The sequence below is a fragment of the Macrobrachium nipponense genome, chromosome 39 (genome assembly GCF_015104395.2).
Source record: "Macrobrachium nipponense isolate FS-2020 chromosome 39, ASM1510439v2, whole genome shotgun sequence".
NCBI classification, from domain to species: domain Eukaryota; kingdom Metazoa; phylum Arthropoda; class Malacostraca; order Decapoda; family Palaemonidae; genus Macrobrachium; species Macrobrachium nipponense.
Genome location: NC_061099.1, coordinates 2,461,561 through 2,564,539, shown reverse-complemented (window position 1 = coordinate 2,564,539; position 102,979 = coordinate 2,461,561). Strand labels below are relative to the sequence as shown.

Genomic DNA, 102,979 nt, shown 5'->3' with positions numbered 1-102,979 from the left:
CCTCCCTCAAGGAGAGGAGCAGCGACAGACCCCTCTCGGTCTCCTCCAACCACCTGTGCGTACGACCTGGCTGGTCCGAGAACCGTGCCTGGTACGTACGACGACGTGGTGGGATCCTGAGGGGTGCACCCCTCACGATCACTCCTCAATACCTCGCCCCTCCCGGTGTAACCCGAGGAGGTTGAAGGTATGGGAGAGGAAGACCTGACGCTCCCTCCTCTCGCTCGCTGGCAGAACCAGCGGGCTTGGAAGACTGCAGGCGATCGCCAACGCGCGGTGGCGATCGAGCTGCAGACCTAGTCGAGCCGTCTCGCTGTGGAGAACGGCTGGACCGAGAACAGCGGCCCCCGGTCTCGTGTGTCAGAGGAGCTGGTGCTGGTCGCCGTACCCGATCGCTCTCTGTGAGAGTGACGGTCAGGCGACCGGCGAGCTCCACTGTCACGGTGAGATCGGTGCGTATCCTCACGTGCGTCAGTTCGCTGGTACCAGCCGTGGCTGGTGCGGCGAACGGGGGGACCTCTTCCCAGCCTCAAGCCCGTGGCCGGTCATGGACCGTCACGTCCGCCCGGGTAGCCAGCTGCTCGCCGCGGAGAGCGAGAGCTGGTCTGGTGAGAGTCGCGTGAGCGGCTGTCACCAGTCTTCCGCTCCGTGCCGTGAACCTGACGCTGAGCGAACTCAGAGGTCTGGTTCCTGGCTGCACGGTCGCTGGTAGGCGACCGTACACTCGGTACCTCTCGCGAACGAGGAGGCCGAGACGGACCCTGCTGCTGTGGCCGAACCATGACAGCAGGTTGAGGAAGTGCCGGTGTTAGCCGGCACTCCTCTGGTCCCCGTAGTCTTCTTCCTTGCGGAAGAAGAGACGGGTCCTGCCCCCGAAGGAGCTGGGTGACCAGCGGAAGAACCCCCCGTCTCACCAGAGCGAGACGGGCCCTTAGAAGTTCCCGAAGGAGACTTCTTAGGGGGGGGGGGGGGGGGAGGCTTACCTCTTCTTCTTCGGCAGGGGAGCCTTAGGAAGACGAAGGGGAAGAGGCGGGCAGACGACGACGAAGACGAAGAAGACGATGAAGACGACGACGACACCTTCCTCCTCTTCTTCTTCTTCTTCGTCAACCTTCAGGACCGACGTCAGATCTGTCATCCAGAGCGGAGCCGGGGCTGCTGTTGCCGAAGCAACAGGGCCGGACGCACCTGTCCGAAACAGATCAGCATCGGGAGCAGCGGCGCCAGGAACAGGAACAACATCAGCAGGTGCAGGCATCACAGGAACGGCAGAAGACCGCAGGAGCAGGTACAGGAACGGCAGCAGTGGTCCACGTCACGTCCGTGGACAGCAGCTGGGCAGGTACGGCAGGTACGGCAGACTGTGTAGGCGGTCCAGATGGGCGGACCAGCGGCACAGACATCCTAGGTACCGGTGGGAGGTCCAGGGGCGAGCTCTTCGGGCACACGAAGTCCGGTCGCGGCAGCACGGCAAACACAGGCGGCGGCATCACACTCCCCCGAGTTACGGCGACTGGCCCCTGCACCGATGTAGTGGGTGTCACAGAGACCGCGTGCTGGGTGTACACCAGGTGAGGAGGTGAAGCGTAGCCGGTGTTGTAATGGTCGTGGTGGTGGTCGTGACCGTTGCATGGGTGACCGCCACGGCGCCAGCGAGATGGTAGAGCAGCCCCTGGACACTCGGCATGCCCTGCAGCCCCAACGATGCCCACACCTGTCCGAGGTCATCCTTCGCGGCAACCGCACCTGAGGAGGCAAAAGTCGGGTGATTAGAGGGATCCTCTACCCGCTCGCGCGAAGACGAACGGATAGAGGACCCAGAGTACAACTCGACGTCAGGTATCTAGCGCCCTCCTCCACACTCGACAAGTCAGGAGAGGAGAAGGACCTAGAAACCCCACCCCGAAGGGGAAGGCGCAAGACGTGGAAGTTGAGCGGGCGGCAGGAAAGAAGACGAAGTGTCCGTCACCAAAGGAGTCGCGGGAGAGCTTTCCGACGACTCCTTGCAGGCCTTCGCTTCTTCCTCCTGCCCCATACAAAATCCACTGCGCCTCCAACCAATTAATAAACACATTACAAGGCTCGGCTCGGGAGCATTCGCGCCCCCGACACCGAGCACACAAATATGAGGGTCTATCTACGGGAAAGAGCGGAACTTCCCGCATTTACGCCCTTCGGTACCCGGCATAGTCTCCGTGGGGTAGCGAGGCGAGGAGATTCCATCATTAATTAATTGCAGTTCAATTAATATGAAAAGAGAGAAATGATTGTACTTACAATGAATTCTTTCATACACAAACACAACCATATACTCAAGAAAGCAAACGACGAGAAGCGGGCAGAGAGCGTCGAACACACACGTCCACTCGCTGTGAGGCCGAAAGCAAAAGTGGTTTGTTTACCTCCCAGTCGCGCGCGCGCGCCTGTCGGACAAGCAGTTAACTACCGAACCCCTTGTTCGAAAGCTTACGACCTATCCAGCTGCCGCTAGTACCTTCCTATTGTAAAAGGACCGAAGGTTTGTATGCCGTGTCGGAACAAATCTCCATTTCTTCTTCACTCATCATAATGATTAACAAAAGAAATGCAAAGTACTTACAATCATCTGATTTATACAGAAAGAGAGGGCAAATACTCAAACTCAAAGCAAACGACAAAGCGGGCAGAGCGATGACGAGCACGTCCTTCCCACACACGGCCGAAAGCAAAAGTGATTTGTTTACCTCCCAGTCGCGCGGCGCGCGACGATCGGACAAGCAGTTAACTACCGTTCTCCCCTTGTTCGAAGCTTACGACCGTTCCAGCTGCCGCTAGCTACTTCCTATTGTTAAAGGACCGAGGGTTTGTATTACGTATCGGAACAAAAGTACATTATAACGCATCCTGACACCGGAGATGGGCATCACTCGCGACTTGTTGTTGGTGAGAAACGGAGCTAAAGACCTCTACTCTCCTTTCGAAATACTAGCTAGATAAGTAGTATTTTCTCCAAAGTTATAAATTAGGCACAGGATATAGGTACGGCAGCCGTATCCCGATCGTGGTAGATATTGGTACGGCAGTGATTGCGCATGCGTCAATTTCAGACTTCCTGCCGTACAAATAATATAGTGCGGTGAGGGTACGGCAGATTCTGTCATTGGTGCCGCATTTGCGCTCTTGACTTGCTGTAGATACGGCAGTTAGCTGTATCCGTTTACCAGTTTGCTAATCATACTGTATTATGTAAAACCAGAGTTCGGCTTTTAGGTGGGAAAGTCACACTTTTTGAACATCTTTCCCCCTTTTTTCAGTTAGCAAAATGTCCCTCCCCCCTTTTTTTTGTTTGTTTGGCTTTTGTGAATTTTGTCCCGCTTTTTTGTACTACAAAAACAACACTATCCCGATTTTAATGGAATAATGCTGAAATTTGGTTTAACATGACAATTTGTCGAAATTGCATTTTTCCTAACTATACAAACCTGAGGTCCTTTAACAATAGGAAGGTAACTAGCGGCAGCTGGGACGGTCGTAAGCTTCGAAGGGCAAGGGGAGAACGGTAGTTAACTGCTTGTCCGATCGTGCGCGCGCCACCGCGCGCCCGAGAGGGTGAAGAATCACTTTTGCTTTAGGCCCATGCAAAAAGTTGCAGAGTGAGGGGTGGCATGAGGTGGGACTATATGTAAAGGACCTCAGGTTTGTATAGTTAGGAAAAATGCAATTTTCGACAAATTGTCATTTGTTCCGATACGTAATACAAACCCCTCGGTCCTTTCCTTTAACAATAGGAAGACTCACTTCTTGGTGGGAGGAATCTGAGTCTTTTTGGTGACAGACTGGTGTTCGTCCAACCCTGGAGTGCCTCCGGTCGTAATTGAGCAAGGGAGGGATCCAAACCTCTTGTCCTGATTGATCGGTGGTGTGCACCGCAGGATCAATGGTCAGACCTCTGGGCCAAGTACTAAGAGAGAGGCAAGCGTATCTCTTCGTACCAGCAAGCAAGAACTTGTTCCTGTTTGCAAGAGACAATCATAAAATGATGGGTTTGTCTCAATTTGGCATCCACTTCCACCCCCTTGTTGGAGGAATGTGGGTGGATATTTACTCCTATCCCTACTGAAAGGGATAGGATGGGCTCTATGAGTAGCTCACCTGCATCTCGTCCTTACCCAGCAGGGTGACGACCGTGTCCCTCTACCCAAAGGTAGAGGGAAGAAAAAGATGGGAAGAGGAGCCAGTCACACTCTCATTCCTCATCCATTTCTTACGGTCACACCAGGAGACGATGCTGTTCAGCCTGCGAGGGTCTGGGTTAACTACACAACGTGTTGAGCACCACCACGGTTCCTTAAGGAAAAAGATCCAAGGAACTGTGGGCAATATCCTGAAGGTAGAAGGAGGTGCATGCGGTCTTGGTTGGACCAGGCGCCTGCCTTCATTACCTGCGCCACGGAGAAGTTCTTGCGGAACGCGAGAGAATGATTGAAGAGGCGTCCACACTCATCCTGGGTGTCGAGTTTCTTCAGACAGCTCCGTCGCACCTTCACAGGACAAAGCAGCATAACCTTCGTATCGGAGGCGGTGACGTCCATTAGGGAGGGTATTGTGAAGGACTCGAACCAATCGTCAGTTACCGAAGGGTTCTGAGTCTTCGCTACGAAGATCAGTACGAAATCGAGCGTCACAATCCCCATCCCTTTATGTGCTTGACTTCTCAAGAGAAGTCATGCAGTTACCTAAGACGAAAAGAAGGGAATAGTCGTATGACCTATCCCTCTTCTCGACTTTGGTTATGTACAGTACTCATACTGACAAGCTATTAAGACGAAGTAATGATTGCTCTGGAACAACCGAACTAAGTCCACAGCATAGTTCGTAACTGACTCGGGCGCTCTGACAGCTGCCGACTGACTGGTTCGGAATCAGTAGAGGCAAGTTGTCCAAGCATCCGGGTAAAGTCCCACGTGGACCTTCGCCCTTTAAAGAGTTATGCTGAGAGACCAAACAAATAAAATATTTGTTAGTCACCGATGCCGGACGGCGCGGCGATGATTCTCTTAATGCATAAGCTCAAAAGGGCGGAAAGTCAATTGCCTTCAAGAGACCGAGGTCCCTGATGGCAAGAAAATCTCATAGACGTCGAATCTCAGCTTAAGGAGGAAACCAACACTATGTGACGTTGAAGACGAAGGTATGGCAATGAATGCAACCTACGTCTTCCAGCTGAATCGAGAGAAGGAACCTCAAGATTCTAAACCTGTGCTTACAAATGACTGAAAACGCTAACCGCCATTTCATTGCTGTCGTTGTGCAATGAAAGCGGGGGTGCATTGAAATTTTTTTTTTTTTTTTTTTTTGCGCGGGGTTCGTTCTTCAGTAATGAAACACAGGGGAGAGCCGCTTGAAGAACTGCTTCTCATGGGCTGAACGTTTGGAAGTAGAGCTGGCAGGTGTGGGAGTAGGCGATGTCTTTCAATACTCTGCTAATCGGGCGGGTGAACAATGAACAATTGGTACACCTCCGAAGTACAAGATATTTTGAGGACAAACTCAGATTCCGCAAAAATCATTCGCATTATCGGGATTACGATGCAGCAAGAGACTATTACAGAATTCTGTTACCGTGCGGTAAACAGAAAGATGAGAGTCGAATAGATATCTCTGTTTAAAATTCTCGCAATACCGAAGACGATGAATACTAGCGTTTCTCAGCAGTAGATGGTCATTCATGTATGCGAGAGATCCCCGTTAATCAGAGACTTAAGTCCTGATTGTTGGGCAGAGATACGGTTGTTATTCAATCAAAGCAGGTGAGAAAGACATAAACAACCGTCTATCTCAAAGCGGCAGCTGATACTGAAATGCCTCGGGCAATTCAATACGCAGTAGCTGTCGCTGACTCGTCATCCTGAGTTGCCAAGTAATCCTTTCCACGAAGGAATGCGTTCGGCTAGAACCACCGAGCATAAAAAGATATGCTCGAGCAATTATATTTAAGCGAAACGAATTTCGGTAAATATAAAAGCTTAAATGGTGTTGTTGTGACAACACCATAAGTATATAAAATTGAAACTGGAAACTCCTGGGAGGTTGCAGGCAACCCGGGTGCAGTTCAATTAGAATACTTTCGTCTAAGTCGCAATCCGTAGAATAACCAGGATATGCGCCTACCCCTCGGACCATTCAACTGCTTAGCAGAATCATGTCGCGAGGTTAATATACGTAGTATATTTGTAGGATTCTGAACAACGATCTCCATCCTAAATTCTTTCCTTCAAGAAAACAAAAGATGACAATTGTCCAAAATTGCATTTTTCCTAACTATACAAACCTGAGGTCCTTTTACAATAGGAATGGTACTAGCGGCAGCTGGATAGGTCGTAAGCTTTCGAACAAGGGGTTCGGTAGTTAACTGCTTGTCCGACAGGCGCGCCCTCCGCGCGCGACGCTGGGAGGTAAACAAATCACTTTTGCTTTTGGGGCCCAAGAAAAACTAAAAAAACTGCAGAGTGAGGGGTGGCATGAGGTGGGGCTATGTGTAAAAGGACCTCAGGTTTGTATAGTTAGGAAAAATGCAATTTTGGACAAATTGTCATTTGTTCCGACACGGCATACAAACCTTCGGTCCTTTTACAATAGGAAGACTCACTTCTTGGTGGGTGGAATCTGAGTCTTTTGTGAACGACTGGTGTTCGCCCAACCTTGGAAGCCTCCCTGGTCGTAAGAGCGAGGGAGGGATCCAAGCCTCTGTCCGATTGATCGGGGTGTGCACCGCAGGATCAATGGTCAGACCTCTGGACCGAGTACTAAGAGAGGGGCATGCGCATCTCTTCGTACCAGCAATGTAAGAACTTGTTCCTGTACAGGAGCAAAGTTAAAGTCATGATTTTGACTCTTGTAGGCATCCACTTCCCCCCCTTGTAGAAGGAAGTGGTGGATATTCTGCTCCCATCCCTCGTGCAAGGGATAGGTGGGGGCTCTGTGTATAGCTCACCGGCATCTCGTCCTTATCCAGCAGGGTGATGACCGTATCCCTCTACCCACAGGTAGAGAGGAAGAAAACGATAGAAAGAGAAGCCAGTCACTTCCTCATCACTATCTATTCATACAGTCACACCAGGACTCGATGCTGTTCAGCCTGCTAGGGTCTGGGTTCGCTAGACGACGTATTGAGCAGCCACCACAGGTCCTAAGGAAACCGATCCAAGGACCTATGGGCAATATCCAATAGGTATAGGGAAGTTGCCGGTGGTCTGGTTGTACCAGACCACTGCCTTCCATACCTGCGCCACGGAGAAGTTCTTACGAAACGCCGACGAGGGGCCAATACTTCTAACTTCGTGAGTTTCTCGGACGGTACGTACGGATGTCATCAGCCCCTCATACGCCCTCCTGAAGATCTCACGCAGCCAGGACGAAGAGTGTTCTTGATACTTCTTTCTTGTTGACCCCATTGCTAACGAAGAGGCGTCGACCCTCAGGCCCGAGGTGTCGAGTTCTCTTCAGATAGCGCCGTAGCGTCCTTCCCAGGACAGAGCAGCATCTCATCCACATCATTATCTGCATGACGTTCCCGTACTCTCTTCGCCGATGCCAGGTCCAGCCAGACGAGGTTCATTCGAGTTCCCTGGTGGTAAGACCTTTGGAAGCTGCTACTAAGCAAGGAGATCTCGAAACGAGTTCGAGATATCCAATCCCGTCAGTTTCAGGAGGAGCGACAAGGCGGCTCTGTATCCTTGACTGTGGGAACTTAGAGGAGCTTCCTCGGCGAAGAAAAACGAGGAAATCCGCTACCTGCTGAAGATTGGCTCTGAGAGGAGATGGGCCCCGTCCTATGACACCAACCACCGAAGACGGCCGACTTCCCCTGGTACACAGCTGCAGAGGACTGACGGACGTTTCCAGCCATCTCTGTTTTGCGCAACGAAAAAGCTTCTCGTTCGCAAGAGAAGGTGGATAACAGCCAGCCGTGAAGACGTAGAAACTGGACTGCTCGGTGGTTACCTCTCGACGTGTGGCTGGGCGAGAAGGTTGTGTTGCGAACGGGGTAATCTCTCTCGTTTTGTTCTCTTACGAGAAGAGCCAGCAGGTCCGGATACCAAATGGCTTGTGGCCATTTGGAAGCCATCAGGATCATCCTGAGATTCGGGATGACCAGTGCTCGACTGATCACCTTGCGAATCAGGCTGAACGGGGGGGTAAAGGCATAGGCGAAGAGGTTGTCCCACGGGTGTTGAAGAGCGTCCTCTGCAGCTGCCCATGGATCCGGCACGGCGAGAAGAACACCTGGAGCTTCCTGTTGTGCCGGATGGCGAAAACAGATCCTCGACTGGTCGCCCCTACAGGTCGAAGAGCCTTTCCGCCACGTCCTGGTGTAGAGACCGTTCGGTCCTTATCACCTGATCCCGACTGGGGCTGAGCGTGTCTGCTACTACATTCCTTCCCTGGAATGTAGCGTGCCGACAGCTCTATTGAGTGTGCCTCGGCCCACTCGTGCACCTGCCGAGTCAACTGATACAACGGGAGAGACACTAGGTCCCCCCTGTTTGTTGACGTAAGCCACCACCGTGGTGTTGTCGTACATCAACACCACTGAGTGTCTCATCAAGCGGTCCTGGAACTCTTGGAGAGCAAGGAACGCTGCCTTTAGTTCCAGTACATTGATGTGAAGGTGCTTGTCGTTCTCGTACCACACTCCTGAAGTCCGCAACTCTTCCAGGTGTGCGCCCCATCCCTCGGTCGATGCGTCTGAGAGCAGCTGCATGTCCGGGGGGAGAGTGCGCGGAGGCACTCCTCTTGAGGGGTTCCTGTCGTCCAGTCACCTGGCTAGGTCCTGCCTCACCTCCTGTGTCAGTGATCAAGGGAGGCTTGGGGGATCCGTCGCCTGTGACCAACTCTCCTTTGGTCTCCCTGAAGAGACCGCAGGTGAAGACGCCCGTTAGGGACTGGCTTCCCGAGTGACGACAGGTGTCCGATCACGACTTGCCATTGCTGAGCTACCTGTTCCTGCCGAGACAGGAACTGGTTGGCCGCCTCCCTGAATCTGCTACCGTGTCGATCAGCATACCCAGGTACTTCATCCTCTGCTTGTGCTCGAGATCGGACTTTTCGAAGTTCAGAGCGATCCCCAGATCGCGACAGAACTCGAGCAGTCGATCCCTGTCCTGTAGCCACTGCGAGCGGTAGCTCGCCAGGACTAACCAATCGTCGAGATATCCCATCAGACATATCCCGTGCGAATGGCCACAAGCAGACACCAGAGTGAACACTTGCGTGAACACCTGTGGGGCGGTTGAGAGACCGAAGCAACGTGGCCTGAGCTGGTACACCGTCCCGTCGAGGATGAAGCGGAGGTACTTTCCGAAGGACTGATGAATGGGTATTTGTAGATACGCATCCTTCAAGTCCACTGAAAGCATGAAATCGTTCTCCCCTGATAGAGTCGAGCACTGAGCGTGCCGTCTCCATCGTGAACCGGGTCTGGCGAACCAACCGGTTCGTGGGGGAGAGAGATCTATCACTGGGCGCCAGCCTGTCGTAGACTTTTCCATCAGGAAGAGTCGGCTGTAAAGCCCTGGTGGTTTGATCCGTACCGATTTCTACAGTTCTCTTGCTCAGTATGGTCTTGATCTCCTGTCTCCATGCTACGTCCTTCGATGCCCCTGGAACGTACGCCTGCTGTTGGACCGGGTCCCGTAAGGAGAGAGGGAATGGGGGAGGAATTGGATACTCGCTCGCCTTCCCAGTGGAACTAGCAGTTGGAGAAAAGTAGGAGCAGCCCTCGCCTTGCGGCGATGGCCTCTAAGAGTCTGGGAAAACGTATCGTCAGGAGAAAACGTTTTCCCGAGGAGGGTTACGAACTCTCACTGTAGGTAAGGGTCTGCCGCCACTGTGAACGTCGTCTGGGTGGGGCTGATCGACACCTGACAGTAGAGAGCCGATACCGCTCCGACTCATTCCAGTCCTCGTCGAGGTCGAAACCTCAGGAGGACCGAAGGGGTATTTAAATACGGTGTCCGAAGACACGTATAAACGCCTCTGTCGCAGTAGAGGAGGTGAAGTAGCTTGTTCGACCGTCCAGAACTGAGAGAGCCTTCTTGTCCGGAGACGAGAGACTACCTGGTTCAACACAGTCGGCAAGCTCCGATCGCGGCCGACCCACCGTCGATTTGGGTTCCCTCTCGGGCCCCAAAACGACTCGAGCCGAGACGTGGCTCTGCTGGTGGGAGCGGCGATCCTTCCCCGAGGTCATTGTGCTGACGAATCAGCGCCGTAACCTCGGCAAAGTTCCTCTGGATCTCGGAAGTCACAGCATCTTGCAGAGTGGGACCGTTAAGCCCTTCGAACAAGAGCATATTCCGAGAACCTTCCTCCTAAGAAGGGGGAACAGCGACAGCCCTCTCGGTCTTCCCCATCCACTTGCGCATACGTCCTGGCCGGTCCAAGAACCGTGCCTGGCACGTAGGGCGTCGTGGTGGGATCATGAGGGGCGCACCCCTCACGATCACTCCTCAATACCTCGCTCCTCCCGGTGTAACCCGAGGAGGTTGAAGGTACGGGAGAGGCAGACCTGACGCTCCCTCGTCGCTCGCTGGCAGGACCAGCAGGCTTGGAGGGCTGCAGGCGATCGTCAACCCGCGGTGACGATCGAGCTGCAGGCCTGGTCGAACCGTCTCGCTGTGGAGAACGGCTGGACTGAGCACAGCGGCACTGCTCTCGAGTGTCAGAAGAGCTGGTGCTGGTTGCCGTACCCGATCGCTCTCTGTGAGAGCGACGGTCAGGCGACCTGCAGGCTCCACTGTCGCATTGAGACCGGTGCTTGTCCTCACGGCACGTCACGTCGCTGGTTCCAGCCGTGGCTGGCACCGGCGAACGGGAGGACCTCTTCCCAGCCTCAGCCCGTGTCGGTCGTGGGACCGTCACGTCCCCCCGGGTAGCCAGCTGTTCACCGCGAGAGTGAGAGCTGGCGTCTGGTTGGTAGAGTCGCCTGAGCGGCTGTCACCAGTCTTCCGCCCCGTGCCGTGAACCTGACGCTGAGCGGACTCAGAGGTCTGGTTCCTGGCTGCACGGTCGCTGTTAGGCGACCGTACACTCGGTACCTCCCGCGAGCGAGAGGCCGAGACGGAGGACCCTGATGCAGTGGCAGAACCACTTACGCCAGGCGAGGAAGTACCGGTGTTAGCCGGTACCCCTCTGGTCCCCGTAGTCTTCTTCCTTGCGGAAGAAGAGACGGGCCCCGCTCCCGAAGGAGCAGGAGGACCAGCGGAAGAAACCCTCCCGTCCCACCGAGGTGAGACGGGTCCCGAGAAGCTCCCGAGGAAGCTTCTTAGGAGGGAGGAGGCAACCTTCTTCTTCCTCGGCTGTAAAGCCTTAGAAGTCGAAGGGGAAGAGGGGCGCGGCTGACGACACCATGAAGAAGATGAAGACGACGACCACGACACCTTCCTCCTCTTCTTCGTCAGCTTCCTCAGGACAGACGTAAGATCTGCTATCCAGGGCGGAGCCGGGGCTGCTGTAGCCGAAGCCACAGGGCCCGGACGCACCTGTACAGACAGACCACAGTCTGGGGTAGTACCACCACGAACAGGGACGACATCAGCAGGTATGGGTATCTCAGGAACAGCAGGCACGGCCAGCACATCCTCGGTAGGGACCGCCAGCGCAGCAACGGCAGGAACAGCCAGCGCAGCAACGGCAGGGATCGCCAGCGCAGCAACGGCAGGAACAGCCAGCGCAGCAACGGCAGGGACGGCCAGCGCAGCAACTGCCTGGACAGTCAGCCCAGAATCGGCAGGTACGGCAGGCAGCACCGGAAACACAGGAAGTGGAGCAGCAGGCAGCAACATCCTGTTACCGGCGGCAGGTCCAGGGGCGAGTTCTAGGGCAGCGGAAGTGTGGTCGCTGCAGCGCGGCAACCACGAGCGGCGGCGGCACGCCCCCCTCTCGGTACGGTGAACGGCACTTCACAGCGGCTGTAGGCAAGACTGTTACCACGCGAGGCGAGTACACCAGGTGAGGAGGGACGTCGTCACCTGGTTGCGTGGTCACCACTCCATGGGTGACCGCAATATGCCCAGACATAGAACCGCCGCCCCTGGACACCAGCACGCTCTGCAATTGGAAGGACGCCCATACCTCACCAAGGTCCACCCTCGTGGCAGTATCACCTGGGGAAATAAAAGTAGTAGCGTTAATGGAGGGGAAATCCCCTCGTGCGGGGGTTTGATCCCTCCCGAACGAGTGGAAGACCCCTAATACAATTGTACATCGGGCACCGAGCGCCCTCCCCCGCGCTCGACGGATCGGGCGAGGAGAAGAACGCCGATAACCTCCCCCCCCCCCAAGGGGAAGAGTCATCAGTGGGAACTGAGCGGAGGGGTTCTCGTTCCCCTCCCCCGCACAGTACCCATGTACCCAACAACAAAATAAGAGCTCTAGCAATCGTGCCATCGGCACGAATACAAGGCATACGGCTCAATTCCTGGACTGAGCGGAACTTGAACCAAATAATATTGATGCAATCAATAATAAGGAACAAAATAAAAATGCATCTTGCAAAACGATTCACTTCACAATGAAAAAGGGCTCGGATCGAGCGCATTTGCGCACTCGGTACCGAGCGTGGTAAGGGTGAAAGGTTTCATTCCTTACCTTATGAATCAAGGTTTCTGGAAACCTTGATCCATAACGAATTGATGCAATCAACAGATATATGAAAATGAAAAGACTACTGCGCTTGCGATTTCACTTCATACAATCAAAAAGAGAAGGATCAATTCCCATGAATAACGGAACATTGATCCCAGTCAACAATGCAATCTCAATAACAAAATGAAAATGAAAAAGAACTGTACTTGCGATTTCACTTCATTCAACATAAAAAGGGGGAAGGATCAATCTCCGGGCAAGCTCGGAAACTGATCCAAATGAGTATTGCTACAATAAAAATCTATGAAAATGAAAAAGAATACTGTACTTGCCTATTCACCACTTTCATACTGAATAAGTTTCCGTGCCGATAGTATTCGTTCGGCAACGGGCACATAGGTCAAAAAAATATAAATGAAAAGAGTACTTACTTACGATTTTCATCTACACATTTCTAACCCAATATACGCTCGGAGCGAGCGCTCCCGCCCTCGGCACCGAGCATACACAATACGAGGATCATTCTGGGAAAATGAATTCCCGCAATTACGCCCTTCAGTCCCGGCACTCGGGTAATCGGAGAGCGTTGTGCAGCAAGATCCTTTAATTCACAATTGAATCAATGAAATGATTGTACTTACAATTCAGTTTCACTAGATACATCGAAAAAGAAAAACACAATCATGCGAAAGCAAACGACGATGAAGCGGGCAGAGAGCGATGATACACGTCCACACGCCAGCAGGCCGAAAGCAAAAGTGATTTGTTTACCTCCCAGTCGCGCGCGCGCGCCTGTCGGACAAGCAGTTAACTACCGAACCCCTTGTTCGAAAGCTTACGACCTATCCAGCTGCCGCTAGTACCTTCCTATTGTAAAAGGACGAGAAGGGTTTGTATGCCGTGTCGGAACAAATAAGGATTGGAGATCGACCACCTTCGTTCTCTATTAAAGAGAGTGAAGGAGAAGTCTTCCTCGAAGGAAAGCTTCAATGGTGAACAGAATACTAAGACGATAGTTCCAGCCAAACTGGATATTCCCGTCCATTCTTCTCTATTCCAGGTTGGTCGCCTACTGTGAGATAGTCTTCTTTCAGCAGCAGTCTTCTTCCTAATGCTAGAAATTCCAGGAATTCGAGCATAGGCGAGGTTCCCGATTATCGTGTAACATATCGGGGATTCTCGTCTCGCTCACTTTGGACCGTGGTCTCGCCTAAGTGTTTGGAGATCGTAAGAAACTAACACTCTGAATGCGCTAGAAATTCCGTAGAATTTTAAGCAGTCTGCGAAACCCCCACCGAATTCGCCAAACGATATCGGCTGGTGGTCCTCTCGATTCCCGTAGAAATCGAGAATGGGGCAGGATCCCTCCTCAACGACCGGGGCTTACGTCAGGTAGGACCCGAAGGTCCCCCCTGGTAGCGCAGTCCCCAACGTGGGATCCTACAGAGAAATCTCTGTAGGATCCTTCCCCTTTCCCTCGTAGCCGTAAGGAGAGAGGGAATGGGGGAGGAATTGGATACTCGCTCGCCTTCCCAGTGGAACTAGCAGTTGGAGAAGAGTAGGAGCAGCCATCGCCTTGCGGCGATGGCCTCTCAGAGTCTGGGAAAACGTATCGTCAGGAGAAAACGTTTTCCCCGAGGAGGGTTACGAACTCTCACTGTAGGTAAGGGTCTGCCGCCACTGTGAACGTCGTCTGGGTGGGGCTGATCGACACCTGACAGGAGAGAGCCGATACCGTCCTCCGACTCATTCAGTCCTCGTCGAGGTCGAAACCTCTCAGGAGGACCGAAGGAGTATTTAAATACGGTGTCCGAAGACACGTAGAAACGCCGCTGTCGCAGTAGAGGAGGTGGAAGTAGCTTGATCGACCAGGCCAGAACTGAGAGAGCCTTCTTGTCCGGAGACGAGAGACTCTGGTTCAAGACAGAATCGGCAAGCTCCGATCGCGGCATACCCACCGTCGGTTTGGGTTCCCTCTCGGGCCCCAAAACGACTCGAGCAGAGACATGGGCTCTGCTGGTGGGAGCGGCGATCCTTCCCCCCGGTCGTTGTGCTGACGAATCAGTGCAATAACCTGGGTAAAGTTACTCTGAATCTCGGAAGTTACAGCGTCTTGAGGAGTAGGACCGTCCAGTCCCTCCAACAAGAGCAGCTCCCAGGACCCTCCTCCTTCAGAAGAAGGACCACGCAAACGAGATCCCTGACGGTTGCCTCCAATCACTTGCGCGTACGTCTGGTTGGTCCTAAGACCAACCCTGGCACGTGCGGCGTCGTGACGGGATCGTGAGCGGCGCATCTCTCACGATCACTCCTATATACCTCGCTCTTCCTGGCGTATGCCGAGGAAGTTGAAGGTATCGGAGAGACAGAACTGACGCTACCCACTCTCCCCCTGACGGTCGCCTCCAATCACTTGCGCGTACGTCCTGGTTGGTCCTAAGACCATACGTGGCACGTGCGGCGTCGTGACGGGATCGTGAGCGGCGCACCTCTCACGATCACTCCTAGCTACCTCGCTCTTCCCGGTGTAGCCCGAGGAAGTTGAAGGTAGTGGAGAGACAGACCTGACGCTCCCCCCGCTCGCTGGCAGGACCAGCGTACGTGGGGGGCTGCAGCCGATCACCAACCCGCGGTGGGGATTGATCTGCAGGCCTGGCCGTGCCGCTCACCTGTGGCGAGCGGCTCGACTGAGCACGTCGACCCCGGTCCCGTGCGTCAGACGAGCTGCTGCTGGTCACCGTATCCGCCCGGTCCCTGTGGGAGCGGCGGTCAGGTGACCTGCAGAGCTCGCTTTCGCCGTGAGACCGGAGTGAGCGTCCTCGCGGCACGTCAAACCGCTCGGTACCAGCCGAGGCTGGTACCGTCGGTCGAGGGGACCTGGGGGACCTCTTCCCAGCCTCAACCCGTGGCCGGTCAGAGACCGTCACGTCCACCCGAGGTACCGGCTGGTCGCTGCGAGAGCGGCCGCTGGCCTGGCGAGAGTCACCTGAGCGGCTCTCGACAGTCTTCTGCTCCGTGCCTCGGTCATGACGCTGAGCGAACTCAGGCGTCTTAACTTAGGCTGCACGGTCACCCGAAGGAGATCGTACACTCGGAACTTCTCGCGGACGAGAAACCGAGCCGGTACCTGGCTTAGCAGCAGAGCTGCCAAGACCAGGCGAGGGTGTACCAGCGGTAGCCAGCACACCCTTGGTCCCCGTCTTCTTCTTCTCAGAAGGGGAGACGGGCCCCGTTCCCGAAGGAACAGGAGGACCAGCAGAAGAACCCCTCCCGTCACACCGTAATGTGACGAGCCCTTCGAAGTTCCCGAAGGAGTCTTCTTAGGGGGAATAACAAAACCCGGTTACCAGCTGGTCGCTGCGAGAGCGGCCGCTGGCCTGGCGAGAGTCACCTGAGCGGTTCTCGCCAGCCTTCTGCTCCGTGCCGTGGTCTTGGCGCCGAGCGAACTCTGGCGCCGAAACTTTGGCTGCACGGTCTCCCGAGGGAGGAGAGCGTACACTCGGGATCTCCCGCGAACGAGAGACCGAGCCGGAACCTGGCGTAGCGGCATCGCCGCTAGCACCAGGCGAGGAAGTACCAGAGCTAACCGATACTCCTCTGGTCCCCGTCTATCTCTTCCTTACGGAAGGGGAGACGGGCCCCTCGGCCCGAAAGCAGGAGGACCAGCAGAAGGACCCCCGTCCCACCGAGGTGGGACGGGCCCTTAGAAGTTCCCGAAGGAGACTTCTTAGGGGGGGGAGGCAGCCTTCTTCTTCTTCGGCTTATGGGCCTTAGAAGTCGAAGGGGAAGAGGCAGCAACAGACGAAGACGAAGATGACACCTTCCTCTTCTTCGTCAGCTCACGCAGGACAGTCGTCAGGTCCTCCATCAGGCCGGAGTCGGGCCTATTGCCGAAGCAACACGGCCCGACTGCACCTGTCCGGAAGGACCTGGGACTGGGGAAGGACACACCATGGCAGGACCAGCATGGACAGGCGCAGGAACCAGGAGCGACAGGAACAGCAACCAGCTCAGGAGCGGCAGGAACAGCGGCAGCGGTAAACACAGAAGGGACAGCCAAGCCAGTAGCGGGAACCACATCAGCGACAGGTACGGCAGGCCCAGCCATCGCCTCGTAGAATCATCGGCAGCCAGCGTGGTACTGGCGGCCGGTCCAGGGGGCGAGCTGCTGGAACAGCGGAAGTCTGGGGCAGGCAACACGAAGAAAACACAGGCGGCGGCGGCATACCCCTCCTCGGTACGGCGGCGACCGGCCCTAGAAGCGGCAGACGGCGTCACCGACACAGCATGGGGAGTGTAGACCAGCGGGGGGAAGCAGCAGTAAGCGGCCGTGAAGGTTGTAGTGGAGACCACTCCAAGGTCACCGCCCCAGACCTCGCTAGACTCTGCAGCAGATCGTGGATGCTAGGCACGCCCTGCAGCCGCAGTGGTCCATACCTGTCCAAGGTCGTCTCCCACGGCTGTAGCACCTGCGGTAGCACAGACAGATTAGTAAGAGGGGTTCCCTCACGCACGGGGGGGGAGACATGCCCCACCCCGAACGGAAGGAAGGACCCCACAAAAACAAAATACGAGGAAGCTGAGCGGGGGGGCAGGAAAGAAGACGAAGAATCGGATACCAAGGGAGTCGCGGGAGAGCTTTCCGACGACTTCCTGGCAGACCTTCGCTTCCCCTACCCCCGCACAGCAGTGAAAAGTAATATGAAAATGAAAACAGAATACTGCACTTGCGATTCCACTTCATAGAACTTAAAGAGGGAAAAATCAATTCCCGGTAAGAAGAGCGGAAACTTGATCCATAATAATATGATGCTATCATAAATATATATGAAAATGAACAATACTGCACTTGCTATTTTCACTTTCACAGCAATAAATCGTAAGGATTAATTCCCGGGTAAGAACGGAAATTGATCCAAAATTAAATTTGATGCAATTAATAAATGAAAATGAAAAGAAAACTGCATTGCGAATCCACTTTCATTGCATTCTATTCATACAAAATAGGAGCCTCTTGCCGAGCGCAATCAAGCTCTCGGCAACGAACGCACAGGGCAAAAATATAATGAAAAAGAGTACTTACATCTTTCAATTACACACTTTCGCCCAAAATACATGACTCGGCGCGAGTGCGCCCGCCCTCGGCACCGAGACATAATTCAAGGGTTCAATTCATGAAAAGAGCGGAAATCGCCGTCTCTACGGCGATAGCTCCATGTTGATTCATAATTAAGTAATGAAAATGAAAACAGTGTACTTACAGTTTCATTTTCAAGTCAAACCAAACCATTAGTAGAAAACACAATATAAACAAAGCATACGACGATGGAGCGGGCAGAGAGCGATGACGAACACGTCCTTCACACCCGCGGCCGAAAGCAAAAGTGATTCTTCACCTCTCGGGCGCGCGGGCGCGCGCACGATCGGACAAGCAGTTAACTACCGTTCTCCCCTTCCCCTTGTTCGAAGCTTACGACCGTCCCAGCTGCCGCTAGTTACCTTCCTATTGTTAAAGGACCGAGGGTTTGTATTACGTATACGGAACAATTTGCCTTTTCACTACCTGGTAAATTCTATCGTCTTCTCCGACAGCTGCAATATACCCAATGAAGTGAATTAAAAGAATATTGTAAAGTGTATAACGGCCCTTGCAACTGCCGATGTCGGGCAGAATAAAGGGCCGTGAAAGTCACCAAAGATACGATGGTAGTGTATATATTTATGTATAATTCCTCTTGACTCTCCTCTTCGGAATTCTTTTCAGGGCCGATTCGATCGTTCGTGACCTACATATACCATGAATTACCCAATTTTTGAAAGCTTGAGTCTTCATAGCCTAGATGTCTATGGCTTTCTTCAGCTCGTTAAAGCCTGAAAACATCTGTTTTTCGGCAAAAACTAATGTATTATTCCGTGGTTCATGCTGTTCCGTCACCATTTTTCTTGCTGTCACTGATATGCCCAAAGACTATATACTTCAGTATATAGTCTTTGGATATGCGTGAGGCGATAAACAAGGGTTCGCGCATGCGCAATTCACTGCCGTACCAATATCTACCGAGATCGGGGTACGGCTGCCGTACCAATATCCAGTTCGTATAAATTAAGGCCAAATTTTAAGATTTAAACAGAGGGTACTGAAAAGGGCGTCCACGGCAGCGGAAATCTCACCAAAACGCTTTAAAAATTTTTAGTATAGGCTAGCCTAGTAACCAGGCCTAGGGTACGCTCCCTTCGATTAAGAGTACTAGGTAACCTTCACATTTGGTGTCGCGCGGCCCGGGAAACTGGCCCGGGAACCTGTAAACTACCCTATAACTTTTTATATATAACAAAAATACAAAATTTCTACTGAGGGTTTAGGCTTAAAACGACTCCCCTACAAAAGGTAGGCATAGCTAGGTAGGTAGCCTCTAGGTTACTCGCTCGTCTACCCTAAGCTCACGGCCGAGCCACAAATTTAAACCCCAGACGCTTCATTAACACTCATTGAGCGTCAAAAACTTCCGAATATTCTCACCATTGTGAAGTTGTATTATAGTGGGTAGTATTTATCAACGACACTTCAATACCCCATGACACTTTCAAGTTGAAACGTTTACCGCAACCTCTGCGCCTAGAGTCGCTTCTTCTTCTTCTTCTTCTTCTTCAGTAATCAGTATGGTACTTTTGGGCTTGGTTAACATTAATTTCTGTGGATTGAAAAAGAAACCCACAAAATTACTGTGTATAACGTGTTTACTTATACTAAGTATTTACATTTTATTTTACTTATAAGTAAACACGTTATACACAGTAATTTTGTGGGTTCTTTATCAATCTTCAGTACAAAAACTGAAAGAAGTTTTTGTTTGGCTCATTAACTTCTGTTTCATTTGTAATTTGCTTTCTTTTTCTAAACAGCGTAACGCATTTCAATTTACGTATGTCGTCTTTGTTCGTCATCTTCACATACTTCATTTGTATATATTTTGATTTTTATGTATTTCGTTTATACTGTACTTTGAGTTTGCCATGGGCTTGGGTGAAATTAATTTCCTTTCTTTCTTTATTTCTTCTTACATAGAGTAAGACATTTGATTCATATATATATATATATATATATATATATATATATATATATATATATAGAGTTTGATAAACCTGAGCAATGATAATTTCTTTTTCTTATTTGGCATTCGAATCTACTACTATGTCATCTCTTCGTCTTCTTCATCTATTTCATATATATTCTAAGATGTTAGGTTACATTTTGCCTTAGATGAAATAAATTGTTTTGTGTTTGCTTAAATTGTTTATATTTTTTAAAATACATTTATAAATTTCACTCTGATGTGAAATTTGAATATTTGATCAAACATCACATCAGAATAGAAGCATACAGAAACAAAAATCACAGGAAAAAACATACAAACTTTTGAAACACCGAGTCAGTGGAAAACAAATCTACTGAAATGCAAGGACATTTGACAAATAATTAGGCTGATACATTAATTACCCATATAACTTTGGTTAACGCAAATAAATACCAAATGGCAATGTCCTAGGGTAAAAGTTTTACTTGGTATTAATCTTATCGAATTGCCCCAAAATATTGAACATAATAAAGTACATAAAGGGTTTACCAATAGCTCAAGCAGTGATATTCCCATAAACCATCTCAGCGTTTCTGATCCATATAACACTGGTCTTATCGCTGTGCTATATATCTTGACTTTTAGCTTGATTGGGATTTTCTTATCACATACTACTCCCGCTACCCCTTTCCACTTCCCCCACAAAGCTTTTATCCTACTGTCAACTTCAGCCTCACATCCTCCATCTTGGCTTAAAGTATATTGATAGATCCTAGGTAACTTTAAACTTTTCTGACTGTTTTATAATCGAAACTCTTACTATCCTGTCTCTATCTTCTCTACTGCTTACCAAAACTTCTGTTTTATTCGCATTCATCTTTAAGCCGCCCCTCTATAAAGACTTGCAACGCTCCAACCCTTCTCTGCGGGTCCTCATTTTCAGCAGTAATCACCAGATCATTGGCATACAACAAGTTAACAACTCCCACAGCTCTTCATTCCTGATCTCTTCACTTAACACATCCATGACCAGTACAAACAAAAATGGGCTTAATGATGACCCCTGGTGTAATCCAACACTAACTTCAAAATTTCCTGTTTCCCCAACTGCTTTGATATATCATCTCGACCAGCCTAACCAACTTTTCTGGGACTTTCCACTTCCTCAAACACTAAAACATCACTTCTCTTGGGCTTTCTCTAGGTCTATAAATGCACAATAGAGCTCCTAGCTGGATTCTCTCTAGCCTCTTTTCCTGTAGCTATCTTACTATGAAGATGGCATCTTCCGTCCCTCTTCCTCTCATGAATCCATACTGCTGTTTCCAGATCTGTACAATCTCTCTTAATCTCTCATCCGGTTTAGTACTCTAAAAAGCTTTCAGTCTATGCTCTGTCAGTTTAACTCCTTGCGCTTGTATCAAAAGTATGCAAGTCCAAAGAGGCAACATAATATTATCCATAGAAAGCTATATTTGCATATGAATTGACGTATTATTTCTTGGTTTTGTAACTGAAAAAGAAAGTAGCTGGCAATTCTCTTGACTGTTGAGAACAGTGGAAAAGAAAAAAGTTGAAATAATATTTGAGAATGAAAATGCATGTGCTACACTTTAACATTTGCTTGATTATGCTAAAGAAAGTAAGAAAGTAACTAAAAATAGTCACTGGTAGGTAGGATGAAGGCCCCAGAAGGGAATAAGAATGAGAATTCGCGGACGAGTATTTCCAAAGCACGTTAATTGTGGCAATAAACGCTGACATTTCCCCGATTATATCTAAGGAAAGCAAAGCACTGATAAGAATTTGTCTTGTTATGTGTTAGTACATGTTAGATGAAACTGAAAATTGATGAACTTGAATATGACAAGAGTTGCAGATCATTAATAAAGTGAAGCCAAATAGTGTAATAGTTTTACAATAAATATATTTCGTTTTCTATAATTAACGGTTTAGCATTTTCTATGGTTGTTAAGATAGGGTATTTTAATCCAAATATCACATTTAAATACAAAAAAAGTTGGACTCGTTAAATCAATTATAAACCTGTCATCAGTACAGCTCATTTAAAAAGTGGGTAGATCTATTAGCAGCGATACTATTTCAAAATTACAGAGTATTTTCCATCCACTTCATTCTTAGGTTACTGTAACTATAATTCCTATCTCCCGTAAAGAAAAAAATATTGTTTTATTTCTCTCTCTCTTTAAGCTGGAATTCTGACCTGAAAGAATGTCTTAAGGGTCCCATAGACGTTACGATCGCCGGATCCGGTTATCTGAATCGGAAATAAATCTCACTGTCTATGGGATTATTGTCCGACCAAGAGTGGGCGGAGTTCGTCGGCCTCTCCGACAACTTGCAACCTGCCGTTGCCAGGTTCGTGGCATCGGATTTAGTTCAGGTGGCCCGAGGCCTCCACGTCTATGGCGTGATCTGAAGATTTACTTCAGTTTCAACGAGACGCTGAAGCGGCATCATGGTAGCTACGTCCGCCGATAATGAGTTCTGGGAGGAGTCTATTGAACGTCGTAGGAGAGCGAAATTAGGCTTATGATAAATTAGTTGGAAAATTATTGAAGGATAATATATAAATATATATATATATATATATATATATATATATATATATATATATATATATATGTGTGTGTGTGTGTGTGTGTGTGTGTGTGTGTGTGTGTGTGTGTTGCATCTTGTATAGTCTAATGGCACATACGGTAGTTTAGTAGTAAGCTATGATCCGTTAATGCAGAATAGGCTCTTAAACCTACGGTTCTGCAGCCAAGTAAGTGCAGTGTACAATTTTCAACTCTTGTACACAAATTTTTAGTTTATACATGAAACACTGAAATATTATTGAATATATTGTCATAGACTTTTATTTAATTTTATGTATGGAAAATAACAATGTAATTTAATCAACAGAACAATAGTACTACACGCACATTCGCACCAAGTATAATATATATATATATATATATACTATATATATATATAATATATATATATATATAGATAGATAAGTATACAGGAGCGCAGACAATAAGGAGGTTCAGGAGGTCCATTGATACTTCACATGAAGGCCAAGATTTATTATAAAACGTTTTGCACATTAACTTTGTACATCTTCAGTCTGTTAAATGCATATATTAAAAACTAAAAATAGGATTCACAATAGTATTCATGTTAAAATGCAATAAAAATAGAAATAGTTAAAAAAGAGAAGAAGAACCACTGAGGTACCAACCAAAGAGAATGGAAGGAAAGCAAGGAATGATTTTTGAGAGAGCCAGGTCCAAGACGTTGACCATGCCAGACACACACACACACTTATGTGTGAGTATATTATGTATTTACGTACTGTGTTTGTAAGCTATATCTGTATTTATTAGTAGTATTGTTGTTTAAATTACATTGTTATTTGTCGCACAAAAAATAAGTTTATGATAATACTTTCAATAATATTTAAATTTTCCTTGTTTAAATAAAGAATTTTGTTTAGAAAAGATCTGAAATTTGTATTCTTACTTGGGTACAGAACCGTAGGTTTAAGGGCCTATTCTGCTTTAACGGAACTGTAGACCTACTGTACCTACACCAGGCTGTATACCACTAGAATATGAAAGATGCTGTGTATGCAACATAGTTACTGTTTTCCTTTGTAAACGCGTGTTGCATAACTTGAATAATTGCTTTACATGTTCTGGGATTATTATGCCCGAAGGAATGACTTGTAGCGTGTAAGCGAAGTGTGTCCAGCAACCTCTCGTACAAAGATTTTGGTTATGTGTGTGTGTGTGTGTTTTTTTTTTTTTTTTTTTTTTTTTTGTACATAATCATTCCATGTCGATCTGCTCCTCCAGGTAATCGAACCAGAGTAAAGTTTCAATTCATTAAATAAATAATTATTGTGAGATCATTCATTTTATTTCTTCAACCATAGTCAATTCAGGCTCTCCTTTTTCGCTGGGGGTTTCTAGTTTCTAGTTTAGCGTCATCACTGAGCGGAGCGGCCATGTCCTCACTCTACCAGGTTTTGGCAAACTGAAGTGAATCTGATCGTCTATGGGCAACACAGATGCCGGAGACAGAACGGAGCCTGATCCGCCGGTCGTAACGTCTATGGGGCTCGCTGTACCATGTGACTATAATTCCGGTCTCGTAAAGAAATTTTTTTCTCTCTCTCTCGGCTGGAATTCTGACCTGAAAGAATGAAGTTGCCTAGATGCAATATATTTGACAACGTAAGAAATTACAGAGAGAAGTTCCAGATATTTTGGTGTTGTAATATAGGCCTAGTGAACATTCTTTTATTATTAGAATATAATATACAAAACATTGTTTCTTGGAGCTTCAAAATATTATTAGATCTCAATTCTGCACTTGCTGATTACATATAGGGAAGTTGTCACCTGCCAACATCTCATACAAAAAATGAGTACATCACGTCATGTACTCTACTTATCACTCTTTCTTTTCCCACGGGACCTAACGTAACTAAACCGATTTCGCATCAACATATGGGCCAGTTTCCACGGCGTCAGATCCTGAAAATATTTTATAAATAAAATACTTATAAATTCAGCCTTCTCATCGATGCTGGCAGATGTTAAGTTCCCCTTTTGACATATTTTCGAAAAAAATATTTCTTTTTACAGTTATTAGAATTAGTATGAAAGCTAATGAATAACTACTTGAATCATTTCAACATTGTTTTGCCCATGTCTTGTATATGTTCTCGTTGCACAATACCAGTACAATATCACGTTATCCCAGCCGACTCATTTTATCAGCAAGAGGCTGAGAATGAGATTCACTTAGTCACTGTCCTCGGGAAAATGAGGGTCGGCGTTGTCCTTTTCCTGGTGTTTTTGGCTGGTAAGTTACTCCTCTTCTTCTTCTTCTTCGTATGAACTTGATTCTCCTTCGTCAGTAGATGCTTGGAATCCAGGAATTTCTTTCATAGCTACCCATAAGAAGCGATGTGAGTCTAGTGGCGATTATTACTTCCAGAGTTATTAAGTCTGTTTTGCAATGCTAACCGATAATTTCTGCAGGTATCTCAAATCGAAAGAGATAATGGTATCCTGTTTGTTATTATCTTGAAGAAGTTCGTAAAATTGCGTCTTTGGAAAACTTCTTGTGACTTCCAGACAAAAGGCAGCCTCTAGATTTGGCTTGCCACATTAGCTTTTGCTAAGTTTACATGGCCGACGTTATTTCATGTTACTAATTACTTTCTACCTTTTTTCTACTTTGCTTTCTATGAGAGAGCCGAGAGAGGGAGAGAGAGTAGAGGAGAGAGAGAGAGAGAGAGAGAGAGAGAGAGAGAGAGAGAGAGAGAGAGAGAGAGAGAGAGAGAATGTCTACTCTCTCTTGCAACATTTATAGCAAGCAGATATGCGGTGCCCAAGTGAGAAAATCGTCCTTCCTTCTGCAGGAGTTAATGGGGAGGGAGAGAAGTGCATTCCTAGGTACTTCGGCCACAGCTCCTTCGCCTGCGTCTGCAACGCCACCTACTGCGATACTCTCCCGCGTCCTCCCCCCCTGGCGGGAGGGGAATTCCTCCTCTGTACTTCCGACATAGACAAAAATCGATTCCTCATGACGTCACATGCTTTCAACGAAACGGGAAAGAGTAAGTAATGGTCACCGACTCGGAATTCTACCAGTTCTGAAGAAACCATTAATGTGGAGTATACATGCTCCGCTCATGGGCTGTATTTGTGTTGATTTTCCAGTTTAATTTGCACCAAACTTTATTCAGGAGAACCGTAAATGCCTTCTTTAGCGACTACAGTATTACTAAAACTTGTATTCGTTTATTTGAATAATCACTTCAGTTTTTCCGGTAAATATGCTTTTGTATTTGTCACTAATAGACTGATAAAAGAAATTTTTGCTTAGTTTTCACTCCAGTTTTGTATCCCAATACACAAGGCAGCTTAAACAATTCCGTTTTGTAAGCCTTTCTTGAGAATTTCGTAACCACCCTTAGATCATCAAAGTTGTCATTTATTATCATTATTTGTTTAAGCAGCCATTTCCGACTAAGTTCAATCGGCTGCTCAAAGTTGTCGGAAGATGCTGAGGAATACTTCATCTTAGAAAGTAGTTCTGGGTTACTTTGCTATTGTGATTGTACCATTTATAACGACATTTAATCTTTTATTGAGTTGTCCTGACTTCACACACATACATATCTAAAGCAAAAAACCAAGATTCTTCCCATAAATATCATGATACAAAATAAAATACGTTCTTGTGATTTAATGCTCTTCTTTGTTGCAGTCGGCGCAACAGAGATCAATGACTTCATTCTAGACCCTGAAATCACTTACCAGACTATGCTGGGATTTGGTGGTGCCTTCACTGACTCAACAGCCAAGAACTTGCTGTCTCTTAGTACGGGAGCTCAAGAACATTTGCTCAGGTAATCTAGAGAGACATTGACACCTCCTTAAGCAATTAGTTAAAATAATCCAACCACAGATATTAGCTTTAGGTTCAGTTGCTGATTGTACTGTGAGCAAAAGATTCTTTACCCTGCAGGCTTTTCTATGTTGTGAGTTTTAGTTTCTTTCAACTGCTGTTCTCCTCCACAGCATACTCTACGCAGGGACTTAGACTAACAAGACCTTTTCATGAGCCACTACAACAGATTCAGTACAAGTTGGACTGACGATGAGAACCTTTTCATTTGCTTATGGAAATCTGAATTGTTTCGCGTTTCCTTTGAGCCTTTTAAGGGTCTGTGATAGCTTACACTAGGCATTTATTAGGTTAGCTTCGAGTCTGCTCTCTACTTATTCTCTCATTCTTACATCAACCCTTTTGCTCAATTTTTGTGATATAAATCTTCTATTTCACCTTCTACGGCACTTTCTCTGCTACCTTATCAAGGGAAACTAAATTCCCATCTACTCACATGTCTTCTATCTCTCGTTTCCCACATGTCTACCTCTGAAGCTATCATTCAGCGTTACTTGACCTTTCCTTAAGAGCTCTTGAATATGTTTTCCCACCGCATTGAACGGCTTTAGTTCCTTACGACCCAACAAGCTTTGCTGTTTAATATTCATAAAAAAAGGCTAAACTTTCCTCTCTGATGTCTTTGAGTAGTGGTGGACTTTTTATAGTCTCAGAACTAAGAGGACCAAATGACACTAAAGGAGAATATACTTTCAGGTCATATTTTTCGAGCACAGGCATCGAATACAATATAGGTCGCGTCAACATGGGAGGGTGCGATTTCTCATGGCGGACTTATTCTTACGATGACGTCGAAGGTGATGTGGCGTTAGAGCATTTTGCACTTCAGGAGGAAGACATTGTGTACAAGGTACAATGTTTACTTCTTATCAGAGAATGAACTGAAGTCTTTAGTCTATTCAAATAGAGTAAAACCGGGATATATTTTTCCTTAATACATTCAGAAGAATGGATACGAATGATAATAGTTACATGAAGCAACAAATGGAAATTTTTATGGATTTTATTTCAAACAATACGCTTTTCTTGGGAAAACGTAAGACTAGTATTTACAAGTTACGTTCACTATTCTCTTGCAACATTGCCTATACAAGAATCCTAACAAAGCAAGTTAAAGGATCAGTAATATCAGTACCAAAAATACAATTAACTAAGTTAAAGAGGCTAGAAATATGCGTACCATACTGAACTCCTCAATATACCTTTTTCAGATCCCCATGATACAGAGAGCCAAAGAAATGTCTGACAAACCAATCAAGCTGATTGCGTCCCCTTGGTCAGCACCGACGTGGATGAAGTCTAATAAGCAGTTCCATGGTATGGGCCACCTGCTAGAGGAAATGTATCAGCCTTGGGCAGAGTATTTCGTCAAGTGAGTATCCTGAAAGTGTGTTTCCCGAGTTCCTTTTTTGAGTCATGTTTATACTGGTTTTTGGTGTTGTTTGTCATGTTTTCGTTCTAAGAAAGCAACGGCTCTCTGACGTCTTAACCTTTTCCTTTATTTCTCGATTTACTTTTAAAAGTGACAACACTTATTAGGCCTAAAACACACACGTACACAGTTTATGTACTAAACGTGATTACTTGTTTTACGCGTGATATAGACGAGCCTAATTTCTTTCACAGATTTTTCAAAAGCTACCTAGACCACAACATCGACTTCTGGGGCGTGACTGCCCAGAATGAGCCAGTGGATGGCAACATCCCTTACTTCTGGTTCAACTGCATGGGCTGGACTGCGAAAACCCAGAGAAAGTGGATAGCAGAGAATCTCGGACCGACTTTGGAGAACAACAATTTGGGAGACCTGAAACTCATGATTATGGATGACCAGAGGATCTTCTTGCCTAAGTGGCCTGCGACGGTAAGTTGTAAAGAAGGTGAGAGAGGCGTTCTTTTTAAAATTAGTTTTTTGACCGAAGGGCAGACCTGGGTCACTCATGGAGGACTATTCGCCACCTGTACAGGTTGGTGCGACTCTCGAAATAATTATCAAGAAGTCTAAATAGACCAAAAACGCCCAAAGGGCTCTCTCACAGGCTAAAAGCATGTATATAGAGAGAAGTGACTTTGAATTTCAGGTCTGCTAATCAAAAACAACCATTCCAATGTCAAACCTCCCCACTACAGGGAAGGAGAGCCGTTCCAAGAAAGAAGAAGAACAGCGCAATCCATCCATCAACTGTTTCCACCCATCGTTACCATGTTCACCTATTTCGCCTTGACAGGTGTTTACCTTTTGTGTGACTCTCATTTATTTCCGTATTTTGGGATTATTATCCTCATCCTAATGTGAGTTTTTATCATTAATCATTCCTTTTAGCCCATAGTTCATTTTGGTGTTTTCCTTTGGCCTAATGCATACGTATTTCGTTGTTAATTGGCTTGTCAAGACTGTGTACTCATCCTGACCAAAGCGACGGCCATATTTGTTGTCAGCCATAATGAACTAGGGGGTTCGCTTATATTCCTATGTTCTAAAATAAGCTAACCTAGCTTTTATATTATTTGTTGTGTGTTTTTTATTCATGTTTTACCTTTTCTAGACTGACCTAGGGTCAGTTTTGATATATGTGTTTGTAAATATCTTTGCTTGCGGGATGTGTTTTTTATCCCCCACCCCACCCCGCCCTCCCCTTCCTTGAGGTGTGCTCCCCCAGCTGGTAGCCCTCCCCTCTCGGTCTTCGGCCAGGGGTGTTTGGGGTACCGTTGGTTCTCCCCCTATCAGCCTTTTGATGGTGAGTAGGAGAATCCCCGTGAGTTATCTCGTCCTTCGCGGCAGCGCTGTCTCATGGAGGGTGCAGTACGATATACCTCTTCTATCCTGAACCAGGTATCTGTTCAGGATAGGTGGAAGAAGGCGGTAGGACCGCTTCCTTTAATTGAGGGGGTATTTATTTGAGTGGCATACCATTTCATGATTGGTTTTTAGCAACGCGGCAGACATTCAGATTGCTAACGTCTGCCGCGTTGGCGATTCCTCTTCTATCCTGAACCAGGTCTCTGTTCAGGATAGGTGGATGAAGGCGGCAGGACCGCTTCCTTCGAGTTGAAGGTGTACTTACTTGAGCGGCATACTATTTCATGAATTGTTTTTAGTAACGCGGCAGACATTCAGATTGCTAATGTCTGCCGCGTTGGCGATACCTGATCTATCCTGAACCAGGTCTCTGTTAAGGATAGGTGGATGAAGGCGCCAGGACCGCTTCCTTCGATTGAAGGTGTACTTAACCTTGAGCGGGCCACTACTTTTCATGAATGTTTTTTTTAGCAACGCGGCAGACATTCAGATTGCTAATGTCTGCCGCCGTGGGCGTACCTCTCTATCCTGAACCAGGTATCTGTTCAGGATAGGTGGAAGAAGCAGCAGGACCGCCTCCTTCGAGCTGAGGGTGTGTTTACTTGAGCTGCATACTATTTCATGAATGGTTTTTAGCACGCGGCAGATATTCAGATTGCTAATGTCTGCCGCGTTGGTGATGTACCTCTTCTATCCTGAACCAGGTATCTGTTCAGGATAGGTGGATGAAGGTGACAGGACCGCTTCCTTTGATTTGAGGGTGTATTTACTTGAGTGGCATACTATTTCATGAATGGTTTTTAGCAACGCGGCAGACATTCAGATTGCTAATGTCAGCCGCGTTGGCGTTAATGACGCCTAGTGTGTATATATTTTTCTTTTATGTGTTTTATTCATTCCCTTTCTACAGTTTATATTGCTTTAGTCCATTTATCAGCCTTACCTGCCGCCCCCGCCCCCTTTTTCATAGTAGCTGCAGGATTATACTGATTGCATTTTGCTGCAGTTGTCACGATTGCAGCGGCAGGACTTTGAAGGGATTGAATACCTTGATTACATATACCCTGCCGCCCCCCCTTCCCCTTTCCAATAGCAGCTCTAGGATTGCCCTAGTACTCTTTGCTGCGGTTGCGGCGGCGGGGCTATAATTGCAATAATGCTTGTTGCTGCGTCGCCGCCTTAAGGTGTGCCGCCCTAAAGTTGGATGCCACCCTTGGGCGGCAAAGGATTTTTTGAAGATATAAACTCAATAGGAAATCCTTCTTCCAGAATGCCCTGCTGTGAATGCAATCACGCAACAGAGGACATAGCCCACGACTCGTGCATGGAGCAATTTGTGGCAACTGTGATGGACTATGGGACAAGGCCAGTAATTTGGCCCAACCGAAGACGCCATCATTGCCTTTAAGGCGCTTACTGACTGAATTTATGAGTTTGGGGAAAAACTGTTCATGATGTTCATCAGAATTTAAGACACATACTGCGCCTGGATTTGACTCTTCCTGCTGGATCTCAATCCAGGGTAGGTAATTTCTTTGTCTTTGCTCAAAATGTTGATTTTTTAGGTTTAGTCTCGTTTACCTGAACTATTCCTGAAGACTTTCCTTTGACGCGTGTCCTCTATAGCAGATAATGGACGACTAAGAAGAGGAGTCTTTATCTGCAATTGCACAGGATGTGGCTTCGTCAAGGGCTTCTTCTCTGCCGTGAGGTGGTTCTTGAAGTTGATGCATCTCGGAACCTGCCTGATGCGATACTGGAATCTCAACAACTGTAATTTCTAAGCCTTCTCCCTGTGGCCTTTAAAGAACCTCCTATACATGATAAGTTTTTAAGTCTGCCGCCCTGCGTCATACTCGGCATCTAGCGCCAATCTAGATCTTGTGGATTCACACACTTTCAGGGGAAGTCGACATCCAATCCTCTGCAGCTTCTTCCCACGGTTCTATGAAGGGTGGCTCGTCCAAAGACCCCATCTCTTCAGCAGTGACTCAAGAAGAATGTATTGCCTCTGCCGCCCTTACACAGTCCCCTCCTGGTCCCAGTTAGCCCCTTCCGCCTCAGGGGCGCTGCCCTCTCTGGCTAATTCTCAGGATACCTTGGAGATTATCCTTGGAGCAATTAGGGATACGCAACAGAGGATTGTTACTCTAGAGGAACATCCCTTTAAGAATCTAACTATGATTCCTCGTCTGACGCCATCTCTATCCAGAAGAATATTTCATTAATTAGAAACTCTCAGGAGGCACAGGTTCAAAGAGACGTGGCTCCTCCAAGATCAATGGGCATCATCCCAGTCCGTCAGGCTTATGAGGCCCTTTTTGATCGTCTTACACCCGATCCTGCTGCTATCTCAGAATGAAATGACAGCCCCTTCCATCCTCCAGATTCGAAGGGGGAAAGGGCAGTAGTCGTGCATCTAAGAATTTCGTCCCCGACTCTAGTACGGGTGGAAATGACATAGGACAGAGGTAGATGGAAGAGATTTATTGAAAACGGCAACCCCGAGTAGGGATAAACCTGGGAAGAAGACTCCATTTCTCCCATAACATCTACGGAATACATTAAGACATTTGAGAGGGGAGAATTTTGTTCTCACGGAACCGGCCGTCTTGTTCAATTCTGACAGATTGCAGCCGCCTCCTAAGAATGCTGTTCAAGACGAGCTGGGTGCACATCAGAACTTCCTCAGCTCGTTGAACATGACCATCTCAGCGGAAGTACTAAAGTTAGTATATCCCGGTTTTACCAGAATACTGCGCTGATTAACAGTTCCCCTAGGGCTGGTCCCGAAAGATAAGATATTTTTATGTGGCTAGGAACCAATTGGTCACCTAGCAACGGGACCTACAACTTATTGTTGGATCCGAACCACATTATATCCTGAAATTAATTTCTATCACCAGAAATAAATTTCTCTGATTTAGCGTTGGCAGAGCCGAGAATCAACCTTCGGACCACCGGATGGGTAGCCATAGTGGCGAACCACTCGTCCAACGAGGAACTAATGGAAGTACCAACCAGACAGACCCATAAAGAGGATCCTAACTCTTCAGCTCTATGCTTTGTTGAAGATGCCCTTACAGCCATGGTAGACAGCCTACAACCTCTTCGCTAGAAAGAAATATGAATTGAGGAAGCTCGCACTTCCGGGCTGTTTTATGAAAAATACTCTGGTTTTAAAGCTCCTCAGTCCAGATCCACTTTCAAAGAACCTCTCTCATGAGGACGCCTGGGAAGGAGTAGTCACCCAAGCTGTTCATCAGGCCAAGTCAATGCTGACCATGCTTGGTTTTAGGAATCCTGCTACGAAGCGCCCTTTCTCACAAGACCTTGGGTAACTTCAGAAGGAATTACCAGAATCAGTACACTTCTTCATCTTCTAACAGATGTCCCTGAGGTACCTCAAGAGGTCGTGGAAAATGTAACCTCGGGGCAGAGGTATGATGTCTCCAGGCATCCCTAGATGTAACCAGTCTTCCAGGGGAGGGGTAAATCTTTTTAGAATTTGAGGGTTGGCAGGAGACTCCAATACTTTCATCAATATTGTACAAGAGATTCAGGGTCTTGCAATCATAAAGGGGCTGAGGTGGGAGTGGTGCAGTCCTCCATCACACTTCCATTCATTCTTTCAGGCTTCAATCCACAACTCAAAGAATTTGTTTCATGCATGATGAAAACCGGGGCAATAGAGGAGACGACCTCCTTCCTCTTTCAGGGCCCCTTATTTTCAGTCCCGAGAAAGATACAACAAAAGACGGATCATCTTGACCTGTCAACCCTCAACAATCAATACAATGTCCGACCTTCAGAATGACAACTTTGCAAGACGTAAGATTGTTGTTGCCAGTAGGAGCTTTTGCCACCTCCATCGACTTGAAAGACGCCTATAGGCATATTCTGAATTTCCAATACACCCATATTACAGGAAGTTCCTTGGATTCAGTCTAGAAGGGAAGAAGTTTCGTTTCAAAGCTCTACCTTTCGGACTCAACATCGCTCAGAGAGTATTCACGAAGATCTGCCGTCCAATTCTGAGGGAACTTGGGCGGAAAGGTATCCAGGTTATTGATATACCTGGACGACTGGCTGATATGGGTGAATTCGGGAGTGGGTTGTTTAAAGGCAACAAGGATTGTTTTACAGACCCTGTCTGAGTTGGGGGTGTTTTTCTTATCGACATGAAGAAATCAAGATTAATCCGGAACAGACTTTCAGTGGCTGTGGGTGGTTGGGACACCACTTCTGGTACCCTGTATCTGCTGAGAGACAAGGTCATGTCTCTATCTCGGACCCTTTCATTATTTTTGAAGCAAACATCAGTGTCTTGTCGGCAACCTGTGGAGCAGATGTTGGGGAGGTTCCATTTGCATCAATAGGCGACCCTGTGGCAAAGCCATTTTAAAGGGCCTGAATCACTTTTTAATCACGAAGACCAATAGAAAGCAAAGGGATCAGTTATGTCTATTCCCTCCTTTCATCAAGAAGGCTCTAGAAAGATGGATGCATCCAGAGATTTTCTCGGCAGTGATTCCTTTCCGTCCACCTCCACCCAGTCTGGATGTGTACACAGATGCCTCCCAGACAGGCTAGGGGATTCACACATCTGCAGGGCAGATGTTTCAGGGTGCACGGTCTCATCCTCTCTCAACTTGCCATATAAATATTTTAGAGATACCCGTCGTGTATATTGCCATCAAGAAGCTGAATCTCCAGCCAGGGATCCACTTCAGATTACACTCAGACAGCGCAACAGCAGTGGCCTGTCTGAACAGGAAGGGGTCTGCGAAATCAAAGCCTCTTAGTGAGTGGACCCTCTCTATTCTGAGGTTTCTTCAGGGGAAAAACTAACGATGACAACGTTTCACGTGGCAGGGTGAGAAATGTTATTTCAGATGCGTTATCCAGAAGCCATCCAATACCAATCGGAGTGGTCTCTGGATGAGACATCCTTCCACTATGTTTGCTCCCAGTTGGAGATGCCCCAATTAGATCTTTTGCCACGAGAGAGATTCCCAGTTACCTCACTTCGTTTCTCCAGTGATCGACCTCCTAGCAGTGGAGGTCGACGCCCTTACATGGGACTGGAACAGGTGGCAAGTAATTTACCTGTTTCTTCCAACAAAGATGATCCTCAGAGTGCTCAGTTATTTGGAAAGCTTCAGGGGAAAAGCAAAGCTGATAGCCCCATTGTGGACTGCTCAGCCATGGTTTCCCTCTCCTATTGCCAGCAAGGGCAAAAAGAAAGACTCATAATCCTGGATCCAGTACTCTCGCAACTAGTTGGGAGGAATCGTTGCTTTTGTGCCTCAAAGATTCTCCTCCAACTAGCTTGCTGGAGTTTATGATTAAGATTCATAACAAGTTATACGCTAGTGATTCAGCAAGAATTTTATTTAAATCCTTAAGAACTTCTACCAATAGAGAATATCAGACTGTGTGGAACTCTTTTTGTCATTTTATTAGATCTAATAATATTAGTAAGATTTCAGTGGAAACTATTTTAGCATTTCTGAGAAATCTTTTAAATGACAGACATTTATCTCCTACCACAATTTCAACTTATAAGTCTGCATTATCTAATCCTCTTAAGCTTGCTTTCAACATTGATGTATCGGTTCATCCATTTCCAGAATTTATGAAAGCCCTTTTTTAAAATCAACCATGATTCCTTGTACAAAATTTCTTTGTCTTCAGATAAGGTTTTTAAACTTTGCATTGTCTTCAAGGTTCCAAGAGAACCCTTGTGTTAAAGATAGTTTATATATTACATTGTTTCTAATCTCATTTACGACTGAGCTCATATGAATTTCTTGATTTTTCTTCAGAGAGGGTCAGACTGTTTCCTGATCCAAATTTTTTCGCCAAGAATGAACGTCCTAATTCTAGACGTTGAACTGATTTTTATCACTAGACTTAGGATGATTAAGGAGGTCGTCATCCTTTATGTCCGGTGCATAAGTTGGAGAAGTACCTTGTTTAGACTAGCAATACAAAATTTTTGAACAAATTTTTGTACACCCAGAAAACCTTTCTGACATATCAATTAATAAGTTGAGACTATTTATGCGTCAATTTATTCGTTGGAGGCTGATCCAGGTTCCTTTCCCAGAACTCACGATTTGAGAAAAGTCGCAACTTCTTTTGCTTTCCTAAAAGGTATGAATAGCAAAAGAATTTGTGATCTTGTTGGATGGTCTTCTATAACGTTTTCAGAAAACATTATTTGGAGATGTCTATTATTTCCTCGTCTTTTGTCGTGCTGGGTTCTGAATCTGGAAGCATTTATTCATAAATTTAATTAATTTGTTTTACATACGTCATTTGTTATCTATTTGTACATAAGGTACGATTTCATATTGTCTAAATATATATTTCTATTATAAGTAAATATTTAGATTACAATTTATGTCTGTGTTAACAACATAATGGGGTTGATGTCATGGTGTCAACTGGATTCCTGGTATTCTACTTATTAAGTATAATATGTATACTTTATCTCATTTTTTCTAGTACCGATACCTATCATTTTAGGTCTGCCTTTATTAAATTTTGAGTTTTTGTGGATTATGATTTGGTTAAGGGTTTTTGAGTAAATTACTACTTGTTTAATGCATTTAATTTATTCAATTCTTAACAGAGTCAAGATACAGAATACTTATATTTAATTATAGTAATATTGAATATTTCTCATTAATTCGCAATTTCCAATGATATTACCTCAGGATACATCAATTAGCTATTTTTTCAGGTGTATCCCTCTTCCATCAGCTGTTTCTTTTGCCCTTCCCCTGTTCTTCTTTCGCTTGTCATAAAATTCCCTTTTTTATGACTCTTGGTAAATACTCCATGAGTGACCCAGGTCTGCCCTTCGGTCAAAAAACGAGGTTTGACGAAGGAAAACATTATTTTTGACCAAGGCAGACCTGGGTCACTCAGACCCCACCCTTCATGATTTTCTTTCCTTTTACATTTCACACAGTTCGATAACCACTATATTAACTCAATAGTGAACATGGTAACGATGGGTGGAAACAGTTGATGGATGGATTGCGCTGTTCTTCTTCTTTCTTGGAACGGCTCTCCTTCCCTGTAGTGGGGAGGTTTGACATTGGAATGGTTGTTTTTGATTAGGCAGACCTGAAATTCAAAGTCACTTCTCTCTATATACATGCTTTTAGCCTGTGAGAGAGCCCTTTGGGCGTTTTTGGTCTATTTAGACTTCTTGATAATTATTTCGAGAGTCGCACCAACCTGTACAGGTGGTGAATAGTCCTCCATGAGTGACCCAGGTCTGCCTTGGTCAAAAATAATGTTTTCCTTCGTCAAACCTCGTTTTAACGACTGGGACTTGCTGTCAGTTTTCAAACGTAATTTTTAAGGGCATATCTTACCACCATTTCATAAGTGAAATGACAGGTGTGGGTCAGAGAGGGATACAGTTTTATTTTATTGATATCCACATATAATTCCAACAGGTTCTAAACGACACCGAAGCAGCCAAGTACGTTGATGGCATCGCTATTCACTGGTACTGGGATCAATTCTCCTCGCCCGAGTTGCTCACGAGGACTCACGAGCTTTTCCCTGACGTTTTCCTACTAGGAACGGAGGCTTGTGTTGGTATGTTAGTTATCTCACCTTCAAAATTTATCGCGTAAACTATATATTATAGGTATCTCCAATAAATTTCGTCCTGAAAATTTTTCAATCCAAAATTTTAGAACGTTGATCTTCCTAATGATTTTGAAATCATATTCCGTGATTTTGCGGTTATCTTTTTTCGTATGCACAATGAAGGTTACATTCACATACATTATACATATATATAAATATATATATATTATATCTATATATATACTTATATATATAGTATATATACATATCAGTGTATCCCCTGTGATATAAAATAGCTACAACAAGAAATTCAACAAATCTGTTTCAGGAACAGAAACATTTTTTGATATTTTCTCTGTGCAGATAACGAAACTCACGCTAAATGTGAGTATTTTTATAACAAAAGGTGACCATGAGCATTCAATTTAATGAATCTTTATCAGGGCATTCCCCTACCTGAAATACACCCTCCAAACAAGGCCTAGATCAAACTTTCACTGCATTAAAAAGAATCTCTTCAGGCTAGGCCTAAGGTAGTGCAAGTGGCTAACCGGTTTCAAAGGCAAAAGTAATCTCTCACTTACCGGCAACAAATTTTTTTTCTTTTTACAGGGGACAAGCCCTATGAAGTAGAGATCGCCATAGGAGCCTGGGAAAGACTGGAGAGATACGCACATGACATTATAACGGTCAGTTTCAATTACTTAATTGTAGTTAATGAGACTTGGTCATCGTATGCGGTTAGGCCTAGTATACTATACTTAAGACAGCGCAACCATTCACTACACTTACACTTAGGCCTTTACTTCTCGTGACATATATTCACTGACACTTTTTATTCTAAACAGGACCTCAATCACTGGGTGACAGGTTGGACTGACTGGAACCTGGCTTTAGATACCCAGGGAGGGCCTAACTGGGCCGGAAACTTCGTGGACTCCTCAGTCATCGTCAACGAGGTAAATCAAACGTGCGCGAGGTTCGTAGTCGTACCTCCACGGACCAAATTCATTATTTTCCTTCTTTATTTTTCGTCCTTTTCCTTTGCTCTCTTATCATTTGTCTGTCCAACTTCTTCAACCTGATATTTTATCAATTTTCACCTATATACGCCAAGAAAATACCGCAAATTATCAATGTATCTACGCACCCAACGAGATGAATTCTAACTAGACACTGCTCTTGCTTTTCATTTCATTTCAACAGACAGCAGACGAATTCTACAAGAACCCCATGTTTTACGCCATGGGCCACTTCTCAAAATTCGTGCAAGAGGGCGCCCAAAGGATAGAACTGACTCCAGTTAACCAAGTTTCCCTCCAAACTGTCGCTTTTAGGAATTCTGACAACTCTGTCGCCATAGTCGTCCTGAACAAGTAGGTTGCCATCGTCTGTTACCCCTGAATGTTTGTGATTTGGATAATTTAACATACTTATTTCTGTGTTATTATTATTATCATTATTTCTCTTTTGTGCAATTGTAGATCTGGACGTGAAATTGAAGCTAGAATCCAAACGCCTACACTTGGCAGCATCAACGTACTAGCAGGACCCAGGTCCCTCCACACGGTCTATTATGTCTAAATAAGGAGAAAAGAAACGTAATAATAAAGACATTGCTTGCTCTTTGTTGCTTAATTTTCGAATTTTCTCTCTCCTTTACTTCAGCTGAACTGTTTATCGGTGTCTACTTTATAAAGCGTCATCATGATTATTTAAAGTAACGAATTGTAAAATTTGACAACAGAGGATTAGTAAAAAAAATATATTGCTGATATTTACCAGTGCTTTCAAATGAAGAATATTACTATCAGCCTTATACCTAGAATTAAATGGTTGAAAATTGCTTGTATTCAAACTAGCAGACGTTCTGGAAAATCACAAAAATCACCACTAAACAAACCCTATTTTATAAGATCCCAAGTAAATGCAATATCCATACTGGGAATATGAGCCTGTTAATCAGTTACATAAATTAATATCTTGCCAAGTAATTTGTTAAATAATAGACTCAATATGCACTAACTTACAGTGCTCACAAAAGAGTTGGACAATCATATCGTTGGATCTTGGTCACTGAGGAGATTTTAGACTCATGTATACCTAGGATGTAAGGAGTCATTTATACCTAGGATGTAAGGAGTCATTTTTAATCTTGTTTTGTGCCTATGACGAGTTTTCGTTATTACTAATTCAATGAAAAGAAAAAATTTTGGAGTGGCGTATCTTTATTTTCTAATTATAGCAAATTCTCCTTAGCTTATTCCTCTTTCTTAATAGCAAACCAGCCTGAGGTCCTTTCTCTTAAATTTGCGCCATAGTGCATGACTGCAGAAGTAACCGACGATGACAGAATACTATTATAGTAGTTAATGAAGGCTCTGAACTATTTCTTGTTCCGAAACACTTAGGTGCTACGGTGACTGAACATGGGATTCTCCTCTGAGGCAGAAACAATGACAGTTTCTTTAACGCAGAAAACAAGGAAGAAGACACCGAGAACCACGTAACCGGTTTCTCTCTCGCGTTTGTGAGTCCTTTGGAGGCGCCAAGTCTGACGCCCACAGTACAACTAGGCCTAGACTTAGGCTGCGGCGTCAATATATACTCAAGGAGGTTCGACAGCAAGGCATAAAGTAATATTCGAAGCAAAGAAGAACGCAGGATATGCCTTGTGCAAATTTAAAGGTTTTAATTGCACGGTTAATCTAATATCTTGTAAATAGTTCTACTACAGTTTTTACCAGCGAAATAAGCACTTGGTTGAAGAGAAACTGAGAAAAATATTTTTCTTGGAAATTTAATTTGGGGAAGAAATAGTTCTCACCCGAATAAATCATTACACAGTAATGAATACAATATGTATTTATGAATGTAAATACTTTCTTGTTTAGAGAATAACTTAACTAGGAAAATCACATGCCTCTCATGTAACAACAAATATAGCCTATACGTATACTTCATTCTATTATTATAATGCAAACACCAGATAATAAATAAATAAATACAGGTGAAAAGCAAAGACATACGAGGCTAGAATAAAGGGAATGCCTTCTCTCTCCTCTCTCTCTCTCTCTCTCTCTCTCTCCTCTCTCTCTCTCTCTCGCTCTCTCTCTCTCTCTCTCTCTCTCTCTCTCTCTCTCTGTGCGTATCTAATTAAAATTAATTTCCCCATTTTTAATTTTTCTTTTAGTCCTGTTGACTTACTTGGAGGAAATCAAACATTATTGATCCGGTTATTCAAAATCGGGAAATGTCTGAAAAAAGGTAGTATACCTATGCCTATTCTATTTTTCATCTTGACATTCTTTGACTTCGACCTTTTGGGAAAGTTTAATTTAATGTTCATTTGTTTATGAAGTTGCCGCTGCATCATTCCACTCTCCTTGTATCTTGGTATAGATGCTGCTTCACGATCCCTGGGGTGGCTTTGTTATTTTGTGGTTTTACATAAAGAGCGTTGAAAGAGACCGTTGCTTACGATATTACGCTGCTCCTTGATCCTTCGTTTGTGGTGAATATATTAGGTTCCGTTTCCCTCCTTAATAAGGAATTGGGAGATAGCAGAGAAGATCGAGTAGCTGACCACAGTCAGGCAATGGCCAGTATCACGGGTAAGTAGGAACGTATACATAGCACATTGTTGTTTGAGGTCCATGACGTGTAGCGAGGAAGGTGGCGTTTAGTTTTGCATAATTCTGATATGTATGAATTCTCTCTCTCTCTCTCTCTCTCTCTCTCTTCTCTCTTCTGTAACGTCAATTTGTCATTGCAAGCGCCACTAATGACTGATGTATAATTAGGAAATATTCATGAGATATACATAGCAATAAAATGGCTAAAAAGGCCATTATTTTCTTTCACTTTTCATGAAAAATGCAACAGACTATGGTAGATTCACATCAACCGTGCATCTGATGTCTAGCCCAGTCCCTTATTGCCCTCCTGATTGGCTGTTGATAATCCCAATCACAGGGCTGGAAACTCTCAGTCTCTCGAGAGAGTTCACATAGGCAGGATGTATGTTCCATCTCTCCTGAGGGATGCTTTTGAAAGACGCATCCCTCAGGAGAGATGGAAGAATCATCCTGCCTATGTGAACTCTCTCGAGAGATTTGAGAGTTTCCAGCCCTGTGATTGGCTTATCAACAGCCAATCAGGAGCGTCGTAAGGGACTGGCCTAGACATCAAATGCACGGTTGATGTGAAGCTACTATAGCAAAAGCGTTTCATAGACCCAGGACCCACACAATCCTGCATAGACCAATGCACAACTTTAGAAAGAGAGAGAGAGGACACTAACACACACCTCTGACTATAATCACTGGTTTGTCTTTCCCTCTGCAAGTAGGAAGAACGACTTATGATCGTAACCAAAGATCTCGAAGTCCGGTTTGTAATACTTGACGATTTGCCGTAGAACCTTTCTGGGGACTTGCCGGTAATAGTGGGCCAAGGCGTTGCTGGTATCGTTGTAGCTGTCGAAACTGCAAAAGAGAAAGAGGAAGAACAATATCGTATGTATATAATTCGTCGATATAACATGTGGCTGAATTTTCTTTATTTTACAGATTCACTTAAATTAAGGCTATGAAATTATCGGCCCCCATTATGAGTTTAGTACTAACATTGCGTAGGTACATTTGATTTGTGCTTGTCTGCGTGCGCGTGTAACTTACTTGGAAGCATGTGCGCGGGTGTTATATAAAATATTTTGAAGACCAAGTTCCCGGATGACGAACTCTTGATCAGGGCCAAGGGTCTCAACATGAGCGATGACGTCATAGTTCAGCTTACAGGGGCCACACGTGATCCAATATGGCCGCCAGTGAAAGTTCAGCCCGGAATTGCCCTTTGTATCCCTGGAGGACAAGGAGAAAGGAAGTTACAGACTCGTGTAGATTAACAAAGATTTTTAAATGATATTGATAGTCCAGCTGCTCACCAGAACCGCAATTTTTCATAATAATGATAATGTTAGTATAACTACTCACCAAAACCGCGCAATGTCATCCCTGACTTTCAGGAGAAACTGCGAGAAAGTCGGGTGGTTAAACGTCATGTTGGTGGGCTGGACTTCAAGCAAGGGGTTCCTGGCACCGTAAGGCACCGTCAGGTTTAGTCCCAGGGCCTCGTTCAGGCACTGGGTACCATCTAAGCCTACGTGCATGAGGACTGTGGATTTCGGCAATGGGTCTCCGTTGGGGTCTTCGTATTTCTCTATGATGTCCTTTTGCAACTTGATGTATGGGTCACAGGCTTGTTTCACTCGAAGCATTTTGTCCCTGAGAGGAGAAACATTCGCGGGAAATTAAATATCAAGGAAAATTAGGCCTACTAGGAGATGACAAATGAAGCAACATAACGTTGATAACATTAACCACTGTATATACAAATATGTTTTACAATACAACGGCATGAAAAAGAGTTGTTAAGAATACCCATCGTACCATGAACACCTCATAAGCTGAATTGATATTAAGGTCAGAGAGCGTCCGGTAGGTCTATTACAGATAAAAACTTGGTCGTTATAAGAACCGATCATAGTCTCTTCCATTACTAGTGCAGACCGAAACGTTGATCCTAAAACATCGTATAATATGCATTACGAAGCAATGCAGCATTTGAGAACTTCAATTTCTATAAGAATTTCACGTCTGATGTGAATACGTATCCGAACGCCTTGCAATGTTGCTGTGGCCGTAACATTTGCTCTAGAAACCTTCCCAAGAAGCACAAGAATGCATTTGCTATGAAGGGTCCGCTATTAGCAGCCCTTGGGAATACTGACTGGCCAGCAAAGGCTGTTTAGGTTACTCCACAAATAACCACTCGCTCTCCAGCTTTTGATAATTCCGATTCACTCCGGGCATAAAGTAGCGGGAGCCACGGCTACGCCCTCCTTTAAAGAACGAAGTAATGGGTGGGTCCTTCCTGCTGAGGGGGAGAGGGTTAGTGATGCGTCTATTGCATAAGAATTCAGGATTCGTGAATATCAGGGATGAGGGCTTAGGATCGTGCTGGTATAAGGACAGCTTGAACTACAGGAAGTTTGCATCGCATATTCAAAAGTCTTCGACTATCTCAATGTTAAGTTGTATTGTTTACTGCATTAAGGGAATTGTTTGGGATTACAACTACTCAAGTCTTTCTTCATTTGCATAGTTGAGAGAGAAGAGAGAGAGGAGAGAGAGAGAGAGAGAGAGAGAGAGAGAGAGAGAATTCCTAAACATATATTCGCATATCTGCTATGATCAATTTGGGTTTATCCAATGACGGATAAGGCTGCCTTTGATATGATAAACGATGTTGTTCGAAACACCATCTTCTGCTCTAGGAAACGTTGAATATCATAGTGATCTTAGATACTAGAGATCCACCCATTCATAGCCGATAAATAAGCCACGCCCACTTTCTCTGAAGTTACCGACTGCCATAGGTTAATCCACTTTAAACATTTCACAGGAGCTTGTGTGTTTGACACACGTGGGATGTGGTCTATGTATACATCCTTCATTTATTTGAAATTATTCCGGGGAAAGGAGCTCCATAATATCAAGAATAGCGTTGCAATGCACTTTCTCTCTCTCTCTCTCTCTCACCGCGCATGTTTTCATAAAATTTGTTTGAGTAATAATCTCTCTATGGCTGTTCATTCATCTAAAGTGGCTTAGTGTATAATCATATAGTTAATTTATATAAAAAAAAGGTATGCCAGTATCAGCAGAATGTAAGTTACCGAAGAGGTCAATTCAGGGTTTCTTCTTTTAATGATAAAAGCAATAGTTTCGAGACGCCTTGTGGAACTCTCAGTACATAAACATCCTTATCACAGCGCCTCCAGACCTTGGAGGAATAATGCCTCCAAGCTCCAGACAGCACGGTAGAGAAACCCTCCGACGCATAAACCGGATCTTCAACTAGACTAAGGTCTAAGGCCCCCATACACTGAACGATTGTCGTTATCGACCCACACGCACACACACACACACACTATTCATACAGTATGAACGATCTCCGCACCGATTTCAGTCTGAAAACTCTGAACAAAGATTTTGTCTCGAGAAGGCATGGTATCATCTCTAGAAGAGACGCGCGCGAAAGCGTTATATCGGCAGACAAGCCCATACATTGAACGATTTGTGTCTGACAGACTTAAGTCGTTGGCTAGCAACCTGGTCGTGATAGATTCCTGCTGAGATCGTTCAGACACGAAGCTCCGCCCACTTTTGCATTCAGACAAGCCCATACACAGTGTTTCTGTGAACGATACAGACAGTCGTTCAGACAATCGTTAAGTGTATGGGGGGCCTTAGGGAAGACTATACTCTGTTTTTTTTCATCTGTCCATCCGCCAGTGGTGTTTTTGTATGGTAACACTGCGTCCCGGGTTTGAAATAGTTACGCTGTGTAAGTTTTAGGTAAATAAAGGATATCTGGTTGTACATTTGCAACTGAAAAGTGTTTTAATAATTTACTGTATGCGAATTACACCGTTAATATTCGAAATAGGATATTGTTATTATTGTCGAATGTAAGCTGCCTTTCCGGGGTGGCGAATGGAACAGCCAGACGCAAATTCCATCAAACAGATGCTAACCAAGTTACGATCATATCGTATCTGGCTGAAACGCACTTTATAAAAATTAACAGTACATACTGATATACTTACGTATAATGAAGTAATCCGTTGACATCTTGCCGTAGCGAACAGCGAGAGAAGCAATTTTCCCGCCACTGCGTCTGGCTGTTCCATTCGCCACCCCGAAAAGGGAGCTTACATTCAACAATAATAACAATAACCTATTTCGAATATTAATGGTGTAATTCGCATACAGTAAATTATTAAAACACTTTTCAGTTGCAAATGTACACCCAGATATCCTTTTATATACCTAAAACTTACACGTAGCGTGACTATTTAAAGCCCGGGACGCAGTGTTACCATACAAAAACCCCACAGCCGATGGACAGATGAAAAAAAAAACAGAGTAGACAGAGCTCTGGTCCTAACAAGTCTGACATATTTAAAGAGAAGCATGGCTCAGCGATCTACGAACGTGGTCCCATTTCTCATAAACAGGATGACTGAACATTTTCTCAACAGCCATTAAGCGATAAATGTGATACATCCGTTCCCACAATTGTCACATTAACTGGGAATCAGGGTGTAACGCAAAAAGAAAGACGGAGTCTATCGACTGGCTCAGGTGGATAACAAAGTGATCGGAGTGTTTTCAGTTGATTAGGAAGTGTCCACGCCACTTTTTTTTTATCATCGGCAGACGTCATCTGATGACGAATTTATCTCTGTAATTAAACCTGATGAGCTTTATGGCCTAGGGAGTGCTAAAACATCTTTTCTATGAATAATTTCAAACCAGTTTTTAGATATCTTTAAAGGCTAATCGTTGAATGTAGAATAACAAATACAGATGACAATCTGGCATGAGAAGCTCAATTTAATTTTATTTGAATTCGGGCAAGAGGAAGACTGCGTAGCTTAAGACTATGGGCCTAATGAAAGTTATGATAATGAAAGTGAAATGACTGTATGCAAATGGTGTAGTCTTTACTAATCTGATAATGAGACTTATTTTGTAATTCATTAATTCGTGAGAATAATGGAAAATTTTTATTTTTCTAAATTGTGATTTATAGTTTACTTTACTGACATAGGCCTTGTGGTATATTTTCTAAGTAATTATGCAGCACACAATTGATTCTTAAGGCAAGGAACACTAAGATTAAAATGTAGAAGAAACCCAGACTAACCGAAATATGGACAGAGACACAGAGAATCAAAAGTAGCCCCAGCGCCTCAGTGGCGTGGTTGGTATGGTGTTGGCAACCCACCTCGGTGGTCGCGGGTTTGATTCTCGGCCATTCCATTGAGGAGCGAGAGATGTGTATTTCTGGCGATAGAAGTTCACTCTCGACGTGGTTCGCAAGTCACGTAAAGCCGTTGGTCCCGTTGCTGAATAACCACTGGTTCCATGCAACGTAAAAGCATCAAACAAACAAACAAACAAAAGTAGCCCGGTCCCGTGGAAGCCCTTAAAACAAGGTTCCCACAAGCTGGTATCGAGTAAATATATCGTTGACATATCAGCACAATAATCATAACATACATATTAAAAAACATATGCTATGTAAACAAGGAAAAGGACATAAGTTCGTATATAAAACTTGCTTAAAGTATTTGTAAAAATTAGCTAGATGCGCATGTAGTCATGTGAATGAAACATTCTTAAGACTATTAGATTATCCAACCAAACTTCTGGCTATTCCTGTTACTATCCCATGCAAATATTATGCATTTATGATTTGACTGAATTTCACACGTAGTATTTATGCCACTGCTAACCGATTGGCCGTTGATTTGCTTTTGTATCACTAAAATTCATAATAGAATTAAAGTAATTATAGGCCTATGTATATTTTAATCTCTTAATGACTATAAGAATAAGCCTATATAGGTCAAACCCACGATAGTTTAGGGTGGAAAATGTCCGATAATACTGACGCAAATACGATAATTTCCGCACCTTGGGTATAATACTTTGGGAAAATTGGTTTTCCAGACAGTTTAGCCCCAGGCGTTCAGTGGTGATAACTCGTGCTGCCGAGGTGATAATTAACATTACTTTGCACCTGTCTAAGATTTCTTCTGTGTGTGTTCTCTCTTCCTTACTGACATATCACGGTGCATAAGCTTCAAGATATTTCAAAAGTGACGGGAACTACGAGTAAATGACACCAGGACTTGCAAAAAAATTTCTAAAAATGACAACAAAGAACCGGTGAAGCGTTTTAACATCACAAATACCTACGGTAACTGCCATTTTGGTAACTGGCTTAGCAAGCTAAAACAGGCTTGTCTTTTGGCTCTTTTAAAATGATCGCAGTGTTCATATGGTGGAAAACTAGTTTTGATAATCTGCAGAAGTGAACCGTTAGGAGACATGTATTGCAATTTTCTGTAATATCTGATCTTGGATAGTACTTCTGTTCAACTAACAAGGTTCAGACGGTCGGTCACCTACACTGTTTCCTGATAGTGCGATGGATATTTTTGTATTTCTTTCTTTATTTTTAAGCGGCAACATGGCTCATTCGTTGATGCTGTTCGGCTGAAGAATGCGTTACGTAACTTGACTGAGCTTCAGAGTTCAGATGTTTGTTATACGGTGGCAAATGGAAATTAAAATAGACTTTAGGCTTAACTGGGACTGCCTGAAGTAGACGAACTTGCAAATTTGATTGCCATTGGACCCATTCTGCAGATGGGCCTACAGAAAGGACCCTTTTTGCACTGTACAGTGGTGCTCAAATCTCATGCGACATAATTCTTTTTGTTTCGTCCAGATTCTCAGACTCAACGTAACGTTGCCAAGTAGTGCTAAACTTTTTTTTTTTTCATTTGTAATGTCATACATGTCGGAAAGTTTACGAATTCGCAGCTAGCCCTATTTTCCTTATGGTAGAATAGATATGATCCCTTTTATGCATTGGTATAATTCGTAATCTGTGCGATTTGAACGGATTTTTTTATTTTACGTTGCTCAGTTCAAAGTGCGGTGTGATGAGGTTAGCGGTGTCAGCAATGAAAGCTCACTTAACAAGCCAGCACCTCGGACTGGTCAAAATAACACGTCTGCAGCATTGTGACATTCGGCAAAATAGCTCAACAGTCATAATAATTATTGCAAAGTAGGACTATGAATTTAAAAAGTTTTCTTTGAATGTGGAAGTTTTCGGCTGTGTTTAAGCTGCCTGTATGTTGCAAAATGTTTTACAGGCCTAAAAATATAATCTAAGCCTTCTGAGATATAATCTTTTACTGATGAATTTATTTGTAGAGATTACCTGTTCTTTGAGGAATACAATAGGAATATGAATTACAACCAGTTTTCTTTGAATGTTGAAGTTTTCGGCTGTGTTTAAGCTGCCTGTATATTGCAAAATGATTTATAGGCCTAAAAAATCATCCTAAGCCTTCTGAGATGTAATCTATGTTACTAATGAATTTATTTATAGAGATTACTGTTTCTTTGAGGAATAAAAGATGATTTATGATTTTGGTATATGTAGAAGATGGCTATTAATCGAAATATCATAAGTATTAATATCAAGGCGTATGGAACTCTTGTTTTTCAACTGGTTTAAAATATTATTTTCTTAAAAGTCCTTCTGCTCGCTTTTGGTGTATAATTAATTCTTTCGTAAGGTAACTTGAAGTACAAGAATGTGCAGATGACCTCATTTTGCTTTCTGGCCAGAAATGTTAATAGAGAGATGTGAATGTTAAGTGTAAGATTAGAAACCTAACACCTAGGCCTAGGGATAATATCTTGCGGAGGCGAATTCTTGCTAGTATGCCATCAATTTTGAAATGTTTAAGAAATATAACAAATAATTATGTATGAAAATCCAAACATTCCTCTAACACATATAAAGTAAAGGCTTTTTTTTCAGCGTTGAGGTGTAAAAGCAATCAAATACAACTATTTCAAATTTTATGCTTGCTTTGGAAGCATTATTAATATTATAAAAAAAAAATTTCGTTTTTTATATTTAACGTTTGAACTGTGGTTTGATGACGACTCCGTTTTGGTCAAATGCTTTAGCGATTAATAGGCGAAAGTTTTGAAAATGTTTCGTAAGAGTTTTTCTGAAATTTGGTTACATGTGACATTTTTTTACAGTTTTGAAATATATGGCAGATTTTACCTTTATGAAACATATTATGGCCTGATTGTATGCAATAATCGTGTTTTCTCGTTGAAATAATACATATATATGGAGCATGCTCGGTTGCCAGCTAGTGAATTTTGAACGAAATCCTATGGAGTCATGTTGCATGACATTTGAGCATCACTGTACAAAACAAACACTACCGCAGAAGTAGCACGGAAGGGCAGGAAAGATCGATATCCTAATCCTGAAGGTGAAGACAACGGGAAGGTAATCACACAGGTGGAAAGTAAGTTCTGTGCCCTAGTCACTGACCAGACATTGCATATCATTACCGATTAAGACTAGGACAACGAAACTTCTGTCGATTTATTTTAAAGTTTCTGATATTTTTATTAATGTTTGAACATTTTCCTTTTAATTGCTGTTTGAATATTCTCCTAAAAGCCATGGCGCGTGATTTATAATTGTTGGCCTTATTTAGAACTTTCAGTTGACAAAGTTGATATATTATTTTACAACCATTTAGACATTTTGCATAATCTTGTGAAACGTAAGTATCAGACAATATAATTAAGGAAGACGTCCACTGATATAGTCTTTTTATTTCAACACCTAACACGTTAGAATAAAGGAAACATCAGTTGTTCTTGAAAAAACTTTAAAACCTAGTCTCGTACATCCGAGTGCTCTAGACTTATGTTGTAATTTTCGAACAGTTCCCAAGGTCACTAAACCGTTTTCTTAATGTTAGCAATACTTCCAATAGTAATACTTCTTTCAGGATCTCCGATGTGGCAATTTAATGATAACTCTTACCGAGTCATTAATGTAATTTTCTCGATCTGTGCTTAGCGGGAAGTGAGGTTTGCAGTGCTGTTATAATCGCTCATTTGAGAATGTTACGCTTGAATCGGTTTGATAATTTGGTAAAATGGCTAAATTGATGAAATTTCTGTCGGTGAATTGTTTATTCCTTATAGTTACCGCTCTTTATAAATTTTTTCCTAAAACTAAGTATTATGGGAAAATAAAAACGTGACCCCGAACGAAAATCAACGGCAACACCGCTAACATTTTCAGAAAACATTTGGAATTTTTGCTCGACACTTTTCCTAACTTTCTTTTCTTGGAAGAAACTGGTATCCTGGACTGGCTGTTACGGGTCATAGATCTGAATGTCAGGTTAATTTAAGGGAACCAAAAGTTTAACCGTTCAGATAACGCCGAGGATGGGTTAGACCGATAGATAGCCTTTATCAGACTTAGACTCAAGTCTCACTGATAACTGTTCACTGAACACAGACTTCGTCAACATTTAGCGTTTCCTATCTCTCTCTCTCTCTCTCTCTCTCTCTCTCTCTCTGCACCCTGTTACCTATCAGTCTAGCCCCACTAATTTGTTTATCTCCATTTTTTTCTGTATCTCTTCCTCTCCTTGTTATTGTAAGCACTTGGTTGATCTCGTTTTGCGTATTTTTTGCGTGTGAAAATTCTCTCTCTCTCTCCTTGATATTGCAACCATTTGTCTGATCTCTCTCTCCGTGCTGGTACTACCCAGTTAGCTAAATCACCTTGTGTGTGTGTGTGTGTGTGTGAGAGAGAGAGAGAGAGAGAGAGAGAGAGAGAGAGAGAGAGAGAGAGAGAGAGAGAGAGAGAACCTGAAGACTTCAATTCGACGGCTGTCACGCACACTTCAGACCAAAGCCACGATTGTGACCGGAGAGAGAGAGAGAGAGAGAGAGAGAGAAAAGAGAGAGAGAGAGAGAGAGAGAGAGAGAGGTGTCGGGGGTGATTCAATTACAGCCAAGAAGCATGAGTCTTTGTTTTGACTTTTTTTTCTTTTTTTGCATTTTATTTTAATTTTATTTTTTTGCAATAGGAAACTTTTAACATGAGCAGGACCGACTTCTTAAACCTGACTTGGGGCTTTTTTTTTATGATTTTGAACGATCACTGAAATTTTGTACCAAAAAAAACATTTTTAAAATTATATATCGCTCTACCAAGAGATTTTTCTTTGTTATAACCTAGTATTCTCTATAGATAAGAGAAATGTTAGAAAACGGTCACTTTAGCGCATTTATTTCAAATTGTTTTCGTTTAATCCAACAAAATTTGATTTTTTGACGTTGAAGAGGCTGAGGTCATCTAGAGAGTTACAAACTCAAACAAATTATAATGAATAAACGTCTCATGTGCTCAAAATATGTATATTTTGTTTAAAAGCGGAATTATACGTAAAGGAGATCTTATTTTGTAAATACAGCTTAAAAGTTTTTTTTATAGCTTTCTAATAGGAAGTTTTATAATAATTAGATTTCAATATAATACATTTTCAACACGGTATCATACAGCGATTCGACCTGCACATTTGCTAAACCAATGGTTCCCAAAGTGGGCGGGGCGGTGTATTGATATGCCGGGGGGGGGGGGGGGGGGGGGGGGGTGGGGGGGGGGGGGGGGGGGGGGGGGGGGGGGGGGGGGGGGGGGGGGGGGGGGGGGGGTGGGGGGGGTGGGGGGGGGGGGGGGGGGGGGGGGGGGGGGGGGGGGGGGGGCAAAAGGGGCGTTGGGGTGGTAATGTCATTCCTTTTACGTACCTCCGTTCTATTCTTGCTTCAGTCTTACTGTCCACCCTCTCCTAACAATAGTTTCATAGTGCAACTGCTTTGAGGTTTTCCTCCTGTTTACACCTTTGTAACCTTTTACTGTCAGTTTCCGTTTCAGCGCTGAATGGCCTTAGTTGCCCCAGTGCTTGGCATAATTTCAACATAATCTATACAAATCAAATCAAATCAAAATCAAATTCATGATCTTTCATTTCTTAAAATATCAGAAAGGGTAATCAATCCATTCCTAGATGTCAGTAGTGAGGAAACCGGAGAGACAGAAGAAGAAACGGTTTCAATCCAACACGACATCGCATTGAGGCCAAAGTTCAAGAAATCATAGCAAGATTTGCGGTTGCAAAACAAAAAACAAAATCTCCGACTTCTATCCAGTATTGTGGAACAAGTTGAAGATGTATTTTATTGCCTTTCACACATCATATTTGTTCTTTGTGAGTTCCAGTCTGATTTTTTAGAAGCTGGTATCCCTGCACCAAGCACATCTATCCCATGACAGTAATTGAAGAAGAAGAAAAAAAAAAAAGACTAAATCAAGTATTATTTGTGAAAAATAAAATCTTTGTGTATAATATTCTTGTTTTGGAAATTTGAAGCAACCCCCTACCCCGACCGCCGCCCCCCACAAAAAATAAATACTAAGTGCGTATCGGGGGTGGGAGGGGGACCGCTAGGAATCCATCTGGATTCCTGAAAAAAGTTTGAGAAACAATGTGCTAGATTATGGAATGCAAAATGTTCACTACGTTCACAAACAATTCGTTCGTTAAAGATACCATTGGTACGTTTCTTTGTACACTTTTATTGTCATTACTTTTTATTATAATGATTTTTTGGCACCGTCCCACTCACTTAGTACAATTTTCTTTTTACCAGCTGGTTTGGTCCACTGAGACAAATCCAGTTCCTAAAGGTATGGTGTTTTTTTTTTTTTTTTTTTTTTTTTTTTTTCTTTTTTTTTTTTTTTTTTTGACCACGCTCGTACACGCCTCGTGAAGCTTCAGGGGTATCTTTCATGAAGAACATTCTCAGTAAGACTCGGTTCTAATTTTTTTTTTTTTTTTCTTTTAACCTGTCGGCGAAGTGAACGAAGGTCTTTGCTTCACCCGTGCTTATGATTTATTTGTTTTCTTTACGTGTACGAGATATTTTCTCCTAGAAAATTAAAGATTTCATTTTTTTTTTTTTTTTTTTTTGCGAGAGGGGCTTTAGGCTAAGAAGCATTTGATGGGGTCATGTGACTAAGGCTCAAGATTGAATTCCTTTCAGTTAACTTTGGGAGATAACGCAATTATTTATAGGCCAGTATCTTGATTCGGGAGGTTCAACCATCTGTGCAGTATGGAATAATTAATTATCAATCAAAGGATTTCTTTCAATCAGATCTGGGCTACTCACAAACCTTTGAGTGCTGCTGATTTCCAGTTTATATTTGTGTGTGTGGTATGAGAGAGAGAGAGAGAGAGAGAGAGAAGAGATAATGGAATAGGGAACGCGTGGAGATGTAGAGACACTTGAATAAGTGGTCTCGTGGCATTCAAATGACTATGCTACAAAAAGTGGGGTTTGCACAGCTGCCAGTTTTAATGGGTTTCCCCCACCTCAGCAGGGGGTTCCGTGCCGAAGAAAACTTGCAGGAGTGGGATTTTCAAAGCGTCTTCTCTCTGTAAGTGCCAATGACTACAGCCGTGTTCGATCCCAGAGCGAGATTGGCACTGTTCCCTCCAAACAGCAGACGTTAGCGATGCGCGCCTTGTTAGAAAGTACACCATATTAAAATTCAAAACGGGGGAACGTTAACCGAGGTGAAACCATTAATCATCTCTCTCTCTCTTCTCTCTCTCTGAAAACATCAGACGTCAGTGACGCGCACTTTGTCAGAATGTGCTCCATCACATTACCCATTCAAAACGGGAAGAACCATAACCGGATTGGAACCATTAATATCATTCTCTCTCTCTCTCTCTCTCTCTCTCTCTCTCTCTCTCTCTCTCTCACCGGTATGCTGACAGCAATCGGTCCAGCGGATGCCTGACAATGATCATTTTCATGGATGAGTCTAGAACTTGTTTTTCCTCCTCCTTATTGTCCGGCCGCGGGTACAGCTCTCGCACCCGCCCGTGGAAGCTCTTGTTGAGCACTTTTTCGCCTGCCAGCAGTAGCAAGTTCTTCACCCAAGTGGTAGACGCCGCCTGGAAGGAAAAATAATTAACTTGAGTTAGCTTATTTACCGCCTTCCGTTTCGGGATCGTGATCAGCGCAGAGAGCTTGACTGACTCAGGGTCCTGGACTGACTAAAGTAGACTCGCATGCGGTTTTGTTTAGGCGCGAATAAGGTTTTTGTTTGTGCTGACCAATTTGTGGTAGCTTTACCCAGTAAATTTTACGCTTTGTAGGCTGAGTCTAAGCACATATATTAGAGTAATATCGAACAGTGCTTCGTTTATCATGTGGCTTCGCATGTGCTAGGCATTTGTGGAAGTTTTATCCGGTACATTTTACGCTTTACAGGTTCAGTCTAACAGCAGATATGCTTACTAACTCTTGTATCAATCCAAACTAGTTTTTAACACCGTTTTGTCAGATTTCAAGATGCTATGATGCATAGGCGTTGTCAAACGATATATCTAACGTGATTATGATAACTATTTCATTGAGCGACTGAAAATTAAACTAATAACTTCATATGAAGATACATATTCAGTATTCTTTTCTTTTTAAAAGCTGAAGGATGGGGACGTACGTTTAAGCCGTGCTAGACGCTTTAGCTTCAAGCCAGTCAGCTAGTTCAAGGCGCAAAAAGGACATGCAAATCTGCAGTGTTTAAAGTAACATCAAATGTGTTTCATGACGTAACTGAAAAATTTCCCAAGATTGTCGAACTTTGGTACTGTACAATTTTCAAAGGCTCTTAAAATTGTACAATATAGAATGAAAATACTTTTACCTAACGCTTAGTCAGTCAGGTGTGTGAAAATCATTTATAAATAGACGTAATATATATATACATATATACATATATATATATATATATATATATATATATATATATATATATATATATATATATATATATATATATATATATATATATATATATATATATATATATATATATATATATATATAAACCTTGAACATAATTGCATTACGAAATAGCGATTTAAATACATTTCAAAATATGTCTAGCAATTCATACAAATTAAGCTCCAGTTTTAATCACTTCGACTTTCGTTAACCATTCGAAGACCTTACCTCATGAAAATAACTGACTGTAACTAAAGCATTTTTATGAACATCTGACGGACCCCAAGAGGAGTAATTCGCTCAAAATGAGAAATTAAACCAACATATAAAGATTTTATCACATCTTTGGCTCCCGTTGACTTTTTGAAGACTACACTGCCATTCACGTCTTTATTGCTCTGGAACGGCATAAAATAATTCCTCATGGAGGACGTTGGTTTGAATTGTTTCCTAGTCAGTCTGAGTAGAATGAAGATATATTCTCTACTTTTTATGTCTTTTATCTTATATCGGTGTTAGGAAAAACCACTCAAGGTTTACAATTGGGATTTGGGGTAACGTTAGGAATATAAACCATTTTAATGGGAATTTTAGGTTCTATTTATGAGGTTTTTATGTATTTTTAACACTGTAAGTGTACTTTACGTCAACAAAGGCGCAAAATAAATATTTAATGGCATATCTGTTGAATGTTGACTGGGTGACGTTACGTAAAATGAATTCGGCTTTGATTTTATACCAAACTAATTACAGCAGCAAAAATAATTAAGATTAAATTGTATATATCACTGTAAGTAGACAAATAAGACATTAGGCCTATCTGTCTGCATTACGATTCGGCATAAAATGAAAGAAAAAAAAAAAAATATCCTTGTACGTCCCTTACCTTGAATATAGGGCACCATATGAGGTTTGTGTTTCTTGACCCACCAAATCTCAGGTTGTTCAGGAGTCGGTTGTTTTTGACCTCGAAATACCCGGGGATTTGCCTTCCACGAATTTGCAGCCGGCCCTAGCGACGGAGGCTCGCCGTCTGAACACCTCGCGCTGACTCTCCGCTTTCTCGCTGGTCTGAACGTAACGAGAAACATTACTGAGTTTGTCTTTACCTTTGACGTTTCTGCAAAACAGCTTCTCTCTCTCTCTCTCTCTCTCTCTCGTAGATAATTGTGTGTGTGTAAAGCATTAAGAGTTACTTTTAACATTTTTTTCGTTTCTGCCATACAGTCGCTCTCAACTTTGGCCTCTCCTCTGCCTTCCTCTCTCTCCCTCTCAGACTTCTCTCTCATCCTCTCTCTCTCTCTCGTCATCTCGACTCCTCTCTCTCTCTCTTCCCCCACCCCCATAGATAAATTATATATTTTTGTGAAACATTACTGAGTGTTTATCAACTTTCGTCAAGACTGTCGTTTTCAGTATTGGCATACATTTCTCTCTCTCTCTCTCTCTCTCTCTCTCTCTCTCTCTCTCCCCGCCGTTAAATTCTTTTTCAATAGTACGTCAGATCGATAGATGTTCGTTCAGAACTATGTGGCACAGGAATGATATTAGGCATTCTTTGTAGGTTGCGCGAATAATAGTCTTAAAATATTATGTAGGAATTCATTCGCTAGTGGAGATGAGTTTTACCTAGTTAGATATCTTTTATTATTATTATTATTATTATTATTATTATTATTATTATTATTATTATTATTATAGAAAATGACCACCATTCATATGGAACAAGCCTACCACATGGGCTATTGACTTGAATTTCAAACTTCCACAGAATACGATGCTCTTTTGAAAGAATGAACAGAAGAAGCCACTAGGAAATACAGAAAGAAGAGATCACTTATTAGAAAAATAAATGAAAAAATGATAAACAAATAGACGAAAGTCAATCAATAAATAAATAGAAAAAAGTATAGGGAGATTTACTGTAGGGTAGTACTACATTGCATCTTCTCTTGAACTTGCGCGCTCTATACTCGGTTTATTTCCATCTGTCCAGCCGCCTGTGGTTTTGTGTATGGGAACACTGCGTCCGGAGCTTTAAATAGTCACATTCAGCTTACATTCGACAATAATAACAATATCTTATTTCGAATATTAACGGTGTAATTCGCATACAGTAAATTATTAAAACGCGTTTCAGTTGCAAATGCACACCCAAATATCCTTTTATTTACCTAAAATTTACACATAGCGCAACTATTTAAAGCCCGGGAAGCAGTGTTACCATGTGAAAACACCACAGGCCGATGGACTGATGAAAAAAAAAAACAAAAAACAAAAACAGAGTATAGTTGCACAACAAATTCAGGGAGACCGTTCCACAGTCCAACAGTGTGAGGAATAAAGGACCTCCTCTGGAACTGAGAAAATCTCCATGTAACGGAAAAAAAAATCAACAAAAACAAACCACAACAACACGTTAACCAGATTCGGTCTATGGTCTTAGAAGGTGATACCTTCGTCATTTTCTGTCTGGGTTTCAGAACGTATCACTCGTAGCTCTCAAAGAATGATAGAACCGTGGAATTTGGCCTATCTTTACGACGACGTCACTCTCCTTAAGGCTGCCCAGACTCGAGGGGCAGGATGTTAAACCCTTGAACAGATGAGTTTGATAAGAAGCGACGATGCGATGTCAGTTGAGTCTATGGTGCGGTATGTGTCTAGACCTTGGGTTGCGGACACTTACACACACCTATAGTCGATCATTTTAAGGTAGATTCTTGTGCCTACGAGGGCGTTTGTTTGGCGGCCTCTGATTGGCTGGTAGCGGGAGGCAGACTGCTTGCTCAGCGGGTCATATTTCGTTTGTAGCTTAGAAAACTACAAATATGTTTACATTTCTTCATTATCTCACGTTTTACAAAAGATAGGAAAGTTTTGGTCATACCAAAGGATTCGGTATTAAATGTACAATAATTCTCCTGAAATCAATAAGTTAAAATACAAAGGAATTACAACGAGTAGAAGTGAAGGGAGAAACATTTCATTCTTTATACCTTTTTTTATTCATCATCGGTTTATTTGCATAATTCACGAGATCAAGATAAAATAAAATCTTGTGTTTAAAACAATAAAATCACCCTGAATACGCTGGTGCTTTCAGATTTTAAATACGTTGTAATATGTAAAGAGAAAATGAAGAATATGTTCTTATTATGTCACCCGGGCTTGACTCGGTTTGACAGTAGTGCCGAGAGACGCAAGATATCGTGGGGCTGGTCCTCTCAGCTAGAGCAGCCTGTTGGCGTGTTGGCAGTTGCCAATTGGCGATGAGAAGTTTGCAGTTTCGAGACTATGTATTTACCGAATTATTATGTCATTACTTTTATAAATAAATGCATAGAATTCCCATTATGACTTTCGAACATTTTTACTAAAAATATTATATATGTCCGTATTCTGGACATATCTGATAAAAGGAAAAGTAAATAATCAGATGGATGCATCGGGTGTGGCTTCAATTTAGTCTAAGTGAGAAATGTACATGCTTTATGAGGCTCATTGATAAATAACAAAGAACTTGTTTCTCTGGCCAATAACATCAAAGCTTTATGGTTTTTCCATATGTTCACTCAATAAACAAAAGTACAAATGTTTATTTCTACCATAAAATTTGTTGACGATGTAACGAATATATAATATACTGTCTTTTTCAGAATTGCTTGAGTTACTCTTACACCAGAATGTTTATCTCCTTTATATACATGTTACACTTGACAACAGTGTCTCAACAAAAATGTTTAGGAAAAGGGAAAAATTTGCTTAGTTTTCTCCTGAGGTAGTTGATTATTCTTGAATCACTTAATTCATACCTGAGTTAGAATAGCTCCCGTAACCGTTCCCACAGCCCTGCATAATTGTGTATATATATATATATAGTATATATATATATATATATATTATATATAGTACATGAGGATAATGAGACTAATCAGAAGACTGTTATATCATCATCTTTTTATACACAAAGAATGGAAATTCATGCAGATATATTATGTCATAAACACAAAGGAAAACTCATACACAGTAGCTTACATTGGTATGTCATTAGGCTATCGATATGAACAAAAAGAAATTAAAATTTTACAAATTTTCTTACGTCATCATTATTTAAAAAATAAATAAAGGAAAATCATGCTATATACATAGTCATGTCATTACCTATTGGAACAAAAAGAAAATGAATGGGAAATTATAAAGATACATTGATATCCCCTTTTCTATTAAAACCAAGTAAAAAGAATTATAAACAGCTATGTACATTGTTATGCCATTAAATATTAAAAAAAAGGAAACTCATATGGATATACTGTAGTTATGAAATTGCCTATCTAAAAAATGGAAAACTATAGAAACACTGTTAGGTCTTCAACTTAAAAAAAAAAAAAAAAATAATGGAAAATCATTGATATATCATCACTGTCATGTCCATCCTCCCTAATATCAATATCATCATGTCAGTTTCGTCATCTCCAATGTCAATAACAAAATTTCAACATATGCTCTCTAGCAACATCTTTCCTCCTATAATCATCTTCTAATTTCTTAACGTGGTGAAAACATTTCTTCCAGTCTTCTGTTGTAACTTTGTCTATCGCCAGTCTCGTAAGCTGCTCAACAGTTTTCAAAGATTGATTTGTATTAGAGTTTTTTTTATTTTTCTGATATCCCCCTTTATTTGAGCCCATATAAGTTCTATGGGGTTAAACTGACAATAATATGGTGGCAGTCTGAAGCACATCATGACCATTTGCACGGGCTATCTCATCTATCACATACCTCTGTTTTTCTTTGTGACACTTGGCAATCTGCAGCAATTTTGGCTTTGTTGCTGATGGGTCGTGGTGACGTTATTAGAAGAAAGCCACTCTATGACTTCACTTTTTCTGTTGCTGGTTGTTGGCACTTTATTTTCTATTTTGCTATGGTAGGGAGCATTGTCCATTATGATTAGAGATCTATCTTCTATATTAGGCAATAGTTGTTCCTTAAACCACTTTAAAAACCTTTCATGGTCCATGGAATCATGGTAGTCCCCTTTGACACCATTTTTTGACCTAAACAACAATAGCGCATCGTGACAAACCCCTTCTCACTCCCCGCGTGCACCACAATAAATCTTGACCCCTTTCCAGTCTAAGTTTGGGTCCTATTTCGCCTTCACCCGTTGTCCAACACTGACGTACACATTCATTTTGGTTTATCCAAGTTTCATCCAGGAAATACTTCAGGTTTTACGTCAGTTGGGACTACAATTCCTATTCTTTTCAATTAACCGTAGGTATTCAGTTCTCGCTGCCACTATATCATCACGTTCCATTAAAATTGCTCTTCCACTCTCACAATTTTCCATAACGTTGTTCTTCCACCATTAAACTTTACCGGGTCTTCCTTCACTTTTTCCAGTAGGGCATCTAACGTTGGGAGCTCTCCTCTCTCGTAAAAAGACAAAATCTCCTTCCGAATACACTCATTTTCAAAACTATCCACCTTGTCCTTCACTCGGATCCTCTTCCTGGGATATACAGGTGAAGCGAAAGGGGACGTTACCCCACATTCAGATGACTCGCTTGATTTTTTTCACTGTGTTGGTTGGCACTCCTGTAGCTTTGGCGGTCTTCTCAAATACTTCATTTCTTGAGTCTGCTCCCCACTGTGAGCTGAAGTAACGATGAACATTCATTATAATGTTGCGAGCTTGACTTGCAAATCTGGAAACGGTGCGACGAATGGTGCTGTCATCTCGAGACATCTGCTTGAAAAGAAAAAGAAATCTTGCTTAGTTCGTTGCTGTTTATTGCTCCACTGAGATTATTATTTCATATCACTCAATTAAGTCTCTGATATCTCTTTCGTTTGAAAATATATTCATATGAGAAATTAGAAACAATATGTTGAAAACCAACCTCATTAAAACTAAGGATGAGCTGAAGAGTGCGAAGTAGGTCCGTAGATTTCAAATTCATTCCTGGACTGAATTTCCCGCCCGCCCGCGGCCAGCCTACACCTCCAACGATACCAGATGCTTCCATCTGATATTTACTTTTTTTAATCAGATATGTCCAGAAATACGGACATATATGTATTATTTGAACGTCAAAAATTTTGTTTCGAAAGTCCATTAATAGGAAATTCTATGAATTTGTTTATTGATTAAAAGGAAAGTTAATGAACATAATAATTCGGTGAATACAATAGCCTCGAAACTGCAAACCTTACTCATATCGCCAATTGGCAACTGCCAACACGCCAACAGCTCTAGCTGAGAGGACCGACCCCAACGATGTGTCCTCGGCACTATTGTCAAACCGAGTCAAGCACGAATGCAACATAATAAGACATATTCTTCATTTTCTCTTTACATATTACACGCATCTAAAATCTGAAAGCACCACCGTATTCAGGGTGATTTTATTGTTTAATAACACAAGATTTTATTTTATCTTGATCTCATGAATTATGCAAAATCCGATGATGAATAAAAACAGTATAAAGAATGAAATGTTTCTCCCTTCACTTCTACTCGTTGTAATTCCTTTGTATTTTAACTTATTGATTTCAGGAAAAGATTATTTAATGTACATTAAATACCGAATCCTTTGGTATGACCAAAACTTTCCTACTTTTGTAAAACGTAGAGATAAATGAAGAAATGTAAACATATTGCTAGTTTTCTAAGCTACAAACGAAAATATGACCCACTGAGCGAGCAGCCTGCCTCCCGACACCAGCCAATCAGAGGCCGCCAAACAAACGTCTCGTAGGCACAAGAATCTACCTTAAATGAATCGACTATAGTCTGATTTCAGAAGCCACAGAGGTAGCTCTTGCTCATCCATGCTTGTATACTCAAGCGCGCGCGCGCACACACACACACACACACACAAACGCAATATATTTATATAGGACTGTGTCTTGACTACTCATATCCAAGTTGTCCTTAAAATATTAATGATCAATTACATTATGTTACAATTTTGCGCTTCTCTGTGCAACAACCCCGTCTTAGGATTAAGGAGAAAATCCACCTGTATCAGAACTTTGTAATCTCTGTTGTAGTTATTGATGGTTGAACTTCAAGTATGTTATTGAAGAAGGAAATTCTCGGTGAACGGGTATAGTAGTATGTATAATGTTCATTCGTTAGCCACTTTGTGTGTGTGAGAGAGAGAGAGAGAGAGAGAGAATTCTACCCACTCATTCGTTTCTTTTTAATTTTTAGTCCTGAACTTGGTTTCGCCCCAGGCCCTCAACTGAACCAGAATTGCGAATGAACTGAGCCATGTTTGTAGGCCTATGTGTGTTTCATGGGCTCGAGGTTTAAAACCATTAGATCACTGGTGTAAAATATAATGCCTATATTTAGCCACATAACATCCCATGATTTAGGTGCTGGGCGTAGGCCTAGGACTAACAGAACGGAAAGGCTGGTCTTATCTCATTCAAGGCTTTATCCTTCGTATATATTGTGAAGACTTGCGTAAGTATACAGAAAATTTAAATGGAAAGTCGTAGCATTCTTAAGATGCCTACTTAATATGCTACACAAGTGGGTTGAAACTCCTTTCGTAGCAAGCCAAGCGAATCAGCCATATAGTACTACATCTTTATTCCTCCAAACCGTTATGTAAGTCAAGGTAAACCCGGAAAGGCAACATTCCTCGTCCCTTTAGCAAGCGAGATAAAGGGTTATAGAATTTGCAAAGTACCTTTACGAAACAAGATGTATTAGAAGTAACAACAACACGAAAACAATAGCATATCCAATAATGCTCATTATAAGCAACAATAACTGGCCAACTGAAGCTGGTGAAACGCTGAGTCAGGTTTAGTTTACTTTCCAAAGCAATATGGCATCTCGCTTCGCGCCATAACCTCCTTATTCGTCGACCTCAGATTGAATTTGGTTCCAACGAATTCAGTCTGAGACTTCTGGCCACCTCTTGGCCTATTACATAATGGATGAAATAAGTGTAAGGCTATACATATTATATATATGAATTATTTTTGAAGAGTATGAAACAGCAACGTAGTTTTAACGGAAAAATAAGTGCATTTCGTTGCAGTTAGGCCTATGTTCACATCCAATTTTCAGTAGCTCTTCATTACTCTATTACCTGAGCCAAATCGCTCAATTTATGAAGCAGTCAAATAAATCCTACCCAACCCTCCAAATTTATTGTTTCCGTAGGTAGCCATCAATCCTTGCCCGGAGGAACGAACTTGTGTTAAAGACTAACTGGAGGTTAGCAATAGCTACAGACCACCTCTTTCTTATGCAAATAAAAACCCATCTGTGAGTTGTTTATGACTTTTCTTGTCTTTCTTTTAGAGCTAAGGAAAGAAAGGGTCCTTGTGCTGACATCTGTTCTGAAATACTTTTGCTAATGTGACTATTTTGTACATGACGAAAAACAAATGACTGCGCTACCGAACTCAAATAGACCGATTGATTTAATTAGACCGATATTTCTCAGATAAGGGGCCTTTCTCAAATAGGCCGATGTTTCTCAATTAAACCGATGTTTCTCAAATTGAACGATGTTTCTCAAATAGACCGATATTTTCCGTAGAGACCTATCTCTCTCAAATAGACCTACTTTTCCCAAATAGAGAGATCAAATCCTGAAAAAACTAACAGCAATCCACTCTTCAACGGTTTAAAGACCCTGGCCTTTCTTAACGTTAGCAACTGTATTAGCGAAAATGACCCTGTAAATAGTGGGGAAGGGACCTAACCTCTTCATATGCATAGGTCACTGATCAATCGCTAATTATAGGATATTTTCAGATTAGAGATTCCCCCTCACTTACGGCTGCGTGCGTCTTTTTCCAATGGGACCGTGAACCAGTTACAAATACCCTGCCAAGTGAAAGCTTTGAATAGTACTTACCTTGTCACAGTCAGCCTAAGGAGAGAGAGAGAGAGAGAGAGAGAGAGAGAGAGAGAGAGAGAGGAAATGGCGATGGATGTAAGGATTCAAACCAAAGCTTCTACGTAGTTAATGTGCGGGTATCTATCTATCCTGCCCATGGACACAAAACCGTTCCACTGACCCACCAGCGAATATCTCTCTCTCTCTCTCTCTCTCTCTCTCTCTCTCTCTCTCATACACACACACACACACCTACTTGGGAAAGATCAAAGAGCCTGAATTCGCCTTTTTTTGCGTGACATTTCCATATTACAGTCCCTCAAAAATTATAGATTTTAAAAATCAATTGTAATGTCTTTCATGAGGCCTTACGGTATCAAGTGTTTTTTAACAGTTCGGTAGAAAAAATTTCAGTTTAATCTATATTCTATCGTACAGATCTTCTGATGTAAATGCCCTAAATACCAATGTTATTTTAAAATGAATACCATAATTATTCTAAAATGCGAGAAAATATTTATGATTCTGTCAGAAATGAATTACGCTCCTAGACCCATAACTCAACTTAAACTGGATTTACCTCTGTAATTCGCCCTGCGATTAAAATAAATGACCCACGGCAATGCTTTTTTGTTGCCCTTATTCTCGAGACACTGCCACAATGTAATTTAATAGCTCACCCTTTTTTCCCCTTTTTCAATTAACCACCGGAGTAGACTGTCCATATCTAGCACGAATCATGGCGGTTTAATTATGCCACCTTTTTCGAATTAATCGTTAATTTTGGCCTCTGGGAACAACTTATCACCTCACGTGAAGAGGGTCCAGCGTTGGACAAAACAGTTTAGACCTGTACTCTTTAAACCTTGGTTTAATGTATCAAAGAACCCCGACTTAAGATTAAAAGGAGACCACGTCTGTTATGAAAACCACTAACTGGTAACCCTTTTAACCGTTGCGTTTTCCCGATCCTGAAGAGTGATCACATTCTCTTATATATATATATATATATATATATATATATATATATATATATATATATATATATATATATATATATATATATGTGTGTATGTGTGTGTGAGACTATACAACAACCGACACGCACGAGTGCTACTTGCGCTTTGAAAAGACTTAGAAAAATCCTCCGAGTACAAGCAGCGGTCCTCCCTCCTTAAGGACATAACAGGAAAACTAGTTGCAGTATCCCAAGGCCGTTGCGAAGCCGAGTACCCGTGAATATGAGAGAGGAGAGAGAGGAGAGAGGAGAGAGAGATAGAGAGAGAGATGGGACCGAGAGACAGAGAGAAGAGAGAGAGAGAGGCCATAACGTAGGTTAGTGCCATGGGCATACTGTCAAAGAGAAGGTATTAATTGAATGATTTAAGTTTGGGGGTTTCCATATCGGTTTCCCCATAACCATACGCAAGATCGCATTCTGTTTGAAAACAAATTTGTTTTTTATACGATTTGTTATGAACTGCTAAATTCCATTGATTTTCCTCGTGTGCTGAAAGAAGCGTAGTTCACTAAAAATAGAGCGTTTGGCGCCTTCATATACTTACACTCGTATTTCTAAACTGAGTAAATATGAATTAAGCTCTTAACTTATTCAAATAATCAATCAAGGAATAGTACATACATACACAATTTTTATATATATATTATATATATATATATATAATAATATATATTATATATATATATATATAAAATTGTGTATGTGTATGTACTATTCCTTGATGATTATTTGAATAAGTTAAGAGCTTAATTCATATTTACTCAGTTTAGAAATACGAGTGTAAGTATATGAAGGCGCCAAACGCTCTATTTTAGTGAACTACGCTTCTTTCAGCACACGAGGAAAATCAATGGAATTTAGCAGTTCATTAACAAATCGTATACAAAAACAAATTTGTTTTCAAACAGAATGCGATCTTGCGTATGGTAGAACCGATAGGAACCCCCAAACTAATCATTAAATACCTTCTCTTTGCAAGTATGCCCATGGCACTAACCTACTTATCCTCTCTCTCTCTCTCTCCTCTCTCTCTCTCTCTCTCTCTCATATTCACGGGTACTCGGCTTCGCAATGGCCTTGGGATACTGCAACTAGTTTTCCTGTTATGTCCTTAAGGAGGGAGGACCGCTGCTTGTACTCGGAGGATTTTTCTAAGTCTTTTCAAAGCGCAAGTAGCATCGTGCGTGTCGGTTGTTGTATAGTCTCACACACACATACACACACACAAACACATTCGTTCCTTAACGACTAATAAAGACGACAGCGTTTGGATTTCTGATATTTTCCTGTGGTATTCGCTTATTTAACGAAGTCACGCGTATCTACTGTGATTTTTAAACACACACACACACAAAATATATATATGTATATATATATATATATATATATATATATATATATATATATATATATATATATATATATATATATATATATATATATATATGTATATATATAACATCTCACGCTTCTCACTACCTCTAGGCTAAGACGCTCTCTCTCTCTCTCTCTCTCTCTCTCTCTCTCTCTCTCTCTCTCTCTCTCTCTCTCTCTCTCTCATAATAACAGTCTGTCAATCCATCTTATCAAATTAGTACCCCCATAGCTGATCTGTACCGTTGGCTCATCCGTTTTCCCTCACAACTACCAACCTTACCCTATAGGGGGATAAACATCACCTTATTTCAAGTCAAGGAACGTCCCGCGATGTGCCCTTAATTATTATCCACCGAGCCAAGAAGTGCGTTTAGCTGGGGAGTGAGAGAGAGAGGAGAGAGAGAGAGAGAGAGAGAGAGAGAGAGAGAGAGGATAGTAAAACATTGCCTACTCACACCGCAGAGACTATATTACCCACGTTCCTGCACACCATAGGTGGCCTCCGAGGAGAGAGAGAGAGAGAGTTTTATTACATTCACCTTTAATAGCACTATTAAACCTATAGACATTTACAGCCTTAAAAGTTGATTTATGATGGCAAAAGAAAAAAAAAAATGCTACAAAACGGAGACAATAAAGGATTCTTTTATTTTCAATCAGGTTGTTTCTATAGGGACTCTTCTTCAAGACGGCAATTATTGCTCGTATATGTTTCAGTTACTCGTTTTTTTTTATGAGAATTTTCTTTTTCTAACGAGTTTTGAGAGAAAGAAGTTTTAAATGATACGAGTTCAAAACAGGTTTCATTCAAAAGTTTTCCAAAACAGGGTTGATATTCCTTGATTCTTCAGAAAAAGGTAATTTATTAAATTGTATTGATGATATTTTTCAGGTGAAATGCCCTCAAGATTTGAATGAAGGAATTCAATTGTTGTTTTTAGAGAACATGAATTTTATTCAAAGATTTCTTTAAACAAAAACTGGTTTTAGAATCCAAGAAACATCGAGTTTCATTTATACTGGCCTCAAAATAGTCTTGTAAGAATGCAATTTCAAAATATGGGTTAGAATGTTATTTCAAAATATGGGTTAAAATGTAATTTCGAAATATGGGTTAGAATGCAATTTTAAAATATGGGTTAGAATGCAATTTTAAATATGGATTAGAATGCAGTTTCAAAATATGGGTTAGAATGCAATTTCAAAATATGGAATCCCTTTAATGCGTTGACATCAACAAAGGTTTCATGTAATATTTAAAACGATTTGATTACAGTAAAAGTGTTTTGAAACCCCCTTTTAAAAACGCTTTACAAGCCAGGATTCCATTGACCGTGTTTTTGAAATAAATGCTTGCAGTCACCCTGCCATTCAAGTAGTTTTGAAACCAATGACCATTTCTCTATACATCTTGTTGTCGTAGTTGTGATCAAATGTTCTCTTCTGAAGAAACTTTCTTTTATCAGGTTTGCATTCACTGAGGCTTATTTCTTCGAAGAACTCTTCAAGCAATCCTACCCTGAAGCTTATTATTATTCCAGCCAAGAAGAGGGACCTACGAGAAGGTTGAAATATCGCGATAAGCCAGGAGCTACACCAGTATTAACTATTATTCTATTATTATTATTCAGAACGATGAACCCTTTTCCATAGTAGGATCGACCATTCATGGGCCATTGACTTGATATTCAAACTTCAAAAGGATACGGTGTTCATTAGAAAGAAATAACAGGAGGTCATACGAAATACAAAAGGAAGAGATCAGCTATTCGAAATAAAAAAAACTAATTTCGTAAATAAACCGATGAAAAAATGTAAGTATACTATAAGAATACGAGAAGAATTCCTTTGGGGCAGCAATGCATTGCATGTTCGCTCGAGCTTTTAAAAGAGGAGGTTCCAAATACGAAAACACCTATCGGAATGGAGGTCTGAAAGGTATACAGAAAAAAGCAAAAAAATTGAAAAACGGGTCCCTTCAAAAGGGGGCGCGTCTTTGATGATGAATTACGAAGCATTATTTCCAGCCCAGGTATGTTGCTAGCTCGTAAAGGAATGGTTGTGATGGGGTGGGTTGGGTAAAACCCTTGGGGAAAACCTAGAAGTAGGGGATATGGAGGGGTGAGTGAGGACCAATGTAGGGCACGGGCCTCAGATTCTCCAAGGTGTATGGGATGCAGGTATACGTAGGTGGGTAGTGGGGAAAAACCTCTATAGTGACTCTGCAGTCCTTAAATTGAAGAACGAAACAAAGGACTGACAGTTTATTATTATTAATCATTACTATTATTATTTTGGTCTATCACAGTCCTCCAATTCGACTGGGTGGTATTTATAGAGTGGGGTTCCGGGTTGCATCCTGCCTCCTTAGGAGTCCATCACTTTTCATACAATGTGCGCTGTTTCTAGGAGCACAATCTTCTGCATGAGTCCTGGAGCTACTTCAGATTCCTTTTCAGGGATCTTGGGATCGTACCCACTATTCCCATCATTATGGGTACAATTTCCACTGGCATATCCCATATCCTTCTTATTTCTATTTTCAGGTCTTGATACTTATCCATTTATTTCCCTCTCTTTCTCTTCAACTCTGGTGTCCCATGGTATTGCGACATCAATGAGTGATACTTTCTTCTTGATTTTGTCAATCAACGTCACGTCTGGGCTATGATTATTAATTATCATTGTTAGGGAGGAGACCCTCTCTGAGGAGAGTAGCGTTGAAAGCAGTGGCTGTTTCTACGGCATTCAATTTGTATAGTCTTCTTTATTCGTTAGACAATCTTCTTTTCAGCTGCACGTTGATGAAAAGATGGTTGGGAGACGAATAGAGAATACTACAAATTAAATACGTAGAAACAGCCATTGTTATTATTGTTATCATTATTCAGAAGATTAAACCCTATTCACATGGAATAAGCCCCCACAGGAGCCACTGACTTGAAATTCAAGCTTCCAAAGAATATTAGTGTTCATTTGAAAGAAGTTACAGAGGATAACAGGAAATACAGAAAGAAGAAATCAACTATTCGGAAAACAAGATAAATGAATAGATTCACAGATAAACAAATAAGAATATTAAAAATATAAATTAAAACACAAGGTGAATTGTTTTAGTGATGCCAACGGCTATTCATGCTTGAAACTATTAAAATTCCATTTGCACGACATCCTCTGAAGGGAGACTGTTGTTCCACAGTCCAAACGGTGTGAGGAATAAGGACCCCTGGAACTGGGAAGAGTTCCTCGTTGGACGAGTGGGCTACATGCTCGCCTGATTCGGTAGTCGCAAGTTCGGTTGCCCGCTCTGCCGACGTGGAATCAGAGCAGTTTATTTCTGCTGATTAGAAATTCATTTCTCGATATCATGTGGTTCGGATCCCACACTATGCTGTAGGTCCCGTTGCTCGACAACCAGTTGGTTTCTATCAACGTAAAAAATATCTAATCCTTCGGGCCAGCCCTAGGTTCTTATAGAAGCTTGTGGTCCAACAAAGTATAGTAAGGTATAGATGAAGTATAGATAAATAGATAAGGAAAGGTGTCCTAGAGTTCCCAAGGAACTTCAAGCTCAAGGATCACGAGCAAGAGTTATTACCTAAGCGCTGTAAGCCAAAGGGAGGAAGGTTGGTTTAGGACTCACTGCCGCAAAGGATCAAAGGTCTCCCCCATATCCTTCTCTATGGTTATGTAACCAGCCGTTTTTAAGAGCGAGAGAGACTATTCCAATGCTCTAATTGGTGTTTTTCGTGAGCGTTGCAGATCAACGCGCGCATCTGTTGACAATTATATGTTTCTGTGTGATTCGCTTTCACCATACAGTGAAAAAAGACGGTAATATGCTATACTGAGCGATGGTCGAAATATTAGGAGTAAACTTCGTATCACTGGCAATGCAGTTTATCGTAGGTTTGCCTGGTGGGAAACAGTTTATACAATTCTTGACTTTATACTTAAGACTAGACGTTTTCAGCTTATCGTACAAATTTAATTCTTTTCGACTGACTTCAGGCCGTCATTCCGTGCTTTTATACTCTTCTGCTCTGTTATTCTAAGCGCAGCCATAAATTGCAACGATTCTGATATGAAATAACACCGAAATTTATGTCTTCGCAAGAAGGCTAATTTTACACAGACCAGCCAAAGATATATACTAGTATATAAGCGATCCTCACGTGAAAATGAAAGGAGGAGGTACCAAGACTTTCAACTTTTATTCCAAAGTTATATATATATATATATATATATATTATATATATATATATATATATTATATATATATATATATATATATATAAAATATATATATACACACATATATATGTAATCATATGTGTGTATTTTTTATGCATTAAGCTACAAATGTCCTTTAACATCCAATTCGCTCTAGCTCGGAATTAATGTATTTTCACATATGTTAACCGAAGGGGAATTTTCGTAGTTGATAATAATTTCGTCCTCGCGTGGATTCGAACCAGCGCACAGAGAAATCAGGACTTCACTGACGTCTTAATGCATGTATGTAAATCGCGGTGATGTGATAAAAATTCATATTTATTTATGTATGTATGTACCCAATGTGTTTTGTGAACGAGGATTGCTTATGGAAGCGAGAACTGGAAATCGCAGCATACGATGTTACTAACGGCTTCTCTTAGGTAAACTTTGCCATTTGATGATCTAGCACTCTAGTTCCCAAAACCGACCACTTGCTCCTAAGATTCGGAACTCTACAGTCACCTCTGTTGTCCCAGGATAATTCAACTTATCTTTATATTAAAAATTATAGAGAAGTTTTGGTTATTATCTACACTTTTTTTTACCTTTTCGTACTTTATATGGGCAGTGTTGCCAATTCCAGTCTCTAGACTATAAAAATATTAATACGAATATTAATTTAAAAAATCATACAAATATTAATTGAAAAGATTAATAAAAATATCAATAAAAAATAGTAATAAAATATTAGTAAAAAGTATTCATAAAAATAACATTCATAAAATATTAATGGAAATATTTATAAAAATATTAATTAACCCTCCCTGGAATCAAACAGGTCTTAGGTGGCGTCAAAGGTTATACCCACGTGCGCGCTCACTATGTACTTACAAAAAAAAAAAAAAAAAAAAAAAAACAAAAAAAAAAAAAAAAAAAAAAAAAAAAAAAGATGAGGATCGTCACTCCAAACTACTTTTTAAAAAGTAGAATAAAACCAGTTTACAACCTCTTTTACGACCTTTGTAAGGATTTTACGGTTCTGGAGACAGTATAATATGCCTTTGAATTCGACTGACAGAAAGTCCTTTTAAGCATTGAGCATACAAATGAACATCGGGACTTTTTTGTGGTTTTATTATTATTATTTTTTAAATTTTGGCTGCATTTGGTCCATTTTAATATATTCAGCATGAATGGACATATTATGATTACCATATATATATATAATTTCTTTTGTTCGTAGTTAAAGGCATTGAACTTATATTTTGTATTTTGTTTTTCAACAGATGTTTGCTCTTGGATAAAGTACACACACACTTATATATATATATATATAATATATATATATAATATTATATATCTATAATATATATATAATATATTGATACGCTTTATATATGTGTATGGGTGTGCGTATACACACATATATAAATATATATTTGTATGTATGTATGCACATTCCCTAACTATTTAGATCCAGAGGCAAATGAATGAATAGACCAGGCCAAAAAACAGCAAAAAAAAAAGGGGGGCGGGCGACTGGGGGCTACAAAGGAATGTCTCACTCTCGAAAGAAGCGATTGACCTCCTTGTGCAAGGATGCGGCTTGTGATGGCCAAGGAAAACATGGCTAGGGAGAGAGTACCAAAGCCAGGCCGTAGAGGGAAAGAATTAACCTACGGAAATGAAAAAATGGGGAGTGAACCAAAAGAATCCAAAATACTTGTCGAACTCCGAAAAGAAGTAGATACAATTCCTTTCAATAATTAGTTTCATATTTTTACGTCAATCTTCGTAATTATTTGGCCATGCTTTCCTCACGTGAACCTCTTTCTAAATTGGAGAGAGAGAGAGAGAGAGATAGAGAGAGTATTGTATACCAGTACGTTAGATTTACTTGTGTGTGTGTGAGACTTTATTAGGGGAAAGCGAGGGTTTTGTATAAGTGTTAGGAATTGCTTTTGCAAGAGAGAGAGAGAGAGAGAGAGTGTGTATTGTACCTTTATTAAGGGATAGCGAGTGTGTTGTAGGTGTTAAAATTGCGTTTGTAAGAGAGAGAAAGTGTATTGTATAACAGTGCGTTAAAATTGCTTTTGTAAAAGAGAGAGAGAGAGAGAGAGACACTGTACCATTATTAGGGGAAAGCGAGGATCCTATATGTGTTAAAATTGCTTTCGTAGGAGAGAGAGAGAGAGAGAGAGAGAGAGTACTGTATACCAGTGCGTTAGAATTGCTTTTGTAAGAGGGAGAGAGAGCACTGTATTATAACAGTGCGTTAGAATTGCTTAGTAAGAGGGAGAATGAGAGAGAGAGCCGTGAAAAACTTGAAGTTTTGCGAGGAATTGTAACAAAAACATGAGTCCGTGCTTGTATTATGTGTTCTTGGACGAGTTTTCGTAAGGAACTTGCTTATCCTGTTTGGGTACAGATTTTATAGCCCGGTCTAATTACCCGAGTAAACAAAAATCAAGAGGGAAAAATAGTGACCTACAGTTTAGCAGAAAATACGGAAACAGTTTCTCTCTACATACAGTTAGTTCCCTGTAACTGATCTTCACTTAAACGTATTTCAACCTTCGATGGGAGAAAGGTGTGAATAAGAGGTTAGGTAACGTGTATTATTTGGTCATTTGTATCTTATGCTTGGGTTTGGTTTGAGGGTATAGGAACGCATTGTTATATCCAGAACACAGAGATAACTATTTTTATAAATCTCTCTCTCTCTTTCTTTCTCTTCATTCCATACCTAAATTCTCTCTAGTTTCGGTCCTTACACCTGTCTCATACTCGATGAGATCGTGCAATCTTCCCTTCCTGCTTGCTTGCAGAGCAAATTCATTTTTTTATTTATTATTTTTATATATTCAAAGACTAGTCTGCCTGCGACCAATTATAAAAACTAAGACGACGACCTGCTGTCTTTTAGGTGAATGCGATGCAGATCTAGAATATTTTCCCTCTATTGTCAACATAGGAACCACTTCTCGTGAATTAGTGCAGAAGACACCGAGATACACCTCGCGCGGCGCACTGTAGGCATTACTCAAGGTCTTTTGCGGCGTACCCCTCGACTCCTAGCTGCAAACCCCCTTTCATTCCTTTTACTATACCTCCGTTCATATTCTCTTTCTTCCATCTTGCTTTCCACCTTATCCTAATCATAGTTTCATATGGCAATTGCGAAGTTTTCCTCCTGTTACGCCTTTCAATTCTTTTTAGTCTTGTTTCCTTTCCAGCGCTGAATGACCTCATCGATCCCACCTAGACACAAAATGTAGGAGACGGTAGTACCTTGGACACCTCCCCTTCCCAAACCCCTTTCGTTATTTCGTAATAGAATAGATGAAGAAAATACTTTCAGTGTCGCAGTCTTTGACGATTTTTATAAATTTATTTTAGTCATAAGGAAAAGCAGTCATATTCCCTGTATCTTAATTGGTGGTCGTAGTCTCGGTTTGGGGTCGTTCTTAAAGAATGATTATTTTCTTGGTTATTTTTATATACATTTAATAAATATCCTTAATATCTAATTTATAAATAGTGTGAATAATAATTCTGTCAGGTTCTATTGTATGTTATGCCTTATATTGTTTATCATATGTTCAATAATTATCCCTTAATATCTAACCTTATCTCTGATGATAAATAAACATTATAAATGAAAAATCAGCTGGGTATAATCCCACTTTCAACTCGTTAAGCTACATAATGACTCTACCACCGTGGCCACCACACGTTACCATTCCCACCTTAACAAATAACCTCGACAGACGGAATTCATAGGAATACTAAGCAGCCAACCCGACCTCAGGAATCCACCCGTCGGAATACTTGAAAGGGGTAGACGCCGAAGCCACCCGCGCCGTCACATAATTTCCGTAAGTAATTTACTACTGGTTCCGACCTGCCGACAAGATGATAATGGCTGCCCTATGGGCGTCTCAAAGATCCAAGATTGAGAGGAGCAGATGACTGGAACGTACGCTTCCAAATAAGTCTTCCGTCGTAACGAAGCATTTCGAGAAACAGGCGTCAATTGAAAACGGGTCCTTGCAATTGACGTTTGCAATTGAAAGACGTTTAAACCATAAAATGGAAAAGACTTTTGGGGCCATAAAACTTGGAAGTAGTATGGCGATGGAACTGATTCCTATAGCTGACAGCAGAAGACAAATGACAGGCCAGGAAACTGGTACAACCTCCTTGGACGGGTATCTCTCTCTCTCTCTCTCTCTCTCTCTCTCTCTCTCTCTCTCTCTCTCTCTCTCTCTCTCTCACACAGACTTGAACATTACTATAGTAGATTCACATCAACCGTGCATTTAATGTCTAGGCCAATCCCTTACGACGCTCCTGACTGGCTGGTGATAAGCCAATCACACAGCTGGAAACTCTCAGTCTCTCTCGAGAGTTCACATGGGTAGGATCTATGTTCCACTTCTCCTGAGGGATACGTCTTTCAAAAGTATCCCTTGGGAGAGGTGGGAGATAAATCCTGCCTATGTGAACTCTCGAGAGAGACTGAGAGTTTCCAGCCCTGTGAGTGGCTTATCAACAGCCAATCATGAGCGTCGTAAGGGACTGGCCTAGGCATCATTTGCACGGGTGATGTGAATCTATTATAGGAGCGACAGTGTCCAAATATCTTTTCTCTTCCATGTTCTCTATTTCAATGGCCGAGCAAAGTTTGTCTTGTAAGACTAAAAAATTAACACAGGCTACATTGCATCCACCCGCCACACAAACACACACAGGAAAATACAGCAAAGACAGTGAGAAACAACTTACCCAGTCACTGCTGAGATTAGCAACCACATCTCTGTAGGAAGAATAGCGGATATTAGCCCTAATAGGCAGGAGACTTGGAGCGGTACTATTGCCTATTTCGAGGTGGACTTCGTTGAAAAGGTTATCTCTTGGCCCTGCAATCTCTTCCTTCAACGGGACGCCGTACGTGTCATTAATCCTCTCCTGAAGGCGGAGGACATCGTACGTGACTAATTCTGTCCTCGAGACAACGCTTGCGTAACCGAATAAAATGAGACCTAGGCTGATGACACAATAGACTGTTTTCCTGTGAAGGTGCTTTCGTACAAGGCCTCTCCAGTTGTCGTTTGTTGCACCGATTATCATATTTGAAAGAGAGAATGTCCGGGCGTATCCTGACAGTCTTATCAACGATATAATATTATATTATGTCCATTCCATAGTTTCCTATTTTAGTTTCCATTTCTACGTAGATACGTCATCTTTGATCGGAGCATTTTTTGTTTCGCTTAGTCACGAATTTAATATCCTTTCCATCGGTGCACAGTAAATCTGAAAGAAAAAAAATCTTGATTAGAGTGTTTACGTAGACACAAATGCATCAGCTTACCATCCTCAATTTTTCTCCTCTTGGCCAAACTATTTTAAAATCGTCTAATAACCTTATTACCTATAGTAACATTTCTACCACTAATTTTTATCTCCACATTTCCATCCCTTCCATGTTTACTACGCAAAAAAAAAAGAAGAAAAAAATCCATCTGAACATCGACAAACTTTCATCTTCCATTCATATCTAACATCCACACTTCATTTACATAAAGGAGAATCGGCTCAACATTCTCTTCATAGATTCCACTTTTGGCTTCCAAATGAGTTACATATACCCTCCTCTCATTTCCCTACCATTTGTCCAATTTATTCCTGAAATATTAACTCGAATCAACTCTTTCCATTCTTCGACCATCCAGAACTCTCGTTACAGTTATTTGCTTACGTAACATGGAATACAGACAACTCGAAAAGATAAGCAAGTGGTGTAAGCCCAGTTCATTAAGATCTGTGATTCTCAAACTGGGTGCCTTAGACAGTGTTATATATAGGGATACCGCAAGTTTGTCATTAATTCCGTCTGGGATAGATCATCTCGATGAACATTTGTTTGTTTGTATGGTGCGTTTAACCAGTGGTTATTCAGCAACGGGACCAACGGCTCTACGTGACTTCCGAACCACGTCGAGAGTGAACTTTTATCACCAGAAATACACATCCCTCACTACTCAATGGCATGGCCGAGAATCGAACCCGCGACCACCGAGGTGGGACGCTAATACCATACCAACCACGCCGCTGAGGCGCTCGATGATCGTTTGTAAAAAATAAATAAATAAAATTTTGGAGAAATCTTCATATAATTATTATGTGTGTGTCTACTCATATAATATATATATATATATATATATATATATATATATATATAATATATATATATATATATATATATATATTATATATAATATACAGTGGTTAGGGTGCCATCACTAAAAAAAGCTTGAGAACCCCTGCATTAAAGTGAAGAAGAACTCTATGGCTTGTGTATAAAGGTTACCCCGTGCTCAATGATTATGAATACTAGACAATACACAATACTTGGTTTCATTTTCCGCTGAAGTCAATTACTTTTCTGCAGCACTTGAGCGCGCTTCGTAAAATGTTTCCGCGGATAAGATATTGATGTCGAATGCGGCTACATTCAATTGTGTTCGGCCATTGTTAGACTACTCTCGTATCTGGATATGCTAAGGTCTTTGAGATATCTACTTTTCTGACAAAATTCCTGTCCTGAATAGCCATCGTCCAAAAGATCTCTTCCAACAGAGAATCACCATAACCGCTTTTTTTTTTTTTCACTTTAGTTGTAACCAGACCACTGAGTTAATATTAACTCTCCTAGGGCTGGCCCGAAGGATTAATTATACATGCTATTTAAAATCTCCGTAAATCATTATCTGAAAAATAAATATTTACCATCTGGAATATAAATGATCTAAAAAATAAATATTTACTGTATGGAATATATTATAAATTACTATATATTATATTTTATCGTATGAATGATTAAATTTAAGGAATTTTCAAATATTAAAAAGTGAAAATTTATCACTTTCTGACAATATTTCTTTAAAAGAATATCTTCTAAATAATATGTCTCTTTGGATTCTATATTTTGGGCAGATTTTAAAAATATGTTTTACTGTTATTTGTACATTTCATATTTCGCACATAGGTATAGGGGCATGGGGGTTATACTCATTAGGTAACCATGTGTCAGTTTAGTGTGACCAATTCTTAGCTGTGTCAATATTACTGAATTCTTGCGGCATTTCTGATAGGATGATGGCCACGGGTCTTCAGTTTCTTTTATTTCTCTTAATTTATTGTTAGGATGGTTTTCCCCCCAGTTATTTTGCCATTTTTTCTTGATCACCGATTTACTGTCTAATATAATCTTCCAGTGGTAATAATTCTGATTGGAAGTGTTCTAGCCTCTTTTGCATAGGTGTCTGCTTTTGCATTGCCTTCTAATCCTATGTGAGATGGTATCCAACATAGAGTAACAGATATCTTTTGCCTTTCCATTTCATGTAATGAATGTCTAATTTCATTTATGATTTTGTTTTTTGTTGTATAAGAGCTATTTGCATTTATTGAACTTAGTGAATCGCTAAAGGTGGTTACTTCATTAAACTGGTTTTCAGATATAGTTGTTAATGCGGTTTTTATTGCTAGTAATTCATTAGTGAACACTGATGCTTTGCTTTGTTAGGAGGCTCGGATCTTTATATTGTTTCCGTAAACAGCGGATCCAAATCCCATATCATCTTTGGAACCATCAGTATATATATAATTATTATTGTGTATCTTGATATGTTCCAGAGCATATTGTTGCATAGCGAGGGGATTATTCGATTTATTAATTGGTATTGTATATAGTTTGTTACATATCAGGGAAGTACTTATAAACCATGGAGGCATTATTTTTTTAAGATTGTAAAATTTAATATTATAAAGGTCATTGTCATTAAATAATCTATTAGCTCTAACAGGGAAGGATGGGGTAATTTTTGTATTCCAGAAGCAAACTGGATCTTTGATTAAATCTTTGGATTTTGCTGGACTGTCTTGTCATCTAGAATGTAATTAAGAGCAACACGCAGTACTGACTTACTCTTCAATTACACTGGATTATCTGCAGTCGGAACAATAATAATTTTTATCTCCTAGGGAAACAATTTTTGCGCAGTTACTCCTTTTGTTTTTTGAAGGAATACTTTTAAGCATCCGTTGCAACTTTGCAGAGTATACTGATTTTAGGTGTTAGGTGTAATGCAATCAGCTATTTCTTTAACTCCATTTGCATAAAAAAGTTGTCTTTCCTAGTCAATTCAGTTTATAACAAATTAGCGTAATGAACAATATATTATCCCAGAGGGGAAACAAAAAAGTCTCATTTGTAACAATTTTCTAAAAAGATTCCTTAAAAAATATTGCTCGACAAAAAGTACTCACACAAAATGGCGAGCGGTCGTTGCAAAGAAATGGCGCCCGCAAATATGCAGATGAAGTCTCCCTTGGACCAAATGACTCTCATCGCCGAGGAAAATGGCCTAATTTCACCACAGTTTCTTTCGTAGGGGGGACTAATCTATTCCAGCTTGGAGTTTCATCTTCTACATTAATCATCTCTTCAAACAAGTTGAATTCGGTGTTTCACTGTTATAAGAGTCCTTTTACTTGGCATGAGAAACTCATTTCGTTTGACCTCTCTTCAAGACGGCCAACTTCTTGGGGCTTTGCTAGTGAGAACTAGGCCACTCATTGTGGTGACCCATAATAGCTGTCATTCCTAGGCAAATATTTTGTTAATTCTGAACACGAGAATCAATTCTCTTGAGCTTTGGCGTTTTCCATTCACGCTTGAAGCTTCATACTTGACATTTTTAAAAGATGAAAAGATAGTTTTCGCCTTACACATGTTATTTGCGCTTGAAGTTGTATTTTTCTTGATGTATTTTTTCACTGTAGGCCATGTACTTGCAAGAACATAAGAGATTACTGTCCACTTTGTTTATTTTGTATTATGTCTCTTTGTGGACAAATTTGTACTAATAATTGTATATTTTTTGTCAATAAAATAACTAACTATAGTAGAGGAAAAGACCCCATATGACTCCACTTTTCTAGCCCCGCCCCCCGCCCCCCACCCCCCACCCCCCAAGGGCAAAAAGTGGCTACCCCCTCCCCCTCCTGATTGGCTCATGTACGTACGTGAGGCCTAAAAAGGTCGTGGGGCAACCCCCAAAACCCCCAAAAGGGGCGTGGCCACCCCGACCCCATATAGACTCCTTGTCTGGGGGGGTGCCACCCTGACCCCATATAGACTCCACTATTCTGGGGGCGTGGCCACCCTGACCCCAAATTGACTCCATTTGTATTATAAGCTCATGTACGTACATGAGCTCATAATTGACTCCATATGTATGATAAGTTCATGTACGTACATGAGCTCATAATTGACTCCATTTGTCTTACAAGCTCATGTACGTACATGAGCTCATATTAGGGGGGCGTGGCCTCCCCTAACCCCAAATCGACTCCACTTTTCTACCCCTGTGACGTCACATAACTATAAGGGAATACATCCTTTCAACCCTCCACTATTCTGGGGGCGTGGTGCCACCCCTGACCCCAAATTGACTCCATTTGTCTTACAAGCTCATGTACGTACATGGGCTCATATTAGGGGGGCGTGGCCTCCCCTAACCCCAAATCGACTCCACTTTCTACCCCTGTGACGTCACATAACTATAAGGGAATAAAAACCACCTTTCAACCCTCCACTATCTGGGGCGTGGCCACCCCTGACCCCAACATAATGACTCCATTTGTCTAACAAGCTCATGTACGTACATGAGCTCATATAGGGGGGCGTGGCCTCCCCTAACCCAATCGACTCCACCTTTCCTACCCCCTGTGACGTCACGTAACTCTAAAGGAACCAATAAAACCATTCTTTCAACCCCTGACATACCCCTGTACGTCACATTTCAAGCCCATCACCCCAAATTGACTCCACCTTTCCTACCCCCTGTGACGTCACGTAAACTCTCCGGGAATAAAAACCAACATTTCAACCCCTCACCCCAAATTGACTCCACTATTCTACCACTTGTGACGTCACGTAACTCTCTGGGAATAAAACCATTCTTTCAACCCCCGACCCCACCCAAATTGACTCCACCTTTCCTACCCCCTGTGACGTCACGTAACTCTCCGGGAATAAAAACCAACATTTCCACCCCTCACCCCAAATTGACTCCACTATTCTACCACTGTGACGTCACGTAACTCTCTGGGAATAAAACCATTCTTTCAACCCCCGACCCCAAATTGACTCCACCTTTGCCTACCCCCTGTGACGTCACGTAACTCTACGGGAATAAAATCCAACATTTCAACAAACCTCACCCCAAATTGACTCCACTAGTTCTACCACTGTGACGTCAACGTAACCTCTCTCCGGGAATGAACATTCTTTCAACCCCGACCCCAAATTGACTCCACCTTTCCTACTGTGACGTCACGTAACTCTCCGGGAATAAAAACCAACATTTCAACCCCTCACATCAAATTGACTCCACTATTCTACCCCTGTGACGTCACATAATCTCTGGGAATAAAACCATTCTTTCAACCCCTGACCCCAAATTGACTCCACCTTTCCTACCCCCTGTGACGTCACATAACTCTCCGGGAATAATAAACCAACATTTCAACCCCACCCCAAATTGACTCCACTTTTCTACCCCTGTGATGTCACGTAACTCTACGGGAATAAAACTTGACCCACCCGACCCCAAATAGACTCAGTTCACTGTTTTTTGCGACTCATGTCCCCTTTAATTGTTTTCAAAGTAACCGGGACGTTTACCTCATCCTCCTCCTATAAAATCTCTAAATTTATATATGCACATTGCGAATATACTCTCTCTCCCTCCCTCCCTCTCCCTCTCATCTCTCAGCCGTTACATTTGTTTTGTTTATATATATATACACAGCTGCTTAGATATTCAGAGTATCATGATAAAAGGATATTTGGCGACTGACTTCATCCACATGTGATATCTCCCCCAATAACATATCAGAGTCAATGTTTATCTGATGATGAATCACGCACACACACACATATGAAGAAACGAGACCTTATCGCCATATTTGCCCAGCTGACTTCACGCCAACATGAAATTTTATTTTCATAGAATTTGAGTCATAATCTAGGTGGCGAACACAAGGACAAAGGTACACATTTCAATTTTGTTTATTTATATACCGAGTTTGAAAGAGGTTGAAAAATCAAATTACAGACGGAATTGTTATTTTATATTATAACCAATCCTAAATACAGGGGAATGAATTAATATTCCATACAAATACATACATTAGAAAAAAAACTGTACAAACACGAACGCGATAATATGCGCATTCGCTTTTTCAAAAACATACTTCAACGAAACATACTACGGCTCTATATATTCTAACCTGTTCCTTCACATCACAGCCCTTAGTATTATACCACAAACATCTTCTCCAGCACTTTCCCGACCGTGTATCGAAGACGACGACGTTTCATCTAACACCTCAAAGCTTTTAAATTTAGCTAACAAGTTTTTCACTAACTGTACGAAGAGGTTGATGAAGCCATGGCGAGAGTTCACGTCTTGATGTGACAATCCTTCAAGTCATCCACACATGACTCATTTTTATCAAAATCAGTATCACGTGACTAAACAGCTCCAATATCATTGTTCCTAAAATGTTAATAAGCCACCCACACACTCGCCATCTTGTTTTTCGCATGTCCGCCCTCACCTTCCCACCCCCTCCTCCTCCTCCTCTTCCTCCTCCTCCTCCCTTTTTCCCCATATTTCGCCACGTTTCGATTTGCTTTTTAATGGCTATATTCCTTAACATCCAATCTTTAACCCCCGCCATTTCAATGAAGTAGCGATAATTCGAAATATTATCAATGTGGGTTTTTTTATCCCTTGAAATTCTCGAGCTATACTAAAATATTATAACCTGCGAGCGGATGAGTTAAATCTCCTTCTTCATTCCATTCACCGTGTTAGAATCTTGTAAGTGCTTAACAAAAGCCGTAACGTATGACTTTGGGGTTCTTTAAAAAATATTGGAATAATACCTGTTAAATCGGGATTGCTCTTTTTGCGAGTCCATGTCCCCTTTAATTGTTTTCAATGTAATGGGGGCGTTTACCACCTCCTCCCCTCCAGTCACGCACCTACATTTTCTATAGGAGGGGGAGGAGAGGAGGAGGAGGAGGTCCCGTGAGCGATATAGCCGGCATAGTGGTTTTTGGATATTAAGGAGACGTGTCCGCTACTACTAACAGCTGCCGTATCCAACTTGCCAGTACCCTCTAGGTTATTAATATCACCAGCACAAACCTCTTTTCTATTCATTAACCTCTCATAGGTAATGGCAGGGATAACGTAAAACTCCTTCATTTTCAATTAAAAAGACTCCCTACCAAACTCGCAGCAATAGGCAATAAAACCGATAGAATAGTCCCCCTTTACGACTTTTCAGTATATTTTTTCTTCTTAGATATGGACGTTGTTTCAAGGACACAAGATGAATTTCTCGTCTACAATTTCTAAGTGTTTAATAAACTTCATCTTGAGTTAGATTACCACAAAGAAAATTTCTAAAAATTTCCGAGAGAGTAGACACCAAACCACCGTTTAAGATGGGAATAACTTTACTTCTTTCACTGGGTGATAAACAGAGATGAATAAAATAAAGTTTTTTATTTTTACGTATTAAAGGTTGCTTACGGTTCAATATCGTACAATTTGAGATCATCAACCCAGGAATTGAATTGACTCGGATAACTTTCCAATGAACGTAATATTGAGTTTTATTATCTTTCCTCCTCCTTCCCAGAATAGTGATATCATACGTTTTCTGGTAGATTTGTGCGAATTAATTCTTAACGATAAAATACGCCCTTTATTTCTTCACCCGCTAAATCTTCCAAGAAGTATACGACCGGATTTTGCCTTGTATCCACTTTTCGGATTTTAAAAATTTCCAGAGTATTTTGAATTGTATATCCCCTCCTAAAAATTGCGTTTTGCGACGCTCATCGGCATACGTACAACGTCTCCAACATTCAAGAGCGAAATGGCGGGAGGATTAACGAGAACAGCCTTTTTTTTATACATGCTCGAGAATTGACGTTCAATGTCATCTCTATCCGTTAATGCGTGAACCTCTTGCGGGGTGTGCGACCAAACTTCTATGGGGGTATGATTATAACTCTGAACAATGTCGCGCAAGACGTTAATGTATTTTAAGGTATTCTTATGTGTGAGATCTCTATATATACGACCCTTAATAGTCCTTATGACTCTTTCAGCTATAGAGGATTTTATTTCTCTCGAATAAACGCTATATAATTTTATATTTTTACTATCTAGATATTCTCTGACGTGTTTGTTATAATATTCCCTACCCTCATCGCTATTCAAACGTGAAATTCCCAAAAATTCGGTAGATTCGATAACCTTCTTCAAAGCGCGACGCATAGTAACACCATCCTTCTTTTTTCAAGGGAACAATTTGTAGATATCTGGAAAACACGTCAATAAAGACTAGCAAATATTTAACCCATTATTATACCGAGCTAATTTGGACATATCAGCTAAATCGGTGCTCGCTATTACTCTCGGTTTAGGTGACATGATTTTTCTTCTGGGGAATTTTTTTCGAGTGACTTTATGCAGTGTGTAAGACTTTTGTCCACGTAAGAATTCTTTAACATTTTCACGAGTAATTTGGCTATTCAGATTTTTCGCTACTCTGAATAAAGAGTCCACCCCGCTGAAACTACCCACACCCCGTGCATCTCCGTACAAAGTTTTTAGCAGTTTTATCCGTTCTTTATCCATATTGGTAAGCTATTTGATATTCCGTTTCACCCAGAATATTAGTTCGGAGCTGTAACACGTCAGGTGTTGACGGAGCGAAGTCTACTAACAAATAACCATAGCGGTTATGTGATAGGGCCTTTTTATATATGTCCGAAAAGGCTGAAGCTTTTTGACGGCCAAATAACTGCCGACCTAAGTTTCAATTGACTAAAATCACGATTTTCATTAGAATATAATGTGAGCAATTCAAGCTTATACTTCTACTAAAACTTTCCTGAATGAAACATATTCTGCGTTATGAATATAACTGAAATAGATGAATGACGTCCCGCTGTGAAGGCATTAGTCACAAATTTATTATCACTGGCCTCGAGGAAGCAATCATCGAGTATGAATAATAGACCTTTATTAACCTCCGTCTCCCCCTTTTCAGCGTAATCAAAGGGATTTAAAATTTCTTTGGATACTTTAAATTTTGGGACCTATTGAGGGATGCGTTTCGAGGGGGTGTTCAGATACCCCGCAATATAAAATGTATGGAAACGCGTTCATAGAGTCAATGATTTTTTGACATAGGACGGACTTGCCACTGTTACTAAACCCCGCGATGATAATACGAGCGGGATTAGCGAACGGGTGGGTCTAACAACTGCCCAGGGAAGGGACCTGTCGCGGCCATGATGTTAGCGCGTTTAAGACTATAGGTGTGTACTTTACGCGCTCCTTTTTATATACAAGCCTTAATAATAATTAGGGTGAATGGAAGTTGACGGCAATAATATTTGTTTAATTTCCATAATGAAATACATACAGGTTTTTGTTTTTCCTACAATATAAAAATAGAACCGTACAGTAAAAATAAAAATGCGAAGTATAATAAAAATACAATATAATAATTCAAAATATAAAAAACTAACTGTGTATATGATTATAAAAATAAAAAAATACATTATATACAATATAATATATTAAAATATAGAATATAAGATAAAATATATGTAAAATATATAAACTATGACACCCGGCGGTCAAGGTGTGATACGACCCCGTTTAACTGGAGGAGAGGGTGGAACCATTTCCCGTCGAGAAGTCAAAGACGTCGAAGAGAGAGAGGGAATTAACATTGTATATTTTACTATTCTCTCTTCGACGTTTTGAACATCCTTTCACCCGTGGGAAATGATGTGATGGATGTAGGGTCGGAGGAATAGGAGGAGTAGGAATTCTCGAGGTGCTAGGAGCGGGAATATTTAAAATTGGAGAGATTGCCGCTACTACCGGCGCCACCACTACCCTCTCTAGCTCCTCCTCCTCCTCCTCCTCCGCTATACCCTCCTCCACCCCATGTCTGGATGTCCATACGCCAACGATTTATAAGGTGTCACATAATATCTTGTCCTCTAAAGGACAGAGAGATACTTTCGCTGGCTCGTATGACACATCGTGCCTCCTACTCTTTGCAAATTGTGCACACGAGTATAAGTAATCTCATTCTTTCGATTACAGCTCGATACTGGTCATGTGGAATGGTCTTTTGCCGGCACCTTTGTACACCTTTCAAGGTGTTGCTACGACTAGTTTCCGTCAGATACGAATAAACTTTAGGTTTAACGCCGATGAATTCCCTCATGAGTTCAGCCCCGTTTCAACCTTCACTAACCCGAGTTCCCCCTTACGTGACTCATCATACAATTCGTGAGTTTTGGGGAAATTACTCAAATCCATGTAGGGTTTGAGCGCACCCTTCAGTTCCCGATTGAGGTTATCAGTCACCAGGGAAAAGATCAAGCTGTCAGTGTCGGTATACAGGAGCTGAACTCGGTGTCCATACTGCTTTCGAAGAACGTCGTAATAGAACCGATACATCATATCCTTCGCCATGTCTAGTATACTGAAACCAATATAAATCGGGGATTCAGCATAACAGACTCTTTGCAATGGTTTTACAATGTACCTGTCGTTACCCAGTTTTTCCAAAGACTTGTACGTGTTTGGACACATTCCTGAGGAGAGAGGCTTCACGGTGGTGACGACAGTTCGGGTAGAATAATTCAATGAATTTTTAATAGTAACACCGAAAAGACCGTTCATTATGATTTTGATTGTGTTCCTCTTGTCCGGATCGGTCTCTTTAGCACGCCTTTCGGCCTTCTCCAGAATATATTCCCTCAAATAAAATAAAAATCCTGTTTGAATTTGTACACTTTCTTATTACATCAACTTCGAGACCGAGCCTTATCAACGTTTGTAATAAGGGAAGACAGATCAAGTGATTACGCATGGGTAAATGCGTACCCGTCAACTTGGGTAGCTTCACCTTGAACTTATTCATCAGGTTTTTACTATAGGGCGATAGATCCTGGGAGATCATCTGTTTGTAGAGCAACATCCCGTCTAACTGGTTTGGTATCGAGCAGTATGAAATAACCGTATTCACCCTGTGAATCAATGGCGGTAATATCGCTAGCGACAAAACTTTCTAATTCGACAGGGAAAGTTCAGTTATTTCACCCAAGGGCATTTTGTATTTACTCATAACTGTGGGATACAAACTGGTGAAATCAACGTATAATATATACGATTGAGGATCACCCACCCTAAAACTGGGATTTAACTCTGGATTATTAGCTACGCATTGCCTTCGAACTAGACTACAAAAACCGCCGCGGATGTTTTTACAAATTAATTGATAGAGTTCACCATTCGAAATGAGGGGGAGACGAATTTTAGAGGAATATAGGAAAGCATCGAGTGAGAGAGAGGTAGAAGTCAGGTAACGGGCGGGGTCTAGTCCGAATTGCGCCATGGCAGCCTTCCTCCAAGCTAAATAAACGTCGGCTAATAATCCCACATCCATAAACAAATACAAAATGGTGTAATCTAGAAGATTGGTGCAATTAGCGGCGTTCCAAACCTTGACCACGTGTGCATAGCCCCCGCTGGAAAGGGTTTCTCCCGTAAGTTCCGAATCGAAACACTCTCGAGAAGGGATGCCGGGCTTTCGCAGGATATTGAAACCCGTCACATAATCATAAGGGTAGTACTGTTTACCCGTACCCAAAACTAAATCGAGACAATCCTGAGAATACTGGATTAACAACTGACGTGCGATTTCGAGGGAACCTTTCTGTTTGATATGACTCGAGGCGAGACTAGAAAGGGTCCCCCTAATCACGTTGTTGCTATCCACGAATCTCAGATTGCCCGATCTGGCCGAGTAAAATTTACTACCCTCGCGTTTCAGAATTTCAAAATCATGCTGAGCCCCCGCCTCTTTCAAGACCAGGGCGCATGTCATATGACAATTTGTGTACGAACACTGTTAAAGTTGGCTCCTTAAATTGCATATTCAAATTACACTGTTGACACAGTGCACACACAAAGTTGTCCCGTGCCACAAAACATGAGCTTGATGTCGCATTTTCGTGACTCCAGTCTTGAATTCGACGTTACATCCTTCGCAATGAGTGCTCACTTCAAACTTATGGGTGGATTCAGGAGTCATATGTAAAGGATACGCACGCATTCGTTCACGCAATAACGCCCAGTCCCGGTTCATGTTCTGCAACAATCATCAACGCATTTCTCTCCGTGACTTAGTCTATGGGTACAATATTCCCCTTCCCCGTTCTACCGTCAACGATCACGTAGCAGTAAGCGAAAGCTTTCTGCCGAGATACTATTCTTGGATCGTCTTCTCCGGTCTTCGGTTGAATATTATACGCCTCAAAATCCAGGAAAGCCATGTGCGAGATTGGCAGCAGAGCTTTAACTTTAGTAAACTGTTTAAATTGGCCGGGTTCTGGGTATTCGACAGTGGTTCGAGCAGTACAGGCCTGTGTGTGTGCCTCACGGATGGTGGGACTATTAAACAAAGTCAAACAATTGTAACACATACCACCCGCGTGCTCAATCCCCCGCCCCTGCCCCTGCTTGAATCCGTGTCGGAACTACTTCACGAATGCCAACATATCCTTAATCAACGCGACGTGGTCGTCAGTGATTAATAACAAACGTGACCAAATGAGGGCTTGTGGGGGTTACCACCTTTCCTCGCCAGATGTACCGTCCAATGTTTTTTTCCGCTGTTTTCCCATGACTAATTCACATAATTTATACAGATATATGTTGAGGTTATTCCCCTTTTCTAATGTTTGGAAGAGTCATGGGTCAACGGCATATGTGGCGATGTTTGATATTAAATTGTCCCCTCCCCATCCTCCTCATTAAGACACGAGGGAGGTTGTTAATACGTGTGGGAGGGTTATCCCGGAGTACAACGTACGCTTCTAACGCTGTAACGACACAGTTGTACCCGGACTGAATATTGATAACCTGATCACTACCGCGGACTCCTTGGGATACACCTTGAAGTTATTAATATTCACTAACTCACGCCGCGTGATATGAAGTTCAACCCTATCCAGCGAGGTCATACACCAACCCGAACCCTCAGTACGGTTGAGTCTCTCTTCCAAGTTATTAGCTATAAACTCAATAGCCTCCTCCAGGGAGTCATAGATCGAGTCAATCGTAGTGAGGGTGGGTGGAGTACATACATAAAAAGCACTTTTTTTCATTCATGTCGCCTAGCATCCTCACGCTGGTGATAATAACGCACAAGTATAGCATAGCCGAGCGAATACCTCTTTCAAGGAAGTTACTGTGCACATCTTCGCGTAATCGGGCTATGCTACTACTTAACTTCATTGCCACGTCAATGTGTGACCCTACTGCAGCCGCATAATGAATGGTACTCACTACCTTATTACCCTCCGTTCTTTCCCTCGTGAGTGAAGATTCCCTTCTGGTTCCTACACCTCCACCAACGCGCGATGCTTCATTATTATTATTACTCCCCATCAAATCTTCATCTAATGGGAAGTCTTCAGCGAAGGGATCTGTAAAGATCATTTTAAATAAGCACCGGAGTGAACGTGTATGATAATAATAATAATAATAATAATAATAATAATAATAATAATAATAATAATAATAATAATAATAATAACTGCAAAAACCGCAATAATAATAATAATAATAATAATAATAATAATAATAATAATAATAATAATAATAATAATATTTTACCTGGATCGGAGGGTGGTGAGGATGATTCATCATGGCGGTTAGAGGCTTGGACATTTTCTTTAATGACGTGACAATCTGTGTGATAAATTTATGAATATGGTGTGACATAACATGAACGTGGAGGTTTTTATGTACATATATTATAAACCCGATGCCCATTGTTAGTCATACAGTCTACATTCAACATGTGTGGCGATCACATCATATACGTGAATAGCAATGCCTGTATAGGTACATTTCCAGAAAATCGGGCGTGTAAATTTACCAATAGGTTAGCCGTCCCTATATCATTACCGAAAGGAGTGGAATATGAAGTGGGGCTAGTGGGAGTATTCTCCCGGAAATTATATTACGCTATTAAAACCAGGAGACGTTGATTTACTATTCAATTTAACGCGATCTATAACGAGTCCAGATGGGAAACGCGTTTATACGTATATTTATAAGTCCATTTCGGGTTTGTTGGGTGGTGATATGAATGTCATGACTAGAGCGTTTAATACGCAAATTATTGAACAATTATCTGAATTTTACGGTGAGCATATTCGCGGAGCTATCCGCAGGGACGGTTTATTCTCATGGAATGATGACACGAAGAAAATGAGCATTCCACATATCGATGCAGGAGCGGCCAAAGTTGATATGATTGATTCCATTACGATTAAACTCAGTGCTAAAGCAGCTAATATGTTTGGTTTCAATGAAAAAGTCAGGTATTTAATATACAGTTCGGGTGCGTGAGACCTCATCACGGTAGAAATAGAAATTATATTCCATGCAAGGCGTTTGAATACGTTTAACCTGTATTCGGGTATCGTTCAACCTACCATCTTGGGTTGATAAAATGGTTAATCTCTTAGAGCCTGCTTCACGTTAGGATGTGCATGTGGTAAAAGGTCCGCAAATAATGCCATTTAATAAACCTTTAAATACCATTGACGTATTGGATTACATTACTATCGATGTCTCGGGATCAGAAAACGGTGAAGAAATAATGTTTACTGAAAATGGGGTTCTATCGTGCAGTCTGCATATAAGACCTAGATAAAACGCTATCGAACTTTTCTTATAAATACCATACGTGACATATACCCGTCATAGTATTTTTAACCGACATGGCTGGTGAACACACCATATATTTGAGCAGTCTCGGCTGTTTAGACACGTATACCAAAAATACACCTTCGAAATTTGCCAATAGATTACCTACACCTATATTATTACCTAATGGGGTTGAATATGAAGTAGGTTTAGCTTCGATCATGTTCCCGGGGTGGAGTTATTACGCTATATTATCCAAAGATGATTTATTCACTCTCGAATTTATTACAGAGCGTCATAAACGTGATAGGCATACATATTTTGTATAGACCGAGAATAGCAATGTTAGCGGGGGATATGAGAGACTCGTAGAGCTCTTAATAAGGACGTGTATGATTATTGAAAGTTTATTACGGTGATAATTTCATAAATTATTTTAATAGTACGGTATATTTCATTGGGATGAAGATTTAAGGAGAATTACTATACCACGTATCAAGAGAGAGAAATTGAGAACGGGGGACGTTAAAAGTATATATGTCAAATTTAGCGGAAAAGCCGCGAAATTATTAGGTTTTCTTATATTAATACCGGTTATGAATATATGGCGGGCGTGAACTGAATGAACACATTTCCCTTGATTCTCTACCTGATAATTGTGGGGTAGATTATATATATGTGTATACGGATATAGTTTCAACCGACGATTTTTGGCGGAGACTAGTAAATATATTGGACTGTTTTACTTTAGCAATGGTGGTAGAGGAAAAGGAATACATTAATACAGTCTACAAATGTTGAACACGAACATCTTGGATCAGATTTCTATTCTTATCACGGATCAAAATGGTCACCTTTTACATTTCACTAAAGACTCGAGTGTTACTTGCCTGCTCCGTATAAAACCTAGAGGGAAAATTAGATGAATAGGTGCGTATAAATTAATTCGATGTTCACCCTTGGCATTCCTTATTCGTGATCGTAACACCCTCGATGTGAACTAGAACTTGCGAATCAAGTTCCACTTAATTGTTTGGGAATAGTATAAACAGTAAAATGAGAGTGTTATTCGCGCCTCCTTCAGAGGCGGAATTTAAAAAACTATTTTTATCAGACCCTCTTTATTAAGGAGAGGAGCGGATTTGAGGATATTTTCCGTTTCTATCCCGGCCGCAAAGAAGGGGAAGCGGTTTTTTTTTTCGGCCGTAAGTGGCGTTGCACGGAAAGTGCTTCCTTTTCTATTTAATGCCGCGAAACCTTCAGTTAATGAATTCGGTAGATCTGTGTTATCTGATATGGTAAACAGCGGTTTACCTTTAAAAGAATCCATAAAACGAAATGGTATAAGGGCCCTCAAAACTACTGGACAACGAATTTTAAGCGGTACTGGAAGAAGGAGAACGAGACGGAAGAAAACAGTGAAACGATTAGTTAGACGGTCGAGTGTGGGAGGAAAGAAAAAAAAAAAACGGAGGAAGAGGAAGGGCACACGAGTTAAATCTAGGAGTAAATATAATAAGGACGTGTACGATCTTTTGTAACTCATTCATCAATTGACATTCGGCGGGTACGCACTCGTTCTACCCTTCATCTAAAATTATATAAACACAAACATGGCTAGGCGTAGTTCCTAACATACCCGGAACTGGTAATCAAGTTCCTGTTTCATCGTATATTGCGGGTATATCAGAATTGTTCCCGAATGTTAATAGACGGAGAATTATTGAAACTTCAATTAATTCAAAGGAAAGACTGGATTTTACACCTTGTAATATTTCCATAAATCAAGCTCTTATCTGATAATATATAGCAATTTCGCGTTAATGGGGTGGCGAGGTTCTTTCTTAGATTTGTCAAGTATAGCTTTAGAATTATATATCATAGATAGGGAAAACACGCAATTAGCGGATGATGTCCATGTGTCTGTCGTTAATGGTATTAGTAATACATTATTTAAATCCGCTTCCGTTTTCTTGAATGAAAAGTTGGTGGAATCCTGTCCGGTATTTAACTATCAATCATATATCAAAATGTTGAAAATGATAAAACCCTCTGCATTACCTACCACCGGCCGGGCGGGATTTTTATACGATGACTATCATTGTAACACACGGGGTGGGTAACTCGGCAATTTACTGCCAATACCTTCGGTCAAACAAGCAGGTGGGAGACGAAAGTTATGGGTGACATTAAACGAGGGGCGTGCATACATATTTCCACTTCTTTTGGATATAGCGACTATAGACAATGTATTTACTGGATTCGGTTGATTTGAGACTTAGACTCGAATTAGCGAATAATAACTGGGTTATGGGCGCCCACACAGACGGACATTTAAATGTGCTGAATATAGAAAAGGCTAAATTATGGATCGATAGAGTTACCCCACATTATAACGCAATGTCGCTTTAAATGAAGCGATAGCAGTTTAATCCTATACAATATATATTGATAAGACTTTATACAAGACATACGTTATTGGGCAAAATGAAAATTCGATTTTAATTGATCAGCCTTTTAACAGTTGTTATACCTGAAAAAAATCACATTGGCCATGATTGATATGGAAACATTTTCAGGTGATTACGCGACAATAGTCTATATTTTCAATCTTTCGATTTAAATAATATACATATTACCGTTAATGGGAATACGGTATATAATATTCAATGTAGTTTCCCTAATACCATCATGCAATTATATCACGAGACGCAGAAAAGTATAGGGGGTGGCGGTGATAATCTGATCACTTATGATAGTTTTAAAAATGGTAGAGCTATTTACTGCTTAATTTTGTGGTGGGAAGATGTTGAAGATTCCATGCCAGTGGAAATTTCGGCAAACCTGCGAATATCGATCAGGCTGGGTACGGCTACGCCTAGCCCTTGCATTATTTTACTTTTTGGGGATACCAAGGGTATTTTAACGGTGGATGCGGATAGGGTTATTCAGTGTGATGTTAGGGGTTAAATGGAATGGATACAAAAGAAATTGAAATAAGTTTAAAAGGTTCGCTCGGTGTCCAAGGGCCGGGTTAAATATTTAGGTGTGTTCGCTTCGGATGAAGTAGGATTATTGACATTGCCATAAAGTAGAATTAAACCTTAGTTTTTATATCTAATACATTATCTTCGTCTACTGATATTAATATTGTTGGTCATTGGGTATGTTTTTACGTGGAAAAATCACCTAGAAATATAATCTTCTTTTTGATAGTACGTATAAATTCCAAAAGTTTATTCGAATGACTTCTCTAAATTTTATTAATATGCGCATCCCGAATATACCTCTATCGCCTAATAAAACAAATACAACCTGATAAATCGTACAAGTGCGGTCTTTACGTTAGTTTTTTTTGTTCATTGCGTGAGTCACCGTGGTGTGAAAGCAGTAATATCCTTAATACAAAATGTATTCTCATTCACTCGTTTGGGAGGTAATGATAAATGGATAACGGGATATTATTTTAAATATTTGAAAAAAGTTTAAATGTTCACATTGGAGTCGGGGGTCAAACGTGCTATTACGTACAAGGAATGTCTCCGCATCTTGAACAACTAAGGTAAATGCATATTTTTCTTTGATTTTTATATTACTCCATTTACATTTCTATTAAGGATATATTCTATATATGTATCATACCCCTTCAATCACATAACTTTTTTACTTATTTCAGGATGAGCTGTGAGAATCATTCGCCCATGAACGTCGGTGTTAAACTGCTAAGACGTCTTAGTCGTTTCCTCTTAAACGTTTTTCGGCATATTCAGGTTAAATAAGGATACACGTGGAAGTTATATTGGGATGCTGCTGAGACGGTCTGACGCGATTAGTGTATTGAATTTGTAAACTCTTTATTTTGTGGTCAATAAATCCTTATGAATAACTATATAGGTGTTTTTTACTATGCCCATAATGCATTTGTTGAACGGAAAAACAGGGAAACGGAGAAAAAGAGTGCGTGTTTCTATGGAATCAGGAACTATTATTTAAATAAATATATAACACATCGTTTTTCTTTACATACTCACCGGGTTGCTCGTTTCCTTCAGTAGTGGGTGGTGGCGAAGTTTGATCGGGGTTGCACTGTTGTGGGCTGCCAATGGTAGTTGTTGCATCTCCTGCTACTTCTTCTTCTTCTCCTGCTTCATGGTCATGACCCGTTTTTCACCTTCCTAATAAATGAGTTTGGGGCTCCAACAACCAAATAATAGTAATGGTGTCTGACTTGAGTGGCTACTTCGTCGGCTGACAGTTCACTACTAGAGTTATTTCCCATATCTGAAAGGGAGGAATATGACTGTTTTTTATATATTCCGCTTCTTTCAACGGGTACATTATTTTATAAGAATATCTATTCCATATACAGATGAATCTTATTGCTGTTTTTAATATTTACTATACTATATGTTCAAGTAAATGGAAAGTGTTTTATATGCTACTTACTGAATAGTGACGGAGGGAAATGACGTTTCGGTCAAGAGAAGGAATTACTTGTAGGGACGGAGGGTCGGTGTGTTCTCTTGTGTTGCACTTACTCTATACACTTTGGGTAAGGAATAACATCAATTTTCCCTTGTCGGTTGTATTTATGGTGTTCAGTTGGGAAGTAATAATCAGGTGTGACATATGGTGTTTCGATGAAGTATTGTATTCCAAAGATGAAGTTCATGCCTTGTAGCGATAGAATTTATCCCCATTGGAGGAAAGATGTGTGGAAGTTTTATATATGAGTCATATGTGTGTGTGTGTGTGTGTGTGTGTGTGTGTGTGTGTGTGTGTGTGTGTGGACGGCCTTTGTCGTGAGGAAATGATAAGGCTTGTTTATTCGTGTCTGCGAGAAACATGACTGGAGTGATACTGATTTTGATAAAATGAGTCCATGTGTGGCCTGACCGTTTAGCGCTAGGGAATGATAAGACTTGTTTATTCATGTTAGTCTGAATCATTGCTGGGAGAGGCTTGATTGCTTCGTCACAACAGGTTTGTAATCAGTGATTGTGATAAAAGGGGTCTTGGGTAGCGGGGCTTTCGTAGTTCATTATCTCTTTGAAGGATTGTCACATCAAGACGTGAACTCTCCCGCCATGGCTTCATCAGCCTCCTCTTGCAAGTTAGTTTTCGGGAACTTGTCCGAAAATAAGTTCAGGAAGAGGAATATGTGTCTAGTAGTGGCCACTAACTGTGTGACATGCAGGAATTACGGTGTTGTGGCGGACGTCATTCGAGCTTATCCATATGCCGAATTGGCAGGTTTCTTTCGATATTCTCGCACTGGTGCATCATATGCTGTCTTCGTGATAGGGGTATTGAAGGGTCCGCCATTGTGAAAAGACCTGAAAATATCACATCTTGGGAATGCGACGAAGAAGTTGATCTACCCACCATAGCTACCTTATTAACACAATACGGTATTGGTGCCCCCATTGAAGATAATGAATACGCGCAAAAGAGCGTGGCTTATTCCAAAGATGAAGATCACGCCGATCGTTTGGGCAGAGATACCAAACAGATGAGGGTCAATCACTTTTTTTCTTCGGTCAAGAAATTGAAGGAAGAATTATTTAAATCATCGTATGACTATGTCAAATATGTTATCTTTCCCGCTGGCACGGTCAGAGCGGACTGGTTAATACGACTTGGTTGAATCAATATTTACCTGTGTAGCTACATTCAGTGATGAAATGAGCAAAATTGGTAAAATATGCTGCGTGGCCTCTAATGAAAAAGAATTTATCCCTGTTGGAGGAAAGGTGTGTGGAAGATTTATATATGAAAAACTTGTTAGCTAAATTTAAAAGCTTTGAGGTGTTAGATGAAACGTCGTCGTCTTCGATACACGGTCGGGAAAGTGCTGGAGAAGATGTTTGTGGTATATACTAAGGGCTGTGATGTGAAGGAACAGGTTAGAAAATATATAGTAGCCGTAGTATGTTTCGTTGAAGTATTGTTTTTGAAAAAGCGAATGCGCATATTATCGCTTCTGTTTGTACAGTTTTTTTTCTAATGTATGTATTTGTATGGAATATTAATTCATTCCCTGTATTTGTTAGGATTGGTTATAAATATAAAATAACAATTCCGTCTGTAATTTGATTTTCAACCTCTTTCAACTCGGTATAATAAATAAACAAAATTGAAATGTGTACCTTTGTCCTTGTGTTCGCCACCTAGAGTTATGACTCAAATTCTATGAAAAATAAAATTTTCACGTTGGCGTGAAGTCAGCTGGGCAAATATGGCGATAAGGCTCGGTTTCTTCATATGTGTGTGTGTGTGCGTGATTCATCATCAGATAACATTGACTCTGATATGGTTATTGGGGGAGATATCACATGTGGATGAAGTCAGTCGCCAAATATCCTTTTATCATGATACTCTGAATATCTAAGCAGCTGTGTATATATATATAAAACAAAATGTAACGGCTGAGAGAGAGAGGGAGAGGGAGGGAGGGAGAGAGAGTATATTCGCAATGTGCATATATAAATTTAGAGATTTTATAGGAGGAGGATGAGGTAAACGTCCCGGTTACTTTGAAAACAATTAAAGGGGACATGAGTCGCAAAAAACAGTGAACTGAGTCTATTTGGGTCGGGGTGGGGTCAAGTTTTATTTCCCGTAGAGTTACGTGACATCACAGGGGTAGAAAAGTGGAGTCAATTGGGGTTGGGTGGGGGTGAAAGGTGTCGGTTTTTAGGTTGAAAGTTGGTTTTATTCCCGGAGAGTTATGTGACGTCACAGGGGGTAGGAAAGGTGAGTCAATTTTTTGGGGTCAGGGGTTGAAAGAATGTTTTATTCCCCAGAGAGTTTACGTGACGTACAAGGGGTAGAATAGTGGAGTCAATTTGGGGTGAGGGGTTGAAAATGTTGGTTTTTATTCCCGGAGAGTTTACGTGACGTCACGGGGGTAGGAAAGGTGGAGTCAATTTGGGGTCGGGGGTTGAAAGAATGGTTTTATTCCCAGAGAGTTACGTGACGTCACAGTGGTAGAATAGTGGAGTCAATTTGGGGTGAGGTGTTGAAAATGTTGGTTTTATTACCTTGCCCGTAGAGTTACGTGACGTCACAGGGGGTAGGAAAGGTGGAGTCAATTTGGGGTCAGGGGTTGAAATAATGGTTTATTCCCTTCCAGAGGAGTTACGTGACCGTCACAGGGTAGAATAGTGGAGTCAATTTGGGGTGAGGGGTTGAAATGTTGGTTTTTATTCCCCGGAGAGTTACGTGACGTCACAGGGGGTAGGAAAGGTGGAGTCAATTTTGGGGATTAGGGGTCGGGGGTTGAAAGAATGGTTTTATTCCCAGAGAGTTACGTGACGTCACAGTTGGTACATAGAATAGGTGGAGTCAATGTGGGGTGAGGGGTTGAAATGTTGGTTTTTGTTTTATTCCGTAGAGTTACGTGACGTCACAGGGGGTAGGAAAGGTGGAGTCAATTTGGGGTCAGGGGTTGAAAGAATGGTTTTATTCCCAGAGAGTTACGTGACGTCACAGGGTAGAATAGTGGAGTCAATTTAAGGGGTGGGTGAGGGGTTGAAATGTTGGTTTTTATTCCCGGAGAGTTACGTGACGTCACAGGGGGTAAGGAAAGGTGGAGTCAATTTGGGGTGATGGTTTGAAATGTCGGTTTTTTTTTCTTTTATTTCCCGGAGAGTTACGTGACGTCACAGGGGGGGGGTATGTCAGGGGTTGAAAGAATGGTTTTATTCCCTTAGAGTTACGTGACGTCACAGGGGGTAGGAAAGGTGGAGTCGATTTGGGGTTAGGGGAGGCCACGCCCCCCTAATATGAGCTCATGTACGTACATGAGCTTGTTAGACAAATGGAGTCAATTATGTTGGGGGTCAGGGGGGCCACGCCCAGCCCCAGAATAGTGGAGGGTTGAAAGGATGGTTTTATTCCCTTATAGTTATGTGACGTCACAGGGGTAGAAAAGTGGAGTCGATTTGGGGTTAGGGGAGGCCACGCCCCCCTAATATAGCCCATGTACGTACATGAGCTTGTAAGACAAATGGAGTCAATTTGGGGTCAGGGTGGCCACGCCCCCCAGAATAGTGGAGGGGTGGTTGACAGGATGGTTTTATTCCCTTATAGTTATGTGACGTCACATGGGTAGAAAAGTGGAGTCGATTTGGGTTTAGGGGGAGGCCACGCCCCCCTAATATGAGGCATGATACGTACATGAGCTTGTAAGACAAATGGATGGTCAATTATGAGCTCATGTCGTACATGAAAAAACTTATCATACATAGAGTCAATTATGAGCTCCATGTACGTTACATGAGCTTATAATACAAATGGAGTCAATTTGGGGTCAGGGTGGCCACCGCCTCCCAGAATAGTGGAGTCTATATGGGGTCAGGGTGGCCACACCCCCCAGACAAGTGGAGTCTATATGGGGTCGGGGTGGCCACGCCCCTTTTGGGGGTTGCCCCGCCCCTTTTTAGGCCTCACGTACGTACATGAGCCAATCAGGAGGGGGGAGGGGGTTAGCCACGCCCCTTGGGGGGGTGGGGGGTGGGGCTAGAAAAGTGGAGTCTATATGGGGTCTTTTCCTCTACTAACTATATGTATGTATGTATTTATATATATATATATATATATATATGTATATATATATATATATATATATATATATATATATATATATTTTCGCCTTATACATGTTTCGGTAGTGTGTGTGTGTGTGTATATATATATATATATATATATATATATATATATATATATTATATATATATATATAGAGATAAATATATCTAGTATATACTATATATATGAAGATAAATGGCCCAATAAAGCCACTGTAACGTGGCAACCAGTCATATTTCGAGCACTTCCTTCTGTGCTCCTGAACACATAAGGAATTGCGCGAAATATGTGGTTGCAACGTTCAAATAGTGTTTTATGGGTCTTTTATCTTATAAAATACTGTTGTATTACAGTAAAAAGACATTCATAATATATATATATATATATATAATTATATATATACTATAATATTATAATAATGTATATATATATATATATATTATTATATATAATATATTTTGTTTGGTGTATATATCTATATATATATATATATATATACACACACACACACACGCGCACACGTGTATATATATATATATATATATATATATATATATATATATATATATATATATATATATATATATATATTATGCTATATATATATATATATATATATATATATATATATATATATATATATGTGTGTGTGTGTGTGTGTGTGTATGTATATATATATATATATATATATATATATATATATATATATATATATATATATATATATAAACTTTGTTGCAATATAAGAAAAGCATTGGCACTTAAGTAAATATTTGTTCATTGTCCCTACAAGTCAATTCCGGCTAGCAGACCTGCAAAATAAAAACTAGCTTTGATCTATCTATCAACTTCTACTTCGTAACGGTTTTTGATATGTGCTCGTAGCAGCCAAAGTCAATGGTTGACAGGTCAGCAATTATGTCTGCGGGGTTACTTAGTCCTCTCGTTATTTTTCTAAAGTATGTGTCGTTGGGCCTAAGTTAGAATGAATTCTTCTCCAAACTTTGTTTCAGAACATAGGTTTTCGTAGAATTCAAACGTGTACATATTTTATTAACTTGCAAATATAACTTACGAACATTGCAAGTTCCATATATTGTGATAGTCAATTCTTGTTGTAGGCATATCTTGATACTGGAATAGGCCTACATCCTTTTGAAAATACGAGCTCTGTGAAATTGGCTTCCGGCAAGTTCTTTTTGGCGAAATATCTCTTGAGAGAGATACTAAAAAGGGCCTAATTCGAATGTTAATATTATCACTCAGATCACCGATGATATTCTATGGTATCTACTTAGGTATAGACCTAGGCTTTAGATTTTGCAAAAAAAAAAAAAAAAAAAAAAAAAAAAAGAAGAAAAAAAAAAAAAAAAAAAAAAAATTTATAATCAGAATAAATGCCAAACAAAATCACCTCTTGATTATATAAAGTAGCAGAAATCGCAGAGATAATACGATGTCCAGTCTGCTGTAATAAACAGAAGATCAACACACGAAAAACTACGCCAACGTAAGGGCGATGTCTACTCGCCACGGCGACCAAAGGCAAACTGAAAAGTCAGTCAGCTACACCTTGGCAAGAAGAGGCGACCTGTAGTCGGCAGAAATCATGCACGTTAGGTAATCGTTACATAATTTTTTTTGTATTATTATTAAGCGCTTCATGCATGTTGCTGTCGACCGACTTTTTTTTAATTGGTTATTTTTTATTTGTATTTTTCAAGAAATGCGCTGGGCGCGGGGTGGTTTCTTCTTCCTGCTCCACCACTCCACATTTTCCTCTGTGACCCCACAGAAACCAGTGATTTGGCAAAAATTTCGACGTGGAAATATAAAATCGTCAGTGTTGTTTCTTTCCTACTTCAAAGTTAAGACGACGGCATTTGCGCCAATGACCTCAAAGTAGTGTTGATGAAGTATTTGGAATTATTACCGTAAACGGAGGTGTAGTAATGTCAGGCATTAATGAAAACAAAAACTTGCCATATCGAAAATATAATAAACCCGACACGGTCAACGAACCTCTGCCAATTGTCGTCTGTTCTATTTTCCATTTTTTTTTTTTTTTTTTTTTTTTTTTTTTTTTTTTAATTATACCATTGTTCTGTGGATAGGTGGATGTTACCTTCCCGGTCAGGCGTTCAAAAGAATAACACAATCATACATACTTACGTACATACCTAAATGTATTACTCAAGCATTCTCTGGGCATTACATAAATGAGTCTGCGTACGGCATAAATGCTCTTGATCACCTTTAATACTTAATATTTAGCGCTAATATTTTATCCCGTGAAATACACAGCATACTTACCATCAACTTTGCATTATGTTACGGGGACTGTGTCTAACCGGTAAGTCTCTTTGAGCTTTCTCTTTGATTATAGAGTTGCTTGCAATTCTCTCAACTCTCTGTTACATCATAAGCTTTTTTGTATCTAACTGTATCCTCCGCGGAAAACAGCGGGTCAGATGGCGGTGGTCAGACGCACGGATGAAGAGGAAAAGACACACGGAGATGCAACAGATAACCAGTGCGGTGGGCAAGCCGGCCCATATTTATTATTAGGGGGAAAAGGCACGCAAGTCAGGTTCATCTTCACCCAGGTAGTCCCCTTCCCTTATTACTATCCTCCTCACATGTTTCTTGGTCTTTGTAAACATACAACGACTCGAGGGTAAGGAGGGATCACATCTCTTGGTTGGGGTGAAGAAGATGCGTCTAGCTTTCGTCGTTATTTTGTCTTGGTGACGTTTGGTCGACGAAGATGCGTCTGTGGTTTGTACTCACGCTCTTCACTTCCATACTACTTCATTCATTACCTTCACTTTAAGAATTATTTAGGCTTACCCCAGTGAGGGCCCTCGCAAGACTCATTCTGTTCATATTTCTAGACCAAAGCTATTTCTAGCCTGTATCAGTGTCTGTGTGATCTTTTGATTAAAATGTGTAACATCTTGGTGCACTCTCTAACCACCTCGTATTCCTAGAGTGCTTCGTAGTCTGTGGGACTTGACCGAATATTCCATGACGCAGCAGTTTGAGAACCATATACCTTCAGGGGGGTAGTACATTAACCCGCGCTGAACATAAGTATAGGAACGATCACGTCTCTACGTTTCTACAATCCCTCAGAACAAAGCACTAGACTTGCATTAGCGTATATTTCGTAATGACTAGATATAAATATCATAAGCGATATATGCATATACATAATATAGAGACGTGTGTTGTGACCATAGTACAACAAGCGGTTACCCCTGCTTTGGGATATAACAGGAAAACGAGTTTCGCCATACGTAGGGGAAGCAGTTGTGGGATAACTCCCGCAGAGAGAGAGAGAGAGAGAGAGAGAGAGAGAGAGAGAGAGAGAGAGAGAGAGAGAGAGAGAGAGAGAGTCCCAGCCTGGAGCATGATCTCGTATCCTGGAGTGTGATATAAGATTGTCAATTGAGTTTTTGTACCCGGAAACGAAAGAAAGTTAGGTGAAAATACATATTTGAAAACACGTTAAACTAAATAAGAAGAAGAATGACACGAACTCTAGAACCGAGTTAGTTTGATATCGTTGAGAATTGCAGGCTCTCTAAAACCCTACGGCATTCACTCGTAGTATTTGAATAAATTTCATACACCGCCGCCCCAAAAGAAAAAAGGAAAAAGAAAATAAAACGTAACGGTGATATTACCCAAATACCGAGTTACAACACACACAGTCGCAGAATACCGACCAGTATATTCCTAATTCTTAATTTCTAATTCCTAATTCCTAATTCCACTATTGGAAAAATGGCCTGGCTTGTTCCATATGGATAGAGTTCATCTTCTCAATAATAATAATAATAATAATAATAATAATAATAATAATAATAATAATATAATAATAATAATAATAATAGTTTTTAAAAGATTTCAAGTCATGAATCATTGAAAGCACTCTTGATTCTGATGAAGTTCCATTTCTACTCATAAACTGAAGCGTTTTTTTTATCTACCCTCTCTCTCTCTCTCGTGTGTGAAATTCTAAACTCATGTACATCTTTCTTCCCTAGTTTAGGTTAACTAAAGGTGGACCAGCCAACACTCCGGCTACTTAAGCTACCTTAGGTTAATTTAGGTCAAGTTAATCCTTAAACAGTTGTGCAACAAACTTTATAACATTACCTCTACGGGAAGTGGACGAGGAGTAAAAACACAAAAAGGTCGAAAGAGGCCTTGCAAGAATCCATAGACCTACCTTTCACAAGGGAAGAGGTGGTGCGAGTTAGAGCAAAACAGAAAAAAAAAACATATCTTCCTGTAACCAGACCACTGAGCTGATTGACAGCTCTCGTTTGGCTGACCCAAAGGATTAGATATTTTTACGTGGCTAGAAACCAACTGGTTTCATAGCAACGGGACCTACAGCTTATTGTGGGATCCGAACCACATCGAGAAATGAATTTCTATCACCAGAAATGAATTTCTCGGAATAGCCAATAGGGCAAAGAAGCCAAGATTCGACGGATAAGGAGACAACAATTTTATTTCACAGAAGAAGGTGCCAGTTTTGCGAATGACAAATATAAACTACACAAACTTATCAGAGAATGAACATACAATGGACTATACTGAAATGGTGTAAAGATTCTGAATGAGGAACGTACATACCTACAACAGAGAATCACTGTCTGACCAAGTCATGACAAAAAGGAAATGCCTGCAAGATGGAGATAACAAGTAGGCCTAATTGATGTGGCTCGTTTGAACGCAAAGCATGAGACATAATTATGATATGGTGGAAAGGAAGTAGGAAGTAATAAGAACAATCGTTAAAGGACCTAGCAACAAAGGGTGTGAAGATGTACGGTAAAATCTTGAAGAGCGGACGGAGGAAGCGGTCAACCAACTGAGCAAGAATGGTTTAAGAAAAAAAAACCGGCAAGCATTTAAAGGGAACGGGCTAGACATGGGCGGATGTGGTGAGAGACTGCAGCCCATCTCATAGTATAGGGTAAAGCTACGGTAGCTACC

At 41.5% G+C, this 102,979-nt stretch overlaps 2 protein-coding genes and 2 long non-coding RNA genes across 4 annotated transcripts in view; 1 reads left to right on the top strand and 3 right to left on the bottom strand.

The window, feature by feature from the left end:
• Nucleotides 1–19,260, bottom strand: part of LOC135210487 (uncharacterized) — a 44,613-nt gene extending 25,353 nt beyond the window's left edge. The window contains exon 1 of the long non-coding RNA XR_010313514.1: nucleotides 19,148–19,260. This is a non-coding gene — a long non-coding RNA (uncharacterized LOC135210487). The remainder of the gene's footprint in view (nucleotides 1–19,147) is intronic.
• A 5,113-nt stretch (nucleotides 19,261–24,373) lies between these two features.
• LOC135210019 (lysosomal acid glucosylceramidase-like) lies at nucleotides 24,374–38,253 on the top strand. The gene is made up of 11 exons (XM_064242788.1): nucleotides 24,374–24,584; nucleotides 25,147–25,344; nucleotides 25,998–26,139; nucleotides 26,895–27,048; nucleotides 27,410–27,570; nucleotides 27,825–28,062; nucleotides 36,477–36,621; nucleotides 37,228–37,304; nucleotides 37,464–37,574; nucleotides 37,822–37,991; nucleotides 38,100–38,253. The coding sequence occupies exons 1-11, from the start codon at nucleotides 24,389–24,391 to the stop codon at nucleotides 38,197–38,199; spliced, it is 1,692 nt and encodes a 563-aa protein (XP_064098858.1). The 5' UTR covers nucleotides 24,374–24,388; the 3' UTR covers nucleotides 38,200–38,253.
• Nucleotides 38,254–40,708: 2,455 nt separating this feature from the next.
• On the bottom strand, nucleotides 40,709–53,126 carry LOC135210486 (carbohydrate sulfotransferase 10-like). The gene is made up of 4 exons (XM_064243374.1): nucleotides 52,938–53,126; nucleotides 41,610–41,900; nucleotides 41,295–41,477; nucleotides 40,709–41,102 (listed from the first exon to the last, which is right to left on the bottom strand). Exons 1-4 carry the CDS (start codon nucleotides 52,988–52,990, stop codon nucleotides 40,937–40,939), a joined length of 693 nt encoding a protein of 230 aa, XP_064099444.1. The 5' UTR covers nucleotides 52,991–53,126; the 3' UTR covers nucleotides 40,709–40,936.
• Nucleotides 53,127–54,900: 1,774 nt separating this feature from the next.
• Nucleotides 54,901–99,504, bottom strand: LOC135210485 (uncharacterized). The gene is made up of 3 exons (XR_010313513.1): nucleotides 99,381–99,504; nucleotides 74,250–74,780; nucleotides 54,901–55,037 (listed from the first exon to the last, which is right to left on the bottom strand). It is a non-coding gene; the product is annotated as an uncharacterized LOC135210485 (long non-coding RNA).
• Between the last annotated feature and the right edge of the window lie 3,475 nt (nucleotides 99,505–102,979).

What these genes read in the sequence shown, in the direction of transcription:
- LOC135210019 (XM_064242788.1), top strand. Translation starts at nt 24,389, where the DNA reads ATGAATAACTACTTGAATCATTTCAACATTGTTTTGCCCATGTCTTGT. An exon ending in TTTCCTGGTGTTTTTGGCTG is followed by an intron (nt 24,585 to 25,146) that starts GTAAGTTACTCC and finishes TTCCTTCTGCAG; the next exon opens with GAGTTAATGGGGAGGGAGAG. An exon ending in AGGAACGGAGGCTTGTGTTG is followed by an intron (nt 36,622 to 37,227) that starts GTATGTTAGTTA and finishes TTCTTTTTACAG; the next exon opens with GGGACAAGCCCTATGAAGTA.
- LOC135210486 (XM_064243374.1), bottom strand. Translation starts at nt 52,990, where the DNA reads ATGAAAATGATCATTGTCAGGCATCCGCTGGACCGATTGCTGTCAGCA. An exon ending in CGATTGCTGTCAGCATACCG is followed by an intron (nt 41,901 to 52,937) that starts GTGAGAGAGAGA and finishes TTCTCCTCTCAG; the next exon opens with GGACAAAATGCTTCGAGTGA. An exon ending in ACCCGCGCACATGCTTCCAA is followed by an intron (nt 41,103 to 41,294) that starts GTAAGTTACACG and finishes TCTCTTTTGCAG; the next exon opens with TTTCGACAGCTACAACGATA.